Here is a 144,179-nt window from a genome sequence, read left to right on the forward strand (position 1 = left end):
GATAAATATTGAAGAAGGAAATCAAAATGCCTATGCTTTGTAAATAGCATGGAACAGTGCAGGGTAAAATGCTCCTATCTCTGGGAAGTATGAGACAAATTGCAGAGTCATTATCAAGCACAGCCCTAGGGCTCTGGGGGAGAAAATCTGCTGGTTCCTGTCTGAGATTGAAAATTTAACATGGGCAGAACCTGGCCAGAAACAGTCGGAAAAGTTGACATGACCAAATGAGTAACTTGGTTTATCACTTCCTGGAAAGACAGTTCATCTCAGTGTTGATAAAAGAGGTACTCCTTAGTGTCCTGCAACCAATGTTAAACGAACAAATGTGACGCTCACTTTCGGTGCATGTAGCCACCAGCAGAAAAAATCATTACAACTAGGAAACTTGCTCCCATTGAGACTGTTGTCCAGGTACCCAGAGCCGTTTTGACAGGTGGTTTTGTAATGAACAGCCACTTTCTTCCTGAGAAATATCTTCTTCCAAAACGCTATGCAAAGCTAAGGAAACAAAGTAGAGATTCATTTCTCAAATCATCTCTAAGAAGCTGCTTAATTTTATTCACTTCGTTCCAAACTCAAAGCCCTCTATAGTTATTCAGAAGATCTTATGAGAAAAGAGAATTTCAGTCCTCCGTGGGGCCCCCTCCATGGTAAGGGGGATTTTATGGCTGTGGCACTACCTTCCCAGTGAAGCCCATTTGGTTCATATAGCAGGATGGTAGGTGACCCCTTAGAATCACTGTACGCACTCAAACTCATCTTCTAGAACATCACTGCATGCTCAGAAGACATTCCTGAAAAAAAATGTAATGCACACTCACACATCACAGAAAATGTACACTCACACATACTCATAACACACAAATTCAGACACATACAGATATATACCACAAACACAACAGATGCTACACATGAGTATCCACAAACATTAAATGTTAATTTTAAACTATATTGCTGTAAGTTGTCCTGAGTCACTTTTGTTTGTAAATTAAAAGATTAGAACTTGTTCAAGATGTAAAACACATTTCAAAATCTGTATCTAGTTTTGTCTTTAGTTTTCTTTCCAGTTAATATTTTCCATAGTTTTTCAGTTTTGATCCTTCTAACCTAATTGCTCTAAATTTTAAGTATCAGTGGGAAGAAGCAAAAGACTACATCATTAAAAATAACCCAAACATAATTTTCTGAGTGTTTTCTTTCTTGTTAATTTTTGTGGGTACATAGTAGGTGTATATGTTTATGGATTATATTAGATATTTTGATACAGGCATGCAATATGTAATAATCATATCAGGGTAAATGGGATATCCATTACCTCAAGCATTTATCCATTGTATTATAAGCAATACAATAACATCTGTTTTCTTAAGTAACTCTCTTCTCACCACATATACCATATATATTATATATCATGTATATAAAGCAACATCATAAATATTAAACAGTATCATATGTATGTGACTCTAATCATATGTGTATGTAACTGTCAATTACATGTCTATGAAGAATAAAACAATTCTAGTCAACTTTAAATGCTGCCAAGCTAGAAGCCTTTTTGTCTTTATTTTTGGGGTAAAGGAACAGACACACCTGTTCTTCACTTGCACATCAACTTTCAGGTGAGTTTGGCAACATTGGCTCTTATTGCTATGCAAGATATCTTTGGTCTTTCTGAAAAGGCTACCTTATTTGAGAACATGACAAGGCTTACAAAAAAGTACAACACAAACAATTTAAGAGCATCATAGGAATGACATGACATTTGTACACATTGGTGTTTAAATGTGATCTGCATCAGTTTTGAAGGAGTGTTATGTACACGTGGTTTGTTCTTTCCATCAATATTTCTCTCTGGATCCTCCAAAGACTCAGCCGAAGCATGTGCTCTTCTTTTTCTGACAGAATGATGTGAAAATATCTGTGCCTGTAAGGATAATTTCATCTTGTATACTGGTATTTTGCTTCCTTTAACCAAAGCCTTATCAATATATATTTTCTTGTTTCTGTGTCATATCTTCTATTCTTCACCAGACTTTCTGTTATAATATAAGAACAGATTCATGTAATCAGTGATAGATACAAGGATTTGGGCCTTGCCTTTGGATGACTTGTTGGTACCTGTATAGTTGGATGATGTTCGGTGGGGAATTTTTCTCTTTTTATCAGAAAGCTATGCTATGTTGATATTTTACATCCACATACAATGTTGATAGTTAGATGGCACACTGAGACATATAAAAGACCCACTGCAATCATTTGAGATGTATTTGTGAGAAGGTATCAAATATTTTGAAACATCACTATTGTCGTATTTTTTATTCAAGCAAATTTACTTTCCTTTTATCCGTAAAAGATGCAAAACAAAATTCAGTAAGATTATTTTACTGAGCATCAAAAACTCCATTTAGGAGGCAGATGATAAAGGAGTCAAGCAAAGAAAGCTCAGTGGGCCCATTCTCAGAAACAACCTTCCATGATTTGAATTTCATTAGTTGTATCAAGAACAAGGATGGAACGCTTATACTAGATGACTGCAAAATTGTAGGAAAATCCAAATTAACTCAATCAGATCTAAATTTACAATCATTAAAGGTGTTAATGTCCTCAGAAATATTAATTAAATAGGCATTGGTTCCTTCCAATGTTTTTCTCCATTTGTGTGTTGAGTTAAAAATATATATGGAGAAAAAAAGTGTGTGTGTATATATATATATATATATATAGAGAGAGAGAGAGAGAGAGAGAGAGAGAGAGAGAGAGAGATAGATATATAGAGAGAGATATATATATATATAGAGAGAGAGAGCTCGCCTGTTGATTTGACTCTTTAGGATCCATGAAAGGAGGAAAGGGTTACGTGAGTTCTAAAAACAAACTGTACTACTGCTCTCTAGTTTTGATTATATATGTAGCTGTATGATATGGTTTGGATCTGTGTCCCTGCCCAAGTCTCTTGTCGAATTGTAATCCCCAGTGTTGGAGGTGGAGCCAGGTAAGAGGTGATTGGACCAGTGTGTAGCACCTCCCTGCCCCTCTCTTGTTCCTGCTCTGGCCCTGTGATGTATGTGCTTTCCCTTGACTTTGCCACAATGACTAAGTTTCCTGAGGCCACTCCAGAAATCAGGCAGATGCCAGCACCTTGCTTGCCTGTACAGTCTCTGGAACTGTGAGCCAATCAAACCTCTTTTCTTTATAAATTATCCAGTCTCAGATATTTCTGTATAGCAATGCAAGAACAACCTAATGCAATATATATAATATGTACATATACAAATGAATGATATGTTGATTTGTGAATTATATGTAATATATTTAAATTCTGCAATAGATTTTTGTTCATTGAACATATAATATCCGTAAGTTAACCACTGTAGCCAACTTCGTAGCCTAGAGAGAGCAAATTATATTTTTTCTGAGGATTATTATGTGCAAAGTATTGCTAATATTGACCATACATGACTTCATTTAGTTCTGAAAAATACTCTGAGTAAAATGTCATTATTCCTATGTTATCTAAAGCTAATGGATTCAGGAGGAGTTAAAACTTCAAAGATAGTAGAGTAAGGAGCTCAGCAAACGTCTCCTCAGTAAAACAATTTTATGGTAAGAGTTAATCATAAAAATTGTTAAAATTGTCCTAAGGGTATATGGTAAAGAGAAACATGCTTTCAAGGAAGTCCACTAAATCTCAGAACAGTGAGTCTGTGCCATGTGAGTCATGATGTGCTCCCCACCACCTTAACTGTGGTACTGTACTCTGGACAGCAGTGGCCAAAAAGAAAGCTCTTTCTTCCTGCATCTGCCTTCTGGGGATACAGAACCAGACCTCACCATTGTTGGGGGAGCAGGATCTCGGTGTTTTTCACCTCACTTCAATCCCATGTTGCAGAGTCTGTATTATCTAGGTGAGAAAGAGAGGACCAATCTCCCTTCACCTGTTAACCGCCTCACTCCAACAGGGTGGAAGCTTAACTCTAGGACCTGCAGGCCAAGAATACTGGGGCCCCAGTCATCCTTATTTTATCTCACTCCTAGGGCAAATATTCCATTTCATGAGGGGCAAGCCAAGAAGACCATAAGCTACCATCATCTGGGAAAAGCAGTTCCCCACCCCCAGCTCTAGTACAGTGACGAGAGGTTCTGTCAAAAGTGAAAGGCAGGCCATAAGCAAGAGCTATGCAAGCCTGAGGGGACTGACTTTATTTAGAATCATTCGTGGAGAACTTCATGACAAAGAACTTTGTCAGAAACAATGGAGGTCTTAGTAGAGCACAATTTATAAAAACGTGGTAACTTCATAATAAACTAGAAGTGTAGAGCAGCTAGAACTTTACAACACAGATCCCAGAAAAAAGACATCCAAGATCTTGGGATCACTGTCAATTACTGAGCTTGGGAAGAGGATGCACCTGCACTAGACTGCGCTCAGAAGTATTCAGAACAGGGTGTGGGGAAGTCTTGAAAGCATTCCTTAAGCTACACATAGACTCATCACAGTTCCTGGATAAATATGAGGCAAAATATGTAAACCCTTTTAACTACAATAGCAGCCTCAAAGCTATAGATATATCTAATGATAAAGGTTAAAAAAAAAAACTAATTGGTAAAGAATATTTAAGCATGACATTGGACCAGTATTGGCTTAATCTTCTCAGGATAAGCCTAAGTAGCTAGGATGAAGGATGGTAACAAGGGAGTAAAACAGTCTCTGCAAGGACATGACAGGTTGCAGACTGTGGGGAAAACAGACTTCCCAGAATTAATTAAGCCAAGTTACTAAGCCAATAAACAAAAATAGAGCAAGCAACAAGAACAACTATTAGGGGTGGAGTGGGGTTGCTGTCCAAAATTACTGCTGTATGTTACTTAAAATGTCAAGTTTTCAAGAAAAAAGTGAGACATGCAAAAAAAACAGGAAAAAGTGGCCTATATTCAGGAAATAGGCAATAAAAACAGCCTTTGAAGGGACCCGTACTGTCAATGTAGCAAAGACTTCAAAATAGCTATTATGAATATGTGTAAAAAATAAAACCACATTTAAAGAAGGAAAGAACATAACTATGGTTACAATGCTACCAAAATAGAAAATATTATTAAAGAGAAAGCATCATTCTTTTAAAAATAACCAAATACAAATTCTGGCATGAAAAGTATAATTGAAATTTAAAATTCACTTGTAGTATTCAACATTAAATTTGTGCTGGCAGAGGATGAACCAGTCAACTTGAAGACTAATAATATTTAAGCATTGTGAAGTACAGAGAGAAAACAGACAAAATGAATGGAGCCTCAGAGAAATGTGGGATACCATTAAGTATACCAATATATGCCTAATGGGAATGCCAGAATGAGAAAAGGAAAAGGGACAGAAAAAAATATTTGAAGAATGAGTGGCTGAAAACTTCCCTGATTTGATGAGGAAACATTAATCTGCACATCCAAGAAACTCCACAAATTCCAAGTAGTATAAACACAAAGTACTACATTGAAACACATTATAGTCAATGTTGAAAAGATAAAGAGAAAATCTTAAACTCATCACACAAGGTATACCTAATAAGCTTAACAGCTGACTTCTCATCAGAGAGAATGGGCGCCAGAAGGGTAGTGGGATGGCCCTATTGTGGGACTAGATGGAAAGTAGTGGTATTCAAAGTGCTAGAAGTAAAAAGCAAAAACAAAATCTCCCAACCAAAAGTCTTATTTTGGCAAAGCAACCTTTCAAGAAAGACAAAAAAGTCTTCCCAAATAAATAGAATGTGTTGCTATCAGATCTGCCTTTCAAGGAATATGTAAGGAACTACGTCAATCTAAAAGGAGGGACACCAGAAAATAATTCTAATCTATACAAAAAAAAAAAAAAAAAGCCTGCCAGCAAAGGTAACTATAAATGATGGTTTAATTGTGTATTTCTTCTGTCTTCATTTAACTTATTTAAGAAGTAATTGCATAAAATAATTTATATATGTTGTCTATGTACTGATTACACGTCAGTATATGTGTATCACTATACTAGGAGTTTCTTAACTTAAAGAAATGTAATATATTTGACAATGACCAAAATAAGTTGGAGAAACGCTTCATTGGAATAAGAAAATTACACAAGAAGATAAATCTATGAATAAATGAACAGAACTGGAAAAGTTAAATAAGGTTTATAGAACAAATTCTGTGAATATATACTCCTCTCTTTTTTCCCCTCAGCTCCTTTAAAATGCATATAATAACTATAACTATAGTAATAACTATAAAAATGTATTGTTGGATTTGTAACATGTATAGATAAAATGGCACAGTAATAGCACAAAAATAGGGGAGAATACAGCCATCCCTGGAATTAATTTAGTATATATATGAAGTAGATTTTGTTAAAAGATGTATATGGTAAACCCAGAACAACCACTAGTAAAATAACCTCAAATTATTTTTAAACATTTTTAAAATTAAAATGTTATACTACAAATTGTCAACTTATAAAAAAAGACAATTAGGAATGAACAGGGATTTTTTAAAAAAACGAGACATGTGGAAAACAAAAAGCAAAATGACAGATATAAATGTAACCATACCAATATAACAGTAAAACACAATAAAGAACAGATTATCATTTTATATTAAAAGCAACACTTTTAATTATCACCAATCAGAATGCTGCCTATAGGAGCCATATTTTATACTCAAAGATACAAATGGCTGAAAGCAGAAAGATGAAACAAGTTATGCCATGCAAACAGCATTCATGAAAGAGCTACAGTTGCTATACCAATATCGGACAAAGCAAAAAATGTTACTAGAGATCAAAAGGGGGGCATTTTACAATAAGTCACTCCATCAGGAAGATGAAACAGTTATAAACATAATTGCTAGAATTAAAGGAATAAATAGATAATTCAACAGTAATAGTTGGAAACGTCAATAACTCAAGCACTAGAAACAAAATAAAAAATGATAAATTGAAATATATAAACCTATATATAGTCTGCAATATATTTACTTATTCATATTTGTATAATGTCTTTTTGTATATTTATAAAATTATATGTATTAAATGTCCTCTGAAACATAAAGTGAAACAGGGAAGTGAAGTGAAGACAACTGGCAGAATGGGAGAAAATGTTTATAAATGATATATCTGAGACATAAAGGATTTTATATGAGGAATATATAATGAACTATTATAATTCAATAAGAGGAAAAGTAATCCAGTTACAATAGACAAATCATGTGAATAGACATTTATCCAGAAATGATATACGAATAGTTGATAAGCACATGGAAAAATGCTAAAATCAGTCATTAGAAAAATGTAAATCAAAACCAATAACAGATTATGAGAGACCACACCCATTAACACAACTACAATTAAATCAGACAGTAACAAGTATTGTCAAGGGTGTGGAGAAATTGGAGCCCCTCATTCACTGCTGGTGGAAATGTAAAATTCTGAAACTTTGGAAAACAGTTTGGCAGTCCCTCAAATGTGAAACTAGGAATTTCACTCTTAGGTATATACACGAAAGAACTACAAACATATTCCACACAAAAAATGTCACACAAATGTGCATAGCAGCGTTACCGATAATAGCCAAAAAGTGGAGACAGGTTAAATATCCATTAACTGATGGATGGATAAACAACATGAGGTCTATCCATACAACAGAATATCATTCAGCAACAAAAGTAAGTACTAGCACATGCTACCACATGGATTAACCCTGAAAAAGATGCTAAGTGAAAGAAGTCAGTCTCAAAATATCACATATTATTTGATTCCATTTATATGAAATGTCCAGAACAGACAAATCTGTAGATCTACAGATCTGGAAATTGAGTTAATGATTGTCTCTTGGCTTGGGGTGGAGGGAATGGAATGGGCCTGATTTTTTGGAGGGGGAGACATAAATGTTTTAAAATAAGATAGTGGTGGTGATTATATAACCTTGAAAATATTCTTAAAAAGCATCAAATTGTACATTTTGAATGAGTGAATTGTATAGTAATTATAAGCCAAAAGGGCTATTTGGTGGGGAGTGGGGAAACATGGAACCAACAGGCTTTTAGGTGGTAACACACCCTTAGTCATGTTCCCAGAAAGTCGCAAAACGAATTTAAGTCTGATTGTCCAAGTGCAAACTCTATTCTTCCACTTCAAGTCTCTCAGGCTGCTTTCTAATTCCAAAATAAAAATGTCTGTAAACCAACATTTTGCAAGGAGAGATTCAAAGAAACTGATGTTGCTTCCCTTACACATTAGAGGACTTTTCATTCAAAGCACAGATGCCCTTTAGTGAAGTCTCACACTATTATTTATTGAACAATAGGAAATCATGACACAGTGACAACAGAAGTCATGTGGGTAGTTTTCAAGGTAGCTGAAGCTGGTGTCAGCTCTGAAATACACTGGGATGCGAGCAAATTCTTGAAGATTTCCAGTGTCCCTCCAATAAAGGGTTTGTTCCCATGGCCTCTCTTTTTGGCAAACCCCTATCCCAGATCAATCCTCAAAATATTGTTTGCTCTCCCCAGTCCAAGGCATAGCCACAGCCCATGGCAGCCCCTCTCAATAAGTTGGCGTTAAGGATAACTTTAAGATGCACCAGTGTGGCTGGGTGCCATGGCTCTTGGGAGGCCGAGGCAGGCAGATCACCTGAGTTCAGGAGTTCAAGACCAGCCTGGCCAACATGGCAAAACCCTGTCTCTACTAAAAATACAAAAATTAGCCCAGCGTGGTGGCATGCATCTGTAATCCCAGCTACTTGGGAGGCTAAGACAGGAGAATTGCTTGAACCCGGGAGGCGGAGGTTGCGGTGAGCTGAGATCATGCCATTGCACTCCAGCCTGGGTGACAGAGTGAGACTGTGTCAAAAAAAAAAAAAAAAAAAAAAAAAACCACACACACACAAAACAGAAATGCACCAATGCAAAGTGGCAGGTCCTCTATCACCAAACAACCAAACATTATGATATTACAAGGGTAAAATCCTAACACAAAAGGACTGCAACTGTATTCATAATGACTCAGCCAGAGAGAGGAGGTGATAAGTGCAGATTTCCTTTATAGGACCTTTACTTGCAACCCAGAACACAGCCTTTGCAGAAGACCAGCAGGCTGTTGCACTGTTTAATTCAATTCTCACTTTTTCTCCTGCCTGGAGTCGTGTGTATATGTAGGGGGTGGTGATGGTGGAATTCTGGCTTTATGGAATGGTCTTAAAATAATGTGCCATAAAAATTTCACCTTTCTTGAAATAGAAATATGAGCAACAAATAAACAGGGTAGCAGAACAGAGAAGGCTTAAACATCCATGTGGGTCCATATCCTTGTTTACACCACACACTGGTATTCTCTAAGACTCCTAACCTTTCTACTGAAATATCTGCATTTTCCAGAATGTTCTATGAGATGTGAGTACAAATAGTTATGCTCTTAGGCTGCATCCTCCTTCTCACTTTGCTTTGTGCAAAATTGAAAATTTCTGTACTAGAGAAATGAATGACATGTCCTTTTAGAAGTCCTTCGTGGAAGAGGTCAACACTTCAAATACGTGGAAGGAAGTCATGTTAATATCTTCAGGATGCTAAATCACAAGGTGACTATGTAGACCTCTGCATGGCAGTGTTTCCTAAGCACGGGCGCCCTGACCTGACATGATTACCTGGACAGAATGCATGCATTACGTTGTGTTGTTTCCTCAATCTGTGTTTTCTTCAAGCATTATACTTTCAGAACTACAACAACAACTTGGATAAACATCTGTGTTTTAATTAGACAGAATAAAAAGAATATTTTAATTAATGTCATGTATAATTTTGTATCATACTTATGTACAATTTTATGTCTAACCATATATATAGTTAGCTGTATATGTCTAATGTATTCAAGAAGTAAAATTTCCAACCAGCCTCCTAATTATATGGGCATCAATTATCCTGACAATCATAAGAAAGCTACCTGAACCCTTCCTTTGAGATTTCTAGATCTCTCTGGCATACTGGGCTGAAATCCTAACATTTTCTTGTTTTTGCACAGTGCTTAAGGCCAGTTTCTTTGGTCTATTAACTCACTTGTAGAAAGGAAGAGTAAATTGTCCTTGACTGCACAAACAGCCTTGACTTTTTTTTTTTTTTCCATGAATACAAATGGAAGATTTTTAAAGCTTGGCAGTGTGCAAAGACATGACTCCTAAGACAAATTAAAGATCAGGAAAACTTTTTTTTATTTTTTAATTTAAAACTTGATTTTTGGGGGAGTTAGCCTAGGTGGTAATTATGATTCTGACACTGTTTGGCAATCTTAGACAACCACATAATCTCCCTAGACACATATTTTTCACTAATTAAAAAAAGTGTGAATTTAATGTAGGAAGGATACACCAGATGACCTCAAATACTTACCCAGTTTAAAAAATTGATGGTTTCATAATTTAATATGCATAGAACTAGTACTCTCCTCCTCTTCCTGGACTTCTAACAGACGCTCCTACCATATGCTCCTCCTGTGCGCTGTGCAGTGATCCATTGTAGCAATTATGTGATTGTATTGGAATTTTGTTTTCCGTATTTGTCATTCTAGGAGCTTATTAACTTAAGGCCAAAGTCTGAGTTTGCTGTTTCTTTTTTCAACTTCACATTCTAAGTTTCAAACATGTAGCTTAGCACAAAGTGATTCTAAATATGAAGTTGTGTTAAATGAACTGAAGGAATTAATAAATTAACTGATAGTATTAAGCAATAAAAATTGAATTACTTGTACTTTGCATTTTCGAAAAGAAAAAAAAAAAAACTTGTGTCAAGTGTGGCTTTACCAACAAGGCAGCCACCTGGGGGATATATTCCAAGTGGACTGGTCAGTGTTTCCCATTTTAGTATGCAATCTCTGTAGCTCTGGAATTCCCCAACATATTAATGTAGGTGTTACTTAAAAGCTTTTGGTCCTCAAGTGTTCATTGTAAAAATGCAAATATCTCGGTAGAACAGAAAAGAAGGCATTTTTAGATAGTATTAAAAGTAGAGCTAAAAGACCAGCAAGGAGAGAAAGAATTGTGTTCTGGATAAGACAAGACAAAGAATAAGACCATTTTCTTTTATTTCTCATTTGTTGGTCTGACTACTCTGTGCCAGACACATATTACATCCTGGCCAACATGAGTCCTAAGGGTCTGATGGGGAGTAGAGATGATTAAGCAAGAAATTCTACCACGGAATGATCAGTGCTGGGCTAGGGAAACATAGGGGCTACCATAAAGGGATCAGAGAAAGCTTCCAGTGCGGAGGAGGCTCAGCTAAAAATGTAAGATTCATGTTGTAAAGTTTAGAATGTTGTGGGGAGAAAGGGGGTGGGGGAGAGATGATTCTGGAGACTGAAGCAGGGGCTGGCACATACAGGTCTTGTAAACCATGTAAAATACGTAAACCATATTAAATAATTCTGTCTCAGGGTCAAAGAGTATTTCCCTATAGAGTTTTAGACAGAGGAGTGACAGATCTGGTATAGATTTTTCAAAATTCTCTCTAGATTTCCTCTAAGAACATTATTTCTTGGAGAGAGGTATATTGGAAGCCAAGAGCTCAAATTAAGAGGCTTTTCCAGATCAAGTAAGAGACAAGAGTGGCCTAGACTAAGTCAAGGACCAGTTTGATAGAGAAAAGAAAATGCATTTAGCAGGTAGAAGGAGCAGGTCTCAATAATTCATGTGATCTGGAGGTAAAGAAGAAAGAGGAATTGAGAATTAATTATGGGCTTGGGACACTCCATAGGTTTTTAACGATACCATTGGTTCAAGTGAGAAACATGAAAGCAAATTCATGTTTCTGAGAAGTCCTGGTAAAGTGCATTTGAAACATGTTTCGTTGAAATGAAAAAGCTAGTTGTATATTGGCACTGTGGGCAGGAAAGACAGGTTTAAGTGATGTTAGGATAGTGGGAAATGGAAGTGATGATATTCCTGGAGAAACATGGGCAGTTTGTTTGTTAGACATTTTTACTTAACTATAGTGTTTATCAGCAAATCCCTGTGATTGTGATTCTGATGAGACTCCAGTTAAAAATCACTAGCTGGGGACCAGTCAAGGAGAGGGACTTGGAGAGAGCACTGAGGGATGCTGGCCTTTAAAAAATGTGCAGAGGAAAGGGGTCCTATCTTGGAAACTAGAAAGAGCAAGTGGAAGGTTAGGAGATGCATGAGCTGGAGGTGTGGTAAAGTCAGTGGGGCCCAGCCAGGTCCTTTATGGCAAAGACTGAGAAGGTGTCATGGATTGAAGAAACAGAAGGTGGCACAGAGCCATGAATTCTAAATCATCGCAGCCTTTTCTTCCCCGCTGGCACAGCCTGACTCCCACTTTAGAGCTGCAAGGCAATGCATAGGCTTTTTATGCATGACATAATACAGGGGTTGCCAGATTTTCTCTGTAAAGAGCCAGGTAGTAAATATTTTGGGTTCTCTGTTGCCACAGTTCAACTCTGGCATTGTGGCACAAATGTAGCCATGGGCACTATGCGAATGAATAGATGTAACTATGTTCCAATAAAACCTTCTTTACAAAAGAAAGGTTGAGTGCAGGATCTGGCCCAGAGGCAATATTTTGTAGACCCCTGACATAATATTTTCTCGAAAACCACAAATCAAAAATAAGAACTCTTATATACCTTTCACCCAGCTCCCGTTTATATTAACATTTTACGTAACTGTAAGCACAATGATCAAAACCAAGAAATTAATGCCCATATAACAGTATTAACTAAATTATATACTTTAATTTTCCAATACTATTAAAGAATATATACCTTCTCTACATTCCAAGTTTTTCCACTAATGTGCTGCTTTGTGTTAGGATCCAATCCACAATTGCATTTTCAATTTAGTTGTTATATCCTCCAATCTGTGACAGTTTTTCAGTTTTTCCTTATTTTTGACCCTGATATATTTGAGAAGTACTAGTCAGTTATTTTGTATCATGTCTCTTAATTGGGTTTATATGTTGATTTTACATTATTAACTTGAAGTTACACATTTTGGGCAGGAATACAATAGAAGTGTGTATCATATTGGGGGGAACATGATGTGAATATATCTTCCTCCTAGAGATGCTAACCTTGATTACTTGGTTCAGGTGAGTTTCCCCAAAGTAAATTTACTAATTTTTCTTTTGCAATTAATATCTCAAGGAGGGAGATACTTTCAGATTATACTTCTCAAATTTTTACCCACTAATCTGAGCATCTGTTGGCCAATCTTGCCTGCGACAAAAAGATTGTTGCTTATAATTATTAGGTGTTCGCAACTTGTCTCCAAACTTAAATAATCATAGGGAAAATTAAGGTTCCCATGTCCATACAACTTTGTTGCGAGAATACTAACAAAAAAATATAGTTGTTTCCCATGGAGATAAATTTTAATGCCCAGGGAGGCAGGCAGGCAGAAGCTGCCACAGCGGATATTTGCAGTTGTTTGAAAATGCTAGAAACGCTTTGCTTAGAGCAAGGGTGGCAGATGCTGAGATAATGCAGGTGCAAATGCTTTCTCTAAGGTATCCTGGGAGGTGGTGAAAGCTGCTACAGTCTAGTGTAGCACAGGGCTGGCTTTGGCAAAGGTCATTTAAACCTAAATTTAAAAAATTTCAAGGGAGGATGTGCCTTTCTTCTTCACTCATTGTTAACTTGTCTATGTGATACCAGGAATCTGTAGCCATCCTACAACATATGAGGGGAGGTTGTTCTGAAAAACAGACGACAGAGTAAAGAAACAGAAGGCTTTGAAGTCTATGGAGATGTCAATAACAGGATGCATTACCAAGACATGAAGCCAACTACCCCCTCTGAACAACTGTTACATCAGAAAATAACCTTTGTGTATCATTGGGCAATATAATCAGAATATTGTCTTATCTGCAGGCCAGATCATTTTGGCAAAAGACATCTATGATAACCTTAATGAAGTTTTGGAGAAGCTGAACAGGCTAGGTGTGCCACTTGTCAATATTTGGTCCAGGCCATTTAGAAATAATCTGATGAAATGTGTCATATGTGCTTTTAACTTCTACAAGCTGGAGAAATTGAAAATAAAGGCTATCATGAGGTTTTTGAGTACAAATACATATACGATCAACATAGGTGAATCCTAGCGAGTAAAACAATTTCTCTTAATTTTATAAAATATTTATAAATATGTATAAAATGTGTACTTAAACTCTACTTACTTTTAAAGGTTACAACTTTTCTATGTCCTTAGTGGCTCAACATGAGGCTATATAAAATAGAAGTGGAGAGGCTACAGGCCAAAACTATTTCTACCTTGTTAAAGCACAAGTGAAATTCCATCCATTTATGCTGAACATCAGTATGTCCCAATTTTTTACTTTAATCATATTATAATTTCTATGCTGCCGCAGCTACACACTTGCTCTATAGGGCACAGAGTAGAAGGGAAAGCTAGACCAAGCCTATCGGTGTAAATTAGCAAGAAAGGTTTCCTGGTTTCAGGGAAATCAGAAAGGTATCCTATTTATTCCACAATTCTCATTTCTTTTTTCTAGACCTTGAACTTTTTTCATATATATGCATATATTATAACTTGGGAAGATGAGATAGTTTTAGGTATTTTATGAGGAAAACTTTGTAAGCTTTAAAGTGCAAGTTTTTATTTAAGACATTATTTTCGTTTTTTGATGAAGGAAGCAATTCAAAACACAGGAGAGTGGAGGAAAATAAGAACGTCACTGAGAATCTGATGAATACCAGAAAAGAGAACAAATCTCATTTCAGTCATCTATTCCCTACAAGTGCACACAGTGAAGTGTCTGATTGTTCTGGAGACAAAAATTGTCAGATGATACAGGTTCAAGAAAATAAAGTATGCATAAATAAAGTTTGGTCCTATAAATAATAGTCATGGAATCATTAAAACTAGTTAAATTTGAAGTAACCTAGCATGACATAGAAAAATGTTCTTTCATAAAAGATTTTTGGTAGAACTTGTATGTACAAGATGGAGACAATTGAAGTTGGAGTACAACCATCTTGCAGTTTTCCAGGATACTTTCCAGTTCATCCTCTAATGGTCATTTAGACTAAACTAAGAAAAAGAAATGAAGAGTGAAAAGAAAAGCAGCTGCCTCTAAGCCTGGTTTCTACAGAGTCTAATGAAATGGCAATGACTCACGATTATGCCAGATATGGCAGCTATTTGATGTAAGTGTTATTTTAACATCTACATCAATGGTGTTATTAATAATCTTAAAATTGAAATATCAAATGAGGATGGATCACACTCAGTTTGAGCTTAAAAGGCAGCTTCTAAAAGAGTTTGAAATTAGAAAAAATGAGTGGTTAGACGTCACATAGCATTTTAAAATTACAAACAATTTTCAAGCATTTCCCTCATCAAGGACACATTATTCAAAGAAGGCAATGAAGCCAAAGGATGCAGGTCTCCATGTGGTCAAGGGTGGGACACAAATGCTATATTCAGACCCTGAGTACTGGCCACTTTCTTGTGCAAAATCCTCATTCCCCTGGTAAGGCCATTGCAATATTTAACGTTACCTAAAATTGACTTTTTCCTCTCCTGCAATTTCCCAGAGACAAAAACATGGTTGAAATTATCTTAAACCTTAGAAACAGACTAAGTAATTGATTGATTGTTTTTTTTCTTTCTGAACCATGCTTTCTAGTGTGATTTCTAATTACGTGTGTGGGAGGTTGTAGAGTTTGAAGAATCCAGTGAAAAGTGGGATTCTCAGTAATTTAAGTGTAACAAACCTTATTATCCCCTTCTACAGATTCACAGAGCAGGGAGTTGCTTTTGGAAAACAAGTGTTGTACCCATGTCTTGGTTTGGTTTCTTTGCTTAATTATTTACCTGTTTCTATTATTGTGTGTGCTGAACCTGTGATAACTTAAAATAAGGATTCTGATTACGTTGTTACAGCTGGAGGTTTTTAAGAGAAAACCTTCCTAGACAATAAAACATAAGAATAATACAGTATGGCCAGGAAGAGATAGTGCGTTGAAATTTTCAACTAATCTTATTGTGCTGGGGTTTTCAAAAAATTTATATTTACCTCAGACACCTCACATGAGTGGGGTTTTCATGAGGTAATTTGTGCTCATTTTTGGTAGGAATGAGACGAATAAGATGTATATTTATCCTATTGAAGGTAGTATAATACTAAACACACAAGCATTTTAAATTGCTTGGTGAACTTTATAATGCAGAAGGATTAGGATGTTGAAGAAATCATGCTATCACTTAATGATTGATATTTTCAATGAACAAAATAACTACAAAATATGAAAGAAATGGATTTTCTGTCTCATAATCTAATAATCTAGAAATTTTATTATAGCACCCTACATTATACTTCTCAGAAGTATTCTATCCCACTAAAGGATGCATGTGTCAGGAAACCAAAGGTTTCTTATTGACACATACAACTCTTTTAACATGGAATTCAAAGATAATTTTCCTCTGTAGTTAGACTCTGTTGAGTATTTTAAAATTCATGGGAATAATCAACACCCAAAAGAATCACATCTTTGGCAATGAAAAATGCATTGAGAGATTTTTTTAGAGCCTTTGCAAACTACTACTTGAGCTTATTATTTATGAACTCTTTGCTCTTTAAAATTGAGAACAAAGCAATTAACTGCAATTTCACACCTTCAGAAGACTAAGAACACAGTCTGCCATCTATTGTAAATTCCAAAGTGTGTTCTTTCACTTAAGATTTATAGTTCCATTTTGTGGAAATGTTCCTCTTATTCCAAAGACTGTTTAAAATGAATCTTGTATTTTGTTCACTGAAAATGGGCAGTGCTGATTTTGTTCTTTAAAAAAAAAAATGAACTTAATAGATCCCATTGTAAAAATAATTGCAGGGCCAACATTTGAGAACACGATCCACACAGGCAGACTGTGTCAAGTGGGATAAGATGCTCCTTGGTTTGTCATTGAATCTGTTGCTCAGAATTTGAGAAACATGAATCTGGATAACAACTGGCATCCCAGTTAGTAAGCATGACCACTTAATACGTACTCAGTGCTTCATGGATGCCCCTCAATCCTCAAAGGGACCATACTACACTCATGCTGCGCACTAACCTAATGTGCTCTCAGATCAGCTGAGACCACAGAGGGTAACTTTTAGCCTCAAGTCACACAGGTGGGAAGGCACCAATTTGAACCTAGGTAGCCTGACCAAAATTTGAGCACTTTCCTCTATGCTACATTCTACCCAAAATGAGTAGCTCTCAATGACTGTGAAAGGCTAAACAAGATCAATGACATTTTATTGATATACTGCAACTCAACACCTCTTCCACCATTCTTGATGTCAAGAACAGAAATAACTCACTTAATTTTCACACTTAGAGAGGCTTAAAGAAGCAATTAGAATTTAACTTCTTTACCCTTGTTCTTAGGATCTCAATGTTGTCATCTTTCTTCATCCTACTGCGAGGACTTGACCCTTTGGCCTCCTCTTAAGCTGTTATAGTGTCCTACCTCCTTTAACCACCTGATTAACTAGATTTTTCAAAGAGCAGTTCTGTTCATTACCACTCTACTGCTCAAAAACACTTTCAATGGCAGCTCAGGACTATAGGATGAAACCCATACAACCCTGACTTCTTGTGTCTGTCACCCAGCTGTGTTTTCAACACTTCCCTTCCTTTTCCCATGAAGAGGTAACTTCTAATTCAACCACTTTCATATAATTCTCTTCCCGTCAACCTCAATCTCAGGACTATTCCACACATACTAAGATCTCTACATGTTTAGTGGCCTGTGGCAGGCACTTTAATATATACGAATATAAACTCTGCATAGATCCTGCCCTCAAGTAGCAGATGTTAAGTAGTCAAGTAAGCCATGCATATGCCTACACAAAATAACCCAAAAGAATAACTAGAGCTTTAAACATTTTATCTAATTTTGATAGTGTATGTTTAGCTCAGTTATTTTGACAATAATAACTGAAACAGACTAATATACTTGGTATGAAAATGGTGGTGAGTGAGATTAAATTTATGATATTGACCTCAAGAGGATAGAAATGCACAGCCCCTTTTCTATTCTGCTTTCATTTCTGAATTTATCTTGTCATATTTTTCACTTTTTCCCCTAATACACTTACTTACTTTTCCACTACTGGTGACCCAGTTTTTTCAGTGTATAAGAATGTGTTCTCACTCTCTGCCTATGCAAACTATATTTCAATATTATACTAATCTATCAAAGCTTAGCATGTAGCCTAACCACTAAAAAAAAATAATTTCCATTTGTGAGTTCCAGTAACTCTCAGTGTCCTCCCTCAGTCTGTATTTCTGTCAGATCAGGGCTCTACAAACGTGTTGCTCAAAAAAACCAGATTTCCCCCTCAAAAATCTCTTGCATACTATCACTGGTCTCACTGTATTTTTCTTTTTAAAAATAACGTACTTTTCCTTCCTGGGTTTTTTTTTTTTTTTTTTTTTGTCTTTTTCCAATGATCTTTCCAATGCCAGCTGCTTCAAATGTTTATTAAGCCTCAGTTGCCTCACTTCTAAGTCAGCAATAATGTTACCTAAAATCCAAGGTTATCGGGGGCACCCAATGGAACACTTGGCTGGGCGCCGTTACCCACACCTGTAATCCCAACACTTTGGAAGGTCAAAGAAGGAGAATCACTCGAGCCCAGGAGTTCAGTACCACCCTGGGCAACATAGTGGGACCACATCTTTACAATTTTTTTTTTAATTAGCTGGGGATGATGGCACATTCCTGTGGTCCCGGCTACTCAGAAGGCTGAAAATGGGAGGATTACTTGAGCCCAAGAGGTAGAGGCAACAGCGAGCCACTGCACTGCAGCCTGGGTGCCAGAACAAGACCCTGTCTCAAGAAAACTTTAGTACTTGACAATAGCAACTGAAAAAGTGGTGAGGAAGAAAAAAAGAGAAGCAAGATCCTAGACAGAGAAGGCGAAAGCAAATATATTCCTGCCCTCAAGAATATTGTTGTATCATAGATCAGGGAACTATATAGACTTATCCAGCTCCAGTTGTTTATGACAGAGTCTTAGATACTGTAATGTAATCACAGGAGTGGCATCCCATCAGGTTTGCCATGTTCTATTGGTTTGAAGCATCTTACAGGCCCTGTCTGCTCTCAAGGAGAAGAGAATGATGTAAAGGCCTAAACATTCAGGAGTGGAAATCATTGGGGATCACTGTAGGGTCTGCCACACTAATTTATGTGGAAAACTTACAAACACATTTATATCAATTATCTCAAATATTAAAATTAAAGGTTTGATCAAGACATGCAGAATAATGTCCAAAGTCTCCATTTCACTGTGATTACGTACACATAATATTTAAAGTTTGAAATCCAAAAAACTCATGACAAGGAACTTTTAAAGACAATGGAAGGCAAAGAGAAATGATTAGTAAGAAAAACCAAACATTGAGTTCTGTGATTATGTTTACATGTTTACCTAGGAATTTTGCATTTAAAAGTCAACGTATTCATGAGTCAGTTTTTCCTAGTTTTCTTCTGAAGAATAAAATAAAAATTATATGTGGTAAGCAAAAATAGCATAATAGCCTTGTACATAAAATAGAGCCAGCTGCTGAAAACCTACATCTTATCCCACAGTCAACATCTGTATTTGAAGGTCAGGGACTCACATCAGAATTAAGTTATGCATAAGATCTTTATTAACTTGTAAAAAAATATGTGAATATAATCTGGGATCTCCAGAGAGAGGAACTATATTTTAAGCTAAAAGAAAAGAGCTCCTGGTAAACAGCTTAAAAAGTTAGTTTACACTTTATTTATTAAACATTTTAAGCCTTTATTGAGAATCTTTTCTAGGTATGGAAATATTTTCTAATATATAGAAAATTATTATTCTAGATGTTAGGGATTGCACTAGCTATCTACTGATACTTATTTAAAAATTACCCCAAATTAGCAACTTAAAACATTAAATATAAATTAACACAGTTTATAAAAATCAAGAATCCAATAACACTTTAGCTGTTTACTTGGGTTGTTCTAGTTCTGGCTTTCCCATGAGGTTGCCATCAAGATGGTGGCCAGAACTGTGATCATCTGAAGGCTTGACTGGGGAGGGGGGATCTGCTACCAAAGTCACTTATATGGCTTGGCTGGAGTCATCAGTTCCTCACTATGTAAACCCCACTATAGGGCTACCCATGTCATGGTAGCTGACTCTCCCCTGAGCAAGTGATGCAAGAGAAAACAAGCAAACAACCAAGATAGAAGGTGCAATGTTTTATAACTTAATTTCAGAAGTGACATACCATCCTTCCTTCTGTATTATATTGGTCCCAAAGACCAACCTTGGTACGATGTGGTTATGGACTACACAAGGGAGTGAATCACTGGGAGACTGGCTCCTCCAGTAAAATACACATTAATGGGCCTTGCCGGAATAAATGTTTTTATCATGTTAGGTGGATTTTATTTCTGATAACAGTTAATAGTCCTTTTCAAGATTTGGAGAGTACAGATAGTATCTTTTTAAATACATGTTCTACATAGTGAGTGTTCTAGCAATTATTAAAAAATAGTGAACCAAGCTGGGTGTGGTGGCTTATGCCTGTAATCCCAGCACTTTGGGAAGTCGAGGTGGGTGGATCATGAGGTCAGGAGATTGAGACCATCCTGGCTAACATGGTGAAACCCTGTCTCTACTAAAAAAGAAAAATACAAAAGAATTATCCAGGCGTGGTGGCAGGCATCTGTAATCTCAGCTACTCTGGAGGCTGAGGCAGGAGATTGGCGTGAACCCGGGAGGCAGAGCTTGTAGTGAGCCAAGATCGCACCACTGCACTCCAGCCTGGGTGACAGAGCGAGACTCTGTCTCAAAAATAATAGTAATAATAATAATAATAAATAGTGAACTATTGTGTGAAGAACTATTGTGTGAAGATACATTAGAACACTCCTGGAAGAACTCAAAAACAAAGAGCCTGAGGGATAGGAAGACATGAAGGAAAGCTGGTTAAAAAATAAATAAAACACTTTGAAAGGAGGGCAAACAACTAGAAACATGCTTTTGATGAAAACTCTTATTTATCCATAATATTGACCCATCCTGCATGCTTCACCTCAATACTCTAGTAAAGTGAATGCTTTACATAATTTGAGACACTTCATGGTACAGCTCTTCATATCAACATTCTTGACACATATGTGTTGCACTATATTCATTTCATAATGTTTTGTTTCCACTTATTTCATCATCTTTTCAAAGTATAGAGCTCCAAACTAGAAACCCATTCTGTCTGTTACATTATCAATTCCTGAATCCTATTTTATCATTGAGCATGTAATATTACATTATATCATGATACATTAATAAGTCCAGGATTTATTTTCTAATCCATTGATGTTCAACATAATCTTTTTAAAAATTAAACATGAATCGAGATCTAAACCTGCTTCTACCCCTTCATCTTAGTCTATATCATTTCAAAGTCATCACCACATTCTTCAGCATGTCAGTCCTGTCACAATACTCATTCTTTTCCTTGGTCTGAAATTATATTTTTGCAGGATAAAAGGAGATATCTATATGTTTGTATTACATACGTTCATATTTTATTTAATTTGTGTTGAATAATGGAATACTAATTAGTCATGAAGAAATAGAATTTCCATACCCATTTATGTTTTGTATAAATTTCAAAAACCTTGCTATAAATTACAAGGCTCTACGTAATCCAAATGACACATTCTCCGACTTCAGTTCTCTCTCAGCACATTGGCCCTTTTCCATTTCTTAATTAGGCTAAACTTTGGTTATCTCCAGATTTACGCTCATGGTACTTCCTTGCCCTAGAATGATATTGCCCAATTTTCACATGGTGGTTTAGTCATCTGAGTCCTAGTTTAAATACCAGCCCCCTTGAGGGAATTTCCAGGACCACACTTTCTGAATAGGAGCCCAGTTAAATTATTTTTTATCAAAACACTTGTTAAAGGGCCCTGTGCCATGGTTCACGACTATAATCACAGCACTTTGGGAGGCTGAGTCAGGAGAATTTCTTGAGGACAAAAGTTTGACCCTAGCCCCTGGGCAAGATAGCTAGACCTCATCTCTGCAGAAAAACCAAAAAATAGCTAGGCCTGGTGGTGCATGCCTGTGGTCCCAGCTACATGGGAGGCTGAGGTGGGAGAATCGCTTGAGCTTGGGAGCTCAAGGCTGCAGTGAGCTGTGATTGCAATACTGCACTGCAGCCTGAGAGCAAGACCCTGTCAAAAAAAAAAAAAAACCTCATCAAATATAAATTTGTATTTATTTACTTGTTTATTAACTGACTCCTAAATTTAACGTTGAGCTCAGGGCAGTGGTTATATGTACTGTATTCACTTATTTGTAACCACATATGGTGCCTAGAACATGAAAGGCATTCAGAAACATTTTTGAATAAATGAATGTATAAACATCTCATAAATCAAAACCATTTTTTTTAACTAAAATCCTTTATAAAATTTCACCCTCCATTCTTTTCCTGAGCAAACATTTAAACTCAGTTTTATGGGATTTTTGTGTCATCCTAAACCCAAATGATCAGCCTGTACAAAGCACATTTTGGGGAATGAAGTCAAAGCCATTCCCAGGATGGGACTCATCGTATTTGCTTTCAGTGGACATGCACATGAAAAGCATGTCATCATGTCATCATCAGGTCTCATATGGCAAATAGCCGCCACATGAAATAAGGCAATTTCCTGAAACTGAAATGCAAAAGAGCACTAAGAAAATGTCTCTTAAAGAAATCAGAGTGAAACTGCCAGGTAAACGTCTATTTCCATAGACAACTACATGATGGAGATATTTCTTGTTTTTATTAAACCGTATAGGAAAGGCTGTAAAGAATTGCAAGTAGGCTAAAAAGTTGCATAGCTACACAGGAAAAGTGATTGGACTGAAAAAGTGGCCTTGTTTTTCTCTCCTCTCATTTTCGCTGTTTACCTTTCTCCACTTTTCTTTAGTATGCACTGAGCACAGAATCTTTTCTTACTATTGTCTTCAGTGGATTATGTTTGTGATGATTACTTGCCTGCACAAACACAGCCATTCTTGTGCATTTATAGGAAAAAAACTAGTGAACAATGATTATTCCTTTTTCTTTCTCCCAGGACATAGGAAACTCCTAGGAGAAACTGAGTGAATATTGTCAAATACCTTAACAAGTAAGTGTAACAAATTCTGATTATGTAGTCAAAATGCTATATTTGAAGCTATTTTATATAATCTTCTAAATATAGGAAAGAAATTCAGGTATTCTGGCATCAATATTCTTTAAAAACATATTCTGGAAAAATAAGTTGATTTGATTCTAGGTCTGACAAACTTTGTTTCAGCCTAAGAATTCTTTTGGTTCAGAGAAAAACAGGAATCAGACTAGTTATAACAAGTGATTACACTTAATATGTTTCATAGGTTTAGAGATTGAGTATCTACTATTTAAAGCTCATGGATAAGAATGAGAAAAAATGATAGCATGTAAATACCTAGAAAAACGTTTCATTTTAATCTTATACAAATATGTAATGCTGGGAATAAAGCTGGACATAAACACAGTTGTAAAAAGGACAATGTATCTAAGAGAATTGCAGTAATTCAAACATTTATTTTGAATCTTTACAACATTGGTTTGTATTTATGCCATACTTGTGTTTAAAAGTAACACTGACATATTCCTTTATATTATTGATAGACACATTTCTTTATTCCTGTGATGATACAGGGAACTAAATAAAAAATCTGGTTTGCTCAAATAGAGCATATTACCAGATCAACTCTGCAATTCTCATGTTACAAATGTATGCATTTGCATTCAGTATTTACATAAGCAGGCCCAGATAGACATACCTATCATACTGATGGTCCCAGATTTTCTTTAATTCTGGCATATGGAATAAGATGAGTAAATACAGTTTCAGACAGTCCTACAAGTCACAGTCTGAATGTGATTTATGGGATGTGAATTGCTCCCCTGGAGTGAGTAATGTGAAGAGCCAGAGGAATCTAAATTCTGCTCCAGGGGTTTGACTGAAATGCTGGCTCACAGATTCATCTTTTGCTGTTGACCTGATTGATTCCCATGTGTGATGTTTACCCAAGTGGTCTTCAGGGGAGTTTAGGGATTTTCTATTGATGTTTCAAACTTACATTTTCCTAGACAAGAAAAACAAAAATCTCAGCTCTTTCCATGCTGTTGATTATAAATATAAATCCTAATTGTGGTGACTTGGTCTTCTCCAAAGAAAGTACCTTGGTTCTCATTGTAGCATTACACTGTGGGAAAAACACCAGGTCTGAAGTCAGTAGACTAGAATTCCTATTTTAGCCCCTAACCAGGGTTTCTGGCCAAGGACAAGTCACCTCACTAATCTAGGTTTCAGTTTTCTTTATATCTAAACTGGTATAGCTATAATATGCCTAAATAATATTTTAAAAAGTATAATATCACTTGAATAGTTCAAGATAACTTAGAGATATACATTACTTATCCGAAGCAACCCCTAAAATAACAAGGCAAATAATAATTAATAAACCAACAATGTTCCCACCTATGAGTGAGAACATGCGGTGTTTGGTTTTCTGTTCTTGTGATAGTTTGCTAAGAATGATGGTTTCCAGCTGCATCCACGTCCCTACAAAGGACACAAACTCATCCTTTTTTATGGCTGCATAGTATTCCATGGTGTATATGTGCCACATTTTCTTAATCCAGTCTGTCACTGATGGACATTTGGGTTGATTCCAAGTCTTTGCTATTGTGAATAGTGTCACAATTAACATACGTGTGCATATGTCTTTATAGCAGCATGATTTATAATCCTTTGGGTATATCCCCAGTAATGAGATGGCTGGGTCATATGGTACATCTAGTTCTAGATCCTTGAGGAATCGCCATACTGTTTTCCATAATGGTTGAACTAGTTTACAGTCCCACCAACAGTGTAAAAGTGTTCCTCTTTCTCCACATCCTCTCCAGCACCTGTTGTTTCCTGACTTTTTAATGATCGCCATTCTAACTGGTGTGAGATGGTATCTCATTGTGGTTTTGATTTGCATTTCTCTGATGGCCAGTGATGATGAGCATTTCTTCATGTGTCTGTTGGCTGTATGAATGTCTTCTTTTGAGAAATGTCTGTTCATATCCTTTGCCCACTTTTTGATGGGGTTGTTTGTTTTTTTCTTGTAAATTGGTTTGAGTTCTTTGTAGGTTCTGGATATTAGCCCTTTGTCAGATGAGTAGATTGCAAAAATTTTCTCCCATTCTGTAGGTTGCCTGTTCACTCTGATGATAGTTTCTTTATAGGTGGGAACTGAACAATGAGATCACTTGGACTCGGGAAGGGGGACATCACACACCGGGGCCTATCATGGGGAGGGGGGAGGGACTGCACTGGGAGTTATACCTGATGTAAATGACGAGTTGTTGGGTGCTGACGAGTTGATGGGTGCAGCACAGCAACATGGCACAAGTATAGATATGTAACAAACCTGCACGTTATGCACATGTACCCTAGAACTTAAAGTATAATAATAATAAAAAAAATAAATAAATAAAAATAGGAAGTGTAATATAGGGAAAAGAATAACCAGAAATATATTTTACATTTACAACACACTAGACATCTTCCTTAAAAAAAAAAAAAAAAACAAAAAAAACAAAAAAAACAAAAAAACAACAATGGACATAACATGAAAGGAAGAAATACACAATCAACCCAAAAGAAGTCACAAAAAGAATAAAAAATAAGCAATTACCAGGTAAGACTTATATAAAACAAAAGCAAGATGGTGGATTTAAACCCAACCACAATAATCACATTAAATGTTAACAGTTAAACCATTGAAGACAGATTTTCAGATGGGACAAAAATCAACAATACTCCACTTTAGGATGCCTGCAAGAAACCCACATTAAATATAAATAAATAAAAGTATAAAAAAATCAGAAAAAGTAGATTTTACAGAAAGTATATACCTAGAGACAGAGGGTCATATAATGATAAAGCAGTCATACTAAAAAATTCACCAAAAGCACATAATTCTAAACCTTAATTCGACTATACTAGCAGAGCTTTATCATACAAGGGGATAAAACTAATAGAACTACAAGGGAAATAGACAAACCCACATATTCTAGTCAAATATTTAAATACTCCTCTTTCAAAAATTGATAGAAAAAGTACATAAAAACTCAAGAAGGACATAAAAGACTTGAACATTATTAACCTACTTGACCTAATTGACATTTATAGAACATTACACCAAATATAGCATGCTACACATTATTCTAAAATGCACATATAGAATGTGCCAGGAAATCCACAAAAATCTCCTAAAACTAAGTTTAGCAAAGTTGATCTAAAAAATCAATATACAAAAATTACATTTCTACTTACTAGGCACTAACAATTGATATTAAAAATATTGGGCCAGGTGCAGTGGCTCACACCTGTAATCCCAGCACTTTGGGAGGCTAAGGCAGGCAGATCATGAGGTCAGGAGATCGAGACCATCCTGGCTAACACGATGAAACCCCAACTCTACTAAAAATACAAAAAATTAGCCGGGTGTCGTGGCGGGCACCTGTAGTTCCAGCTACTCAGGAGTCTGAGGCAGGAGAATGGCATGAATCCAGGGGGCTGAGCTTGCAGTGAGCCCAGATTGTGCCACTGCACTCCAGCCTGGATGACAGAGGAAGACTGTCTCATAAATAAACAAAATACTTTAATAAGATCAAAACATGTAGTACTTAGGAATAAAATAGATACAGATGTCATTAGTTTTTAGGAAAATACAAAGTAAAGTCACTAGATACTACAATACACCTATTAGAATGTCTAGATTTTAAAAGACTGTTTATGTTAAGCACTGGTGAGGATATGGAGCAACTGGAACTCTCATATTCTGATGGTAGTAATGTAAAATGGTGCAGCCACTTTGGAAAACAGGCGCTGTCTTAAAAAGGTAAATATGCACCTACCAATAACCTAGGCATTCCAATTTTATGTATTTACACCCCAAAAATAAAAGTATATGTCCGTGCACATACTTGTACATAAATGTTCAAAGTAGTTGTAACTGGTAACAACCCAAATGTCTATCAACTGGTCAGTGCATAAACAAAATTTGGTATGTTCATACAGTGGCACGCTACTCAGCCATAAAAGGAGTGAACTGATGCATGCAACCATATGAAAGAATCTCAAAATAATTGTGTTGAGCAAAACAAGATGGAAACCTTCCCCCCAAGAAAAGAGTACATACTCTATAATTTCATTTATGAAAAGTTCTAGAAAATGCAAATTATAATTATGGAAATTAGATCAAGATTTACCCAAGGATGGAGGTATGAGGAGTTAAGGTGGGAAGTTTTAATAGGAAGGAATTAAACGGAGAATAAAAACACGAATGGAAAGATGGGTGTGTTCATTATTTTGATTGTGGTGATAGTCCCATGGGTATAAATATAATTGAAAGTTATCAGATTGTATACTTTATGTGCATTTTGTGTATCTCAATTTTACCTCATTTAAAGTTGTTTTGAAAACCGTAGGAAATGCAATTATAACCAGGCTTAAAGGATGTGTATAGCCCTATATGTATATATTAGGGAAAATTTAAGCGTGTTTCCCCCAAATGTTTAATAAACTACATTTCTGAAATGTGATTAAAAACAGGTTCTATCCATGGGCACTTCACAACTCTCCTCTGTTTTAAATGGAGCGGATAGTTTTTTGTCTGCCAAGCACAAAGTCAGAGTCCTTAATGGGAATAACAGAAGGCTGGCCTAACCAGTAGCTCATCTGATTTTTAAGTACTTTCTATAATCAATAAGATAAGGAATTAGGACTTCAGGCACTTGTCACAGAGTTCGATTCTTAACTGACTGTTGCCAATGCCATGGAGAAAATAAAGCTAAGATAATGATATTGGAGAGAATTTTTTTTCAATTACATCTCATTGAGTCATTTGCTCAGATTCTAGGAACCCAATTATTTGGTCCATCTGACTTTCATATGTATTCCTAATGCTTTTATTATAAATAATCTGTCTTTAACAAGCATCAGAAGTAAACTCTCAGGAACATCTAGTGATATATGTATGTGTCTATATATTATATACATGCAAATACATACGTGTGCAGCTTCTGAGTCTTGTACCATTTACAATACAGTGCTCCTAAGATCTAGATCAAAGAGATTCTCTTTTCGTTTCACCAGTTTTTAAAATTCATAATATTTGGTTGGTTTTACATATGGACAGTGTCGTACTGAGATAGGAGGGGGAGTTTGACTCCAGAGGCAGACTGGACTCTTGAGGTGCTGTTCAGACAGTTTTGTGCAGCTTCTCATGCTAGTTGACTTGGATTTCACATGACCAAAACAGATATCCCATGTAAGATGACAAAAAAAAATCTACAGGAAAAAGTTTCATGATTACATGTTAAAAATATTGAATTAAATTTTTAACTAGTTTCTTTAGAGTAGCACTTCTTGGAAACATCACGCAGCAGCTAACTCAAGAGTGGTAGACTCTTGAGTTAAGAGTCTGAAGCTTAACTCTTCTGAAGCTTATTTAAGCTCCAAACGCTTTTACATAAAGGTACCTATTACCCGTACACTACAAGACTTCTGTAGTGTACGATTTGGGAATGTTTTATGGCTTATTAGCGATAATCCTGGGAGGTTGTTATAATTAATTAATTAGATCATTTGAAACACTTAATTTATTTCACTAGAAAATTAAAACCCCAGGGGATTATAACTGACAAAAAACAAATAATTCTTGCAAATTAAACATGTCCTCTAAAAAAGAAAATGAACAAATACCAATTTTAAAAACTCTATACAAAGCAAAGGATGACTCTCGGTATGTAAAACTAAAAGAGAACAAGATAATATGAGAGAAACAATAAGAGAAACAGAAAGTCATTTCAAATGGTTCCTATTTCCACTAACAGGATTTCTAGAAAGATAAACTGAAGACAATGAGGACGTAAAGGTAATAAAAATTAACATGGAAAAATTTATGAGGCTGCAAAGAGACATCAATATTCAGATCAAAAGGGCCTACTAAGTATGAAAAAAAAATCCCTGCATTGACACAATCTTGTCATAGTTCAGAGCAAAAGAGAAGGTGCTAAAAAAGTTGTTAAAGGAAAATGAAGACACCTACAAGGAAATGAGAATCAGTTGCATCAGACTCACCATTATCAGCGCTGGCTATTAAAAGACAACAGAATTAATTCTTTAATGTTCTCAAGCAAAATTGTTTTCATCATGGAATGCCATACCCAGCTGACAAAGTGTGATAGACAAAGATTTTGTCAGACACTCAAGGACTCAGAAAATTGACTTCTTTCTACCCACCCAAGACACACACACACACACAAGATAAGATTATCGTAAGAAAAAGGAAAGCTAGTCTAGGGGGTTGCTAAACGGAGATTCCAAGAAGACATCCACCTAAATATAAACAAACAGGGAAGCAGAGGACAGTAAAAAGAGTGAGTTTGAGAACAATGGAATGTACTGTTTTCAATAGACGACAGGGGTGAAAAATGGAGGGATCAGAGTGCTTTTGCAAATAAGGTATGTATTTGCTTTTCTTAAGAAACAAAAGGTCAATTAGAATTTCTGGAAAAAAAAAAAAAAGATAAGTAATGATGCAGGGCAGGCAAGCCTCAGAATTGGAGCTTAGCTCAGAGGATTCTTGGCTTCACCCAGGAAAGAATTCAAAGGCAAGTTGCTGGTGTTAGACAGCAACTTTTATTGAAGCGATGGTGTACAGCAGCAGCAGGGATATCACTCCTTGCGAAGCAGAGCTACTGCATAGGCAGTGTGCCCAGGGTGGCAGCTCAGAGGCAGTTCTTCAGTTATATTTATACTCACTTTTAATTATATGCAAATTAAGAGATGATTATCCAGAAGATTCTAGGAAAAGGGCGGTAACTTCCAGGTCATTGAGTCATTGCCATAGAAAGGGGCAGAGGTAACTTTGGGTGTTGCCATGACAATGGTAAACTGGCATGGCACACTGGTGGGTATGTCTCATGGCAAGGTGCTTCAACCCCCTATCTTCTGTTTTAGCTAGTCCTCAATGTGGTCCAGTGTCTGAGCCCCACCTCCAGAGTTAAGCCTGCGTCTGGAGTCAAACTCCACCTCCTAACTCAATACAACATTGTCCATATAAAACCAACAAAATATATTATGAATTTTAAAAACTGATGAGAATTGCTTTGATCTAGATCTTAGGAACACTCTGTTGTAAATGGTGCAAGAGTCAGAAATTGGATTCTTTGAGATGAAAAATAAATACAAACATTTTAGCTTGTCTTAAACAATATTTGCATAGTACTACTATGTAAATAATGTTTGTTGATTTATAATGTCTAGAATCTGCTAATAGTAAGCATGGAAGGCAAATATGGTTAGAGAATAAGATATGTATATTGTCAATTTTGAAATATTATCAACCACAAAAGTAGACTTTGCCTAATAGAAGATGCAAAAGTAGGAGAGAAGATGTAAAGGGTAGGAGTGCTGATTGTTAATCTTACCTAGTTGACTGCCCCAAGTATACTAGAAAGCATATTATTTAGAATGGCTGCAATAACTAGAAACAGAATGATAAAGATTATATTGGCTGGGGACCTAGAAGAAGGGGGGAGTTCTTCTTATAAGTCCTCTGAATTTTTTTGCTTTGTTAATGTATTCATTTGTGAGGGCTGCCACAATAAATGATGACAACCTGTATGACTTCAACAGAAATTCATTTTTTCACAGTTCTGGAGGCTGGACTATAAAATCCTGGTTGATTAGCAGGTTGGTTCCTTTTAAAGCTTCTGACAGAATCTGTCCCACGCTTCTCCTCTAACTTCTAGTGGTTACCAGCAAGCCTTGGTGTTCCTTGGCTTGTAGCTGCATCACTCCAATCTTTGCCTGTCTTCACATCGCATTCTGTGTGTGAGTGTCTGTGTGTGTGTCCTCATATTTCCCTCTTCATATGAAGACATCAGTCATGTCGAATCCAGGACCCAACCTGAGTATGACTTTATCTTAACTAATTATATCCGCAAAGACTCTGTTTTCAAACAGTGTCACATTCCCCCAAAAATGCATGTAGGTAGACATGCATTTTTGGGGGGAATGCTATTCAACCCATGGCAGTCATCATATATGCAAGTATTAGTTAGATAAAGAGATTCATACTTTGAGAATGTCTTGATATATTGTACAAGCATATTTGTTTGTTGGAACCCATTCTCCTATTTATCCTAAACAAATTCCAAATACGAGGCTTGGCTGCAGAAGGTTGATTAAGGAAGCAGCCATATGAACATGCTTTTGCCCTTTCTGTTAAAACTCTTGTACAAAACATTGTCTATGGTGTAGTTTGATCACCCTTATGTAAGGATTTTTGTAATTCATTAATTTAGCACCAGAAAAAGTTTCTTTATAAAATGGAATGCTTCCTTTTATTGACTAAGAAATATTCATTTTATTTCCCGTTCTGTCTTCACTGACAGAAAATTTTTCTATTACACATAGAAGCAAATTACAGAGAAAATAATTGCCTGTTCATTGGAGAAGAGTCTCCCTCCTTCCAGCAATTTTTTGGATAATTTACCTTGTCTATTAATTAACTAATTGACATTTAGTCTAACAAATTCAGTCTGTTATAGAAACAGGAAGCTGAGCAATAGACAAATACAGTAGCTGAAAGGTATCCATAGCAGTGAGAATAAAGACGAGTGTTACTTTACGAAGCAGAATTGGTGGGACTTTATACATGGAGTGAAGGAGAAAGAGGGGAATGCTACTCAGAGGTTCAAGGCTGCACATGTTTGAGAGAGTGGCAGCTCATGCTGACCAAGAAAAAGAAATAGGAACATATTTGGAAAACAAGAAAATGAACCCAGACTTTCCTCTGGACTCCTGGTTTTCTGACCATTGAGTGGAGGGCCAGTGAAGTGCCCACACCGCATAAGCAACATTCATTCATAGGTTAATTGACTTACTCTGTGAATTCATTCAACAAATATTTACGTTCATCACTTCACTTTTGTTGATACAGAGGAAAATAAAGACAAGTCCCTTTTCTCCTGTAACTTACATTCTAATGGAAGAAAAACATAACACATGGTCGGCTAAACATGTCACGCAGTGTGAGGTAGTAAGATGAACATAGAGAAGAACTAAAGCAGGGTGGAGAATAAAGAAACGTAGGGATGCTGGTTTAGCTTCTGTCACCAATGAAGGACTTTTTGAGGGATTAGAGCTGAGCAGATGCATAGGTGAAGTAAAAATCTGTGGGCATCTAGAGGGAAGAGCATGTGCAAATGCCCTAATGCAGGTGCATTGTCCGCCTGGGAGTTAATAGGAGCTAGGCAGATAGAGGGACAGAGATTAAAAAGGAGTCTGGGATATAGGAAGGGGCCAGCTGTTGTAGGGGCTTGGAGGCCATGGTAAAGGCTTTAGATTTCACTCTTAGTATTTCTTTTTCTTTTTCTTTCGTTTTTTGTTTTTGTTTTTGTTTTTGTTTTGAGACGGGGTCTCATTCTGTCACGTAGGCTGGGGAGTAGTGGCGCAACCTCGGCTCACTGCAACCTCTGCCTCCCGGGCTCAAGCAATTCTGCCTTAGCCTCCCAAGCTCAGCTAATTTTTTGTATTTTTAATAGAGACAGGGTTTCGTCATGTTGGCCAGGCTAGTCTCAAACTCCTGACCTCACGTGATCCACCTACCTAGGCCTCCCAAACTGCTGGGATTGCAGGTGTAAACTACCATGCCCGGCCTCTTAGTGTTTTCTAATTGACCTTGTGTCCCTTTACAAAAATGGTAATATTTTGCTGATGATAGTTTTCTCCAGATTCTGGGCCTTGACATCTATCTGTTCCTCAGGAATGTTTTAGACTACATATTCCTAAGGACTTTGTTTTGCTTGTTACCTGCAATCCCACCCCTACCACCAACCCCAATTAAGTAAGCTATATGTGTACGCATATTTTCATGTGTCCAAAATTACTCTTGACAACAGCAAAGTTTAGACCAAAAGTGCAGGTATTTATGATGAGCTCCTTTAAGATGCATGTTAGATGGAAAGAATCTTCCCAGAAATTTAATTCTGAAATCTCAAAACATAGCTGTAACTAAGAAAAATATTTAGGGCAAATGTTTGTTAAGCTAATTTATCATAAATCCTTATGGGGCCTCTTATTGGCTAAAATATTTTTAACAAGTTAATTATCTCTCTGTATCTCACTTTGACCATGTGTCCAACCAGGGGTGCAACAAATGCATGTCCTAGAGATAAAAAAGAGGCACAGATTCTGACATGACATGCAGAATAACATCTAACAGATAAACATTAACAATTATTGTTGTTAGGCATGTACTTAAAACCTGTATATTAATAATACATTTATATTCTTAAATTTTTAAATGACAGTCTTAAACTTTAGAATCTTAAGTTTTTGCTCTAATTTACATTGCTTAAATGGAATAATTTGTTACGTCTCACTTTGATTAAAGCCATTAATAACGTGTTAATATCATGTTTAAAGTTCACAACGTTGCATGTACTCTGACTTGAGTGTATTTATAGTAATAATGCTTTCACGTAAGTGTTCTCAGCACGTCTCTGCATCTGCAATGCTATTTCACAAATTAGATCAACAATAGTTTAATAACATTATCTAATAACCAATGTAAACCAATTGGAAATATTTTCAGTTGACCCACCGTATCTTATAAAACTCATTGTAAATTTTGTTGAGCTGTTAAACACCTTCATATACTTAAATAAGTTACAGATAATGGGATTTGGAAATTGGGACAATTTTTAAAAATATCTGTAAGCTTTCTCCCCCCTAAAGGCTTGTTATATACATGAATTTCTGTCACAGGCGTTTGTTGTACAGATTATTTCATCACCCAGATACAAAGCATAGTACTCAACAGGTATTTTCTCTGATGCTTACCCTCCTTTCACCTTTCACCCTATCGTAGGCCCTGGTGTATATTATTCCCCTCTATGTGTCCATGTGTTTTCAGCATTTAACACCCATTTATAAGTGACGACATGTGGTATTTGGTTTTCTGTTCCTGCATTAGTTTGCTAAGGATAATGTTCTCCAGTTCCATCCACGCTGCTGCAAAGCACATTATCACATTCTTTTTATGGCTGCATAGTATTCCATGATGTAAATGCACCACATTTTTAAAAAATCTAGTGTACCGCTGATGGGCATTTAGGTTGATTCCATATCTTTGCTATTGTGAATAGTGCTGCAATGAATATACACATGCATGTATCTTTATGGTAGAATGATTTATATTCCTTTGGGTATATACCTGATAATGAATTTGTTGGGTTGAATAATAATTCTGTTTTTAGTTCTTCATGGAATCACCACACTGCTTTCACAATGGCCAAACTAATTTGCCCTCCCACCAGCAGTGTATAAGCATTCCCCTTTCTCTGCAACCTCACCATCATCTATTATGTTTTTTTTTAATACCACCCATTCTGACAGGTGTATATGGTATCTCACTGAGGTTTTGATTTGCGTTTCTCTAATTATCAGTAATATAGAACATTTTTTCATATGCTTGTTGGACGCATGTATGTCTTTTGAAAAGTGCCTGTTTGTCTGTTGCCCACTTTTTTATGGGGTCGTTTGTTTTTTGCTTGTAAATTTGTTAAAGTTCCTTATAGATTTCTGGATATTAGACCTTTGTCAGATGCATAGTTTGAAAATATTTTCTCCTATTCTATAGGTTGTTTGTTCTGTTGGTAGTTTCTTTTGCTGTATAGAAGCTTTTAAGTTTAATTCGATTCCATTTGCCCATTCTTGCTTTTGTTGAAGTTGCTTTTGGCACCTTCATCATGAAATCTTTGCTGGTTCCTGTGTCCAGAATGATATTTCCTATGTTATCATCTAGGATTTGTAGTTTTAGTTTTCACAGTTAAGTTGTTAATTCATCTTGAGTTGATTTTGTATATGGTGTAAGGAAAAGGATCTTATCTTCTGAATATGGGTAGCCAGTTATCCCAGGACCATTTGTTGAATAGGGAATCATTTCCCCATCGCTTGTTTTTGTCAGCTTTGTTGAAGATCAGATGGTCACAGTTGCATGGCTTTGTTTTGAGGCTCTCTATTCTGTTCCATTGGTCTATGTTTCTGTTTTTGTCCCAGTAGCATATAGTTTTGGTTACTGTAGCCCTGTTGTATAGTAGTTTAGAGTTGGGTAACATGATGCCTCCAGCTTTTTTCTTTTTGCTTAGGATTGCTTTGGCTTTGGGGGCTGTGTTCTGGTTCCATATGAATTTTAAAATAGTTTTTTCTGGTTCTGTGAAGAATGTTATTGGTAGTTTGATAGGAATAGCATTGAATCTGTAAATTGCTTAGGGCAGTATGGCCATTTTAATGATATTATTTCCATGAATGTGGAATGTTTTTCCATTTGTGTCATCTTTTTTCTTTGAGCAGTGTTTCATAATTCTCATTGTAGAGATCCTTCACCCTTGGGTTATCTGTATTCCTAGGTATTTTATTTTTATGGCAATTGTGAATGAGATTGTGTTCCTGATTTGGCTCTCAGCTTGGCTGTTGTTGGTGTATAGGAATGCTAGTGATTTTTGTACATCAATTTTGCATTCTGAAACTTTGCTGAAGTTGTTTATTAGCATAAGGAGCTTTTGGGCCAGGACTGTGGGGTTTTCTAGATACAGAATCATATCATCTGCAAATAGGGAGAGTTTGGCTTTCTCTCTTCCTATTTGGAGGCCTTTTCTTTCTTTCTCTTGACTGATTGCTTTGACCCTGACTTCCAATATGATACTGAATAGGAGTGGTGATAGAGGGCACCCTTGTCTTGTACCAGTTTTGAAGGAGAATGATTCCAGTTTTTGCCCATTCAGTATGATGTTGGCTGTGGGTTTGTAATAGATGGCTCTTATTTTGAAGCATGTTCCCTCAAATGCCTAGTTTATTGAGGGTTTTTAATATGACGGGCTTTTAAATTTTATCAAAGGCCTTACTGTGCCTATCGAGATAATCACATGATTTTTCTGAGGAATTGGGACTATTTTTTTTTTTTTACATTTTTAATACAGTATTAGTCAATTACACGTTCTTCATTTGTTTGGAAAAGTAAAGAAACTTAATATTAGAGGAAATAATTTTGCAACTGTGTTGGGAAGAGATTCTAATCACTCAAATTAGGGAGATTCAAACTTGAGTGTGCATACAGAAGAGCTTGTAAAACCAGTTTGTGGGGCCCTGCTCCCAGGGCTTTTGGTTCTGTGGGTAGGACTGGGAACTGGGAATGTGCTTTTTTCACAAGTTCCTTGGTAATTCCGATGCTATTACCTGGAGTCTGCCCTTGGAGAACTAGAGCAGTATATCCTGTTTATACAACTATCGTGCATATATTTTAAAGTTATCTTAATTTGTGCATCTGCTCACCTAAGATGATTATATGTGACATTTCTATTTCTCACTTAATTTAATAACTAACTTTTGAGAACTGTGGGCAAGAAGGATACTATGTTAAGTATTACAAGAAGCAATAGTTGTGCACAGTGAGATACTTTCCAACATTTTTCCAAAGCACTGGGGATACACCAAGCACCAAAGTCCATATGAAAGCATTCATCTATCCACAGTCAAATAAAATTCTGTGGGATAAGGCCAAACCACACTCTCACGAAGTCAATTTGGCTTAGGATGTGTCTGCATGCACACATGTACATAATCCATTGAGTTAATTGATCTGAAGGGAACAATCTGGACCATTTGGAAATTCCCTGCTTCTTGATGAAGTGGTAAGAACCACAGTTATTCAACTATAAAAGTGAATTTTTGAAAGGTCATAATGAGCTTTATTCACCCTTAGACCCAGGGCACCTAATGGGCTTGCTCTGAAGAGTGCCTTTGAGGGAATTTATTTGACTTGGGCAATTTTTCCCTCAAAGTAGATGCAAATTGACGTATCTTAAAAGAAATAGCTCATAGACCAAGCAGCACAAGCTAGCTTATGGAAACTCAGATGGCAGAGCCAGGAGGATGGATCATTATTGCTCTACTCCTCAGTAAAAAAAAAAAAAAAATACCACCAGTATGCTTCCTTCAACACACCTAGATGTCCTTGCTGACCCCATTCTCTCTTCATGTAACTGGGCAATGATTAATTATTGCCATAGCTGATTAGGCTTCATGATGTATGCTTCTCATTGCCGCCACCTCTGTAAATGACCTTGTTTCAACCAGCACATCGGTCTCAGCCCAAGACCGGGTAGCTTCTCACACTACAAAATGCAACATGAAAATTGGTTCTCTGTCTTGCAATCAGAGTAGCCTCCCACCACAAACACACACACACACATATACACGGTCAATGTGAAGGGAAGGGTGAAAAATAGAGACAAAAGACGAAAGGAGAATTTTATAAATGTCTTTGATTTGACCAGTACTAATATATTGCTTCCAAACTATGTGCTTATGCCTCTATTTCTGCTCAAATCAGAGGTTTGGACTTTTGCTGTGTGGTTTTTTTTTTTTTTTTTTTTTTGGATCAGGAAATATTCACCATTCAGGGTGATACACAAAGCCCATAAAACACTGCCTATCTCATGAATACTTTGTAAGTGTGTGGCAGATAAATGCGTGGTGTGGTATGGAATATTGGAGTGGGTGGTTGACCAAGACTGTGAAAGTGAAATAGAAGTAAAGAACGTGAGGCAGAAACCAGAGTGAGGGCCCTTGAGGGACTAGCATGAGAGAGGGTAGAATGGAGCTGGAGACCCAGGGAGAGTGGAAAGGCATACAGATGGGCAGAAGCAGTAACTGGGGGGTCAAGGAGAATGTCAGTTATGGGAACAAGATTTGCCTGAAGTGCAGATCACAGCTCACTGGAGTGTGACAGTGGGTCACAGAGTGATGGCTCAAGTTAGAGAAGAAATAGCCAGAGTCTGTGTGGCCAAAGTCCCACTGGTCTTCAGATGAAAAGTAAACAAAGGCAGCTCAAAACACATAGTAGCAAGCAGGGCAAAAGGCTAAGTAGAATCAGCTCTCCTCATGAATTTTAAGGGTTTGGGGAGCAAGGAGAATTTCATGAAGCTCACTAGATAATATTCAGCCCAGGTTATTAGAGAAAGCTGAGGATGCCTTGAAAAAATCAAATCATAAATACAGTGGTTGGAAAAAGATAGTAGAGGTAGCCAATTAATAGAGGATTCAAAGCCAGATTACCTTGCAACATATATAGGGAGAGGTTTTTTTTTAATATTAATAATGAAATATCTTGTATATGTATTTGTTGAGGAATGCTTCTAAACCTGCATTTCCTACTCAGTAAAGCACTGAAACGCAATTTCTTCCTATATTTACTTCTTTCTAGGTAACCAAAGACCCTACGTTGTCTTAGTGGCATAAACAGCAGTCATTTGTTAATTTCCATGTGACTAGGAGTCAGCTGGCAGTTCTGCTGATCTGAGCCAGGCTTGCCTGATGAGTTTGCTCATGTGTCTGGTGTCTGTTAGCTGCATTGTGGGCCGGAAGCTAGCGGATCTAGGATGGCCTTGGCTGGGATGAAGGAACCCTCCACATTTCTTTGACACCTCTCTATCATGGAGTATTCTCATGGTGAATCCAGATAAACATAGAAGAGCACAGAAATGCGCTAACATTTTTGATACTGCTGCTTGCTTTCAAACTGCTGGTGATCTATTGGCTAAAGCAAGTTACGTAAGTCCAGAATAAGCGTGGGACAGAATTAGGGAAAGGTTTGGTGAGGGGAATTATGACCATTAGAGGCCACTCAGGCATTCAGTCTACACTACCTGACTTTTCTTTAATTGTAGAAAATGAAACAGTTCTGAAAGGCTTAAAATTCACTATATTTAACTATCTGGGAAAAAATACCCTGCTGTATTTCTTTTCTGCCTTTTTTTCTATAATTATATGCATTTCCCATTTTCAGTTATCCCACTGCACTCATTTTCACAACTTTGCACTGTTCTTAAATGCCATGATTTTTTTCAAGCATGCATAACATTCTGACTTGCAGTTACGGTGTGCTAATTTAAACATTTTCAAATTACGGAAACTTTATTATATACAAGATTGCTTCCTTAGGTGAGTTGATTTAATTGGAAATTAGTGGGTCAATCATTCTTAAGTTCCTCTGGGCCTATTAGAAAATACTTTCCAAAATATTTGTTCTACTTTCCATTATCAATTACAAATGCACCATGCTCTCTCCAACCAGGTGTATTACCTACCTTTATAAAATATTGGCAATAAGAATAATAACCGCAGTTACCTCAGAGGGCCATAGTTGGTACTCACTGAATGAATCCATAGGAAGTCACAGAATGGTGTTAGGTATTAGCTAAGCTCTAAATAAATGTTAGTAAAATTATGAATAGTATGCTAATTTGAATGTATTTGATTTTTCATGATTAAGTTTAAATATTATTCCATCTTCTTCTGTGAATCATCTTTTTATTCTCTCTTCTCTCCTTTTGACTCCTAGCTTGTTATTTTCCATCATCTGAGTTTTATTTCTTTTGCTTCCCCTACCGGCTTCTATTTCCACATTCTGTTTTACATAAAAAATACTGAATTTAAAGTTTTTATAAATTCTTTACAGGACCGTATTATATGAAGCAAATTAAATTCCCGGTTTCCATGTCCTCCAGCTTCTATAATAATACATAAACAGAACAAACGGGATCTGGAGACAAAGACGAGCCTGGAAATACCTTCAACACTGTTAAATATGTCCATTTCCTTATGCTTTTTCTCAATAACTGAAATGTCTCCATTTCCCTCCATTTCCCATAATGGAGTTTGCCCAGACCAATCGGATGATGATATCACTAGGACAACACCATCAGCTGTTTTGACTCTGGCTATGCTAGTTCTGTAGGGGAGTTGGGTAGTTTCTCTGGAAGTGATAAGAAGCTGGAATTGTTTGCTTCATGAAGAGTAGCACACTGTAACACTAGAGTTACTCTGTGCGTGGAAGATAAATGTCTTCTCCCCTCACTTTGTTTTATTGGCAACAATTAAGCTGATTTAAAAATAAATCCATGCTGCCTCTGTGTGGACTCCACGCTCAAACATTCGTAATTGCTTCCCGAGTGTAATGGCCTAGATGTTAATTTTAGATAGTTGAAATGGCAAGTCATATATTTTTAAATCATTGAGTCATTTTTAATTAATGTCTATTTGTTTTAATTTTGAAGCTCTGCTGAATTAATCAATAATGGATGTTGAAAGCACAGGCCATAGTGATAGTTATGTGACTTCTTTTTCCTTTGCAATTTCACAGATAGAAGATTTATTCTTACTGTAGATCTCAGCAGCCTCAGTGTGTGATTTTATTTCGCCTGATTAAGTGAGGAAACTTTCAGCTTTTCACTTAAAGGATGCACATTAGGACTTTTCTTTGGCATACTCGAACTGCCTGCATCACTACTCTTGGCTTTTGAAGCCATTACTAAGTAAAATAAGAGTGACTTGAACAGAAGCACTGTGATACCAGGACAGTCAACCTGGTAACCAGAGGACTGCTAAGTTACCAACTGGTGGGTGGTATGGATATGCCAGGCAAAGGAATGATTTACGTCTCAGGTGGACGGTGCAGAACAGCATGAGATTTCATCACACTACTCAGCATGGCGCACCCTGTAAAAATGAATTGTGTATTTCTGGAATTTTCCATTAAATATGTTCAGACTGCAGTTGAGTGTGGGTAACAGAAACTGTGGAAAGTGAAGCTGTGGAAAAGGGAGGACTCCTGTATTTTTAAGGAGTTGGCAGAGTGAAGATTTAAACAGCTCCATCAGATGAAAACTATGATTTAAGAAACTCAAAGGGAAATGTATTTTTTAAATATTTGAGGGTCCTTGGGTCCATGTATAACCCTGCAAGAAGGAAATATGCTAAGTAAAAGAAGTGAAGATCCTTTGAGATTTTTTAAAAACCTTATTACCTACCCACCACAAAATTAGAAAGCAAAATTGAAAGTTGAAATTTTGAAACTGATTCCAAGTGTTGTTCTGAATGCAGTGAGGGAAGGAAATGGGGGAGAGAAAGATTTGGTTTCTGCTATAGCCGAACAGTGCTTTGGCCACCCTTGCTGTGGCACTCATCTAGCAGACAACTGCACCACTCCTGCGTCACAGCTATACCTACAACTCACTTTGATAACCTTGCACGCACCTCACTACCACCACTGCAGAGAAAGTTCTAAAACTGTGGCACCAACAATACTTTCATGGCCAGGTGGCAGATTCCCCAGAGATAAAGAACACAGACCTGTATACCATGGGGGCTCACTTTACAGCATGTTAATAGCAAAGCAATCTTATTCTGCAAATACTACATATGTGGATTTTATCAGTTTCTCTCCCGGAAAGATCGTGCAAATACCACACTGTCCCATGAGAAAACAGATACCTGATGATTTGAAAAGATGTTTTAACTTTTAAATGCAGTGGCATTCATCTAAGGGATTCCATGATTCCCAGGACCACCACTTGAATTGTCAACAACACCTGTCTTCCTCCCCTTCTGCCCAGAGAGGCAGATTCTTAATGATGTTGAGAGGGTGTGTCCTCTGCTTGGCTCAGGAAAGATGCTAAAACAAGAAGGGTTAAGTAGGAAAATAATTTTTTTTTTTTTTTTTTTTTTTAAGGCAGAGTTTCGCTCTTGTTGCCCAGGCTGGTGTTCTATGGCGTGATCTCAGCTCACTGCAAGCTCCGCCTGACCTGAAGCCTCTCGCTCCCCGAAGGAACTCTCTACCATAAAACATGGTGAACCATTGTCAGAGGTTGCCATTCTGAAACAAGAACAGTGTAAATCCTCAAAACGGAGCTTTGACTAATGCGGTGAGCACTTCACATAAAGATGGTGCAAAAAATGGTGGATACGAGAAATAGGAAAAATATCGCACAGCCAGGTCTCACTGAAAGACTGGGGGAATAGACATGCGTTGACAAAAAGTATAAGCAAAGCAAAGGCCTGCTGTGACTCTAAAACAATTGTCAGAATGACCCTTGTGCCAAGAAAAACATACTCCTGTGTTATTATATGACAATTGAAAAGAAAAACTAAAAATGGTCAACATGTAGTGGAGACAGGACATAGAGAACTGAACATTAATCAGGAAAAATACTACTATATCAATGATTTCTTTATCTTTTTTAGCAACGCAAAACTGTCAAATAAAATTCTCAATAGTAGTCCATTGAAATGGGGGAGAATATCCTGGCAGATTGTGTTGAGTAGTGGTGGGTAGAAGAAAGAGTGGAAGATGTGAATTCCTGCATACTGGACCTCCCACTTATCCTTCTAAGGTTGCCCCCCAGCCCCAAACAATTCATTTTAAAACAATATTCTATGATAAGAAAAATATATGGAATAATCAGCAGTGAGTATTTCATCACAAACAGCCCTCAGAAAAAAACCAAGGTAGGAAGCATATCTTGAAGGTTCCTCCATAATATATCTGTATACTCTTCTTTATTTTTCTCCCATGATTCATACCTATGAGGATGCTTACAGGCTTCCCAAGTTCACCAATATGCTGCGTATACACCTGCTCACTCCAAAAGCCAGATGTCATGAAGCTGATCTTTACTAATACCTTTCCTTTCAATTGATGCTTACTTGGTAGCTGCTTGTGGCAAGGTAATACACTCAACATGGAAGGAAAATATAAGTACCAGACACTACCTAACTAACTCTGAGACCTGTGGCCAACCCTACTACTTTTCACTGCCCTCTGTCATCTCTACAGGAGGAAGGATACTCTTTACTAATAATCATAACACCTATTTAGTGAGAATCTACTGTGAACTCTCATACACTGTTGGTGACTATGTAAATTGTTTCAATCACTTTGGGAAACTGTTAGAAAGTATCTACTAAAGTTGAGTATATCTACAGTCTCTGACCAAGAAATTTCAATCTTAGGGGTAGTGTGTGTATACATAGTGTGTGTGTACATAATGTGTGTGAATCTTAAGAAGAAATCATAATAACAAATACGTAAGTAAACCAAAAGCTGTCGAATGAGTAAATAACTTATCACATACTCATTCAATGGAATTGTATCCAGTAGTGAGCATAAACAAACTGCAACTTCTTGCTTGCTATAACAAGGATGAGTCACAAAAACATGTTGAATGAATAAAACCAGATACTCCTCTCCCCAAAATAAGGCAAACTTGATATAAGGCATTAGAAGTCAATGTACTGGTGGCCGGGCACAGTGGCTTATGCCTGTAATCCCAGCACTTTGGGAGGCTGAGGCGGGCAGATCACTTGAGGTCAGGAGTTCAAGACCAGCCCAACTGAAATGGTTAAACCCCAACTCTACTTAAAAAAAAAAACAAAACCTGGCATGGTGGTGTGCACCTATTGTCCCAGCTGCTGGGGAGGCTGAAGCATGAGAATCGCTTGAACCCAGGAGGCGGAGGCTGTAGTGAGCCAAAATCACACTGCTGCGCTCCAGCCTGGGTAACAGAGTGAGACTCCATCTCAAAAAAACAAAAAACAAACAATAACAAAAAGAAGTCATCATCAATATGCTGGTTACCCAGTCTCTATATTGGATGGTGTCCTGGCAATGGCTGTTTGGTCAGTCTAGATTTGTTTGTCAAAATTTGCTAAGTTATATACTTATGATTTTTGTACTTTTCTGTATGTATGTTATACGTTGATAAAATAAGAAAATCAATTTAATTTATCGCATTAACAGAATAATGAAGAAATTAATAAAAGCGTCACCATTGATGCAGAAAAATCAATTTAGAAAATTCAGCCTTTGTTAATGAAAACTTTCTTAGCAAACTTGGAATAAAAGGGAACTTCATTAATCTGATAGAGAATATCTGTAAAAATCTTTCAGCAAACCTTGCATTTCGTTGTGAAATATTGAAAGCTTTCCCTTGAGATTAGGAATAACACAAGGAAGCCTGCCATCACCAATTTTCTCTGACATTTTACTGAAAGTCCTAAGCAGCACAGTAAGGCAAGCTTAGGAAATGAAGAAATAAAACTGCCATTATTAATAGATGACTTGATAGTGAGCACAGAGTGTCCAAAATAATTCAGATGTAAGCTATTTTAATTGTCAGTTTAGCAAATTCAGTTTGTTATGTACACACAATGAAAACAAAAACTAAACTAAAATGTAGAAATTTATAAAATCAAAATACATAGGAGCAGGCATCGGTCTATTGTAAAGCCATGTAAGACCTCTACATAGAACATTACAAACCACTCTTTTATAAAATGATAGTCTTTGAGTAAAGTGGTTCTTAAATATCAGGACCTTCTAAGTAGCAAACTTTGAAGTCTTTATTTTAATGATGCTAATCAATGCTAACACACTTTTTCCTAATTTCATTCTGAGGCACAAATGACTCACTGCTCTATAGTTCCACTTTAGGGTTAATAAAATATGATCTCATTTTTTTCCTTTTGAGTCACTGAAATGGCTTTTTAGCTTCTTACAAAACATCAAACTTTCCATTTTAGAAAGAAAAAAGATAATGCTGTAATTGGGAACATTCAAAACAATGGTTCTCAAGTCCTAATATAAATGTAAGAATTGCAAAAGGTATTGTGCTTGAGAATCATCATTGGAGCATTTGAAGGGACTGGGACTCTTCTGGCCAGCCATCTGGCTGGTTAGCAATACCCAGTCTTCATTTAGAGTCATCCTGGATCACTGATGTGCTTTTGATTGAAACATAACATCTTTTAATCATGCATTTATTCAACACATATTTGATGTGTGCTTGATCTGTGACAGGTACTGTGTTAGGAACTAAAGATACAATTACGAATTAGATCAGTGCTAGAATGCCTTCTCTCTGTCCCTCTCTTTAGCCTATTCTATTTCCACATATATTTTATTTCTCACATATATCCTATTTTATTTCTCACATACATTTCAATTTCCGTAAAGATATCCTGTTGTCACATAGCAGTGTTGTTTAGCCACTGTCATCCCTCCTGTGTCTCCACGTTTTGTTTCCAGATCAAATAAGGTGTTGAGATTTTCTTTCCATTAAAGATCTGAGGAAATAAAGATAAGAGATTTATTCCAAAATGTTAAAATTATGATAGAGCAAGTGCTGTTACATTTTAAGGGGTCATTTGGTGGCTAAATACGTACGACAATAACATGTGTGATGACTGGTTTCAACAGATCACACATGTATACAAATAGAAGTTTCCTAAGATACACTTTTTCTTTTACTGAGTGTTACTTAGCACAGGGTAATTTTATTTGACTTGCAATTTCTATTGTAAAACAACAAATGTGAAGGCTCCAGAAAGCAATGAACTGAGGTTGTGTTGTGTACTAAGTTTCAGGTTGGAATATTTAACAATTTTTAGACGTATGTCTTATCACACCTATATACATAAGATGATGTATTTATGCATGGTTCAAAATACATATCAGCTTCCCTTAAATTCTCTTTTGATATTACTATACAAACTTTACAAAGTTTAAAAAAAGTAGTTACCATCCTTAGAAATAATAAAGAAGTAGTTACCGTTCTTAGAAATAATTTTTCCTCAGTTTTCTTTGCTTTATATGACACGAAACTTTTCCCCAGCTTTTGTTGTTGTTTGTATGTTTGATTCTATGTAGACTAAGTTCTGCTTATGGCCATTCTAATATCTTGCTGGTGTTTTGTAGGGTTGCTATGACTACAGAACTTGTGGGATGTTTTGGGATTTGAACAATGAGAACACATGGACACAGAGAGGGGAACATCACACACCAGAGCCTGTTGGGGGTAGGGGGCAAGGGGAAGGAGACCATTAGGACAAAGACCTAAGGCATGTGGGGCTTAAAACCTAGATGCCGGGTTGATAGGTGCAGCAAACCATCATGGAACATGTATACCTGTGTAACAAACCTACACATTCTGCACATGTATCCCAGAACTCAAAACAAAACTTAGGGGTTGTTTTCTTCAAAATACCTGTCTGTTTTTGCTGCTTTTTCTTTACTTTTAGTACATACTAAAATTTTCTGTTGATCCTAAACTAAATATACATAATTTGATTTAATTCATCATTTCTGGCATTTGGAATGTAATAAACTCTGGATAAAATTGTGTCATAATATTAAGAGTTAGAATTGTCGAATTCAAAAATCTAGAATGTCATAAGTTTTAGGACCTCTGAGGAAAATAGATGACAATATTTCACTGTCCCTAAATAAGCTTTTGAATATTAACTTCAAATCACCAAGAATTTTAAAGAGTGGAGAAACTTGTTGATATTTATTTCTTTACATTATTCCTAATTATTTTCTCATCTGTGCAAATGGTCTGCAACCACGCTGAAAACAACCCTACATATTTAAAGACACGGTTACGTTTTAAAAAGAAATCTAGTGCTCTAAAATTACAGACCAATTTGAAAATAGAATAAAGCCAGTGAGAGGAGATATAACAAAATCCAGCACTAGGCATACAGTTATTTGCACAGCTGGTGTCTAAGTGTCCCCAAAGGAAAAATCCGTGACACCGACCGTATGCTAAGGAGCCAGACCCCATCAGGGAAGTCAGGGGAGTGGTTCTGAACATGCACCGTTGAACTGAGATCTCACAGGTGAGGAACAGGTGAAAAAAGAAGGGAAAAGATGTTCCCGGCAGAAGGAATGGTTTGTGTAAAGCTTTTTGGCAGAGATGTACTAAGTGAAGGATAACTGACAAAATTTCAGACTTTTTGAAGCAGAGAGAACAGAGGATGTGAAAAAGTGAGGATGCAAGTATATGTAGGGTCCAAAGTCTGATTTTCCTGTGGGCTCTGGCAAGGAAGGTCGTATTTCTTCTGGGACCAGTGGCCACATAGAAGGGCTCCAATCATGTAGTTGTTGTGATCATTGATTGCAAAAAAAAATGAAAAAAATCCTGGGTCAAAAAAAAAAATAAACGAGTAAAAAAGAAACAATTGGAGAAACTTAAATAGTTAATAAATATTTGGTTTTACAGTGGTTCCCCCTCATTCCATTTTCCATGGTTTTAGTTATTCACAGTCAATAGCATCTGAAAATAAGTGAGTACACTAAAATAAGATGTTTTGAGAGAGGGAGACCACATTCACATAATTTTTATTACAATATATTGTTATAGTTGTTCTAATGTTATTCTCTTACCGTGCCTAATTTTTATATATATATATATATATATACACACACACACACACACACACACACACACACACATGTGTATATATATGTGTGTATAAATACGTGTGTGTATATATATGTTTGTATATATGTGTGTGTATATATATACATGTGTGTATATATATAGAGAGAGCGCATTTGGTACTATCTGCAGTTTCAGACGTCTATTAAATGTAACATATCACCCATGGATAAGGGGGGACTGCTATATTAAGGAATTTGTTTTCATATTTAAGTTGTGACAATAAAATTGCAGATATGTTTTCTAGAAGATTCTTAAGAATATAGAGATATTTAGAGATGAAATAATATTAACAGTGGAATGTTTTAAAAATAATAGAGCAGGCAGTGTGGGGGTACAAATAAATCAAGACTGGCCATGAATTAATAATTGTTGAAGCTGTACTAGAATGCTGATGGAGATGAAGATAAATTGAAAAGATGAAGGGCTTTTCAGGAGATAAGAGTGGCAGACATTGGTGAAGGCAGGGGTGGGTATGAAAGTTACCAGGAGATGGAAGCATTAAGGTTGACTCCTGTTTCCAGGCTGCATACCTGAGTGAACAGGGATGTCATTCACTGAGAGAAGAAACACATGCAAGGACAAGGTTTTATGGTAGAGATTAGGAAACAGGATGGGGCCCAAGAGCATGGTCTTCATTCTAGACATGTTGAAATTGGAATGTCTTTGAGATGTCAAAGAAGATGCTGAGTAAATTGCTGAATATATGTATCTGGGGCTCACAGAAAAGGTCTGGACAGGATGAAAGATGGTACTAAAGCCACAATGATGGAGTGGATCTAGGGAGAAATTCAAAGAAGCTTATGTCAGTCAAATTATCCATGGCTCTATTGGCTGAACACAGCAAAAATGACTGAATATACAAAGAACAGGAAGACACTATTTAGTCAAATAATTCTGGTCCTTTCTAAAAAAAATCCACTTCCCAGAGTTACTGAGAACAGACTACGATTAACTCATTTGCGTTTTCTACATTTTCTTTCTCTGATGATATCAATGATGTAAGAAAACGAGCAGAGACGAATAGAAAACAGCTACTGAATAATTAAAATTTTACATAAATATGCAAAATAGTGAAGTATGTCCAAAAGTTTTTGAGATTGGCTTATGTAAAACAGAAGAAAATAAGTAAAATTAACAATAATAGCAAAATTAAGCTCATTATTTTAATAGTATTCTATGTTTGTCAAAGAACTTTTATAATTAGAATTTGATTCAAGGCTAATGACCACATTTTTGATAGATAATTCAATACTATTTATATTTCACAGAGACAGAAATCCAGATATAGAGATTTGCAAGATTGGCTCTTTAACGTCATATTCCCAGTTAGGTAATGAGCCAGAATTAGAACTAAGAACCTTGTTGTGTCTTGTTTGAGTCTTTTCCCATGATAATTATTTCATATAATTCATCCCTAGTGGGTTCAATAATGTCTTTCCCAAACTCATGTCTACTTAGAACCTCAAAATGATTTGGAAATAGGATATTTGCAGACTTCATTAGTTAAGGATTGTATTAAAATCAACTTGGATCAGGATAGGCTCTAAATCCAACGAGGATTCTTATAAGAGGCAGAAAAGGACACACAGAAGCTCAAAGAAGGCGATGGGAAGATAGAGGCAGAGATTGAAGTGACGTGTCTATAAACAAAGGAACACTAAGGATGACCTACAACCACCAGAAGCTAGGAAGCCCCGAAAGCAACAGCCACTCTTATACCTTGATTTCAGATATCAAGTCTCCAGAACTGTGAAAAAACACATTTTTGTTGTTTTAAGCCACGCAGTTTGTAGTTCTTTGTTACAAAAGCCCTAAGAAATGAATGCACCATAACTTATATAAGGGAATTTTTATTTACTAATAAAAATTTCTTCATGAAGCCAAATATTTTACTCTAGTGTCTCTTTAAATATGTAACATAGATTTTTCTGTGGGGAATCTGAAAGTCGGGGGAATTCAGAATCATGGATAGCGGTTAGATTAAATCATTAGTTTGCATTTTCAGTTGCAAGTGGTATGAATGTTATGCTTGCTTTTATTTGACATATAGGGATTCTTTCTAAATTTATCTCTAGACTTCAATTTGCTTTCTTATATTCTTATCCAAATATCCTTCCTTTGTCAAAATTACTGGATTATAAAATCACTGAGTACAAGGATCATGTTTGTAAACATTTAGGTAATTACCTGTTAAATTGAACAATTGAGATACTATTCACTGACTTTGCACCAAAACAAACCTCTGAAGTGATTTGTATTGTTCCACTGATCCCTAATTTTTGAGCCTTATATAACAAAATCTGGAAGAAAAACTTTTCTATAGCTAGGAAAAAAGTACCTTATTTAAAATTTTCTTTCTTTCTTTTCCTTCTTTCTGGATGGAGTCTCAAACTGTCACCCAGACTGGAGTTCAGTGGCGTGATCTCTGCTCACTGCAACCTCTGCCTCCCGGATTGAAGCAATTCTTCTGCCTCAGCCTCCCGAGTAGCTGAGATTACAGGCGCCCACCACCATGCCTGGCTAATTGTTGTTGGGTTTTTTTTTGTTGTTGTTGTTGTTTTTTTTTTTTGTATTTTTAGTAGAGATGGAGTTTCACCATGTGGTCTCGATCTCCCGACCTTGTGATCCACCTGCCTCAGCCTCCCAAAGTGCTGGGATTATAAGCATGAGCCAGTGCGCCTGGTCAAATTTTTAAATATCACAAATCCAGTGCAACTTGCTGTCAACCTACATTACTCCATGGCTTAAATGTTTTATTTTTCAGATTGAGTTTGCCTTTTTGCTTGTCAATCATGTAGCTACTATACCATGTAAGATGGAATTTGTCATTAGTAACTTTCTAATCTTTTTATCTAGCTTCACTAAACTCACCCATCCCTTCCTTTTTATTTAAAATAATATCAAGATTTACTTGTTCCTGAAAACCATTTTTAGCAAAAATCGAGGATGTGTCTCTCCAGAGACATAATAATTAGATTATGGTGTGACTTCACTATTTCAAATCCGTTCATTTGTATAGCACTTAAATGCCATCGCCTTCCTTCTTGACCACTTCATTGTGCTTGTGGTGGAGAGACTGAAGGAACACACAAATGGACAATGGCCAGATGATATATAAAATTAGAACTTTGAGCAACCTGCAGCATCTACAGTCTGCGCAACTCCCAACTCTGAGCCATAATCTGCAGCAACTACCAACCCACTTTAGGCAATAACAAGTTCAGGGAGCCAAACAACAACCCCCTTAATGCTTGCCCCCAAAAAGCCAGGACTTGATTAATAACTGACAGATTCTGTAATTTTTGACCAGCTTCCAACTTAATGCCAATGGGAGAAAACCTTACCCAGTGCAATGAGAGAAAGCACCCTTACCAATCACACAGGATGCCCCACTGTGGTTAGCCCACTTATAGCTTACCCATGCCAACAGCCTCCAATCAGGATGTAGCCAACGCCTTCTCTTTATTCCATTACAAAAATTTCCCTCTCCTCTGCCTGCTTTTGAATCTCTGCCAGTTGCAAATGATGGTGGCTGACTCCCTTAGAGCACACTCGAACTATCCTTTGCTTGTTTTCATTTGGGTAGTCTTCACTGGTAATAAGAACCAATGATTTCTAGTTGACTGAAGCTCATAAAGGAGATTTCAGTATGACTGCCAAAAGCAGAAACGTAGATTCTGCTATTGCTGTTTTCCATGGCTGATTCTTCTCCGTAACTTAGATTTTATGATATTTCATCCCGTTTTTCAACATATGTTCTCTGTACTCATAATCCAACTTTGTAAATATGTGTTCAGTGGCAACTGGATTCCTCTAATCTCCTATTCTGCTGGCTTCTACAGTCATGTATCATATAATAACATATCAGTCAACAATGGACTGCATATATGATGGGGATCTCATAAGCTTATGACACTGTATTTTGATGTACCCTCAAATACCCTTGTATTACAGTACACCATGCCTTACAATTGCCTACAGTAGTCAGTACAGCCACATGCTCTGCAGGTTTGTAGTGTAGGAGTAGAGGGCTGTACCATATACTCTAGGTTTGTAGTAGGCTATCCTCTACATTTGCGTAAGTACACTCTGTGATGTTCACACAATGACAACATTACTTAATGACACATTTCTCAGGACATACCCCTATTTCTAAGTGACACATGACTGTATTTTTATTTCTATTCTTCCATGTGAATTCCAACTCATAAATACCAATATGCTATGAACTGAAATGTAATCACATAGAGATTCTTATTTTCACTTTGTGCCACATTCACAAGGAAAACTTAGAAATTGTTTCCCAATAATTCTCTGTTGTCTCTGCCCAGATGATTTAAAATACGCAGAATAAGGCTTAAAGTTTCTTAATTTAAAAAAAAATGAGTGTTAATTTTTTGAGGGGAGATGCAATCTCAGGGAAAAAGACTGGGAGGAAAAATAAGAGCAGCAAGGAGTAGTAGGAAGCAAAGACAAAGTGGTGCATAACTGAGAAGCAACTGGTCAGTAGCCACACGGCATCTCTGTGCTGTCTGTACAGCAACTCCCTACCTCAGTTCAACGTGTCAGAGCACAGAGAGAGCAATGTATTCTCCAGCTGTCTCTCATCTCCTGTCTTTCATTGGTCAAATTTGCCCCACTAGGAGTGAGTGAGTCCCTCCCCGTTTCCACCATGGGTCACTGGAGCCTTTCAGGGTACCCACTGGTGAAGCCATAGGGCACTCCTGTAGTATGGCACTTCATGCTGACCAGAAATGGTGGGAAGAGTCACAGTCTCAGTGAGTCTATCAGGTGAAAACTTCCTGTTGGAGCTTCTGTGTCTCCCATCCAGTGATTAAAAAAAAAAGAGTGCTTTCCAGAAGCCAGCCCTCTGCGGGGAGGACAAAGTAGCTGGTGTTGCTATTAGACAGTGTGTCTGTGGCCATAGTCTGGAGGTTGCTGTAAAAGCTGAGACTTTCCATGAATAAGAAGTCAGTAGCCCAAGACAGAGTGAGGCCAGGAGAAATGTGACCTATGCAAGTTTAACATGGGAAAATAGAGATAAATGAAAGTCAACAAAATAAAGCATCTTGAAAAAATTAAATTCCTGCAGAAGTAGAAATAGAAAGCTGTATATTCCAGAATTTATGTTATTGGAATAAATAGCCACCTGCCCTCCCAACAGAGTAAATAAATAAAATCATAATATTTAATAACGTTAACCCCTAAACCATTTGTCTTCAGCTGGTGTGAATAGAGAGAAACAGTGAAAATTAGATTAATCTACCCCCTGAGATTGAAGATTTTAGTTAGGCTGACCAGACTAACACAAAATACAGAGAAAACATAAAACATATTTTTATGTCTGAAAGTAGTTATTTTGAGGGAAAAGATCAATATTGTGTTTGATGTATAAATATATTCCATTCCTACACACAACAAGGAAAAAGCATTAATTCAAGGAAAATCCATACTAAATGAGATGCCACAATGTTTTTAGCTGTTACCACTTCACTGGGAAAAGAAATGCTAGGTTGAATAAGAAATACTAATTGCATGAGAAAATACTGATAACATTATTTTAATTAGCATGTATTTGTGTTATAAGAACCTAGAAAATTTTGATTCAGAAATGATTATAAGACATTTCTGTGTGTCAATCTTTGGGTTATGAATGAGTCGGGTCCTTAGGGCACACATGGTCTTGTAAGATGGTAACGATCAAAAGTGATCCTGAAGCATGCTAATATGAGGAAAAGCTAATGCTTATGGAATAGGCAAACATTTGGATATTAGATTAATTTTCTGTCTGTGTTTCTATAATCCCCATGGCATGTAGCACAGCAATGAGTTCATTGCTTGTGTTCAATAAAGTTTCAAATATGAAAGGATACTCCTGCAACCTGTCGTCTTCCCTGACCAGATAGGACCTCTTTTTCTCTTGCCCCTTGGGGGTTGCCTTCCCCAAATGACATCATTCATTGTAAATGATATACATTCACAATACAAAATGTTTTACATTTATATGTAAACAAAGGACCTGGAATTAAGAATTGTGGCTTACAATGCTAAGTAAGAGCCTGGCGCGGTGGCTCACACCTGTAATCCCAGCACTTTGGGAGGCCAGGGCAGGCGGATTACCTGAGGTCAGGAGTTCAAGACCAGCCTGGCCAAGACGGTAAAACCCTGTCTCTACTAAAAATACAAAAATCGGCCGGGCGTGGTGGCGGGTGCCTGTGATCCCAGCTACTGGGGAGGCTGAGGCAGAGAATTGCTTGAACCCAGGAGGCAGTGGTTGCAGTAAACCGAGATTACGCCACTGCACTCCAGCCTGGGCGACAGAGCTAGACTCCGTCACAACAACAACAACAACAACAACAACAAAATCAAGCTTATAATGCTAAGTAAGAGACTTTCAACCATGTGATGCTGGGAAAGGAATTTTACTGCTGTAGTCATCAGTTTCCTCACTGAAACAAAGGAATTCTTGTATCTGCTGTATTAATACTAATATCTACTGTATTGCTATAGGACCAATTGCTGCAACAGAAACCCAAAATAAGAGTAGCAGAATAAGGCAAAAATTTATTTCCTCTATTCCTGAAACAGGAGCATAAGAAACCCATGTCTGATATGGAAGCTCTAGTGTTAGGAACTCATTGTTCTGCCAGTGACATAGCCTTGTCTGTCTGGGGTAGGTGACCCATTGTCACATCTGCTGGATCCACATTCCAGCTGACAGAAAGGAAAAAAGTGGAGTGAATCTTGTACTTCTATCTTTTATGGGCATGCCTAGCATTGTGTTAAAGCTGGCTTATACCAGCTCGAGGACCAGTTGTTCAATTTGCAGGAATTGTGTGGGCTATAAACACAGCCTTTATTAAAAATTAAATTTACAATTATTAAAAATGAGGGCAACAGGTACTCAAAACTCAACCCTTCCTAATTATACATCTTATTGCTATCTTTGTACGGTTATTATTTACTTCTATCATGAGTGTACAGAAACACCATATAATGGCTACTACTGTGCATCTCTTTGTGTCAGTGAAGAAATTTCGTGTTGGTAGCTTCAGATCAGTAAATGGTAGAAATCAGCAAACACTGTGATGTATTGTTCTGTTAATTTTTCAACCCGGAGCTGGCAAACCAGATATAACTCGTTTTGGTTTAATACTTGAACAAATAATTATTTTATTTTATTTTTACATTTTAAAGCATTGCTACAAGGTGGAGTAGAGAGAGAAGAAAGGGAGGGAAAGCGAAAGGGAGAAGGAGAGAAGAAAGGAAGTCCGGCTGGCCACCATAAGTGGCTGCAATGCCTAAAATATTTACTACCAGGCTCTTTATAAGAACTGTTTTCTAACTCTTATGGAGAAAATATGAGCGGTGCAAATTAAACTGAAAAGCTTGCTGGCTGGCCAGTCCCACCCTCAGCTTCTAGAAGCTGCCTCATTCTTTGTCCTGTTCCCCCTCTAGCTTCAAACCAGCAAGGGCAAATCTCCTTTGTGTTGAATCCCTCCCTTGCTTTGACTCTCACCAGGAAAAGCCCAATGTCTTTCAAGGTTTCACAGGAGTAGGTCAGGCACATGGAGGACAATCTTTCTTAAAGTCAACTGTACCAAATGACATAACCTAATCATGAAGTGATATCCCATCATATCTATAGATCCCCCTCGGAACTGAGAGGACAGATTATGACAGAGCTTGAATCACTGTGGGTCGTCTTAGAATTCTTCCTGCTACAATGGGAATCTCAGTCTCTGCTACATCTTCCTCTTTTACAGTATCATTTTGAGAATTTAATGAGATCATGGGTAAATAAAGGCAATTCATTGCAAGAGATGCTATACAGTCCAAAGTCTTACTGTGATTGAATTCTATTTCTCAAATTCATATACCTGAATTTTTGATAACAGAGTTCTTTTCCAATTCCTTTTTTGGAATCTGGGATGAAGGTACATTTTCAACCCTGTTTTGATTTTTTAACTTCTTCCAAGTCACCCTGAAGAGATTATTGAGTTCATCCTTAGGATGGGGTCTGAGAGCATGAGTAATACAAGAATTACTTCACGGTCTCTGTAGCAAGCTCACTGTTTACTGAATGATTATTTTTTTGGTATCCTGAATGCAAGACTTTCCTTCCTTCCTTCCCTTTCATCTCTCATTCCCTTCACTTTCCCTTCTTCCTTCTGCCCCTCTGCCTCTTCCTCCTCTTCTTCCTTTCTCTCTCTCCTCTTTGAGTTGCACGAATACACTTAGAAAAGTGCACAAAAACCAAAACCATGTGGAGTTCAGCAATGGAAAATTAGCATGTACCTTTAAGCAGTTCTGAGGCACTGTGTCTTTGGCCAGAAGCCAAAAGATGATAATTACAGTTTTTAAAAGTCATCTCTGTAATGTACATCTGTTGCCCATGGTGTCCATTCATAAGCTATTCATAAATTTTGTAAGGAGGAAATGAGGAGGCAAATATAACAAATTCTTGCTCCTCACTGAGCCAAGCCTTTCAATGAGATGCTTTCATGTGCCCATGCACACTAGAATCTCTGATGGTTCTTTCAATGAAAAGAGTTACAACAGTAGATTTCGGTTCCTTTTTAAATGAAAGCAGTATTTCAAGTATTGATGGTTAACAAGAACTTACTTCAGGTGCGGAAATAAAGCAAAATACCCAACAAGCTGTATTTCTCACAAGGTCTGCAGAAACACTTGGAACCCATGTGCATATAGATAATATAGAAAGAAAACCTAGCATTTGCCATTTAATATGCCCAGGATGTCACCTCCGCCCTATCTTCTTAACAAGAATAATGCCCCTGGCTCTTAAGATAAAAAATACACTGGGGGAAGAAATCTCAACAATATATAAAAACATAGAATCTTGTACCCATGAAAGGTATACATTCTTACTTCTCTACTTCAAGAGCCCTCATAGGATGTCACAGTGGCAAAAGACCACAGGTACTCCCAGAATTCCCTACTGCCTGAAATATAGTCAATATTTGACTGCCTGTTCACTGCAAACAATAGAGAAAAGTTTTATAGGGTAATTAAAGCCTCCAGGACAACAGAAAAGATTGAAATGATATAAACAAAAAAAGCACAAAGGATCATTGTGTTTGGGAATTATAAACCTCCACACTTGCTACCAGTAGGCAGGCACCAACCTCTAAAACTCCTTTTCCTGATAGCAGTTGGACTGGGTGAGGAAATGGGGTCATGTATTTGACCCGTTGTTGAATATGCAGGAAATGAGAAAAAATAGGAAGGAAGAGGGAGAAGAGGGCAAGAGGGAGAGAGGAAGGAAGGAAAAATGTCAGGTGATAGACAATAATAATATCAAGTCAACATAAACTATAACCTATCTCTGCTGAGATGTTTACTATCCCCATTGTATTAGATAGCCTTTTGTTTTGCTTTGTTTTTCTGAGACAAGTGCCGGAATGCAGAGGTGTGATCTTGGCTCAGTGCAATGTCTGCCTTCCAAACTCAAGCAATCCTCCTACCCAGGCGGACACCACCACACCCAGCTAATTTTTGTATTTTTTTTTTTAATAGAGACGGGGATTTGCCATGTTGCACAGCTTCTGAGCTCAAGTGATCCACCCACCTTTGTCTCCCAAAGTGTTGGGATTACAGGTGGGAGTCACAGGACCCGGCCTAGATAGGCTTTTGACTAAGAAATTATATTGTCTCTCATGTTAGTTACTGGTGGTTGTGATTATTAGTTATGTTTTAGCAAGTCCACGAGAAAAATAGAAACCTATGATCTGATGAGGAGAAAACTGGTAAATACTAACATGAGGCATAATCTCTCAGAAGCCTGGCCACCAGATAAGCCAGGCACCATATAGGAACAGTGCTTCTGGCCTGGAGGACAGATTTACTTGCAGCATTTCCTCTGAGCCTGTAAAGCTGAGTGAATACCATTTACCAGCAGACCTTGTCACATCGGGAAGAAAAGCACTTGAACCTGGAACTCTTGAAAATTGTTCTGCGCTGTGCAGGTCACCATGAGAAGCAAGAGTTTCCCTTAACTTCTAGAGACTATAATTTATAAATACATTTACTGATACCGGGAAAACTAAAAGGTTTAGTTATTTCCGTGAAGATTAGCTTGGATGCTCAGAAAATGGTGCTCATAGAGCTGATAGCCTTGGTTCAATTTCCACAGAATCCACGGAACATCACACAAAATATCCTACCACCTTAAGCCCCGCAACTAGTAAACCACTCATTCTCTGTGTAATGGATGTTGTTTTGACAGCTGTGTTTATTTGACTCCATAATTTGGCTCTCCCTAGTGTCACCCAAGTGTACATTTCTCAGATTTCCTTGCCTCCAAGGTTGTGGATTCAATTTGTTTTCGCCAATGAGATTCAGTCCCAAGAGTTTTTGAAAATGCGGATGACAGGTGCCATATAATTCTTCCTTTGGCTCTGATGAGTAAAGGCTAACTGTGGCAGATAAGTGGTTTTGCCCTCTACAGGTGGTTATCCTGATTCACGTCAGTGACCATCAGCAGGGACTTCCTGTGGTTTCCCTATCTGGGCAGCACCAAAACCTTCCTGACTCTCTGGACCAGAACCGTAGCGACAAGCCTGAAAACAAGCTTCAGTCTCTGATGGCTTTCACAGTCGTTCCAACAATTTTTAACATAAAATTCCCTATGTAATTACCTTTCAGTTGAAAATATCTAAAGTGGCATTGCTGAGTGATAAACTCCTAATATCTAATATCTTAGACAAGGAGCAAAGAAACATCCATATTTTGACTCCCAAACTACGTAGTCAGTGGGAAAAGAGCAACTGTCCCAACAAACCAGGTTATCTGGATCAGGAATAAATAGCCCGTTTTACCAATTTTGATACAATTTTTAAGGGAAAACAGTTATAGAAACCTACGTTATTCAGGATTTGAATTTTCATACTATATTATAGCATGTTGACTATTGAATTAGTATACCTCTACAAAACGTTAACAACACGTAAAATTCAATTATTTCCCAGGAAAAAAAAATAGTGTTAATTGTACCTATGTAGTAAATTTCTTGAAATTCTGCATGTGATTATCAAGCCTTGGGTGATCAGGAAAGAGACAGTTTTGGCTTATAAATTTATAACATAAACACTATAAGAAAGTACTATTAATCACCTTATGTGGACTATAAAATAATGATATTACCAAATTTTGTCTCATTTAACAATACAGTTTAGTCCACAGGAAATTCAAACTGGAAATAAGTGCACAAGTCCTGTTTTCTGGTGCAGCAACCATGGGGGGACAGAGATAAGAGAAACAGGCACTGATTCTGATGACAGGAAGAGGAAGACGTAAAACGGCTGCTGCTGAGTCATATGTCAGGGCTGCTATGAATCACCTTCAGTTTGTTGACAGTATGCTTTGAATTTGGTTCAATTATCTAGCATGTTCTCCACCTCAACCAAATAATCTAACCCAATTGGTTACCAGATGCAAGGAAACCAAAATGCGAGAGGAATCACCACCATAGTCTCAGTCCCCTAAATTAGGATATGTGGATCCTGGGAGACCACCACATGGAGACAAAGGGTGGGAAATTGAGGGGTTGGTGACACTAGTTTGCATTTTTAAAACACTGAAAACAATGACAGAGACTCACACCATACTTACTGAATCATAATCTGTCTTTTAACAAGATCCCAGGTGATTCATCAGCAAATTAAATTTTTAGAAGCATAGATCCATGATTCATTGGCAATTACCAATTGCACTCTCAGAAGAACAAGGTAAAGAAAATAATGCTCTTGGCTTAATAGAGAAATGCATTTCTAGTCACAGGAAAGAATATTCTGAAAAATAAATACAAATATACGCCAAGAATATAGGAAGCCAACCAATTTTTTTTTTTAAAAGATCAACCCTGGACTGAGGATCCTGCTTTATGGAAAAGTCAAGTCAAGATGATCAGTCCCACATCTTATAGTTAAATAGCCTTGAAATGTGTCCTGTGAGGGAAGAATAGCATTATAATGCTATGAGCCAATTCCGATATAGTTTAATTAAGTAATATGCAAGGTCATGGAGCGTGACTGGCAGAGTGATTTAGAAGAGAATTAACTACGTCTTTTACTGGGGCCATGCCTGGTTGTCATCTAACACTGCAGCATATAAACTCTAAGAAATGTTCTGGCATTGCAGATTTATCCCTATAGCCAGAGGAGCTGAATTCTCTTTCCAAAGCCACAGAAACCCATCCCCTCTTTCTATTTTTAATCCTTTGCTGATTCTAGGGGCTTTCTACCAAGTAATTTGTTGCCAAACAGTTGCTCTCCTTGCAGCTGCCAAACAGACCAGCATTTGCAGCCTCGGGTTGTGTCGAGTGTTGGCTCTCTCCCCAATGTCATTTCCTACAAGGCTTTTCTTTCAACTGATGCATTAGGGTCTTTGAATGACAACATGAAATTAAATAGAAAATGACATTCATGAGAAAAGATGTTCCTTTCCAATAACTGAGACTCTCTACCCATCTGTCATTGCTTCCTTCTCTGTCTGTCTCATAGTTTTCCGCAAATCCCAAGCAGCTTGATACAAATATGATCATTAGAGGATTTTTATACATTAATGCAAATTATAAACTAGCAACAATTAGGGCATTCTGCCCAGACTAGTTGATGCCCTTCTATAGGAGAGTGTATGTCAAGAGAGTATAACACCAAGCCATTTTCCTTTTAATCAGTTCATCACTAAAATTGCCATACAATATTTCCAATAAATTATCGCAAATGCATGACTCTGTAATGAATTTGGTGACTTTTTTTAATTATAAAATTAATTTGAAATTTGAATACTAATACAAAACATCACACCTAAAAGGAGAGAAAGATGGAAGAATGAATACATGATAGATAGATAGATACATAGATAGATAGACAGACAGATAGGTACACAAATGCAACAAATGCTAAATTCCTAAGAAAAGGCCAAGAAATATGTGTTAATTCATTCTTGCATTGCTATAAAGAAATACCTGAGACTGAGTAATTTATATAAAGAGAAGGTTGGGCACCGTGCCTCACGCCTGTAATCCCAGCACTTTGGGAGGCCGAGGCATGTGGATCACGAGGTCAGGAGATCACGACCAGCCTGGCCATCATGGTGAAACCCCATCTCTACAAAAAATACAAAAATTAGCTGGGTGTGGTGGTGCTGCCTGTAATCTCAGTTACTTGGGAGGCTGAGGCAGGAGAATCACTTGAGTCCTGGAGTCGGAGGTTACAGTGAGCTGAGATTGTGCCATTGCACTCCAGCCTGGGCGACAGAACGAGACTTTGTCTCAAAAAAAAAAAAAAAAGAAAAAGAGGTTTAATTGGCTCATGGTTCTGCAGGTCTGCAGGCCGTACAGGAAGCATGATGCTGGTATCTGTTCCACTTCTGGGGAGGCCTCTGGAAACTGACAATTATGGTGGAAGGCAAAAGGGGAGGAGACATGTGACATGACCACAGCAGGGACAGGAGAGAGAGAGAGAGAGAGAGAGAGAGACACGGCAGGGGCATGGGTGCCATACACGTTTAAATGACTAGATCTCACAAGAACTCATTCACTATCACAAGGACAGTACCAAGAGGGATGGTGCTAAACCATCCATGAGAAATCAGCCTCCATGTCCCAGTCACCTCCAACCAGGCTTCACCTCCAACACTGAAGATTACAATTCAATGTGATATTTGGAGGGGACACAGATCCAAACCATATCAAAATGTTAATGATGCAAGTTATAATACAAGATGCATAAAAGTGAGAAATTTTATTTTCAAGGAACTTAAAAGTGTTTCAAGAATGAATATTTGAGCCCCTAAAAAACGTTTATATACAATTGAAAGATGTGATAGGAACTGAGAGATAAAGATTAGCATAGGTATGAACTGATAAGACATAGTTAAAAATTAAAGAAGAATATTTACTTTGAAGAGAGGAAGAGGCAGCTAAATACTAAAGCAAGACACACAAGAAATCAATGTGGTGAAGCAGAAAATAAACACCAGTATTTTTAACCATTCATTAATTCAGTCAACAAACAATCATTAATCCTTTTCTCCTGGAAGAAAGACCATGACAGATCTAGGTCACTCTGTTCCTATTCTTTAAGTTCTTGTGTTATTGCTGCTGGGGAAAAGAAATGCATATGCACGGATGAATGATAGGAACCTGCAATTCTACTGGCTACCCTTTCGGGCTATTTTAAGTAGGAAGCCATAGAGAAAATGCTGGCCATTGTTTTAAAGTTTGATTCAACAAAGACTTTAAAAGTGATTCATTTTGTCACTGGGTTTTTCCTTTTACCAAATTATCATAGGCTACATTACTATATAGCCAAAATTGACATGAAATTTCTGGTTTCCACAGAAGCCATGATTAACATATATAAATGTTTTATAAATAAAATCTATACGTTATACTTATTTTCATTAATTTAAATGGACAAAGGCAAACACTATTTATAAAAGAGGATAGCAAAATAGGCCAAAAAAAAGATCATGGTAGGCTGAATAATTCCTCCTGCCTCCCCAAAGAAAACTAGATCCTAATTCCCATTACCTGTGCGTATGTAACCTTACCTAGTAAAGAGACTTTGTAGGTTTGGCTAAGTTAAGGGTCTTAAGGTGGTAGGGAGATTATCCTGAATAATCTGATTGGGTCCAATAATCACAAAGAAGCTTAAGAGATAGAAGAAGGAGAGTCAGAATCAGAGAAGGTGATATGATGACAGAAGCAGATATAAGAAAGAAAGAATGAAAGAAAGAAAGAGACGAAGAAAGGAAGGAAGAGAGGAAGAAAGAAAGAGAGGAGCAGAGATAAAGAATGAAAGGAAGAAAGAGGAATAAAGAAAGGAAGAAAGAGAGGAAGAGAAGGAGCAGAGATAAGAAAGAAAGAATGAAAGGAAGAAAGAAAGAAAGGAAGACAGGAAGATGCTCTGCTGCTGGCTTTGAACACAAGGGAAGCAGCCAGGAGTCAATGAATGCAGACAGCCCCTAGAAGATAGAAAAGGCTCCCCTGGAGCCTCCAGAAAGAATGCAGTCCTGCTGGTACCTTAATTTTTAGGACTTCTGACCTACAGAACTATCAGATAATAAATGTCTGCTCTTCTAAGACACTAAATTTTGGTGATTTGTTAGAACAGCAATAGGAAACAATAAGAGTATGTAAAGAGGCATTTGACATCATTCACTGTCATCAAAATAAAAAATCACAAGGAGAAAAGAGTGTATTCACACCAGACTCACTAAAGGTGGTGAAAGCACTACAAATGGCAAATAGAAAAGATGGAGGGAGGCTATGGAACAAGAACACTCTTCAGTTGCTGATGGGAGTTTAAATTGGTGCAATCACTGAGCTAAATGGTTACTTTCATGATTGCCATTTACCTTCTCATTTACTCTGGGCATGGTCATGTGACTTGGCCAATGGGACATCAGCACATTTAAGGTAAACAGAAGCTCAATAAATACTGGGGTATTGGGGCCCTGTTGGAATGAGGCTGTTACCATGTGAGGAAGACCAGTTTCATCCCTGGGGTTAGAATGGAGAGACAATGTCCAGCTCAACTATTCTAGTGAAGCCCCTCCCTAGGCAATCTTACAGACGTATGTGCAAAACCAGCAGAAGGACACATACACACAGCCTGCTCAAATAATTGTGAGAAATAACACATTGTTGTTGTTTTTAAGCCACTGAACTCAGAAGACTGGTTTGTACTTTAGAATCATGTAAAGCTAAGGCAGGGAAAGCACTAGTAACACCATTGGAAGATACACCAAGTCAAGATGCAGACAGCTGGGGATCCCTTATGAAATATCTGTGTTGGTTCACCATAAAACGAGGGCCACTAGGGAACAATGCTCATGTTATCCCCACTACCGAGCTTCCAAATATTTTTAAGTAACTTTCTCGTAAGTACGAGTAGACAGGCAATACCAACGGACATTCAGATAAAGTTTCTATCATAACAGACAAAACCAAAACAAGAAAAAGATTGGTGCTTGGAGAAGAAAAGTAGAAAACAATGTCATTGATGTCCTCAAAGCTATTGGAGGAGATATTGATGAAACAAGAACAGGAGAATATATTTTAAAAATACATAAATCACAAAATAGCTCTTGGAAATTATAATACGATAATAGAAATAACACAGAAAGAAGTTTGAAAGATAAACCAAAGGAACTTTCCATTAAGATAGTAAAATAGCAATAACAATACCAAAGAAATAAAAAATAGCAAAGACAAGAAAAGAAAATTTAAAAATCTATCTAGGAGATCCAAATTCAAGTAATATTTCCACAAATAAAAAATGGAAAAATTAAATGGAAGAAATTTTCAAAAAATCATCCAACAAATTTCTGCAAAACTGACATGAATTTCCAAATTGAGAAGGCTCATCAAAATCCAGCACAAGGCATAGACCACATCAGGCCTGCAATCAAACAAGAATATTTCCAAATGTCCAGAGGGACATGACTTCAGTCTTTGAAAAGACTGAAAATCAACATGGCACTGGGCTTCTCAAAAGAAACACGAAAAAGAAAAGATACTGGAAAAATTACTTGAGAGTTCTAAGGGAAGATTATTTCCAATATGGAATTACAAAGTGAATGTGATCATGTTTTTAATATACACACATGAAAGTTCTGGGTTTAGCTTTTGCTGAACTAACACTTGAGCAGTGTGTCAGACACAACTACCTGCTCTGTGTTACCGGTGAACAAGCCAAGTAAAAGCTGCACCCTGTCCAAGAAAAAAATGAAAATGAAAAATGTTCTAGTCTGTGTACTAACTTCCCAATTAACATACTTAATTTTATTTGTAACTCATGCTTTATTAACAATAATAATAAAGGTTTGCACTGAAAAGAGCAAAGATCTACAACAGAATTTTCTATGTTCTAAAATAAATTATTCAAAAGAACTATTCAGTTGAATTCCTACCAGTCAGAAGAAATGTTCAAATGAGTATCTTTCATGAGAAATGCCATTAGTCTATTGAACAGTATATAGTAATCTACATACACCAACTCTTAAAGCTCAATACATTTTTCCTACGTAAGAAATTACAAAAGAAGATGTATATCATACAATGTGGTATTATAATTGTTCATTCATCAAATTAAGCAGATTAAATATACATTTTAACATTTCAGTTTTACAGTGGAAGGCATGTTAGATGCAATAGTTTGGATATATTTAAATACATTACTACATTGAAACATTCTGGAAGAAATACCCTTACTTTACTATTTTTTTTTTAACTCAGAACTGACAATGCAGTTTGTTGTGAGTTGAAAATTCTCAATAAATATAGACTGAATACCAGAATAAAATTTTAAAAATACTTTTCAATATAGTGCATTTGGATAAGTGTGATGATAGATACTGGGCTAAAAAGTTGAACTGGATGAATTTATTTAACTTTCTATTTGGTATACTTAGATGTACAAATATTTCCACTCTGGAATTCTATTACAGTCAAGTTGCCTTACCACAGGAATATCTGCATGATGCTTGTAATCCATAAGGTCCTGCAAAATTTGGAGAAAGTCCTGTGAAACAAACAAAATTGACGAATCTAGCAAAATTTGCCAAGTCTACCACGAACTAAATGCGAACACCTATGGTAGCGAACTCTCTCCGTCTTTCTCTCCCATCTCAGCACCTAGGAATGTTGTCTCAAAAAAAAAAAAAAAAAAAAAAAAAAAAAAAAAAAAAAAAAAAAAAGGGAGTGAAGTCACCACTATAGTCTTTTGTAATCTGATATCAAAATTTTATGTTCTCATTCACTTCGTGCCAGCTTTAAATGTAACTGCTAGCAAGGGAACATTATACGTCTGTTTGCATGAAGAATTGACCATGTCTCCTTTGTAATGGATTCCAACGCTTTCTCACCTAAGAGTTATTTCTTTATTATTAATTCTGAGTCTCTGGTTGTCAATCATGCCATGGGAATGGGAAATAATAAGGAAGTATGTCCTCTTGCCCTGAATATCTTCTTATATGAGGCAGGCTGTGTTCTTTCAGCCACTCTTTTTTACCCCCATCATTCCACTGTGGAGAACATTGCATTAAAATAGAAAATATGTGCTGCTTATATTATACCTCATCTCATTTCCAGAAACAGACACCCCTACTAGCTCCCAAAAGTTTTTGAGACAGCTCAGGAAATATGAATAGAAGTGGAGAAAAAGAGATGCAGTGATTCAGAACCTGCATTTTACAGGTGCTAAGCTAGACACTTTGTAATGTGTTTGCTTTTGTTCGTATTCTCTAATATTAAGAGGATTATGATTTTATTATTTCATAGATGACTCAGCTGTGACTCAGAATTTAAATAATTTCCCCAGTTCACATCGCAATTGACAAAGTCAGGATTCACAAAGCAGACCACCGGTCCCAGGAATTAACTCTTTCTGCTCTGCCACACTGTCTCGATAAGTCCCATTTCTCCATTGTCTGCGCTTGTTCGTGGCTCACCAGCTAATTGGTTAAGACCCAAAGTTTATTTCACAGAGTTTCACCATTTAGAATTACTGTTACTGGCAACGAACTGAAATCCATTTGACGTAGCATACTTTGAAAAATGATCTCCAAGCTTCATGTTTCAGAACTTGGCCCAATAGCAAATTATATATATATATATCCACCTTAGAAAAATCAAAAGACTGCTAATTTGCAGATTTCAATTCCGCATAGACCTTTTAGAAAAATAACATAATTACAAAGTCAACTCAACAGCATTTAATTCATTTTATAAATACAGTACTCTCAGAAACATGTAAAATAATTATTCTCCATCCCTATTTATATTCCCCTGCTCTCAAGAGACAATAAATAAACACGGTGTTCTGATTAAATTTCATGTTTTCTCTCCTTCCTTTCTGCTCTGTACCATGCCTTGCAAGGCCGACATCTCCAGTCTATAACTGCCAGGCTTTCATATTCTTCGACTACCAAGTAGATTTAGCAGGAACGTGAACTGTGGGAGAATAAAAAGTCAAGGGATCATCTCCATTCCTGTTCCTTCTCTGCCAGATTATAACTTTGGCAGTGACTGCATTCCTTTGTCTACAGCCCCTGACTTGGTGTGGCGGCTCCCTCTCTGCTCCAGCTTCCTTCTCACTCCAGTAACAGCTTTCCCTCCACAGATCTTCAGGCCTGACAGAGGTAGCAGCTTTCTGCAGTTACTAGTCCCTTTGGTGATTCAACAGCACATCATTAAGCTCTCTTCAATAGACTCAGATTGTGATAACTGTATCCTGCAGAAAGCCCTGATTGTTTGAGCAATGCGTACCAGAGGTAGTCCCAAAGCACACCTTCCAAGTAAGATAACAGGATAGAGATGTCATATATTTCATCAACACAGAGAATTCCTCCTTGAAGGGGAAAATAGACCTTGGAAATCTGTGGCCTGCAGGGCCATCACTGTTACTCAGTCCAAGATTGTTGGTAGTGTGAGGTGAAGGTCAGGTGGAGGGTAAGATTGGTACTCAGTTACCAAAGCAACAGTGGTATTCACCAAGATAATGAGGTGGGGAAACTATCCCTGACTGCCCTGGGAAATGTGCACATGGAGGAAGATGCATGCAAAGCATTGACTCATTAATTCATAGTGTTCAGAATTGCAATCTTGTCAGTCTTACAGTCTGATGTTCAGCCATGTCTGTCCTCTAGAGTCAAATGTGCAACTTGCACGTCTCCTATGCTAAGGTAAACCTTAGTTAAAAGAAGTAGAATTCTGATACTTGTGATATGGAATTAGGTAAAGCATACTTGAGTTTGAGTGCTCAGAAAGTTCAAATCCCTCTTTCACCATCAAAAGCAAATGAAGGAATAGAATATTAAATTTGAGCTATATTTATCTGCATGTGCTTTCTTGGGATCTGGTACTTAATAAGTTGACTCAAGCACTTGGAAAAGCTGTTAACAGCCACCATGATTGATATTCTTTCATCAATGGACATCCACAATAAAAAAAAAGGTTAAAATATGAAATTTCCAAGGTAAATTGTGAATGAATGAAGCCAACAGCTTGGGGAATAGACCTAATATATGCAAACTGCTCAGCCACCCCTAACTGTACCCTGGAAGGGACAAGACATGACTTTGAAAAGGCGTATGAATATTTCATTATGAGGTTAACACCACTATCTTCAAGTTTTTCTGAGGCTGCCCTCGATAATCAGAGGAACAGATGGCCTACTTCTTTGGCCATAAGGTATGCTCTTTCTGTAGCTACCCTGGTGCTTGCTCAATTGTCCCATACATGAAATGGTCTTGGTAGCAAGAATAAGCCTTTGAATGAGCCCAGTAGCATGAATTTCTCCTCTCCACACCCGATCTGTCTGCTGCTAAAGCTAAATGTCAATCTCCCAACAGGAGAAGTCAACACTAAAGCCTGATATGGCATCACTCCCCAGATGCGGCAGCCAGTTACTGTATTAGTCCATTTTCATACTGCTATGGAGAAATACCTGAGACGAGGCAATTTATAAATAAAGAGGTTTAATGGACTCAGTTTCACGTGGCTGGGGAGGCCTCAAAATCATGGCAGAAGGTGAAGGAGTTGCAAAGGCATGTCTTACATGGCAGCAGGCAAGAGAGAGCATGTGCAGGAGAACTGCCCTTTATAAAACCATCAGCTCTTGTGAGATTTACTCAGTATCGTGAGAACAGCCTGGGAAAAACCCACCCCCATGATTTAATTGCCTCCAACCAGTTCTCTCCTATGACACTTGAAGATTATGGGAGCTGCAATTCAAGATGAGATTTGGGTGGGGACACAGACAAACCATACAAGTTTGAGGCAGGTTGATCTCATGGGGGCTAACTCCCTCATGAAAACATATAACTTCTAGAAAAAAAAAAAAAACAGATATTGAGCCTGGATATGGATTTTTCTTCCCTATTCACAAAGATTCTGCTAAAACCATAACATGTCTTCTTTATCATCATGGTATACCGAGCAATATTGCCTCTGCCCAAGGGACTTATTTTATGGTGAAAGTAGTACAGCAACAGGTTCACCCCATATGCTGATAAGGCACAAAGTAAGACATGTGTATTTAATAGAATGATGTAATCGCTACTGAAGACTCACCCACAATGCAATTAAAGGGCAATAACCTGCAAGAATGGCAGGTTTTCCCACAGGATGCAAAGAGGTGTTAAACCCGTAGCTCTTATATGGTATCCTTGGTCAGGAAACTAACAGTTAAAATGGATAGGAAAATTTCACTCTTATACCAGGTAACCTTCTGATGCAATTTCTATTTCTTGCTCCCAAAAATGTAAGCTTTGAGTATCTGGAGAGGGCAGGTTATATATCTGTTGACATATGACTGAATTCACATCCCTTGAAATAATACAGTAGTTTGTGAGGATTTTGTGTTTCCCCCACATTGGGAATGTAAGTGTTTTGTTTTGTTTTGTTTTAAGCTAAGTACAACAAGCAAAAGGCAATAATAGATTTAGAATGGAGATATGGGGGAACTGAACTGGAAATTCTGTTTGCCTTCCCAGATGCCATCTATACTGAGTGTGCCTGGGGGGAAGAGAGAATAGGCACTGGGCTCCTTTTCCCTTTGGCTTCAGTTTGGTTCTGACAATCCGAAGGTGAGAAGAGGGAGTGGTTGGGATATTTATTCTCCTAGCTTCCTGGCCACTAGGCTGTAATTTGGCTGTGACTGCCCACCTTCAGCCATAGCTCCTGTTAAATAACACTCTTGCCATTGCTGAAGCTTGTACAGCATTCCAGACTAGCTCCTTCTTGCCCTCAGGCCTTGGAATGGTAAAAAGCTCTCCACTGTGACCAGACTCTCAGAGATCCACCATTTTTAGCTTATCTGTACACCTGGTCTCTTCATTAAACTCTCTTCAATTCACTCAGAATGTACCATCTATTTCCTACCAGGAGGCTGACTGATACAGTTGTTGAGTCTGTGAATAGCAAGTCAGCTGTAAACAATGTGATCCAACACTTTGGGTAACATACTCTCAGTAAGCTGTTACTACAAAATATTTCCCTTATGAGCTAAAAAATGTTTATATCTTTGTACAAGGAAAGGCTTTATTTCTCCTAATTAAAGAGGCTAATGTTTGATACTGTGAATTTTATAATTCTATGTTTATAATTATTTGACCAGTAAAAATGTTGGCTAATCATCTCCGTGGTGGTTTGTACTAACGATACAGGAGTGAAGAAGATCCCTACCCCTATAGAGTTTCCATTTTGGCAGGAAAATTTCAAAAAATGAACAAAGATATACAGAGGATTTCTGGTGCTAGCAAAGGAATGAGTTGGGAGATGCCAGGAAGAGTAACAGGAAGAGGCTACTCTAGCTCTGTGGGACAGGAGAGGTGTGGGAGCAGATTGGGTAGCCTCCCTCATATTCCCTTGTCGGCTTTATTTCAGGTGTGTATGTCCCCACGCAATCCATGAAAATGGCTCATCCCAGTCCCAGAAGGAAAATGTTGATGGCTTTAAGCCAGTCATGGTTATGCCATCCCCTTTATATTGAATCAGCCAGGCCTAGGCATGAAACACAACCCTATCCAATGAGAGAGGTACAGGGAAACCTGCAGGGCACCTTTGCAGAAGTGTTTTTTCTTCCCAATAAAAAAAAGATACACAGAGGTAAACACCCCTTCTTCTCAGTGTGATTGTCAGCATAAACACTGGAGATGCTTGAAATTGCAGCAAACAACTTCCAGTTAATCATAAAGTGGAAACACTGTCCTTAGCCACAGGCTAAGGACAGCAGAGCAGAAAGATGAACAGGGCCAGGTCCTGGATTGCACTACTGGGCTGATAAACCTGGGACTTCCTTGTCCTTTAATTAAGCCACCCTTAGTTAGCTTAGAAGCATTTGAGATAGGCAAGACCTCAACAGAGCTGTCACATTTAAGTTGAGACCTGAAAGATGAGAATCCAGCAGTTGAAGAAGGAATGGACAGCATTCCAGAGGGTGGAAAAGACAGGGATAAAGAGCTGATAGCTGGAAAGGACAGTGTCAAAAGATGCTAAACAGTACCAACTTAAACATATGCATGAATTGCGTCTATCAGAGGTAGCCCTAGCTTTTACTTATCTTCATATTTTATTTTCTAAGATCCCTTCTCTAATGTTTATGTTATCATGTACTTTTCGAAGCTATCTTAGATAATATTTGGAACTGAGTACAAAATAGCATGGAAAGAATACCCCAAATTCCATGACTGTCCCAAGTTCAAATAGCATGTCCTATTATTTCCACTATATTTTACAGAACTGGAATCCCAAAGTTTGTTAAGAAAACATAATCACAAAAATTATTATTCATTTTAGACACCAAACCCAATATCTGAGATCAATCTGACCCACTGAGTCATAGTCTGATAAATATAAGCCATATTTGGCTGGGCTCAGTGGCTCACGCCTGTATTCCCAACACTCTGGGGGATTGAGGCAGGCAGATCACTTGAGGTCAGGAGTTCAAGACCAGCCTGCCCAACATGGCGAAACCCCGTCTCTACTATCAACACAAAGATTAGCCAGGTGTGGTGGCACACACCTGTAATCGCAGCTACTCAGGAGGCTGAGGCGGGAGAATTGCTTAAACTGGGAGGCAGAGGTTTCAGTGAGCCAAGATCACACCACTGCCCTCCAGCCTGAGCAACAGAGGGAGACTGTGTCTCTACAAATAAAAAAATAATTTTTTAATTTAAAAAATTATACAATAGCATATTCAAGATGGTCAAAACTGGAAGCATAGCTGAAATCTGATTTTATTTATCTTTTATAATTGTCTAGATGATCATAAAATATGGCATATATATTACATATGTTGTGTATATATTGTATATAGATATATGCCATATTTTACAATAATTTAGGCAATTGTAAAAGGTAAATGAAATCAGACATCTCAGCTATGCTTCCAGTTTTGACCATCTTGCCTATACTATTATATAATTTTCCCTATTTTCATAGTGCCCATGGGGTTAGCTGAATGTGTGAAGATAGCCTTCCAGGTAGTCAGTAAACGCACTTGCATAATCCTTTATGAATTGCCAACATAATCTAATAACTACTAAGCTTCAAAACTGTTGACTTGTTTGTGGTTTGTAACATTAAAGGATGCAGGGTCTTTAATAGTAAAACAAGCAGAAAATTTTCAAACTCTAACCTTTCAAGTTTTAAACAGTTTCCTGATTTTGTCCAAGACCACCATATTCAAAAACACTAGAAAAAAAAACTACCATTTGCAATAACAAATTCCAATAGAATGGATTTTGAAGAAAGATCTGTGATCTTGAGACTATGACATGTATTCTGTGGGTTTTTTTGTTTTTTGGTTTTTGGTTGTTTTTTTGTTTGTTTGTTTGTTTGTTTGCGGGGGGTGGGTGTTTTTTTTCTTGCTTTTCCTTCCTCTACTTTTCCCTCTATTTTGTACTTTGGTAATTCCAGGATAGGTACTTTGCTATTAGTCTACAGTGACTCAGGCCTTCTCAAGTTTATTATAAATCCAATACAATTCTACAGTTGCACTGTGGGTGTCTTATTTATGCATTTCAGCTAAAGAATTTTACAAACTATTTCCCCCTCGCCCGTACTTGCAGTAAAAACTTGATAAGGCGCTGTTTAAATCAGGTTTGATAGAAAAAGAGCTATAAACACATTAGAACAGTTTTAAACAAACTATTTGAAAATGTACAAAAGCCATATAAGTGCTAAGTTATAGCACTGCATACCATATTCTGCAGCTAAGAGCCTATGAGTCTCTCCTTTAAAAATCCTATTTTCTGTGCTTTATAGCACTTGTATAAAAATCCCATCTGAACCAAGATTAAGGATATAAGGCCTCAGTGAGAGAACAAGATATTGTGGTTTGTTTAAAGCTTTCAAAAATGTTTAAAACTGTTCAGTTAATATAGACCAATAATCTACAGATCATATTCACTTTGGTTTGTCTTTTTATTGTAGGAAATATTAAAAATGTATATTTTGGTGATGTAAATGGACAAGACTGTAAATAATAAAATGTATCTTTTTAATTTTCTTACTCATGAAGAAATGGTAAAAGGAAAAATGTGGGCTATCACCCATGTTTGAGAGATTACACTGAAGAGTCCCTCATTCCCTGTGGTTCCATGTGAATAGTCACTTTAGACATCATAGGGTTCCAGTGTTCTGTGTCCTGTAGGAATTGGTGACCGTTGATTTTTTTAAAAGTTATTTTGTGATAGGAAGATCTAACATGAGATCAAACCTCTGAACAAAATTTTAAGTGTATAATACATTATTGTTGACTATAGATACAGTGTTGTACAAAGGAGTTTTAGAGCTTACCTATTGTATTTAACTGAAACTTTATGGTGTTGATTAGTAACTCTCCATGTACACCTTCCCCAGTCCTGGAAAACCACCATGCCACTTTCTGATTCTATGAATTTGACTATTTTGGATACTTCATATAAGTGGAATCATGCAGTATTTGTCTTTCTTTGACTTGCTTCACATAGCATAATGTCCCCAAGTTTCATCCACATTGTTACATAGTGTAGAATTTCCTTCTTTTTTTATTAAGGCTGAACAGTATTTCATTGCACATTTATACCATATTTTCTTTGTCAGTGGACATTTAGACTGTTTCAACATTTTGGCCATTATCCTTAGAAGTGCTCTTAACACAGGAGTGCTAATATCTCTTCTAGGTTCTGATTTCAATTATTTTGTTTAAATACCCAGAAGTGAGATTACTGGGACACATGACAGTTCTATTTTTAATTTTTTATAAACCTCCATACTGTTTTCCATAGAAGCAACACCATTTTGCATGTTTAACCAATAGCAAAGAGTTTCAATTTCTCTACATCCTCAGCAATACTTCTCGTGTGTGTCTGTCTGTCTGTCTGAATAGCCATCCTGACGGGTGTAAGGTGACATCTCACTGTGGTTTTGATTTGCATTTCCCTGATGGTTTAATATACCTGTTGGCTATTTGTATGCTTTCTTTGAAGAAATGTCTATTCAAGTCCTTAGCCCATTTTTAAAAAATCAGCTGATTAGGTCTTTTGATATTGAGTTGTAGGAGTTGCTTACATATTGTAGAGATTAACCCCTTATTAGATATATGGCTTGCAAATATTTTCTTCCATTCTGTATGTTGCCTTTTTTACTCTGTTAATTGTTTCCTTTACTGTGCAAAACTTTTCAGTTTGACGTATTCCACATGTTTGTTTCATGTTGCCTGTGCTTTAATAATGGTATTTCTTTTCTCTCACTAATTTGGATCAATTACTTTTACTATCATAATTATGATGTGTTAAAGTTGTATATACTGTTTCAATCTTAAAAACTGTGAAGGAACAGGAAGAAAGTTACCATGATCCATTCCCAGAAGGAAAGAAGCAAGATTCAGGTCTCCTGATGACTCAAGAATCTTCTAGAATGTCTCTTATGGCCAGAGGAGGTCAATTAATGAACCCACATCAGGCACAGTGCAGGCAACGTGGGACCCACTGTGACCACCTAAGGGCAGCACCAGATGGTATTACACCCAGGAATAAAGGTTCCAGGCCTTCAGGAAAGCCCAGGTGATCCTGGAGCCCATCAGATACACATAGGAAAGGCTTACAATATATTCTTATATCTGGCCAGGGATCCACTTTCTACACTGAGCTTGGCCTTAGGTCAGTGGCTATGAACTTTCCCTCCAAGGTGAGTAAGATGCTGTTTGCTGCTGCCAAACCAAATGTCCATGCTTTTGACATAGAACATGAGTCTTGGCCAACAACTGGACTTTGCCTGACCTTGCTCACCTCCACCTGTACATGATTTTAATTTTTTTTTCCATAAATGACCACTATCTCTGCAAAAGATTGGAAGAAGATTCTGCTGATGATGTGTGGGCAGTCCAGTTTCCTTTCCTGAGAATTGTCAACCTTGAAGAGACAGGTTCTCACAAAATTGCCTAGGGACCAAGTTCTCTTGCCGAAAGTCTGGACGCTGCCTGAAAACAGCTTGTGTAACCAGAATAGCAGATACAGTGGGCACAGAATGGACAAGGGAAGCAGGACCAGTCATCCTGAGTCAGCTGGCTCTTCTGTAAGCAGGCACTGTATGAGGCACAGAGAGACTATGAGAGCAAGGCAGTCTCTGTTCCTGCCCTCAAAGACAGTAAACAAAAACAGAAATGTCAATATTGTATAATAAAGTCTGCATTAGGGTATAATGAGAGTTTGAAAGAGAATCAAAACAAGGACACATGACATAATCTCAAGGAGTTGGGAAGGTAAAAGGGAATGAAATGTTTGCAGGGGGAGTCAGGAAAGTCATTCTGACGGAGGAGATACTTAGGAAAAGATTGGAAGAATCCCCATGCACATTAGAGCTTTCTAACCAAAAATAATTAGAAATAAGCTTTCACTTCCAGCCTAACCCCATTATAGATCATTTCCCTGGTTGCTATGAAAAGTCAGCTGTAATTAATTAGTGCCCTGAATTGTTCTCAACTTGTTTTCTGGGTAAAAAATGTTGTCTCCATAATTAATTGATATCTCTGTGAGGGCGGTCACCATCCTGGTCATCTTTTGCACTCCCCGGCGTTTAGCAATGCTAAAAATAGAGAATTTAATTAATAAGCTCTCATTACATCAATGATTAAATCACATTTTAAAGAAGTAATGTTTGCTAATATTTTGTAAATGTCAAGTACTCTGTCTTCCTAAGACAAGAGAATCTCTCGAAATGGGCGTAACTTGCATGCTGCTTTTTTAGGCCCATTTATCATTTTTATGGTTTCTTTAAAAGTGTTTGAATAATGGATATAATCTTAGAGATGGAACTCTAGATCATCACCCAATTTTACCAGAAACATTCTTTTGCCTAGTGGAGAGTTTTAGACAAGTAGATTTCCTGGAGGGCTGTTGTTAAACAGTCATTGTATCAATGAGAATTATTATGATTCATATTAAAATGGTAAAGCACACAGCCTGGGCTAACACGTATCCAACAGTGATGTCTTATGGGCTTCTTGTCCAAGCCACCACTGAGCACAACCCTCTTTGAACTCCCTTTTGTTTCCAAACTAGCAAATATTTTTCAACAGTAGATGTTAGTCAATAGCATAGACTAATGTGAGCCTATGCTAAAAACAGCCGAATCAATATAAACAAAATTTATTTAGTAGCAGAAAATTGCTTCTGCGCAATTATCTTGTACTCTGTTTTAACATTAAGGGAAAGTTTTACAATTATAAACACCTGTTGACAGATTTCTAACTCTGTCAGTGATAATAGATGCTGCTAAATCACTGTTCTGTTCTTAAGTTTGTTTTTCTTAAATGAAGTGATTATGACTGCTTAAAAACATGGCCCTAAAATAAAATGCAGACCCATATGAGAAAGCATATTCTCTGAAAATAGTATAAATTAAAATAAAAATAATTATTTGATAAGCACAATTGTTTGATTTGTTGTTCCTTCCTAGACATTTAATTTAGTGACTTGATGTCGCAAGAGGTAAAACTTTCACACATTTTAATATGAGTAAAAATATTTCCTTTTCAGCTTTACAAAATGCCTGAAATCTCTTCTATTTGAATATTTATAATGTGTATATTTATCATATAGCAAGTATATTTATAATATATATTTATCATAACTCCTGTTGTGGTTTGGATCTGTGTCCCCACCCAAATCTCATTATTCAATTGTAATCCCCGATGTTGGAGCTGGGCCTGGTGGAATGTGATTGGATCATGGGGGTGGTTTCTCGTGAATTGTTTAGCACCATCTGCCTAGTGCTGTTCTTCTGATAGAGGTCTCATGAGATCTGGTTGTTTGAAAGTGCGTAGCACCTCCCAGCCATTTGAAGTGCTAGCTACCCTTTGCCTTCCACCCTGATTAGGAGCTTCCGGAGGCCTCCACGGAAGCAGAAGCTGTTATGCTTCCTGTATAGCCTGTGGAACTGTGAGCCAATTAAACCTCTATTTTTGTTTGTAAATTACTCACTCTTAGGTATTTCTTTACAGCAGTGCAAGAATGGACTAATACAACCCCATATCATGTTATATGGCTCACTGGGAAATGACTGAAATGTGGGCTCTTTATCCCCTTTATCTCATAACTGTGAACTTAGAAATCTATGGGTAAGTTATTTAACTTATCTCTGTCTTAGTACCTTATCTGTAACATCAGAACACCACCAGTTAGGCCAGCTGGACTGGGACTATACTCCACATTTCCCCCTAAGCCAGCTTTTTCTTATTAAGCTTTGCCAAAAGCGGATGCTAGGGAGAGACTGGAAGTCTGGAGGAGAAAGAAGGGACCCCCTTCTTTCTTATTGCTTCCTGTTATTTCCCCTGGCAAGCCTGTCTCCTTCCTATTCATGTGAATATCACCCTAGCCTTGCTGCTTCACCCTGGCAGAGGCAGTTCATTCCTACATCAGCAGCTAAATCCAGTCTGGAGTTTTTCCAGTGTTTGCAGGATCAGCTTTATCTTAGCCCTCTCCATCAGAGACAGTAGCATGAAAAAGTAATACCTGGCCTCCAACCTCAGGAGTCCTGTGGAATTCCTGTTATGCTACCAGAGACATGAGCATCAGCTGAGCAGTAACTCTTCCTGGGAGGCCTGAGTGTCAGCCCCACGAGTTTGTCCTTCATGCCTCCAATTTTAATAATTTGAAACTCAGTCCAAATGGTGATAACTGCTTTCTGAAACTGCTGTGATAGCTCAGTTTTCTCTGGTGGCTTTTTTTAGTTACTTAGCAAACAATTTGTTACAGTGAGTTAAAAAATCTCTCTAGATCAAGATTTCTGGTGTTACTTCTGTTTCCTAATTGGACTCTGACTGACATAACACTAATACCTACATCACATCGCTGTTAAAAAGATCACCTTCGTTCCTTTACTATTCAGCATCTGAATTCTACGATGGGGCGGGCATCTTCCTTGTGCCAGGGTACTGTCCTGGGCAGCAGACACAGAATAATGATTAAGACATGGAAGATTATGATTAATCAAATTTAACAGTACTGGATACCATCTAGAGCTCAGAAATTTAGAGAACCTTCTGGTTTTAACTATGCCTGGGACACTTACAATCAAGTATACTGAAAATAAAGCATATTATACATGGTACAATGGCCAAGAAATTTAAGGGTCTAGCCTTGGAGACTTTGAAGGCAAGAGAGATAAGTGAAGAAAGGTTCTAACAAGTATCTGCCACCCTAAAACACTGCTATGAATTCGCCTTCCTTTCTAGGGCAGTGAAATTCTTGCCTTTATTTGCAAAGGCTGTTTCTGGCCTTTAGTTTAGCTCATTGAAGTGACACAAAAGAGGAGATGAATTGGAAGGAGTTCCAAGAAGTTAAAAAAGAAAAAGAAAAAAGACTCAGAGCAATGGAAGGGCAGAGTAATGAGGCAAGATTGCAACAACTCAATGTATTTTTATCTATTATTCAACTAAGTGCAATTGTGACATCTAAAAATAAGTGATGCAGAAAAAGAAAAAATAATTACAGAGAAGATAATATATAATAATTACTGAAAAGATTATGCTTTAAATAATGAGGTAGGAGTAAAGTAGGAATAACTTGAGCTGATTATAGAGACTCAATTTCTCACATTGAGGTGAGAAGAGTGTTATTTCAAATTAACAGTCCTTGAAAAAAAGAACAGACAAAACATGTAATTATTATCTGCCAACAATGTGGAGTAAAGTGACACAGAGGTGTTTGTCTGTTTTTAATTTATAAAGTTCTACATGTTTCACAAGTTATCCAACCTGTGCATATCTGTTTAAAGTATTGAGAAAATTCCTAGTCTTAGAAATGTCTATGTTCTTTTTCTAATAGACACTGGTAAGTGACACACAAACACACAAAAAAATTGCTAAACCTTAAACTTAGGGGTATCTATGGATACCACTTTTGCTATTTAACTATCATAAAACAAAATCAAAGGAATGAAAACATATTGTAAGTATGAAATGTAATCTCTGGTTTAAAATGTAAACTTTGCAGTATGATGAATGTTAACATGACATGAATATGATCACAATCAAGTAACAAAAGCCAATATATTTTGTAGTCATCTGTTACTTTGTAATTTTTCATTAAAAAATTATCAATATTACAAGTGATTAGAAAAAGTATTTTATTCTGATATTTTCACTCTCAGCAATAAATGTACTCCAAAATATGTTCCCATAGACCTATTTATTGAACTCTTTTTTTTTTTTTTTTTTTTTTTTTTTTTTTTTTTTTGAGATGGAGTCTTGCTCTGTCACCCAGGCTGGAGTGCAGTGATGTGATTTCGGCTCACTGCAACCTCCACCTCCCAGGTTCATGCCATTCTCCTGCCTCAGCCTCCCGAGTAGCTGGGACTACAGGCGCCCGCCACCACGCCGGCTAATATTTTGTGTTTTTAGTAGAGACCGGGTTTCACCGTGTTAGTCAGGATGGTCTCGATTTCCTGACCTCATGATCCACCCGCCTCAGCCTCCCAAAGTGCTGGGATTACAGGCATGAGCCACTGCGCCCGGCCTCTTCTTTTGTTTTTTAAGGGTCTATAAGTTAATCATCCTTGTTGGTCTTCACTATCGACATTGATTGTCTTTACGTATGAAATAACCTTTTAGAAATATGTCTTCAGGGCTCCCTGTCTTGTTCAGCATACAAGGCCCTCTTTGTTACCAAGAGAAAGGAGTTCACTTCTGGATTGAGTTAAATATCAGGTCATTGTATTTGATTGACAACACAATTTCTCAGAGGTTTTGAAGCATGTTTGCTTTTTTTCTCTGTCTTGTACCTCAGTCAGATTTTGTCCATTCTTTGAAAGGTCCTGGATCGGAGGTTGTATATCTTCCTTGATAACTAGAAGCTGAAAAAGAAACTTTCAGAAACACAGTAAAATATAATTATGATGTCACATTTTGATGTTTAAGTTTTATGCTTATATTTTTAAATAAAACCTCCATATAAAGTAATTTAGAAAACATTTTTAAACACAGAATTACCATGTAGAACAAAAACAAACCTGACTCTGGAGTTATATCAGAATGACTCATCTAAACATTTATCAGAGATTTGGGGGATAATTAGGCAAGAACATTTTTGTTTGGTTAGAAACCTTTTGGGGTGATGGTTAGTTCTCTGGTCCAGCTTTAGCTGAGCTAGAACCATAAAGTCTTTAATTTCATGAAGTATGGGAGCCTATTTTCTTGCCTGTCTAATTTTTTAATTTTTTGGAGAGACATGGTCTCACCATGTTGCCAGGCTGGTCTCAAACTCCTGGCCTCAAGTAATTTTCCCGCCTCAACCTCCTAGAAATGGTGGAATTACAGGCATGAGCCACATTGCCCAGCTAAAGCCTCTAAGTGTGGTGAGTTGCTGTTTGGCCTGAGAGTAATTTGGATGCTGTGGTTGAGTCGACTGCTTGTTGACTGAGCTGATGTCACTTTTGATCTTCATTGTTCTGTAATTCCTTATGAAACTCTTCTGAAGCCTAGTACAGCACTGAGAACCATCCACGGGTCATATCAGCATGAACTATAGAAGTATAAGAGAACTGAAGCTAACTGTTCCACCTTATGAGAGAAAAATTCCTCTTGGACCTTATGAGAGGAAAATGATGCCTGGAGCTCTTACATTAATTAATAAAGCTCTACAGCACATTGTAACTATGAATAATAGCAATAGCATGTATTGAATATTTGATACACATCAGTCACTAAGTTAAGGGCTGCCCATACAAGATATAATCTTCACCTTAGCCATGTGAAATAGGTATCATTATCTTCATTTTACAGAAAAGGGTGCTGAAGTAAAGATGAATGGTGTAATTTATTGTAGGTCTCCTATCTAGAATGTGGAAAGATTAGAACTCAGATGGCTGGGTCTCAGAGATTATGCTCTTCAGCACTGCCATATACTAATTCATAGCTGGTTAAACAAATAAGAGCTGGAGCAAAGTGTCAGGGACTCGGGAATGAATAAATCTCTGTCTTTATACCCCTGAACGTCACAATTTAGCACAGGGGTTGGCAAACTTTGTCTCTCAAGGCCCAGGTAGTAAATATTATAGGCTTTGTGAGCCAATACAATCTCTGTGGCAACTACTCAACGTTGCCATTTTAACATGAAACCAACCAGAGACAGTATGTGAATAAATGAATATGGCTGTGCTCCAATAAAACTTTATTTACAAAAACAGGCTAGCGGCCAATGTAGTTTGCAATATGTCATCAAACAGAATAATTACATAAATATATAACTGAGACATAAGTCCCAAGGGTGACATTTATAAATGGCAGAATCATAGAGGAGTGGTGGATCCTGCCTGACATACTTAGACACAGGAAGTAACAGTTAAGCAAATACATTGATGAATTAGTAGTAATATTAGAAGTAACATTAGAAGTAACATGTAGGCAAGAAGGGACATTTGCAGTAGAGGTGACAGCATAAGTAAAACCTTAGAGGCATGGCATTCAGGAAACAGGTAATTTAGCAAGATAAAGTACAGGTATGTGCTGAGGAATAGTGGGAGAAAAAAGACAGATATATTAATAGATGGGGAAACGGGGACAGTGTATGATAGCCCTAGAGCAGTGCTAAGAAACTTTATTTTAGATAGTACAAAAGGGGGAGGGCATTACAAACTCTTCAAGAAAGAAAGCATTATTAGACTTATGTATTTAAAAAATTAATAGTGCATTCAGCATTTTCTTCAAAGGGAAAAATGTGATAAAACTTACTTTGAAAGTGCCTTCTTTGTATTGGACACATCCAAGTTTTAAAATACAGTTTAACTTTAAGAAATATACAGCAGGAAGACATAAAGATGAAAAGGACAATGTCAGCTTTCGTAACTTGTGATACTATTATAACTTCTTTTGTAATGCCCTAAAGCTATACTTTTAGTTTAATGAATATTCACTTTTGGAGTCATACATAGTTTTTATGTTATTCGTGAATGAGAAATTTGTGTAATAATTTTTCCTCTCTTCTAGTACAAATAAAAACATTTAATAAAAATTTTATCAATACAAGAAGCTTTAAAAGTATATTTTATACCCCAATATTGTTTTTTTGGGAGGAATGTGTAGAACATCATGTTTATGTTTTGTTCTGGGTCCAAATGCAGTTGGAAATAAGACTCTAGTAGATGAGGGATGTGGACAGAAGAGCAATGTCCTTCAAGTCAGGGCAGGTGACACCTCTTCAGACACTACCACCGATGAGCTGCTTCACTTTGAATTTACTAATCTTCAGACCAGAAGTAGATTACATGCTGTAACGATACATGCGAGTATTTAAAAAAAAAAAAAAAAAAAAAAAAAAAGCTTTGAGTACATAACAACTGGCAGACCCAATTGTACTTTTATAGCTTCAACTTTTTGATTTTTCCAATGACACACCATATATGAACATGAAAACTTGGGGATTAAAATAGGAGTCTTCTGCAAATTGGTGCTCTACTCTAATAACTGTAAAAGATTAATGTCTCCTGAAACTTGTGAAATGGTCAATAGAATCTAGAACAGAGTCATCTTGGAATCCCTTTGATTCTTAATATAGAACAATATGCTAATATTTTCAAAAGAAATAACATAAAGTCACAGTGGAAGATTAAAAAAAAAAAAAACTGGCCAGGCGCGGTGGCTCAAGCCTGTAATCCCAGCACTTTGGGAGGCCGAGACGGGCGGATCACGAGGTCAGGAGATCGAGACCATCCTGGCGAACACGGTGAAACCCCGTCTCTACTAAAAAATACAAAAAACTAGCCGGGCGAGATGGCGGGCGCCTGTAGTCCCAGCTACTCAGGAGGCTGAGGCGGGAGAATGGCGGGAACCCGGGAGGCGGAGCTTGCAGTGAGCTGAGATCCGGCCACTGCACTCCAGCCTGGGCGACAGAGTGAGACTCCGTCTCAAAAAAAAAACAACTTGTGGTTAAAATAGTGCTTCCTTCATATCAAAAGCCATGGTTTAGGTTTCCTTCAACTTAAATCCAGCAACTCTTTCGGGTATCTAGGTCTTGGCATTGACAGAGACAGCACTGCTTAGAAGTTAACAATATAATATTAATTAGATACAATCATTTTCATAATAGGATTCCCCACCTGAACCATAAACAGGTTATTAATCGTTCCAGAATGATCCCTCATGTCTTCAAGGACAGGTATGGTGATTGGAGAAAAAAAAAATTTTTAGTCTATTAAAATGGTTAATTGATTTGCTTAATGTTGAATCAACCTTGCATTCCAGAGGTAGAACTTACTTTTCATTATGCATTATCCCTTTGATATATTCCTGGATTCAAATTGCTAATATTTCATCAGGGATTTTTATACCTATGTTTAGAAAAGATAGTAGTCTATAACTTTTTTGCAGTGTCTTTGATACCGGGGTATTTCTGGCATCATGAATCAAGTTGGGGAACTTTCCCTCCTTTTATTGCTGAGAGAGAATTTGTATGATTGATATTATTTCTAACTTAAATGTTTGATAGAATGTAACCAGTGAGACTACATGGGTTCACAGTGTGCATCTGCCTGTCCATGTGTGTGTTTGAAGGTTCTTTGGTAATAAATTCAACTTATTGTGTGTGGGGCGGGGGGGGGGCATTGTTCAGAGTTTCTATTTCATTTTGTATCAGTTGGATAAGTAAGTTCTGGCTTTTATGAATGTGTCCATAGGTTTTCAGATTTATTGGTATTAAAATGTATTCTCATTATATGTAGCAATATCTCTTCTTGTGTCCTTTAGTTTGTGTCTTGCGTGCAAACCATAAAACATTAAGGCCAAAGATATCCATCGAATGTAAAGAGTTAACTTATGATATATGCATTAGAGTGACAATAGCTATGGAACATTTTGGAGGCAATTGGGAAAATAGTCCCTCCACATTGTCTGTAGTATTTTATTATCTCATGGACAATGATTAGCAAAGCCTCCTTTATGAGTTAGAATATTTTCCCTTAACCACAATCTGCCCTTCACATAAAATATAAAGATGCTCTAACAACAGAGTTTCATTTATCCCCTGTCATTTGTGTTATTATTGTATTATTTATGTAGATTACTTCAGCAACATTATCATCTTCTTAATAAGGTGTCATTACTTCGTTTAAACATTTAGATTCCTTTTGAAAAATTAAGAGAATAAAAAACTTTATATTTGATCATATTTATAATTTCCAGTGTTTTTCATTCCTTCCTACAACTATTAGCTTCTATCTACTGTAACCTTCCTTCACCCAGAAGAGCATTAGTGTTTCTTGTAGAGCTGATCTAACTGCAGAAAATTCCCTCAGTTTTTATTTATATAAAAATGTCTTTATTTTATCTTGATTTTTGAAGTTCTTTGGTATGTATAGAACTTAGATTGACTGTTATTTTCTTTCTGCATTTTTAAAATGTCACATTGCATTCCAGCTTTTTTTTTAAGAGAAATCAGTTATCATTTGTATTTTCATTCCCTTCATGTAATGTGTCATTTTACTTTCACTGCTTTTAACATTTCCTCTTCATCTTTGGTTTATAACAGTTTGAATATAATGTGCTTAGCTGTGCTTTTCTTTACATTCATCCTCCTTGGTGTTTGCTGAGCATAATGGATTTATAATTTTGTGTTTTTCACCAAATTTTGTAAATTTACAGTCATTACTTTCTCAAATAATTTTTGTGCCATTTTTTTCCTCCCTCTCTGGGACTCAAATGACACAAATGTTTCGTTGCTTCATGTGCTCCTGGGTCAATGAGGGACTGTTCGTTTCTTTAATCTTACTTTTCTCTTCTCTTCAGAGTAGACAATTTCTATGTTCGCGCTCCAAATTCACTGCCCTACTCTTCTGCTTTTTCTCAGTTTGCTAAGTCCACCAATTACAACTTCGATCTCACTATATTTTACTTTTCAGTTCTAGAATTGCTATTTGATTATATTTACAGTTTGTAATTGTCGGCTTACATTCTTTTAATCCTTCACGAATGGCCATAATTTCCTTTAGGTCCTTGAAAATATAATACATGTCTTAAAGTTCTTGTTTGCTAATTAAAATGTTGAAGTCATCTTTGGATAAGTCTTTATGTACAATTTTTCCCTTAGGTCAGGGTCATGTTTTCCTGTTTTTTCATAGATCATAGATCTTGTTTTTATTATAGCTACACTATTATGAATGATACGTTACAAAGACTCTGAAATTTATCTTCCCTTGATGTGTTAATTTTTAGTAAATGTTTAAGTTGACTGCCCTAAAATTTTTAACTCTGTCTCCCTGAGATGAATAGCAGCTAAAAAAATCTGTTTGTTGAGCAGTTGCTTTTTAGTGGCCACTTTGACATCTTTCCTGTACATGCAAAGTCCAAGTCAGCCAAAGATTTAGGGATCTATGCACAGATTTGAGGGGGCTTCTCTTTCTGTGTTTTCTTTTCAATAGGTTTCCTGCCTTACAGTCTAGCCATTCAGGAAGCCCTGAATCCATTTCCCTGACTTTATAAGCCAGTAAGTCTGCGTTTTTCTGCCTGAAGCCTGGGTCCGATGTAAAACACAATAGGTACAGCACATTTTATACAGGGCGTTTCTCTTTTTTCAAAAAATATTTACGGTTTCCGATGCATTGGACCATTTTCTAGCGCATTCAAATATTACTTTCTTATATTGGTTCAGAGTTATAATTGCTGTCTGCTGGAGGGTTAGTCTAATAAAAGCACTTTGCCATTAATAAAAGTCATTCCTATACTTTTTATTCCCTACTCTCATGTGAAGAAGTTGAAAGACATAGATCCCATTTTTATGGCTATTAACATAATGTCTTGAACATAGTAGGGTTCAGAGGATATCTGTTGAATAAATGGAGGTCGTCACGCACAATCTTTGTTTTCTTTCAATTTTCCGATTAAAAATATGAGACAATTTCTACCTTAAATTCTGTTATACTCCCTACCCTCTACTCTATTTCATTTCACTTGTCTGCATTATTTTAACAACCTCCCTGTTGTTTCTCTAAACCGTCAGGTCTCCAATGTGTCTTTCACGATAACTAATTTACCTCTGCACATACCACAAAGATGATGATTTCCAACTTCACTCTAAATAATAATAAAATTATTTGGTAACTATCACTACCAGAATAAGAAACCTAAATGTTAAAGTTAGCAAGTCGACTGGGCATGGTAGCTCACATCTGTAATCCCAGTACTTTGAGAAGCCGAGGTGGGTGGATCACTTGAGGTCAGGAGTTCAAGACCAGCCTGATCAACATGGTGAAACCCCATCTCTACTAAAAATACAAAATTAGCCGGGTGTGGTGGCAGATGTCTGTAATCCCAGCTACTGGGGAGGCTGAGGCAGGAGAATCACACTTAAACTGGAGAGGTGGAGGTTGCAGTGAGCTGAGATTTTGCCACTGTGCTCTAGCCTAGGCAACAAGAGCGAAACTATAATAAGTTAGCAAGTCATTTATCACCTTGCAAGTTCTGATTCCAAATAAACATTTCATTCTTCCATGTCTCATAGAAACTGAATTCAAGCCACATCATCCTACTTCATTCACTAGGCCCTGCATCCTCCCCTCTCTACATCTTCCCTCATTATTTTCTACTTGCCAAGTGTGCTAACCTTTTCCAGTTAAAAATAACATTTCCCCCGTAAAGCCTTAGAATTACTCACACTAGGGGCCGAATAAGCACTTTGAGCCATGTTTATGCTCCTTTATCATATTCTTCTGTCTTGTATTTCAGAAGGATTATCCTCCCACCTTTATAAACATTTTGTAGAAAGAAAGTATGTTTTATTAATTTGTGTTTCAAGCGTAGAGCCAATTGTGTCGCACTGATAATTCCCTGATGCGACTTCAAAGCGGCACCACTCACATAATTGTACCCCAGGTGGTTCCATCCATAGAGCAAAATGTAAATATTCTTTCCAGGTTGGAGAACTCAGCTGGTTCTTCATGTTGCCTCCTGAGCAACCGCCTACAGAATATGATTAAAACTACTTAAACCATATTTTAATAAAGTTGAAAGAGACGTGATGACCTCCCTCCATGCACTTCATCTATCATACTCTCAAGTCCTACAAAGCTAGTAGATAGTCTATGAATTACCACTGTGCTCTCTACCATCTCGTGGTTTATCAAGTTCACAGATCAAATATGAAAGTTCAGAAAGTTTTGTTTCTGTAATGTTCTATAGTGGTGAGAAAAATGAGTAGGTATTTAAAAAATTCGTTAATGTTTGGGTCTGAGTTTATGTATCATAGCGAGAATTCTATGATGGGTCAAATGACGGATGGTGCAATTGGAATAAACATGGAAAAGTAGTCTAGTTTGAAACTTAGTGACAGCTCTAGTGTTTGAACTGTTGTTCAGCATCAATGATGCATCAATTGATGCATCAGTGTTGCTAAAGGAGAATCTGTTTCCTGTCTGGATTTTGGTCTACCTACACATGCAGCTGAGCATATTTACCCAGCTATTAAACCTAGAGAGAAAAATCACCTAGTATTGGAATGAATTTTTATTTTTTCAGCTGTATTGAGGTACACTTGTCAAAAATTATATAGATTCAAGGTGTACAATGTGCTGTTTTGATATAGGTATATAAAAGTGATTGCCAGCCAGGTGTGCTGGCTCACACCTGTAATCCCAGCACTTGGGAGGCCGAGGCAGGTGGATCACCTGGGGTCAGGAGTTGGAGACCAATCTAGCCAATATGGTGAAAACCCCACCTTTACTAAAAATACAAAAATTAGCTGGGCATGGTGACATGCACCTGTAATCCCAGCTACTCGGGAGACTGAGGCAGGAGAATTGCTTGAATCCAGGAGGCGGAAGTTGCAACGAGACGAGATCACACCACTGCACTCCAGTCTGGGCAACAGAGCAAGACTCCACCTCAAAAAAAAAATTACCACAATTGAGCTAATTAATATATGTGTCACCTCATATGCATCACCTCATCTGTGTGACACACAAAGTATGCATCACACATACCTACATTTTTGTGTGTGACAAGAGTAGTTAATATCTAGCCTCTTAGCAAATTTCAAGAATGTAATACATTAACTGTAGTCACCAGGCTATACCTTAGATCTCCAGAATGTATCCATTTTATAACTGCAAGTTTGTATCCTTTGAACAACGTCTCCTCATTTCCTCCAGCTCTTGATCCTTAGTAACCACCATTCAACTCTGTTTCTATGAGTATGACTTTTTTTAGATTCCACATATAAGTGAGATTTTCTTTGTTTCCAGTTTATTTTGCTTAGCTTAGTGTCCTGAAAGTTTATGCATCTTGTTGCAAATGCCAGGATTTCCTTCTTTTTTAAGGCAAAATAATATTTTATTATATGTATAAACCAAATTTCCCAAATATCACTGAGATCCTGATTTCAATTCCTCTGGATATGTACCCAGAAGTGGGATTGCTGGATCACATGACAGTATACATATTGCACAACCTTCATACTGTTTTCCATAATGGCTGTGTCAGAGGCATGTGAACCACAGCAACTCCATCTTGAATAGGAGCTGGGTAAAATGAGGCTGAGACCTACTGGGCTGCATTCCCAGATGGTTAAGGCATTCTAAGTCACAGAATGAGGCAGGAGGTCAGCTCAAGACACAGGTCATAAAGACCTTGCTGATAAAACAGGTTGAGTAAAGGAGCCGGCCAAAACCCACTAAAACCACGATAACCACGAGATTGACCTCTGGTCATCCTCACTACTACACTCCCACCAGTGGGAGTTTACAAATGCCATGGCAACGTCAGGAAGTTACCCTACATGGTCTAAACAGGCGAAGCATGAATAATCCACCCCTTGCTTACCATATAATCAAGAAATAACCATAAAAGTGGGCAACCAGCAGCCCTCGGGGCTGCTCTATGGAGTAGCCGTTCTTTTATTCTTTTACTTTCCTAATAAACTTGCTTTCACTTTACTGAATTCTTTCTTGCCCTGAATTCTTTCTTGCATGAGATTCAAGAACCCTCATTTGGAGTCTGGATCGGGGCCCCTTTCCTGTAACAGCTGTACCAATTTACAATGGGAGAAATTATAAAAGTGAAAAAGGTAGAAATGTGAAAAAATATGCTTCCTTGGGAAAAAAAAAAGATATCATCACACCCTTCATCCTTCTGTCTGCAGCAATAGAGACTAGAAAAATAAAAAGCATCAAAATACATGTTCCAAGCCTCGTTTGCAGTGAAAATGGCCATGAACTTAGTTGTTTCCCACAGGGTAAAGAATGATGACTTACCTTTCTCATAAGAGGGGGAGCTGCCGTGCCTCTACCCTCCTCTTTCAACTTTGAAGGCAGCTATAGTATTTGCAGTGGCAGCACCTATTTTGCAAACACAAGACATCACCAAACAAATCTTACAAATGTCAGCTTTTACATGATTGAACTGCTGAACAAACTCCAATAGCTGCTTACCTTTGAAACGTTTTCTTTTGTTTTCAAAGTATTATTGTATTTACTTATTAATTTATTTATTTGTTTTACTTTAAATTCCGGGATACATGTGCAGAATGTGCAGGTTTGTTACATAGGTATACATGTGCCATGGTGGTTTGCTGCACCTACCAACCTGTCATCTAGGTTTTAAGCCCCGCATGCATTAGGTATTTATCCTAATGTTCTCCCTCCTCTTGCCCCCTCCATAAGCCCCTGTGTGTGATATTCCCCTCCCTGTGTCCAATTCCCACTTATGAATGAGGGCATGTGGTGATTGGTTTTCTGTTCCTGTGATAGTTTGCTGAGAATGATGGTTTCCAGCTTCATCCATGTCCCTGCAAAGGACATGAACTCATTCTCTTTTATGGCTGCATAGTATTCCATGGTGTATATGTGCCACATTTTCTTTATCTAGTCTGTCATTGATGGACATTTGGGTTAGTCCCAAGTATTTGCTATTGTGAACGGTGCTGCAATAAACATACGTGTGCATGTGTCTTTATAATAGAATGACTTATAATCCTTTGGGTATGTGTCCAGTATAGGGATTGCTGGGTCAAATGGTGTTTCTGGCTCTAGATCCTTGACTATTCGTTGAAACAATTAAATTCAGATTTATTGTCACTTGCAGCAATATGCATTTCTAACCGAAATGTGACCTATTAGAATGTAAGTTGTCTTATGTCCCAAACACTGTCCTTTGCCCTTTTTTTCCTCATTTAACCCTTATGGTAACACATTACACGTCCATTCATTTTTCAGTTTCATATGTTGAGACTTATGACATGTAATGATAGAGTGAATAGTTAAGAACACAGACTTGGGTATCAAACAGACCTAGGCTCCATCCCTGGACCTTGCCACTTCCTATTTAAGTGATATTTAGCGTGCAACCTCTTTAAGCTTTAGCTTCCTAATCTGAAAACAAAGACAAAAGAAGTCACTAACTACAGAGTACTTTTTTAGGATTAAGTGAGTTAATATGTGTAAGTCCTGAAGAAGGGCCTTGCATATAGTAAGTAATGAAGAAATATTAGGCATTGTCATTATTTTTGTTAAGATATGTTACTGCTACCCTACATCACAGAAATGAAAGTGATGAGTTACTAATCACATAATAACATAAAACAATAAATAATTGATACAGAACTTGAATGATTTTTTTATCCCTATGATTGTCTTTTTTCATCTACACTATGGTAAGAATATTTAGATAGCTAAAATTTCTCCAAGAAGTCATAGGAATTCGACACTCTGCTGTGACATTTTATATTTCTAAAACTATGATTTTTGTGAGCTCAGAAAATGGTAGAGTGAGACCTTAACGTGTAAATATGTGCATTTTTTGATGATGATACTTTTATCGAAGTTTTTTTAGATTAGGGCAAGTCTTAAACACTGAAAATTACTCTGCATGTCTCGGTGCATTCATAGTAGACACACGTGCATGTACGTGCAGACATACGCATGAATATCATCAAAACCCAGGCCAACCACTAGGTGGATGGTGATAATTGTTACGATTGTTTGGGTGATGAATACACTATGATAAATGAGAATTCCATTAAGCTGACCTGAGTCTACCCTGAATCAGGCAGCAGGCAGGGTGATAGTGATGATATATCTTACTTTTTCTTGTTTATAAAGGAGAATGGTAGACAAATAACACTGCCTGCAAGTTTGCAATTAAATCTTTGAGGAGCATGTATTACAGTATTTCATTTCAGCCAGCATAGAAATAACAACCAAACTAGAATTAACTAGAATTTCAAATTACATTAGTAGCCCTGTCATTAATACCACAGCCACTGAATCCTAACAAGTGTGTTTAGAGGAAAAAGCTTCCGACACAGTGCTTGTTAAATCAAACGGAGATGGGGAAGGAGCAAAGTTTCTTGGGTAGAATATTCTGGAATTGTTCCAATTAGAATATTTGGGCATCTCTTTCCCCTTATATTGCTAAAAAGATGGTACATAGAGGAATACATGAAATTACAGCAATAAATAGTGATGCATCTCTGACCAATTAAAGTTGCCATCTGGTTAGCTTCTTTAGAGAATTCTCCAAACGAAGTCACCTTACAGTTGATTTATGCCATCATGGGAGCTTTACACCAAATGGAAACCACAAGTTTCTTTTCTTCTGATATAAGAAGTATTTTCAATGTGAAAAACAAACTTCTTAAAAATGGAATTGATATAGCATTTTTTAGTAACTGATTTCCAAAAGATCCTTTATGGCTAGTCCCTAGAGAATAGGCATTGTAATCTATTGAAAAATGATAATCTAGATACAAATCATTATAGACCTAATTTATATGAAGAATAAATATTGTCTGATGGAAGCTTATGAAAAGAGTTGAAAGGAGAAGACTAGCAGCTGACTGTGAATCTAGATGTAGAGTTACTGCTTGGTTTTGGAGCATGTCAAAGCTGGGTTTACAGTCTGACTGCCACTGATCAGCCATATGACCTTGGACAAGTCCCTTGGCTTCCAGAAAGATGATGATAAATGGAAACAACTCATTTACTCCCTGAGATCATGAAAAGGCTGAATGAGATTCTCAGCAAAGTTCCTGGCCATAGAATTGGATCAAAAATGGTAACTCTTAGTATTAGTGCAATCAAATAAAGCCAATGGAAAAGTATGAATTTATTCCTACAAGCCTTCAGTAAATTTAGATTGCCAAAATATGTGATACAGAAAATAAATTACAATTCTTAGTAGTAAAGACTTCGCAGCCTATCTGTGTAAATGGATAACTATAAGCTTATTAGTGTAGGTGAATTGGTATATTCCTCAAGAGTATCTTCCATGACAAAGCATGAAGTGGCTCTCCTTAGTGTTAATTGTTGGTAGTTTTAGTATCTCTCTCTCTCTCTCTGTAAATATAAACAAATATTTTTAAAAACCCACAATTTCACAAGAGAAGCATTTCTCATCTTTTTCCTAGTTTATAATTACTATGTCACAGAATAAAATCTAACTCTGAAGATGGCCTGAAAATCTTTGATCATATTAACTAATGTTTAGTGATTACTGAGAAAATCCATCATTTAATACTCAAAAGCCCTGTGAGTGCTTATTATCAATGAGCTCTTTACAGATAGGAAACCTAGGAAATAGAAGAGTTGAATGACTTTCCAAGGTGTAGGACTATTCAATGGAAAAGCCAAAATTCAAAGCCAGGCAGTTTGGCTCTGTGATGACACCCTCAAAGCAATTTTACTGAAACAAACTACAGTGTTAGACCCTTGAATTATTGTATGAGTCACAGTTCTCCAGAGAAGCAGAATGAAGAGGATATACATATATATACATATATATGTGTGTGTGTGTGTATGTATAGATATGTGTATATATGTATAGATATGTGTATATGTGTATATATATGCATATATATGTGTGTGTGTGTATATATATATATATGAAGAAGATAGAGACAGGGAAGCAGAGGCAGAGAATGAGAGAGAGAGAGAGAGAGGCTAATACATATGGCATGTTGTGTATTGGCAGTAGGATTCCACAAGGACTCCACCTCCTCATGGAGCTCATAGTTCAATGTAGAAAGAAGATGGTTTGTTTTTGGTAGCTACAGACCAGCACACACATTAGGTAGCCAATGCAACACCTTGGGGAATCAACATAAAACTTAGGTAGCCAATGTCCATACCTTGGGGTATCATCATAAAACTTAAAAACCTGATCCATCAATTGAATATTTTGCCCATTCAACTCTAGAACACTGGATACTTGAAACATGACATTATTTTCTCAATGGATAAGAGTGTATCTAATTTTCCATCCAGAAAACCATTTGAGAACATGAAGGCTGCAAAAGTGCAAGACATGTGATAACTTATTGGAAGGACTTCATGCTGTTTATCGTTCCAGTGCTGAATAACCATAAAGCTTTAACCATGAAGAAAAAGCAAAGTTGACTTATGCTGGCAATATTGCCATCTTTTCTTTGATAAATATCTCTCTCAAGAAACCCACATATCCTAAAGCTATCAATTTTGCCTTATAAATGTGACAAAATATCAGTAGAGTTTGATTTTACTTTACCTATTAGATTTGTTTCTCCAGTATATGTAAACATAGTCTTTTATTTATTTTTTTTTGAGACGGAGTCTCGCTCTGTCGCCCAGGCTGGAGTGCAGTGGCCAGATCTCAGCTCACTGCAAGCTCCGCCTCCCGGGTTCACGCCATTCTCCTGCCTCAGCCTCCTGAGTAGCTGGGACCACAGGCGCCCGCCACCTCGCCTGGCTAGTGTTTCGTATTTTTTAGTAGAGACGGGGTTTCACCGTGTTAGCCAGGATGGTCTCGATCTCCTGACCTCGTGATCCGCCCGTCTCGGCCTCCCAAAGTGCTGGGATTACAGGCTTGAGCCACTGCGCCCGGCCAACGTAGTCTTATATATTGATTAATTCTGCCATTGATTTTCATTGTGATTTAAAAATATGGTCTCTAATAAAAAATTCCAAACTGAATAATGAACAAAATTCACCTTTCAATCTCTGTCTTTCATTATAGCATGAACAGTGAATCTGTTCATTTTCCTATAACAGAGGCAAAATCTTGGCAAAAAATCTAAATACGCATGATAATTACATGCTCACTATGAAGCAAATCATCTCATTAAGGCTTTATGTTGCCCAGTTTGTTATTGAACTACATGTTTGCCAGAAAATGCCACGTGACAAGGGGTTCAGTAATACTCAGAAGTTATGTGTCAGCTATCTTCAGTGTTTGCTGGTTGATCAAATGTTTATTTTTAATGTGTATAAGTACATGGCATGCAAGTGCAATTTTGTTACATGTATACATTGTATCTTGGTGAAATCGGGGCTTTTAGGGTATCTATCACCCAAATAATGTACATTGTGCCCATTAAGTAATTACTCATCATTCATCCCTCTCTCAACCCCTTACCCTTCTATCATTCCACATTCTATGTCCATATGTACGCATTATTTAGCTCCAATTTATAAGTGAGAACATGCAATATTTTTTGTGTGGTTTGTTTCACTTAAGATAATGGTCTCAAACTCTACCCATGTTGTTGAAAATGGCATGATTATATTCTTTTTTAACTGAATAGTATTCCATTTTGTACCTATAACACATTTTCTTTGTTTAATCATCTATTGAGGGACACTTAGGTTTTTCCGTATCTTTGATATTGTAAGTAGTGCTGCAATAAACATACAAATACAGATGTTTTTTGATGTAATTTCTTTTTCTTTGGGTGGATATCCAGTAGTGAGATGGCTAGATCAAATGGTAGTTCTACTTTTAGTCCTTTGAGACATCCCCATATTGTTTTCCAAAGAAGTTTTACTAATTTACATTCCTACCAATGGTGTGAAAGAGTTCCCTTATCTCTGTCGCCAACATCTGTTTTTTTTTTTGTTTGTTTTGTTTTTTTTTTTTTTTACTTTTTGATAGTTATTCTGACTGACGTAAGATAATATCACATTGTGGTTTTAATTCGCATTTCTCTGATTAGTAATGTTGAGCATTTCTTCATATGCCTGGTGGCAATTTGTAGGTCTTATTTTGAACAATGTCTACTTAATTCTTTTGCCCACTTTGTAATAAGATGATTGGGGTTTTTTTGTTGTTGAGTTGCTTGAGTTCCTTGTATATGCTGGATATTAGACTCTTGTCAGATGCATATTTTGCAAATGTTTTCTCCCATCCTTCAGGCTGTCTGTTCATTCTGTTGGTTGTTTCTTTTTTTGTGCAGAAGCTTTTTTGTTTAATTAAGAGTCATTTGTCTAATTTTAGTTTGGTTGCCTGTGCTTTTGAGGTATTTGTCATGATCCTTTGCCTAGATCAATATCCAGAAGAGTTCTCGTTAGCTTTTGTTACGGTATTTGTATAGTTTTATATTTACATTTAAGTCTTTAATCCATCTTGACTTGATTTTTGTGTATGGTGACATTTGTTCAGAGTTGGGGCCTAATTTGATAAACATTTATGTCCATAATTTACTGATAAAAGTTTAAAGTTGTCATTTAAGCAGCTAGTTTATTTACAGAGATATCATAAATGAGCTTTTCAGGGTTAAGGTGGTTAAGAATAATATCGTTATTCTTTTTTTTCTCTCTGCAAGTTTTATGGTCTACTGACTAGAGGTTAATTTGTAGTTCATTTGAGGTGTAACTTTTTGAAACAGATTCTTCAAAGTGTGGAGAACTACTTGGAACTCCAGGATTGGTATGAAGATTATTGTAAGCTGAAAATATCTGAGATTCAACAGAGACAGGAGGAAGCCTTCTTGGAAACTTTCTTATCTGACCAAAAACAGAAACTTCTGAGAAGTGTGGATGGCATTTTTAGGGCAGCTTCTACTACCAGTAGAGAAACCAACAGTAAACTAATCATTAAACCCCTTCTCTGAGGGAATTTATGGCCCTGAAGAAGAGTGAAAGACTGTTCATATTTGTATAGACCAGTATCATCAAACTATTTTTACCTCTAATTTGTTCTGCTAAAAATGCATTTGTCTTTTCTAAAGAAACTTGTTTGTAAGCTGTTTCTACCCTCTCCCTTTCCCCTGCTCAGATATATAAGCCTTTACTATTTACCATTTAATGAGCCAGCTACTTCTTTTGTTGGCTCCTGTGTGCAAGTGGATTCACTTTTTTTCCTGTTAATTTGTCTTTTGTCCATTTAATTCTCAGGCCTCAGTTATTAAATTAAGAGGGTACAGAAAAAAAAACAGCATCTTAGGGATTTCTGGAATATGCTGCTCTGGAGAAGGGAAGGGGCTATGAAATTGGAAGGACATCAGAGAGGTACTGTTATGAAAGATCTCATTGCATCTATAAAATTGTTGGGAAGTCTCATTCTCTGAAACAAGCTTGATATGGGCACAGGATTCTTTTCTTGTGGAGGTGCCAGATTTTCACATTTCATTTTTAATTCCATTTTTATATTCCTTAGTAGATTACATTGATCCAAAAGTTTGACACTAAAAATGTTCAAAATTTGAACTACGAAACTCTTTTCCCCTTAGGTATTTATTCTCCAGATGTGTATCCTGCAAAACGAATACCCCTATGTTTAATTTTAAAGTAAAAGTAATTTCATCCTCTTCCCTTCCCCTTCCCACACAGAGATTTTCTCATATTTAAAGTGCAGCTAACAACTTTTTCTCTCTTGGAATTTTCAGTGGCATCTGCATGAAAATTAAGAAATACTTTGGGAAAGTAATTTAATTTTGCAAATGCGAAGCTAATCTCTGCTCATCATAGAGGCAGTAAAACATAAGAGATTTCTATAAGAGAAATTTCAATTTAAAAAAACCTTACAGAAATACATTATAATGAAGTAAACAATCTTGGAAGCAAAACTCAGTGGCAGAGCATCCCAATGACACATTTGTCTGGCCAAAAATTTAAAACCACATAAGCCTGAAATGCCACTGTCCAGTTGACCAGACTGTTTGCAGTGATGTTGCAGCTTCTTAACTTTTTTTTTTTTTTTTTTTTTTTTTTTTTTTGTTTTTGCTTTTAAGACTTCTGGCTCCTGGCAGAAGACACAAAGCTTCCAGTTGAGAAAATCAACTCAAAAAAAGAGAACATTTAGGCTTTGAAGGAATACGTGTGTTGTTTACACACTTTCATCCTTTAGAACATGGCTATATTCCTAGCCTTAAAGAAAAAGCCAAAAGTCAGCACCATCTGCTTTTACAAATAATGGCTAGTGCACCTGTACATTCTTCAATGGGGAAAGGTCCTGCCCTCCCTGAATATGGCAAACAAATTGACTTCAGCATGATGAAATAGCTGAAACAGCTTTTCTGTATCTGGGAATTTTTCTTTGTGAAATTAATTTTGCAAATGCACATTGCCCTGTTCAAATTACAAGTATTTGGAAAGGATTTGTTTTTCTTTTTTCTGTACTACAGCTAAAAATGGAGCAGTGTCTCAATAAGGTTAAGTAAGATTAAGTAGTCAAAAAATAATCATTACTGGAGCTTCACTGTCATGGGTTGATTTTATCTTTAAAAAAAAGCACTTCAAGGATGATTGCTATTACAGTAGCATTTTAACTATTTATTGCCTTCAATAAATAAATGATGCAAGACCCTTTTATAAAGGGTTGCTTTGGATCTTAGAGATGGAAAATGTACTCTTATACCATTAGGACTTAATTTTCATTCACTGATGTCTAAACATAGTACTTTTGTTACTGGTGGAGGATCTTGACTATTAGTTGCCCACGTTTTTGGCGTTTGAAACAAAGAATTGGATAAAACACACAGAGCAATGGAAGAATGAAGCAACGAAAGCAGAAATTTACTGAAACGAAAGTACACTCCACAGACTAGGAACAGGCTTGAGCAAGCGGCACAAGAACCCTGGTTATAGAATTTTCTGGGGTTTAAATACCCTTTAGAGGTGTCCCATTGGTTACCTGGTTTACACTCTAGGTAACTGAAGGAATGACCCGTGACCAGTGTGATTAGTCGCACAAGGTGACCAATCAGAGGCTGAAGTGAAGTTGCAAAGTTATACCCCTATGCAAATACAGACTAGGCCCACAGCCAGTCTGACTGGTTGTCAGAGGGGACTAATCAGAGGTATTTTCCATTTTTCTTCTGCTATGCATAAAGGTGGGTGGGGTTGCAAAGGGAGTAGCCTCTGATCCTTTTGTTACTTGGGCATGGAAAGTTGGACTTCTCCTTTTGATTTAGTTCTAGGAAGTCAGTGTGAATTGGCTTCAGGTTCCCTATCTCCAGACTCTATTCTCCTGCCTCATTAGGAAGAAACGTTTGTCTCATCTTCATAGTGATGGTGATGATTCAGTACCTTAACATTTTTACCCTTCCAGTCACCCTTTTCCTAATCTAAGTTTGAAATGTTGGGATGTTTTTCACCTTTTCTTCTAATCAACATATTTTTAAAAACTAAATGGTCAAGATTTATATCAAAACAATAGAAGAAGTTAAATGAATTTCAAATAGCCATTTGGTTGCTGGGCCATGATTTTTGGACCAGATTTTACTCAGATATTGAACCATATGAGCACAGATTAAACAAACTCACACATACTGTTGGCTTTGGGTCTTCCCTTATTCTTTCACTTTTAACCATGACTGTCACATCCTTCCTCTTCATGATTCTAAAATTCTAACTCTTCAAGGTTCTGCTTAATAGCCTATAATTTTCTCAAAGCCTAGATTATCAAACACAAATGTTAATTACCCATCTCCTTTCCTGAAATCCAAAATTAACTTTTCACAATAATCATACATTTTAGTTATGTGGCTCTATATTATTTTGAAATAGTTTTCAGCATGAATGTTATCAATAAAGCCTAAAACGTTAACTTTTTCTGAAGGTAGGTTAACTCTATTACATCTTTTATAAACTTTCCACTTACATAAGAAAGCAGTGATGACAATGCCATCTTCTCATGCCACCCCCAATCCTTGTTATGTCCACATATTAAGCTTTCTTTCTCTCCCATATTATGCAGTAAGAGATTTCATTTGAAGTGTCATATGCTCCAGAGTAATTCTTTCAGGAAATTTTGAGACATGAAGACAAAAAATAAGTAATAATACGATTTGGTTAACATGATTTTAAAAAGTGAAATTTCATACCTTATCAACCAGAAAATGCATATTTATGGAATACATCTTTTAATAAATATGACCATGTATTAGATTACAACAGAATTCTCAATTTTAAAAAACTGGAATTATAAAGACTGTACTATTAGATCGTACTGCAGTAAAATTTGAAATCCATCATAACATAACTCTAAAATCCAGATGTTCTGAGAAATAAAAGAATACTTTTTATCTGTCAATACATTTGAAATTTAGATAAAATGCATAATAATGTTGATTTTAAAATGAACACTCAAAATTGACCTAAGAAGTAGAAAATTGGACTAGATCACCAAATAATCAAGTAGTAATAAATGTTCTTTCCCAAAACTCACTTTGCTGATGTAGTTCTACATGTAAGTTTTAATAAACTTTCAAAATCCACATAATAACACGAAATACCGCCTGAGAATTTTTTAATGATGGAGACTCCACTACATTCAGCAGTTTGCCAATTTATGTTTGGGCCTAGGGAAAAAGAGATGAAGATAAATTTTGAAGCTCTACTTCCTTAAAGAAAAACAGGCCATTTATTCACTTTTAGAAGTAATGTATACCAATTGAAGTACAGTCACCTGAGAGAGTCAATTAACGTGCAATTTTTTTTTAAAGATAGTGTTCAGTACAATATAATATCATACCATGGAAGCTTGGGTGTCTGTTCCTACTAGAAAACCAAGACATTACAACTTATAGAAGAGTTCATGCTGAACACTACCCACAAAAATAAATAGGAAAATATAATTTTAAAAATCACAGTCGTAAAATTAATTTCAAAATATTGAGAACTAAACTAACATTGTGTAAAATGTTTATGAAGTACATCCTGACACTTTATTAAAGGACATAAAAGACACCTTAATAAATGCAAGAATATTCCATTAGGAATATTCCAGTGGTTTACCAGTGGGGGAAAACACACTATTAAGATAACATGGTGGTTAATATGGAGACTGATTAATTGAAAAACGGATGCAATCCCAAGTGAAATCCTATTGCATTTCTTTAGAACTTGACATAGTGCTGGTATATTTTACAATGAAAAATAATTGTCTCAGTAACAGTCTGAAAGTAGCTTAAGAATAGTGAAATCAAACCAGGGAAACTCACAATGTCACAGTAATTAAAACAGTGTGCATTTGGCACTGAAACAAAAACAGATCAATGGAACTGAGTAAAGAGCTTAGATTATGATAATTAAGTATATTAAAAAATCATGCAGAGAAATACATCATTTTGGGAAAAATTAAATCCCCCTTCACACAATATGTAAGAATATATTTCAGATAGGTTAAACCTATTAGTGTGAAAAGTTAAACTCTGCAAGATTAGAAGAAACTATAGAATAAAAATTAACGACATTGCAGTAAGAACAGATTCCTTAAATCTAAAGAAGCAAAACATGAGTATTAAAGAAAAGACTGTTAGATTTGGCTATGTTAAAATTAGCAGCATGTCATAATGAAGAATGCCACAGACATAAAGTAGCAAGCCTTAAGAAGTTATGCAAGACATATATTTCATAAAGGATTAGACTACCAAAACTGTGCTAAAAATCAACAATAATAAAACACTGAAATATAGAAGGATGGGAGGAGAAAGTTAATTCCCATCTCACAGGAAAAAAAAACTGGCAAAAAAGCATAAAAAGATGATAATCCATCAGTAATAATTAGTGAAATAAAAATTATAAAATACCACTATTCCTATAATATGTTGTTAAATAACAATGAATGTTCCTGAGTCTTTAGGAAATAAAAGTTCCTAACACATTGTTCTCTGCAAGGTAAATTGGTACAGGCACTCTGCAAAGCACTGGGGCAGCATTTGACAAAACTGAAAATACATGTAAGTATCCAATTGTGTGCATTTCATTTTTGTTTCAAATCGCTAGAAGTTGGAATCAAACTAAATGGACAACAAAGTGAAATGGGGAAATGAAATTTGCCAAATTTATGAAGCAAAATGCCATAGAGCAGGAAAAGCAATAAAATAAATGTGTATGCATTAATATAGACATAAAATCTTGAGTAAAACAAGCAAATTTCAGAAGGATACTTAAACTATAATATAATTTATGCACATTTCTAAAGCAACATAATATATACATATTAGAAGGATGTTAAAACCATGAGTTGGAGGCATTAAGGCAGGGAGAAAAAAAGGAGTTGGCAATAAGAATAAAAATGTCACAAAGTGGGTTTTAAAAAAAAGAGTTAGACCAATAATACATTTCATCTAATTGAAGAGCGAAGTGAACTGAATCAATTGTACGTACTGATATCCTGCACAAAGACAAGAAAATCATTTCAGAAACAAACCAAAAGAAATGGTTGAATAGGAAATGTTAAGTGTAGGAGAATGCAGAAAGGAAACCTATTATCTAGAATGGGAGAATGGCATCAAGACATAAAGGCAAGTAGACATGAAGAAACCAAGTCCCTAAATTTGGAAGAAGAAATAAAAATACTAATGTAATCATCTGATCAGTTCTTCTTGCTTGCTGCACAGACAAAACCAATTCGCTGGTACAGCAAAATGGCAGTAGGAAAAAAGTTTAATTGACACAGGGCTAGCCAAGTGGTAGTTCATTACTCAAATCAGTGTCCCCAAAATCTAGGAGGCTAGGGTTTTTATGGATACCTTGGTGGGCAGGGGACTAGGGAATGGGTGATGCTGATTGATTGGGGATGAAATCATACAGTTTTAGAAAATGGTTCTTGTGCACTTAGTCACTGGGTAGGGGCCACAGGACCTGTTGAGTCATGAGTGTTGGGTTTGGATGGAGTCAGTTGGTTACCACAATGCAAAAGTCTGAAAAATATCCCAAAAGATCAACCTTAAAATCTGCAATAGTTTTAAGGGCCAGGTGCGGTGGCTCACACCCGTAATCCCAGCATGTTGGGAGGCCAAGGCGGGGCAGATCATGAGGTCGGGAGATCGAGACCATCCTGGCTAACACGGTGAAACCCCGTCTCTACTAAAAATACAAAAAAATTAGCCAGGTTTGGTGGCGGATGCCTGTAGTCCCAGCTACTTGGGAGGCTGAGGCAGGAGAATGGTGTGAACCCGGGAGGCGGAGCTTGCAGCGAACCGAGATAGCGTCACTGAACTCCAGCCTGGGTGACAGAGCGAAACTCCATCTCAAAAAAAAAAAAAAAAGATCTGCAATAATGATGTCATCTGTAGGAGTAATTGGGGATGTTAAAAGTCTTGTGACCTTTGGATGATGGCCGACTATCCTTTAACTATGCCTACATCTTAGCAGAATTCAAACGCCTCTCATAATCCCAAACTTGTTACCTTTCATTAGTTTTACAAAGGTGGTTTCGGTTCCACCTTTTGGAGGGAACAAGGAGGGTGCAGTTTTGGGAAGGGCTAATAGCATCTTTGCTTTAAGGTTAAATTATAAATAAATTCCCCAGTATGTTAGTTTGACCTACACCTAAGAATGAACAAGGACAGCTTTGAGGTTAGAAGCAAGATGGAGTCAGCTATGTCAGATTTCTCTTACTGTCATAATTTTGAACAGGCATTTTCACTAATACGACTGTATGCAACTGCTGGTTATAGAGAAGACTGGGATGTAATTGAGCTAAATCATTTTCTACTTGAGTTAATTTTCTGTTAGTGCTGTAACAACCAAAAACTTAGTGACTAGAAACACAAAAGTTTCTTTCCTGGAGGAAATAGCTTAAATATTTGTTTTTTAAAAAAACATAATTTTATTATCTTACAGTTATGCAGATGAGAATTTCAAAATGTGTTTCAGTAGGTTAAAATCAAGGCATAGGCAGAGCTGCATTCCTTTCTGGAGGCTGCAAGGAAGAATCCTCCCCATTCCCAAAATCTAGAGACCACATTCTGTGGTTCGTGGTCCTCCCTTTTTCATCTTCAAAGACAGTGGCATTGTATCTTTCTGACCATATACCTCTCTTCTCTTCTGCTTCTTACAATGCTACCATCATCTGATTAGCAACCTTAATTCCATTTGCAACCTAATTCTCCTTTTGCCGTGTAAGGTAACATATTCACAGGTTCTGGGGATTTGCATATGGACATCTTCAGAGAGCCACTATTTTGCTCACCACAGTACTTATGAAGAAAAGTAATAGATTTGATATTAATTTGATAAGAAACCCTGGAAATCATATTATTTAATTACCTGTATGCAATCACCAGAACTAAAACAAAACAAGAAATAATGTTTGAAGTTATATTCTTTTGCAAAGCAGGACTATAAATAGAAAACGGTAGGGCAAGGTATTCTTGCTATTCATTAACACTCCTCTGCTCTGTTTTTCATACTTTAACATCCATATATTATACTACATTTTATTTTAATCCAAATGTCCTTCTTTGATCCCCAAGACCCCTCTCTCCAACCTCATTTTGGCCACTCCTTTCATTGCTACCAAGCATGTCACCCTCCTTTTAGGTCCTCAAACAGACTGGTGTGTCTGCCTCCCATCATTTCCACTTGCTCTCTTCTCTGCTAGGAAAACCTGTTCCCACTGTCTACATTGATAGCTTCTTACCCTTATTTTGGAGTAAATTTACACACTGCCTCCTCTTGGAGGCTTGCCCTGTCTAAACTATCTTCAGTCAGTTGCTCTCATTACTCTCTGTCATATGCCTTATTTGCGTCTGTCTTAATGTTTATTATTATTATATGAATTTCTTTTATTTAAGTTCGTGTTATTTTCTCAGTCTCCATAAGGATTCAAAAATCCTTGACTTTGGGTTCTACATGCCCTGTTCTCTCACTACAAGCACAGGGCCTAGAACAGTGATAAACGCAAAACAAGTTTTCAAGACCTGTTTGAAGAATGAAGAAAACGGATGCTTGAATTATACATGTCGTGGTCACATTGTACTTGAATACCTTCTGAGATGGGGAGCTTACCACCGCAAAGGACTGTTCATTCCTCTTTTTTTTTTTTTTTTTTGATATCTGTGTCTTCAAGAGCAGATAACGGGAAGTGCTAAATACTCATCTTTCCTTTGGCATTATTTTATATCATTTTGCTGCAACTTATAAAAAAATTGATATGGTTGATAATTAGCTGTAGCTTTCATCTTCATGAGTTACAAACCAACGAGGAAACAAAAAGAAAATAATCTTATACGATTTTAGAGAATTATATATCTTTATCCTATCTCCCCCACCCATTCCCACTTTGTCCAGCACATATTGCAAATCTAAGAATCGTCTTGTTTTGCCTTGGGTTCATTAATGCTCATTATTAATATTTTCCCATAGGAATATATTGAAAGCCAAAATTGTCACATTTAAAATTTTCTTCCTATTTGGAATTTGGCTAATAGAACCTGAGTTCTATGAAACACCTATTTTATGATGTAAAAAGAAAAAAAGCAGTTTTATTTTTATAACAAGCAGATTTCTGTAAACTACATTGCTCATTTTAAAATGATTAATGAAATGAAACCATAAATGTCCTACTGTATAGTTGTTGCTTCTGTAGAGGTGGGCAACGTTGTTTAGGTATATTTTTAAAGTAAGGGTTATACTCTACTATTCTATACCCTGTGTCCAAATACAGCAAAGAAATTGAGTCATGTTACAATCAAGAAACTAAAATAAAAGATGCAGTCATAGGTGCTGAGGGTGACTTTGTAGAACTTATTTGTTGAACACAGATAGTGTGAAACCCCAAGTCCAGTAAACCCCTATTGGAAGGCAGGATTGTCCCCAGTGAAGCAAGAGGAGCAAGTGGCTCAGTATTTCACATGGAAGCATCCAAGAGGCTAAATGTGGAGGATAAGGAAGAAGCAATAAATGCAGCAATGCTGATTTAGCCTCCCTATCCATCTTACACAGTCTGAGTTATTTTTTAAGTCATTGTCCACTAGACACCATGGCAATTCTTAACACATAAAACTGGGACACAGAGACCTAGCATCTGAAGGAAAATCACTTCGATCATTGGTTGCGTAGAGCAGCACAGCAGGAAATGAAGCAGAGGCTGAGCTGATGAATTTAACTCCCAGTGCAGTCAATATAGTTAAAGATACTTGACTAGTGGTTTTACTTTTAATGTGTTTTTAATGTACTATTAGATATTTGCAGACATTTTAATGTTGCCTAAAGTTTAGTAAGTTCTTCCTATCTATGCACATAGCTTACTGTCTGTTCCTACCCTACTCTGGAGTGGCATCTTCTCCCCTTTTCCGGAAGATGCATTTTCCTGGCATTTGACAAATTTAGCTTGAGCAGACTGGAGCAATAACTGGAAACAAACCTGATGAACTTCTTTTCATTGTGCTGATGAAATATGATAATGTTACAAGTTAAGAAAGAACTCTACGATAATGGACATGGCCAACTATGATGAGAAAGGATCCAAGATTCTCAAGACTAAAGAAAGAAAAACGAAAAAGAAAAAAATAGGGCTCATACAACCACTGTAACCACCACATTTCTTGAAGGATATTGGTACTAAGTGGCTTACATACATTATTTCCTTATCACTTCAGCTCCAGATGAAGATACTACTAGGAAGAACATTTGGCAAAGCAGCAGCCAAGGCTCAGAGGTTAGCTACTCTGCCCGAGATCACCCTGCTTAACAGAACTGAGATTCTGATCCGGGAGATCTGTCCACGAAACTCACTACTTGAGACACTAAGCTTAAACATTCTATGACCTGCGTCTATAGTTTTCCGTCGTGATACATGCAAGCATGATTCAGTGAATTGAGTAAGAGTTCAACTATGTCACTTTCTGCATGGTCTTTACTGGACCATTTAACAGAAGGACATAATGAGGATTGTTCTCTATTTCCACAAGAAAAGAGGAAATAAGTAAGGTGCATATGGAAAGAAGTTAGGCTAGATACAGTAATATTCATCTGGCAAAAAAGGTTACTAAACTCACTTTTTTTTTTTTTTTTGAGACACAGTCTCACTCTGTCGCCCAGGCTGGAGTGCAGTGGCTTGATCTCAGCTTACTGCAAGCTCCACCTTCTAGGTTCACGCCATTCTCCTGCCTCAGCCTCCCAAGTAGCTGGGACTACAGGTGCCCACCACTATGCCTGGCTAATTTCTTTGTATTTTTTAGTGGAGACGGGGTTTCACCGTGTTAGCCTGGATGGTCTCGATCTCCTGACCTTGTGATCCACCCACCTCGGCCTCCCAAAGTGCTGGGATCACAGGCGTGAGCCACCGCGCCCGGCCTAAACTCAATTTTAGACAATCACCTACTTCTTGGGAAGATCTCACCCTGCGTTGATGTATAGAAGTACTTGTGAAGTGCAATTGTTCTACTTACTGTTTACTTGTCTCCACCCAATAGAATGTAACCACTACAACAGCAAAGCTTTTCATCTGTCCTATTTACTTGCATTTTCCAAATGCCTAGAGGAGTGCCAAATAAGTAGTACGTTAGATACTCAGTAAATATCCCTGGAGTGAAGGAAGTGGGAGAGGAGGAAAGAAAGGGAAGAGAAACAATTTTAGGAATCAGAAACAATTCTGACAAGTCATTTTAATATCATCATGAAGGGAAATGGGTTGGGAATAAGTTTGTACCATTTGCTTAATCTCCCTAACTTCAAGTCTGTGTTAAGTAAATTAATAGATTCTAAGGAAAGCTGAGAAAAAACCCTTTCTATCAGGTTGGATGATCAATTTTAGGATATGAATCAGGTAGGTTCTATCCTCAGGAGAGTATATAATCCAACTTCCTTTCAGGTTCAAGATATTTTATGCATCATCCTTTAAAAAAAAAAGTCTATAGAAATACTAATACCAGTGTCTAAATGCTATTGAAATGCATAAGATAAAACCATGAAAAGCAGGTGTTTTTGCTGAAGAACTCTTGTGCTTTTCCCTTCCTAAACTTGTAAAGAACTTTATAGTACAAATTAACTGGTATTCTCCCAAAAAGAGAAAATATTTTTGAACTATTTTCTTTTGGGATGTTGATGACACATGGGGCTGTTTTGCCAGATTTGTACCTGCTTCTGTGTTTCTCTTTGGTGCGTAAAAAGTCGATTTACCACTCAAGCAAAATCTTTTTAGGGTTTTATCTTTTATATGATCACTAAAACACTGTAATCAGTTCTGCATTTCTAATTACAGTTAAGGATCTTTCATGGATGTCATTCATTGTAAATGTGGACAATATCAAAAGAACCCAATTTTAATAAAAGTCTCTCTCCAAAAAGATATTAGAAGCTTCTTCCTTCTGTTGTGATAAATACTTCCAGGTGGTATTTGATGGACAATAAGAATTCTGTGCAGCTGGCATTCATTGCAGAGTTTGGAATTAGAATTTCAGATCATGCTGGCAAGCCTAAGTAATTCTTTAATTCTTCAAATGAAACGCAATTTGCTCAATCTTACACAGCATTCTGATTTTAATTAAAATATACCATATGATATAGAAATGCTACGTCAACTTGCAAATCCCTACTTGATGGAAGTTGGAAGAGGCATCAAAACCCGCTATTTAATTTTTATATGTGTTAGACTTTGTCAGAAGAATAAAAAACATGACCAGAGGGGCCGTAACAGTTCATACAGAGGTTGTAGGAGCTGAGCATTGCAAAAGGATGTTATAGTGCTACAAAGCAGATGTGAACTGTCTTTATTTTCATAGAAAAGCTTTCAAAGTAAATACAGAGATCTGCTTCATGAGTGACTAGGTTTCCCCCAAGTATTCTTCTAGTCAAATGCTGTAAATGACATTTTCAGGAATAGCCACCTGGGGAGAATAATGTCAAAGTTAAGACCAGATTTGTGCTCATTGTTTTAAACTGATAATTGATGCTTACTTGGAATATATTTTTTTAAAGCTGAGATGATATGAGAAGTGAACCACTAGCCTTTGAAATATTGCCCATTAATCCCAGCACTTCGGGAGGCCGAGACGGGCGGATCACGAGGTCAGGAGATCGAGACCATCCTGGCTAATATGGTGAAACCCCGTCTCTACTAAAAATACAAAAAAAAAAAAAACTAGCCGGGCGAGGTGGTGGGCGCCTGTCGTCCCAGCTACTCGGGAGGCTGAGGCAGGAGAATGGCGTAAACCCGGGAGGCGGAGCTTGCAGTGAGCTGAGATCCGGCCACTGCACTCCAGCCTGGGCGACAAAGCGAGACTCCGTCTAAAAAAAAAAAAAAAAAAAAAAAAAAAAAAAAGAAATATTGCCCATGTATCAGTAAATATTTCATTTAATTGGAGAGAAGCATTATGGATAACAACAGGTACTCTCTCCAGACCCTACTGCCTCTTTGGAGAAGAAAATGGAACTGCAAATTTGTTGTCAGTATCTGGACTCCAGAAATTTCAGAGCTCCTGAAAAGCAAATACGGTGGTGCTTAGTACTGCTAGATAAATCTCAGTATTGAATTTTTAAGTGCTCCAAAAGCAATTTTTATTCAGGCTTAGAATAGAGAATGGCATTGTGGGCTTCTTACTCAGAAAAGGTGCATATTTTGAGCTCTCAGACAAGTATAAGATATTCTTCTCGGTTGAGTCTATAAAAATGTATTAAAGACACTCACATCTCTATTAGGAGCATATTACCAAGTGACAGGAACATCCCCAAACCGGAGTTTTCATAGGCTTTGTACCTCTCTGAATTCATGAATGAATTACATCCTGTATAACCAGCCAGACTGTATAAATCTTTAAGACAACTACCTCTGGAATCAGACCCAGTGCTGTGACAACAAGTTTCTTTTGGTTTTATCATTTAACTGTGAAAAATGTGGGGGCTTTGCTTATAAATTCTACTTCAATAAAGTAATTCTGGGATATATTCTAAATACCCCAGAATCCAAGCCATTTGGATCTTAGAGTAATTGCAATAGATAGTATTATTGTTCCCAGTTAGTTACTCTCCTGCACACCTAATCATTGTCATGTGACGTATAATATCTCTTATTTGGAGTAATATACTTCTTTGTCCCGCAGATGACAGGCTTGGTCATGTGACCCATATTAGCAATGAAACATAGTGGAAGTTGTGTACTCTACATCATAAGATTTATTGTTCCTTGGTCCTTTGCCATTTTTCCTATGCCATGAGTACAACATGTTCCAAATAACAGGTAGCTCCTTTAAACAGAATCCTGGGACAATAGAGCAAAAGCATACCTAAGCTGCAGCCACTGCAGTGAAAATGCAACACGAATGAGAAACATACATTTTTGTTCTAAATTTTAAATATCGTCAGTCCAAAACTTTAGCAAAACCTGGCTAATATACTATTTTCAAAATTTTTATTATCCATTGAAAGTGATCATGTTGCCAATATATTCCCACATTTGCTAAATGAATTCACAGATGTCATATATTGTCAAAACTTGTACAATTTAGAATCTGTAAAATCTGATAGCAAACTCAGAAACATTCAACATATGACCTTAGGTTTTTACATAAAAGATAACATTGTGATGGGGTTTTGGAAGCCAGCATGCTTAATTATTTAGCCACAATGAGGCCCTTGAAATTTTCTGAAGACCCCCTAGACTTTCCTGCTTTGAGAGTGTTTTGACATTCAGAAGGTCCTTATCTCCATACAACTCTTCATTTCCACCTGTCATGGTTCCCATGCCATTGATTTGAGTTCACATGTCACATTCAGCTTCAAATCTCTGATCCTTCCAGTGGAGCTAATTTTACCATCTCTTCTGCTTCTTGCTACTTGCCTTCGTGCTTCAGAGAAGACTAGAATGTAAGCTCCTCAAAGTCAGCAACATCTGCTGTTTTGTTCATTCCTCTTTCCACAATGCCTAGAACAATGCATGACCAAGAGCAGTTTTGCGGTACATGTTATAGATGAATGAAGTGTAGCACTTTTTACAATCCACTTTGCATTTCTATCACCATAAATACTAAGAAAATGTCTACATCTTGGTCAACTTTTTATCCTCACAGAGCCTCACACAGTAATTTGAACATAAGTGTTGATTAACAATTGTCTTACCAGTTAAATTGTTTGATAACCGATTGGCCTATTATATGTGTTAAATATAATTTTAAATATAATTTTAATTATTTATTAAAAGATCACAGACCATTTCCAATATGATCATTTTTGTAAATATACCTAGTGAATCTAAGAAATGAATGCTTCTTTACTCTAAATTTTTCTAGCTCTATGATGATAGTCATCCATAGCACTATAAATTCTAGATGTTTGGCTGCATTTATACTGAATCACAATATTCCCTTGGCTGTTCTTCAGTATCTCTCACTCTTTGTGTTGGACTTGTCTGCCTCGACTTACAAGGAAAAGTTCCATATATTGCACTGGCATAATTGGCTACTATATCTGAGACAGCTAAAATTTCAGCAGATGACAAAAAGAAGACGTATTTGCCTAGTCCTGGTGTCTGGGAGTGATTTTCTCCTATGTCTATGACAGCTGAAGACTCATAGGCCCTAATCCTAGCAAACATTATCACAACCTACACATGAGGCTATGAATGGCCTATGCTTCAGTTTGGCCCCCGTTAATTTACTTCATTTATTTGACAGGTAGTCACTGCACATGCACTATAGAAGTTGGCTGTGACTTCCTACAGGCCACATCCAGAGTGAAGCATCTTTCAGCTTGGCTAGTGTTTCACATTCAAGTACTTGATCAGCTGGCACAGTTTACAATCAGAAAATATTATATGAAAGCCAAAATTCTGGTATCTCTTTAAGAATTAGGTATGACTATACTAAGGCTTCATTTCTGCACGGCAGCATCAACTGCCATGGAGAAATACCTTTTTTCCTTCCAGATGGAGCACATGCTCTCAGTTTGCTGCAATCCTGAAAGCTGACAAGACACGCATATAATCTGCATAACAGTGTAAACATGATTTTGTGATCCCTGACTACTGTGACTCGATACTGTGCAAAGTGCCTTGATCCTTAGTGAGGAGGAGTATTTGTGAGCACGCTTGTCTTTGGCACAATGGTTCTCAAACTGTAGACAGTGAGGTCCCCATGACCCTGCCATGGCATCCCAGGTCAGGACTATTTTGGTAATAAAGATACTAATTGACTTTTATGCAAATTTTGCACCAGTAGTGTAAAAACAGTGACTGGTAAAACTGCCAGAGCTTTAGCACCAATCAAAGCTATGGCATCAAACAATAATAGCAGTTGTATTTTTCAATGCCACACACTCGTCAAATAAAAAACAATCCAGCTCAATAATATCATTGATGAAGCAATAGATTTTATTTAGTAAAGTTGTTTGATTAAATCTTGATTCTTGAATATACACTCTTTAATAATCCTGTGATAAATGGGGTTGCACATAAGGCACTTCTGTAGCTGTCCAGATATGATGTTTGGCTAAAAGAGTAGCTCTTGTGCAGTTGAGTTTTGAATTAAAATAGCTTCATTTTTTATGATGCATCATTTTTCTTGAAAGAACAACTGATAGACAAACTAAATGCCCAAAATTTAGCAGATATTTTCTTGAAAATGAATGAAGTGAGCTGTCACTTTAAGGAAAACGATTGACAATAGTTCTTACCAATGATAAATTTGAGCTCTAACAACAACAACAAAAAAAAAACAATTGAATTTGGAAAATTTTATCTGTCACCATGAACTTGGCAGCTTTCCGAAATTCACAGAGTTTTCTGATAAGAATTCTCATAATATTAACAAACAGATTTTTTGATATTACATGAAATGGGTCAAAATTTGGAAGAGCGAGCCAATATTTCCCAAAAGTCTAATGCCTTGGGTTACAAAATCATGCATGAGTTAAAGGTATATTGCAAGGTAGGACAGCATATTAATGGAACAAGGTACAAAAAGTTGACTGGGTGCAGTGGCTCACAGCGGATTAGGAGGTCAGGAGATTGAGACCATCCTGGCTAACACGGTGAAACCCCATCTCTACTAAAAATACAAAAAAAAAAAAAAAAAAAAAAAGATTAGCTGGATGTGGTGGCGGGTGCCTGTAATCCCAGCTACTCGGAAGGCTAAGGCAGGAGAATAGTGTGAACCTGGGAGGCAAAGCTTGCAATGAGCCGACATCATGCCACTGAACTCCAGCCTGGGCAACAGAGCGAGACTCTGTCTCAAAAAAAAAAAAAAAAAAAAAAAATTTATGTGTTTTCAGATTCCATGTTGCAACCAACCTTTAAGAAACTATTTGTCGAGGTTTGATATACTATTAAAGAAGAATATCCACAAATATCCAACAAGGTTATTAAAATGCTCCTCAGCTTTCAACTACATACCTGTAGAAGGCTGAATTTTCTTCACATACTTTAGCCAAAACATTGCAGAGATGCAAATCAAGCTATTTTTCTGTTAAGCCAATTATTTAAAATATGCAAAATTTTCAAACAATACCATTCTTCTCACTGATTTTTAAAAATTTTGAATAACAATTATTTCTATAAACTATGTAATTTATGTTAAACAATTGGTTCATTCTTATTAAATTGTTAAATATATTTTTTTAAAATCTACCAGTTTAAATTTCTAGTACAATGAACATTGCCATATATAATCCATGGTAGTAGACTCTTTAAGGGTGGTTAATAATTTTTAAGACTATGAAGTAGTCCTGAGACCAAAAGTTTGAGAATTGCTCCTTTAACACAGTATTGATAGTCTCATTTATCTTAATGAAGTATACATTATAGTTGTTCGTTTTATTGTCATTCTGAAAACGAAAGAAGAAAAATTTGTATTTTCTGAATCAGAATCAGTAGCATTCAGAAAGTTTTAATCCTTCAAAGGAACTTATAACCAGGTGGATATCATGAATAACTAATACTATATTGGTAAATATTGAAAAAGACCATTTTTTTAGTAATTGTTATTCATAGATAAGGGAATTACCCCAGTTTTACTCCTTTTATATTTTGTTTGCTATATAGATTCCCTGTGCTGAGGTATAAACTCAGTAGAATGCTCCTTTAACAATTTGAAATTATATATAATGTGTAAATATATACACGTCTGTGTGAATGTGTGTGTATATATCACCTGTGTTATATATATCATCAGCTTCTTTGGAAAACTTATCCCTGGGCTGTAACAATAATTAATTTGCAGTTTTGTGATTCCATTCCAGGCAGCTGAGGTGCACAGTCTGTATTGCTACTATAACAAATTACAAATTTAGTGGCTTAAAGCAACATAAATGTGCAATCATAAAGTTCTGTAGGTTACAAAGCCCATATAGTTTTCCTTGACTAAAATCAACATGTTGACGAGGTTGCAATTCCTTTTCAAAGGCTCTAGGAAAGAATGTTTTCTTGCTTTTTCCAGCTCCTAGAAATCTCCTTCTTCATTTTCAGAAGAAGCAAATGGTGTACTGGTCTCTGTCCCTTTCTTCTGAACTCCCATTCCCTCTGATCATGGCCAGGAAAGGTTTAAAGTTCCCTCCTGATTACATTGGGGAATCTTGGATAATCTCCCCAATCTCGAGATCCTCAATTTATTAACATCTGCTAAATCCCTTTTGCCTTGCAAGGTAACACATTCAGATATTCCAGGGATTAGTATGTGGTCTTTTGTGGGGAGCCATTATTATGCCCATCACACAATCAAATGAAGTGAATGAGCTGCTTCCTCATAGATCCTATCTGTGCATTAACATATTATATCACAGCAGTCTTGTGGAATGGCAAATCGTGGTTTGAAATAAACAATCATTCTCTCTGTTCCACTAAACCTCCTGAGACTTACATAAGAAAAAAAGCACTAACACTCTGAAAACTAGCTGTATGTTAGAGAAAAGCTAGATCATCTGGTTCTTGAAATAACTAGGCACCATATGTACAAAATTATTTCGTGATATCACATTCCCGTTACAACCTCTACTGCTGCATTTCTGGCCCTTTGAAACCACTGAAAGAATTTATCTCCCATTGATACATATTTTTTATTCTGGAGCCTCACTGTTCAAAATTTAAATTATGGAAAAACAAAAAACCCCACATACTTCGAATATATATACCTACCACCCTTACCCACTTCCACACATACACATACAAACATTTGTTTTCAGCCAAGTGGAATCTTACCTGTGTGGTGTTGTTGTTGTTGTTGTTGAGATGGAGTTTCACTGTTGTTGTCCAGGCTGGAGTGCAATGGCACAATCTTGGCTCAGTGCAATCTCCACCTCCCAGGTTCAAGCGATTCTCCTGCCTCAGCCTCCCAAGTAGCTGGGATTACAGGCATGCGCCACAATGTCCAGCTTTACCTGTTTCTTAATATAAAATTTGACTCTATTAAAGTTAATTTTTTCATTGCATCTAAAGTTGCCTTTAACATGTGTTGCGTGTTTCTAACAAAGTTGGTCAGTTATGGAAAATCATATTTCAAGACACTAATGGCAAATCCTACTCTGGACAGAGCTAGGACCTGAGGAAACTGTGCAGGGACCGGCTCATGCATTTTCATCATTTCCTGACCTGGCATCTTACAGCTGTACTCAATTTAGTATAGACCAGTCATATTTGAGCAATAGGTAAATAACAGCTGGTGTGGTGAAGCTGAAAGTCAGGGTAGTTTTGTAAAAGACAAGAAAAGAAGCTTTGGTATCAACTCAAGTGCTGGGCTGACCTCCCACTGCAAACTGCTCTGTCTGTAGCAACACTTGAGTGGCGTATACAGCTCCCTCCCTGTGGTATTTGGCCTCTGCAGTTGACCTCAGGGTCCTGGCTGAGGTCCTGGCCAAAAGATCTGACTGTCAAAACTGTGATTTTCATCATCTAATGAAGAACTACAAATACAAGTTATTTTCACAAAATGTGCTTCTTTCTCTCCTTTCTGCATAGCAAGTCCAAAAGGTTCACTCAGGCTCCCTAAGAAATTCACTGGGGCCTTGTATTGGTCTGTCCTCATGCTGCTAATAAAGACACACCCAAGACTGGGTAATTTATAAAGGAAGGAGGTTTAATTGACTCACAGTTCCACATGGCGGGGGAGGCCTCACAATCATGGCAGAAGGCACATGAAGAACAAAGTCACATCTTACATGGTGGCAAGCAAGAGAGCGTGTGTAGGGGAATTGCCCTTGTATAAAACCATCAGATTTCATGAGACTTATTCACTGTCACAAGAACAGTATGGGAAAAACCCTCCCCCACATAAATCAATTACCTCCCATTGGGTCCCTCCCAAAATGTAGGGATTATGGGAGCTACAATTCAATATAGGATTTGGGTAAGGACACAGTCAAACCATTATCAGGCCTGTATTCCTCTGACTGATAATTTTGCAAATATGAAATGAGGACTTTCAGGAGGGTGAACTTCATGTGACTGGTGACATTCCAGAAGAGGCTGAGTATTGTGTCTGGATGTCATTAGAGAGTTTCTACATAAGGTTAGACTTTTCTATACAATCTCATTTTAATGAAAACTGGTGTCTATTAGCTAGTTCTAACAATAACAGTAATAGTATACAAGTTAGATTTATGAAAGAAGTCTTTTTAAGATAATGCTGCCAAATCAGCTGGACAAAAAGTATGATAGTAATTCAAAATGAACCATAGACCTAAATATAAAAGCAAAATTTATACAATTTAAAGAGGAAATATAAGAGAAGATCTTTGTTATTTTGAAATTATCAAAGATTTCTTGGGACATACAGCCAAAAAAAAAAAAAAGGACAAATTGGATTATATTAACAAAGTTAAAAACCTAAAGGTTTCTTCTTTATAAGACACTTTTCAGAATATAAAAGGACAAGACATAGAAAGGGAGAAAATGTTTGCAATGTATCTATCTGACAGAGCACCTGTGTCCAGATCATACAGATGAGTTTTATAACTGAATAAGACAAAATATAAATTAAAATTGTCACAAAGTTGAATAGGCACTTTACCAGAGGAGATGTAGGGATGGCAAATAAGCACACAAAAAGAAAATCAACTTCACTAGTATCAGGGAAGTTAAAACCATATGAGATACCACTATCTACTTAAAAGAATGGCTGAAGTTTAAAAGTTGTCATGTGTTGGCAAGAATGGTGGGGGAGGGGTGGGAAATGTGGTTAGTAGAACAGTGATTAGTCCCATAAGAAAAGATCAGAAAACATAACACATGAGGATGTAATGCAGAAAATACACACTCAATATAACAACTCAGATGGCCTTTTTTGACGGGATATGGTGGCTCATGCCTGTAATCGTAATCCCAGCACTTTGGGAGGCCCAGGCAGGCAGATCACTCGAGGTCAGGAGTTCGTGACCACCTTGGCCAACATGGTGAAACTCCATCTCTACTAATAATACAAAAATACAAAAATTAGTTGGGCATGGTGTCCTGTGCCTGTAATCTCAGCTACTTGGGATGCTGAGACACAAGAATCGCTTGAACCAGGAAGGTGGAAGTTGCAGTGAGCCAAGATAGCGCCACTGCACTCCAATCTGGGTGACAGAGTGAAACTGTGTCTCAAAAAAAAAAAAAAAAAAAAAAATTGGCCAGGCTTGGTGGCTCAGGCCTATAATCCCAGCACTTTGGGAGGCCGAGGCATGTGGATCATGAGGTCAGGAGATGGAGACCATCTTGGCCAACATGCTGAAACCCCGTCTCTACTAAAATACAAAAAATTAGCTGGGTGTGGTGGCGCATGCCTGTCATCCCAGCTACTCCGGAGGGTGAGGCAGGAGAATTGCTTGAACTCAGGAGGCGGAGGTTGCAGTGAGCTGAGATTGTGCCACGGCACTGCAGCCTGGTGACAAAGACTGTGTCTCAAAAATTAAATAAATAAAAATAAAATTTTGATTGCCTTTCTTAATCCAGAAATAAAAATTGGAGACAGTAAAGCAGCATCCTTACCCTATGTTGGGTCCTGACCACCCCTTTTTTCTGAGAATCCAGTAAAAGCTACACACTCTTTTCACTAAAAAGTACACAAATCCACAAAATGTTCATCTAGCCTCCTTTACTTAGATCAAATTATACCACTTAAATTTGGAATTTTCACAAAATGTAGTCTGCATTTAAAAAAAATGTTTTTAAAATAAAGCTGCCTTTAAAAAAAAAATGCGTTTTATGACACTGTGAGGAAGCGTACCATGAGTGATGTTCAGAGATTTATTTGAATCTAAGTAGTTAGGGAAGTATATTTAAAATAACATACTGAAAAAATTCCACTCATAGGTCTTTATCCAAAAAAACCAAAAACATAAAATGCATATACAACAATGTTTATATCATCTTTATACATGCAAGCCAAAAAACTAGAACAAATGTCTGTCAACATGTGAAATGATAAACAAATGTTGCATGCCCATAGAATAGAATACCGATCAGCAATAAAAAAGGAACTAAGGGGAACTACTCACATACGCAATGGATGCATCTCAAACCGTATGCTGCCTACAAGAAGCTGGACACCAAATAGCACATACTGTATGGTTCCACTTATATGAAATTCTAAAACAAGCAAAATGAACTATAGTAACAGAAAATAGATCAATGATTGCCTGGGGCTGGAGGTTGTCATTGTATAAAAGGGAATTTTTTGGGTGATGGAAATATTCTGTATCTTGATTATGGTGCTGGCTATACAGGTGTATCATTTTAGAAACTCATTGGATTGTATACTTTTTAGCTATCTTTTTTTTTTAATTTGGTTTTAATGGATTTGATTTAAAAGCTAAAATAAAATCTTGTAAGTAAATACGTCTCTTGTGATGGTTAATTTTAAGTGTCAACTTGACTGGGGTGAGGGATGCCCAGACACCTGGTAAAACATTATTTATGGGTGTATCTATGAGGGTGCTTCTGGGACAGATGAGCATTTGAATCAGTAAAGTGAAGATCACCCTCACCAATGTCAGTAGGTGTCATCCCAATGCATTCTGCAGAAGTGCAGAATGGGTGAATTTGCTCTCTGCTTGAGCTGGAAGATTCATTTTCTCCTGCCCTTGGAATCAGTGCTGCTGTTTCTCAGGCCCTCACACTTGGACTGGAACTATACCATCAGCTTTCAAGGACCTGCTGCTTGCAGATGGCAGATCATGGAACTTCTCAGCCTCCACAATCACCTGAGCCAGTCACTCATAATGAATCTTTCTGCATATCTTTATACTTCCACCTGGTTCTGTTTCTCTGGAGAACTCTGACAAATATATCTTTACATTGATGATTTCAAGGATGACAACTCTAACTTGTTTGAAACATGTCATTATCACACATATCTTCTTAAACATACAGCACATTCACTGAGGCTTTTTTTAAAAAAATATAACAAAATCCAGTGCATAATTATGTTCACTTCCCTAAGTATAAACAATCATAATATTTATCACATAATTAAACGGGTAAGATTTACTCCTTTGGGCATCTACCAGAACATAATTAAATATTGTCTTTGAATTGTGCTATATACACAATTATACTTCGTATTTAAGAAAAAAATGACTTATCCCTAATCTTTTCAATAGAATCAAGAGAATAAAATAACAGGTAATTTTTCATCTTTAGCTTGCATGTGGAGAAACTGAATATAACTATTAATTTAGTGGGTGCCCGTAGGTCATTGATGAGTCAGAAATAAAATAAAAAACTTATTTCTGTTCTGCTGATTTTTGATGCCATTATGTCTAACTCCCAAAGACTTAATAATAAAACATCAACAAAATCACTTGCAGGTAATAACATTTCTTCAGTGCTTCCGTGTGTCTTCCTCTAGGGATAAACAGGCATGTCTACATGTATTTAGTAATAATTCTAAATTGCACAAAAGAAATAGCCTTGATATCACTATTTTCAAGCTCAAAAAATATGCTGACATTAATTTCACATTTAACGTTTGTGGGCAAGTCGATCCTATCAATACAAGTGCTAGTCTCAAACCAGAATTTAAATTAATAACCCGTCTCATATTCTTATTAATAGCTAAACAACCATGAGGCTTCAGTGACCTCATTAGAGGCATATAGCTACATTTTTATTATACATTTAAGCAGTTTGACAAGAACTAACCCAACAAAACACATAAACTGTAAATTATTTGAATTTCTGTTCTGTATTGGTGTGCAAAGGCTGCTGTAACAAAGTACCACAAACTGAGTGGCTTAAATAGCAGAAATTGTTTTTCACAGTTCTGGAGGCCAAAAGTCCAAGATTAAGGAACTGGCAAGATCACCTCCTTCTGGGGTCTGTGAGGAAGAATCTGTTCCATGCCTCTTCCCTGGTCTTCTGATGTTTTACTGGCAATCTTTGGCATTCCTTGGCTTTGTAGCAGTATTACCCCATCCCTACCTTAACCCTACCTTAAACTTCTTATGGCGTTCTCCCTGTGTGCATGTCTGCCCCCAGATTTCCCCTTTGTAGAACACAAGTCATATTGAATTAGGAGCCACCCTGTTCCCATATCACGCCATATTAAATCATTGCATCTGCAATTATCCTAATTTCTCAATAAGGTCTCATTCTGAGGTATTGGAGGTCAAGACTTCATATAAATTTGTGGGAGGAGACACAATTCAACCCAAAACTTCAAGTCATCTTTCTGGCTTCTCCTTAGTACCTCCTCATATGCAAATCTCAGGCATCTTTCCAGGTGCTCATTTGTAAAATTTAAAAAGGTGAGGTCTCCGAAGGCACCGCTCATTCATTTGTCCTCTTCCTGAGACCCAGATATGGTCCTAACTTTGGGTGGAACTGAGCTAGAAAGCTCCACCCGAGGAGCTGCAAGCCTGAAAGACACAGTTCAAGGACACAGATAACACACCCACTCCTGAATTCTACCCTTTCTACCCCTTCCACCTTCCTGTGTTAACAGCTGCTCATCCTCACCCCAAACCCCTCAAGGGCAGGAGGTATCCCCTTTCCTAATAGGAGGGGACAGGGATGAGGCTAGAGAGGTGTAGAGTGCCTGATGGGCCAAGAGCAAGAGGCAGGCATAGAGCTGAGTTCCCTGCCCCACACACCTGCCCCTGCCTAGCCCCATCCACCTACTGAGAGGCAGACAAACACCCAGGTTTTAGGCCGTCTGCCTAGGATTACTTTCCTGTACCCCTCCTCCAAACTGAGCTGAAGGTCTTTGTGCCCCTAGACCTCATCTTCCTGGGAAGGGAAGACAGTCTTACCTTCATACAACCATTACCTTTGCCTACACCCTAGCCATCATCACCACTGCCACCCCACTGAGCAACACTTCCTCTTTTTTTTTAATTTAACTTTTATTTTAAGTTCAGCAGTACCTGTGCAGGTTTATTATATTGGTAAACTTTTGTCACGGCGGGTCGTTGTATAGATTATCTCGTCACCCAGGTAAGCCCAGTAACCATTGGTTATTTTTCTTGATCCTCTCCCTCCTCCCAACCTCCACCCCCGCAGAGGTCCCAGTGTCTGTTTTTCCCTTTATGTGTCCTTGTGGTCTCATCATTTAGTTCCAACTTATAAGTGAGGTATTTGGTTTTCTATTCCTGCATTAGTGTGCTAAAGATAATGGCCTCCAGCTCCATCCATGTTCCTGCAACGAACACAATCTCGTTCTTATAACACCTTCTTTTACTCTCAGTTTAGATGCTCCTGCCTAACATTGACAGTACCTTTAGCTTTTTCACCACAAGCCTGTACCATAATAACTGTTCACCTATGCATAAGCTCTATAAGGGCAGACAGATGCCCCCTTCACTCCACTAGCCCCAGCACCCAACATAGGCATGGACCATGCTCATCGCCCAATAAATATTTGTTAGTGAATAATGAATGCACAGTGTTTGCAGATTACCTTGAGGACATGATTTAACAGCATTTAATGATTTTTGTTTTTTACTTCATGTCCTGTCTTCTCATGATTTTTTTTAAAACACTTTGTTTGACAAATCCTTTCCTCACAGCAAAATGTCAGCCTACATCTAGTCTCAGGGTGTTAGAATTGGAAGTTCCTTGGAGAACATGTGGACAATGACCCCCGACGGAAATAAAGTCCAGAGAGGTGAAGTGATGGGCCCAAGTCCAGCCAGCTCTTTGACAAGACTGAAGCTAGAATCTCAGTCTCTTGAGTCAGGCCTGTGCTCTTCCTAATTAATAATGTCTAACTCTGTTTCAGGAAAACCCAGGAATGCATGCATGCTTCTTGAGTCCACATTGTGGTCTAAGTCCTAGGTCATCCTACTGGCTTCTGCTGATTTTATCTTGCATTCCACAAGCTACCTTGCCTTAAACTGCTAAAACTGCATCCCAGACACATACACTTCTAATAACATTCAAATAATGCAATTCAAGCTGTTGTCCCAACCCTCAATTCTCTTGCTTCCACTGCCTTAGGCTCCCTTTAAATGCATCTATTTTTCTGTGATTCCATCATGAATGTTTCCATCTCTGGACTGCAGAACTAGCCCCATGTGCATCTTTATATCAATGTACAATCAATCATATTTTGTTCTTTTTAAAATCGTTTTCTTTTTAAAGACCCAAAGCCATTTTGCACATTTTCTTCCAAGATCCAAGTTTTGAATGGCTGGTTCAAATCAATTGGTCACTTAGGAAGGAAATTAACAATCTTTCTGATTGCAAATCAAGATTTTTTTCTCCTCTTAATTCCCCTTATTTTGTCCTGAACACAAAAGTATTCTAGGACTAGAGAATTATGCAACAACAGTTTGGTAATGATTTTTATATGAATTGCTGACATGTAGCATAAAGAAGGAACATCTGAGAAAATGGCTCTTCTAAAGCAAAAGTTGAATAGGACTCTACAATAAAATACGGTTGTGACTAGAAATACATTACGCTTCTGCAATATTGTGATCAAAATATGCTACATCTTCATGCAAGATAAATAAGGTTTAAAATTTAACAGCAATATAAATCAATAAAAATAGTATCCCTTAAATACACTGACTTGATAATCATATGTTCTATACATGTAATGAAATATCTGTAGCCCATAAATATGTACAATTATGCATCAATAAAGTAAAAGGCAGATCTAAGCATAATTCGTGTGTGTGTGTGTGTGTAGCCAATGTTTCTTGGCAGAGAAACCTGTGAAATTGTACTTTTTAAACCCTTTAAATTTTTGAAAGTTTTGGTATTTACATTTGTACTTCTATGGCTTATCCTCTTCATTTCAACTTTTTAAAAGGTGTATCAATATTTATCTAAACCATTAGAGTAGCAAAATGACTTGTTACCTAATAAACCAGAGCAGAGAATCAGCCAGAATAAAGGATTCATAAGTACAAGCAAGATTAGCAGAAAAAACAAAAACAAAACAAAACAAAAAAACCAAGGCCCACTAGCATTGCTTCCCACCTAAACTATTAACAGAAACTCAATTCGTGGTGAATGTGTTGGAAACACTGAGTTACTGTTAAATACAAATGCTTGGGCTTGCATTGAGAAACTCCACTTACATTGGCTTCTTCTCTGAGTTTACAAATTCTAATTTTAATTTTTACCTTTACTACTAATAAATTTAAAATATCCTTAAAATGTACTCAACTCCCTAAGGCATCATATAATACCTCCTTTCCTGTACAATGAAAAGAACACATGTGTAATCTATCTTTTCAATTCTCCCATAATCTTGATCATTAGAAGATAATAATTTTTAACTAAAAAAGTATACATTAGAAAGTCCAGTTGTCTCATTCTGTCTAATGAATCTATCAATACAGCAAATTATTGGCTCCTTTTAAGATATTTCTAAGACAAATCACCTACCCTGAAAGTAAATGAAAATCCAAAGTTCTTTATTGAAAGTTTATGAAGCTTGGGGGCCAAGTTAGGACACTGGATCTGCTAACTTGTGGTTCACTCACTGCCACAGAAAATATTTTTAAAAATAAAATGTGTAGATGTAACAATAATGTGTTTTGTCATACTAGCAGTATTAAGATTTACCAATTTACTGACTACTCCATATTTTGTAGCACAAACTCAAATCACTCTCTAGAGATTTCAAACCAAATTGTCTCTAGGCACCCAGGATGCAGACTCGGTACAACAGCATGCTCACGTAGCCTGCAAGTCCCGCTCTTCCTGTTTTCTGCCTTGGTGTATGATGCCTCCATCCACTTGACTGGCCAACCCAGAAATTTGGGAGTCATATTGGTCTCTTGCCTTTGCCCTGTCATAGATGATCAATCATGATGCCCTCAAAATTTGGCCTAGTAACAGGTCTTGAGAACTGTTCAGTGATATGCCAGAAAAACCTTGCTCTGTAAATAACTGTTTCTCACATCACATGGAAAATGACCTGAAGCATTAGAAGAAATTTTGATGAGTCTAAATTTTGGGGAGTAGCAAATCTAGTGAGCTCAGGAACAGGACCAAGAAATCTCTTCCACATAGAATCTAAGAGACTCCGAGCCTCATGCTATAAGTCTAGATGTTGATCTTTGCTTGCCATTCAATGATTTCCAGGGAAACATTAGACAATTTTATTATAAAATGCTTCTTTTCTGCCCAACTGTGCCTTCTGTTCTCATAGAAAATAAAGATATTGACTTAATTAGCTTTTTTTAAAACTGTAAATATTAGTTGGCATTTCCTTCCTTAGTTATCTATGCAGGATTCAAAAAATGTCATGACTTTTTATCTTGGAGTTTGTTTTTTCTCTTCCTCTAATTCCATAAGATTCATCAACTGAAAGGTTACTGTAACTTCAAACCCCCGTGGTACCCTTATAGTTGCTACTCCGCAAAGTGTACCCACTATCTTGATTTCTAATGTTAAGAATTACATATGCAGCCAGGCACAGTGGCTCACACCTATAATCCCAGCACTTTGGGAAGCCAAGGTGGGTGGATCACAAGGTCAGGAGTTCAAGACCAGCCTGGCCAAGATGGTGAAGCCCTGTCTCTACTAAAAATACAAAAATTAGCCAAGCATGATGGTGGGCACCTCTAATGCCAGCTACTCAGAAAGCTGAGGCAGGAAATTGCTTGCACGCAGGAGGCAGAGGTTGCAGTGAGCAGAGATCAGGCCACTACATTCCAGCCTGGGTAATAGAGTGAGACTCAAAAAAAAAAAAAAAAAATAGAGTTAGGTTTGCCTGTTTTGGGACTTGACATAAAGGAGAACATACAATTATGTACTCTTTTTTGTCTGACTTCTCTCACTCATCATAATGTATGTGAAGCTGATCAGCATTGTGTTGTAGACATGCTTTGTTCTTTTTCATTATTGTACAATGTTCCATTGAATAAATTTATCACAATTTATCCCTTGTAGTGTTGATACACATTTGAGTTGTTTTCAGTTTGGGGCTATCAGAAATAATGCTTCTAAGAACATTTGTATCCATGTCTTTTGGTGAAGATATATATACATGCCTGAAGAAAAAGGGCTGGACTGTAGGATATGCAATTATTTAACTGTAAGGGCTATTGGCAGTTTTCAAAAGAGGTTGTACTGATTGACAGTCCTTTCAGCAGTGTATGAGAATTCCAGTTGCTCCATTTCCTTACCAACATTTTAATATTTTTAGTATGATTTTTATTAGTGTGAGTTTTATTTTAGCCATTCTGGTAGGCATATAGATTATATAATGTTATGGTTTTCTTATTTTTATCTGTATTTATTGTTTCATCAATGAATAAAAGATTTTGAACATATTTTCACATTTATTGATCATTTGAGTATCTTTTTTGTAAAGTACCTGTTCAAGTTTCCTGTACACTTTTAAAGATTCTTCTGTTTTTTTTGCTGTTTTGTAAGAATTCTTTATACAATTTGGGTATAGGTCCTTTGGCAGATAAATGCATTGCAGATGCCTTCTTCCATGCTGTAGCTTGTCTTTTCATTTTCTCGATGATGTTTACTGATAGCCAGAAGTTCTTAATATAGTTCAATTTATCAACCTTTTCATTTAAAACTAGTGCTTTTTGTGTCCAATTATAGAAAATTTTTGCCTACCCCAAGGTCATGAAAATATTTTCCTATCCTTTCTTCTGTAAGCTTTATTGTGATAGTTTTCAAAAAGGCCACTTGTTAGCTGTAGGTTTAGTTGTGAGGAAGACATTTTAATAGTAACAAGCACATGCTAGAACAATCATTATATGAAAAGTCATGAAGCAGAGACAAAGGCAAATATTCTTTCTCTTGCTTTACTTCCTTGCAAAAAATAAGAAGAAAAGCAGCCCAGGAAAAAGAAAAATTTTTTAAAAGCTTCACCTTGAAGGTATTCAAATAGTGTGTTTCTGAAGTCCTTGTTAATGTTTCTTCCCCATGGAAACCCTCTGGAGATCTCCATGTACTGATTCTCCGGGGTCTCAGACATCTTCCTTCCGGGGGTGCTGATACATGTTTCTGGGAAGCTTCTGATCAATTAAGTGCCAAAGGTGAAGAAAAGATAAGGCCGAGAATGATTATGATACCAAGGTCTATGCTGGGAAAAAAAAACCCTAAGTGAGCTATAAGATTTTCTAGAAATTGCTGAGACATTCAGACTTCTTTAAAGAAAGAGTACAAAGACTTTTAAAGGTGAAACAGTTACAACATAATCAGAGCATCCTGGTGCCCCTGCTTTTTTGTTTTTGTTTTTTGCAACATTGATATTTTAAACAACGAAAAATACAGGACCCTGTGAGTTACTTGGGTTACTGAAAAGCAGACACTAAAATAAACTATGGAGAATATTTTTTTTTTTTTTTTGAGACCGAATTTCACTCTTGTTGACCAGGCTGGAGTGCAATGGCGCAATCTTGGCTCACCGCAACCTCCGCTTCTCAGATTCAAGCGATTCTCCTGCCTCAGCCTACCTAGTAGCTGGAATTACAGGTATGCACCACCATGCCCAGTTAATTTTGCATTTTTAGTAGAGATGGGGTTTGTCAACTTTGGAGAATTTTACAACTGAGAGCAGGAAAAACTGTAGGAAGAGTCCTTGGCAAGTCAGAATTCCTGTAGAACTTCATTCAGCAATATGCTGAAGGTTTTTTTTTTTTTCTTACAAATATGGTTTGCCACGATTTTGCAGTTGGTTCCTTTCAGATAAGAATGCTCCTTAGAATTCTCTTTCCTGCAATCACATTTCAAAAAATGTTTATTTCCATGCTCTGAAAATTGGTAATGTGGCTAAATTCCTCATCTATCTGTGTTTGTAAGAAATGGAATGAGAGTATTATAAAGTGTGGAAGGGGAATTATTTGCCAGCAATAACATAAGTAAATTTAGTTAACTTTTGATTGATGACAGTATCTTGCCTGGTGAAGAGGGAAACAGAGAAATTCACATAGCTGGACCCTGACATGCACTGCAGGTGCCCAACTGCACAATGCCAGCTAATGATAGGTGGTGAGGGAAAATAACTGTTGTCAGACAGTCCTAATAAAGACACTAAATCAAACATATTTTAGTATCAAGGTGATGATGATGAAAGGGAAAGAGTCTCCCAGATACGTGGAAAATGATTAGTTATACAATGAAGGTGAAACTATGCCTGATAAACCATCAGACATAAGATCTCTAAAACCTGCAGCTAGTGGGGAGGGGAAAAATAGGCTAAGTAAATCATCAAAACATAAACAGACCTTCATTTTATGGCTTTTTAGTCTGCAGGCTTTCAATTTCTCTGTTAAACATTTTACTCAGCTGGAAAAAACTCAGTAGCAAGACCAGTCATGGTCCTGATTCCTACCCGTGACGTTTTCTCAAGAATGCTCTACACCAAGCGCCTTGGAGCCCGGCCAGCTCTGTACCATGCCTGATAGCAGCCAACAAAGGGGCAGTCCTCAGGTGCCACCATCACGGGACAATCCCCACCCGTTTGCTTTATCCTGTTTGCTTTGCCTCTTTACTTTAAAATTCACGCAATAGGAAATAGTGGGACATGCTCCAAGGATTGTTACCTGAGGGAAGGCAGGCTGCCTGAATTTGAAACTCTGAATGTTTTGAATAAAAGTTTCCACCCATCTACTAGCTTATAGTACTAACTTGAAGCAGACAGAAGAACCCAGAGGCCAAGGCAAGACTGTCTATATGGTTTTGAGCTTTATATCAATGTTAAACATATTCTGTAGAGGCCCCCTTTGATAAGGTATGACTCTAAAGAAATAATTCTGACTTCCAAAGACAAGGTTAAAGTGGCCTTTAGTTTTTCTGATTTTCAGAATTCCGAAGACAAATTATGATGATAAACTGTTAGAATAATACATTTAAAAACAGTTACAAGAATTTCATGTTGTTAGTATATGTATTCCCACGTTTGGGACACTGTCTCTTCTTCTCACCATCAATTGAGCTGCTTCACAATGGCAAGTTCTCTATAAATTTGTCTTGCTTCCCTAATGAACCTAGTTAATTACCATCGTTCAGAACAAATCTCTATTCTTCTTTCTCCATGATCCAGAAGCAATCTTCAAGTGTCCCTCTCCTCCCTTGACTACTACCCTTAGGAAACTCTCCCCCACCTCCACTTCTGGTTTAGGAGGTGCCTTCTCTCAGCTCACATGACCCCCAAGGGCTCTAGCCCCAAACCTCCTCCACTATCATGTGAGGTTTGTCTCCCCCACTGAATTTCACAAATCCTGGAAGGGTGCCCCCTGGATTTTGTTTTAATCTTCAGTACCTACTATCACATGCCTTATTTACCAATAGCCGGGTATGGTGGCAGGTGCCTGTAATCCAGCTACTTGAGAGTCTGAGGCAGGAAAATGGAGCGAATCTTGGAGGTGGAGCTTGCAGGTAGCCATGATCACACCACTGCACTCCAGTCTGGGTGACAGAGAAAGACTCCGTCTCCAAAAAAAAAAAAAAGGCATATCACCACCCAAATTTTGCTCTAATTGGTGAAAGGGTTAATGTTATGCGTCAACCTGGCTAGGCTATGGTGCACAGTTGTTTGGTCAATCACTAGTGTAGATATGATGCTGAATGTATTTTACTCTCCATAATGTGGATGGGCTTTGTCCAATCAGGTGAAGGTCTGAATGCAAATATTGAGGTTTCCTGAAGAAGGAATCTTCCTTAGGGCTGCAACATAGAAACCCTACCTGAGTTTCCAGCCTGCAGGGTTACAGATTTCAAACTTACCAGCTCCTATAATCACATGGCCCAATTCCTTAAAATCTCTGTCTCGCAATATATATGCAATATACAATAAAATATATAATGCTTTATATATTATACAATATAATAGTATGTATCCTATAGGAAATATAATTTAATATACTATATATTTTACTATATATCAGATAGGTATACCAATATACCTATAAGTTCTATTAATCTGGAGAACCCTGACTAATACACACAGCTAGTAATTCACCATTTCAAATTCAGGCTTGACCCCTTTTCCAATAACCAGACATATGTATCCCACTGCATACCTCTGATGCCTCATAACACCTCGAACTGAAAACATCCCAAACGAAACTCCTGTCCTCCCTCCTCCAAGACTTCCCATGTCAGGAACAACATTGCTACATCTCCAGTCATGCCAACCTGAAATGGGGGAAGCTCTTTTTGATACATCCGCCCATCTATCCCCATGTGTCTGACCCACTCTGAGTCTGCCATTTTGACTCCTAAATACTTCTTGAATCCATTTGGATTTTTCTTCACGGTCATCAAAATTTTCCTGATCCAAACTATTGTCAACTATTGTGATCTTCTGGAGTGGCCTACCTCATCTACGCTTTCTTCCTCCAATCAGTTCTCCATGTCCAGCTAGAGTGAGCTTTTCCTGAATGGTAGCCTGAGCAAGCCAAGCTCCTACTTGTCTTAGAACAAAGATAAAATGGGCTGGGCATGGTGGCTCATGCCTGTAATCCCAGCACTTTGGGAGGCAAAGAGGGTGGATCACTTGAGGTCAGAAATTTGAGACCAGCCTGGCCAACATGGTGGAATCCCATCTCTACTAAGACCACAAAAATTAGCCAGGCATGGTGGCTCACACCTGTAATCCCAGCACTTTGGGAGACTGAGGCAGGCAGATCACTTGAAGTCAGGAGGTCAAGAATAGCCTGTCCAACATGGTGAAACCCCATGTTTCTAAAACTACGAAAAATACAAAACTAGCCAGGCATGGTACAGGCACTTGTAATCCCAGCTGCTCGGGAGGCTGAGGCATGAGAATCGCTTGAACCTGGAAAACAGAGGCTGCAGTGAGCCAAGATCATGCCATGGCACTCCAGCCTGGGAGAAACAGAAAGACTCTGCCCAAAAAATAAATAACAAAATGATCATCATGGCCTCTATGGACAGACAGATTGGCATGGTCTGTCTCCTATCCAACTTCTCAAACCTTGACTTGACCTATGTTATGCTCCCTCCCTCTCACATTCTGTTACTCCTTGGACACACTGTGTACCCTTGGCCACCCAACAAATGTCAGTTTTTTGGTTATAAAACCTAACAACTCCCTTTCCTCACCCTCCACCTTGTTAACAGATTCTGTCTTCAATAGCACATCTTCAGATCCTTCTGCTATGTTCCCCATGTACCTTTTCATAGCACTCACCAGATCTGTAATTTTACAGTCATTCATTAAATTATTTAATCATTATATTTCTCCTTCTTCCCATTGCATTGTAAACTCTACAATGGCAAGGGTAGGATATGCTTTTCCTTAGCATTGCATCCTTAGGATACAATGACAGTAAGACTGGGGTTATCACTCCTCTTTGATAGATTTTTTTAGAAAAGCTCAGAACAGCTAAATTTAGCAGCCACGGCAGAACTTGGATATGAATACCAGCCTTTTGTTTCCAAATGATAGTGGTGCAGCCTTTTCATCCCTGTTGTTTGGTGAGTGGGAGTGTTATAGCTGTTTCACTCCCACCACCAGCCAGCAAGCTCCAGGTCCTTGTTCCATGACCAAGAAGAATAAGGCATGCAGACACTGGAGAGTGAGTACAGCAGAGTTGGATTTATTAAATGACAGAAAATCTCTAAGCATGGAGAGGGGACCCAAAAGAGGGTTGCCAGCTCTAGGGCAAAGTTTTGGGTTTTTATGGACTGGGAAGGGGGAGGAGTGTGTTGACTGGTCTGCAGGTGGTCTTGGAGAAAGCACCACTTAGATATTATAGTGAAAAGAACCAATTGGGGGCTGAAATGAAGGTTTGGCCCAGAACCAATCAGGGGCTGGAGTGATGATTCACCCTATGTAATGAAGATTCAGCTCAAAGCTAATCATAGCAAGGTAGGCATATGTAAAATAGGTGAAAAGTAAGAGATAAAGACATGTACCAAGGAGAGAGAAATGTATCCAAAAAAGGAGTGGCATTTGTTCATCTGGGTTCACAGAGTAGGCATTTCCATTCAAAGACATGGGCTTGCTCTTATCTGGGTTACCAAAGACCCACCCTAACTGCCTGCCTGACTGGTTTCTTCCTTCCTCCTCTTTCAAAAGGGTGCTCACTCTCTTGTGCTTTCCTGCTTCACCATTTTTATATGTGATATAGCAGTTATCACTTTAAAAAACACCACACTTACTCTTACGTCAGATGCAACAATTGTTCATCCTGCCTATGGATAATCTTTAATCAATCGAAGGAACATGTTAAATACAACCGTTCATATACATACCCAACTCAACTTTTTCCTAGTACCCAAAACAACGTTTCTCCATAAGTACTTCATAATGCATGTAAAGCTCTTTTCCTCTGATACCGTTCTATGAGAAGACACTGCAGAGTGCAGTCTCTGATATGTAGGTATTTTTCTTAGTCTAGTTGGTTTTCCTATTCTTTAGCTTCAATTCCAAATATGTTAAAGATTTAAAACTCTAAAAAAACACTCAGATTCACTTTTGTGTTCTCAAACTGTTGGATCATGAGGGAACAGGACACTGCCTTTGGAAAAAAAGTGAATAACCTCATAAAATGCAGCAACTCAGAAGGCAGCCTGGACTGGTGAGCTCAGCTTCTGCTTACTCTGGGATAGGTTTTACGGCGCCAGATGGAGCCGGCCTGTTTGTTCATCGCCACAGGCCCACACGTGGAGTTACTAGAGAAGAATTAATTACTATATTTGTGTGCTTGTTGCCCATTTAGGACAACTGTTTCTGTGGGTTTCGTAAAACCAGGACAACATGACATCCTCTTTGGTTGAGATAAGGGCCATTTATCAATTTTGGGAATGTGCTTTATAACTCCAGCTCTTATCCCTGAATGGCCCTTGTGTCAATTCATGATTTGGGCCATCTGTCTTCCTGACCACATAAGAGTGGAACCCCCCAAGGTCTATTTCCATACATCCCTAAAGCTCCATTTCAGTACAGTCTTCTTCATTCATGTTGTTGCTCACTACCTTCAAAATAGTCTCCAATTTTTCAGTTTTGTGCCTTTTCCTAGCACAAATAAGCTCTGTAGCCACTTTTCTATTCCCTGGAAGGTTCCTTGCTCTTCTCCCAAGAAGATGCAAAATAATATTCTACATATATTTGAGTTACTCAGCCAGAAGAGTATCTAATACCCATCCAAAATAATTTCTTGTATAAGCACAATATTTTAAAGCCCCAAATATTAAAATAGGTTTGCTAAAAATTTTATGAACCTAAAAACATCCTTGTTCCCACCAATCAGATGAGTCGTTTGTTCTCAGTCAAGCCATGATTCACATAACTGAAAGGAAATCAGGGGCATGGGATGTTCAAGCCTCAAACCTTCAGGCTCTATTCTACTTCTTATACTTTCAATGACCCATCAAGCAAATTAACACAGCCATATTTTTAAAGCATGCTCCAACAATAATTACTTTAAAACATGAGAGGTGTCTTATATAGGTACTATGAGGGAGACCAGGTCATGTGTGGACTGTCTCCTTGGCCATGGACAAGGTAAGGGTGAGACTCACAGATCAAAAACCGCAAGTTTCACAAAAAAACATCAGAGTGAATACATCTAGGGTATGGCAGTACAGGATGGGTGGGTCCCAGAGCAGCATGCATGGACCAGTCACTGAACTCAAGTCTGTTTCTGTTTTGTTTTTTTGTTTGTTTTTAAGAACTGTGCTGAGTCATTGGTATGATCTGAACATTTGTGTCCCCCCAAAATTTATATGTTGAAACTGAATTCCCCATGCAATACTATTAAGGGTGGAGTCTTTAGGAGGCAATTAGGATGTGAGGGCTCTGCTCTCATGAATGAGATTAATGCCTTTATAAAGAGGCCCTCGCAACCCCTTCTACCATGTAAAGACAAAGTAAGAATGTGTGATCTAGGAAGCAGAGAGCAAGCTCCTAAAAGACGTGGAATCTGCTGGCACCTTGATTTTTTAAATCCCCAGTGTTCAGAACTGTGAGCAATAAAATTCTGTTGCTTATACATTACTCAGCTTAAAGTATTTTGTTATAGCAGCCTGAACAAACTAAGATACCCATTGAGTCTATTAGATTGCCTCAAAGTATTATAACTGAGTTCATACATTTTATCATCTCCCTCTTTTTCTGTTGATTCTGATCAGTTTTACAAGAGAGAGTGGCTCTGTTTTCTCCTCCTGGTACCTGACTACTTGGTTCTATTTCTCGCCATTTATGTAACTTCAGGAAAATTAATGAATTGCACTAAGCTTCTTTCTGAGAAGTGGAGATTACAACTTGCTCATGAGATGGTTCCTAGACTTAAATGACTTTATACGTGAAAAACACTCAGCACAAGTAGTGAAGTGAGCACCAACAAATAATTCCTATTATTCTGATATTATAATTATTACCATCTATTATTATCCAAATGTACAAATATGTTAGTGTGGGAGGGAAGAGGAGAAGAAAATGAGGAAAAGGAAAAATGGAGGAATCTAAGCGCAAAAGGACAAAGACCAAGGAAGAAACACTAACCAGGGAAGGAAGCAGAGGGAGATTTAAAAAGAGATAGAGAAAGAAAGGAACACTTTAGAGTGGTGTTCTCACTGATACCTCATTCTTATCAGGGTTCCTCCAGTTCTCATTGTTCTCATTGATACTTCGTTCTTATCAAAATTTCTCCAATTCTCATTGTTCTCATTGATACCTCATTCTTATCAGAATTCCTCCAGTTCTCCTCATTGTTCTCACTGATACCTCATTCTTATCAAAATTCCTCCAGTTCTCCTCATTGTCCTCACTGATGCCTCATTCTTACCAAAATTCCTCCAGTTCTCCTCATTGTTCTCATTGATACCTCATTCTTATCACAATTCCTCCAATTCTCCTCATTGTTCTCATTGATACCTCATTATCAGATTTCCTCCTGTTCTCCTCATTGTTCTCCTCATTGTTCTCACTGATACCTCATTCTTATCAGAATTCCTCCAGTTCTCCTCATTGTTCTCATTGATACCTCATTCTTATCAGAATTCCTCCAGTTCTCCTCATTGTTCTCACTGATACCTCATTCTTGTCAGAATTCCTCCAGTTCTCCTCATTGTTCTCATTGATACCTCATTCTTATCAAAATTCCTCCAGTTCTCCTCATTGTTCTCATTGATGCCTCATTCTTACGAAAATTCCTCCAGTTCTCCTCATTGTCCTCATTGATGCCTCATTCTTATCAAAATTCCTCCAGTTCTCCTCATTGTTCTCACTGATACCTCATTCTTATCAGAGTTCCTCCAGTTCTCCTCATTGTTCTCACTGATATCTCATTCTTATCACAATTCATCCAATCCCATTCTTATCAAAATTTCTCCAATTCTCATTGTTCTCATTTGATACTTCATTCTTATCAAAATTTCTCCAATTTCGGCCCAGGCCACCAACCAGCACCAGAATTTTCTGGACAAAACAGTCCACTCATTTTAAGGATGCAGATTCGTGAGTGCACTCCAGTTTTGGCCAAAAATCACTGGGTGTTGAAAGCAGGGGACCTATGTGTTTACCACACCCACTAGTCAAAACGTATGTCCAGGCAAGTTTGAAATATGCTGCAAAACTCTGTTCCATGATTCTTTTCAGAAGGTGCAGAGAGTAGCTGGAAGTGGAAATACCCCTGCAAGTTTCCACACTCCTGCTTCTAAAGGCAAATAACTACATTTCCTAGACCAATGGGTAACCCACAATTTTTTTCTGATATCTGATTGAAATCCAAAATCTTGGACTCTTGACTTTGATAAAGATGACCCTCAGGGGGAGAAATAGAGAAGCCATTAACTGGAGGACATTAAGGCCATAGTAACATCTCGGCTTCATAAATGCAGCAGCAGTGCCCTTGTGAAGGAGCTGGGTCAAGAAGAAAAAATTAAAAGGATTAGGTTGAAAAGGAAGACAAAGAGGCTAAGACATTTTTGAGAGGAACTGTGAATTTCTTTGCATGGAAAGGCATACTTATAGCCAAAATGAAATACACTGTTAATTGAGTTAAAAGAAATAATCAAACCTTGCAGTTTAGTTTTAAAGGAAAAAGGCTCTATAAATTTGGTGGAATTGATTTATACCAAATCAGTTTAAATAACTTTTAAATGTAATATTTTTGCTCCCATAAGAATATTCACTTATTAGCTTAATGTAAATTCTATGCAATCTGGTTTTATACACACACCTCCGCCCACACACGCAGTACAGTTTTTTGTTTTTTGTTTTTTTAATACAGTGGTGAGTTTAAAATAGTCATGGTTTTAAAAGTAAGATAAAATATGCAATCACAAAAAATGGGTTATTTTTACCAAATCAGATGGAAACATCATGTCTTATTAAACCAAAAATGAGCATCTTTCACACTATAGCAGTGTCAACAGTCCTCTGTCAGGAAAATTTCCAAGCTCAATTTGTCACTTTATCACTCAGAACTGGTCAGACTTCAGTTCTCCTAGCTGCTTTTCTTTCCCGGGCTTGCCCTTTACTTTACTTTTAACTTGGTAATTATCATCTTTGACACAATGAAGTCTAAAAAGACAACCAAATGTACTGAGATGTTCCTTTATGGTTTTCACCTTTAGCAACATTCTTAGGAAGGTCTTTCCCACCCCTCAAATGCAGAGCCAACTCTCTTCAATTTTGGAATGTCTTCTAGTTCTGCTTTCTTTCCTTTATTTCATGCTGCATTCCAAAAAATCTCCCTTTGAGACAGTTTTTCAATTCAATATGAATCTAGAAACACGGCTGCGTTGGAGAATATTGCTAACTCCACGTCTGCCTCTGCTTTTAGCAGGTCTCGGAAGGGTCATCATGTTATAGCAAATAGTCACCCTGTCAATCAGCAGGTGCTTATGGAGCAGCTACTCTCTAAGAAAACACTGAGGCAGGAGAAAGAGGGCAGGGAAGGAATAACTGACTCAGTCTCTATACTTTGGACGCAAAAGTTATAAATAGAGAAGTAAAACAAATAAGCATGAAATATTTTAATACATCTTTTGTGGAATGAATTGTTTCCTCCCAAAAGATATGTTTAAATCATAACCCCTGGTACCTGTGAGTGTAATCTTATTTGAAAATAGGGTCTTAGCAGATGTAATCGGGTTGAAATGAGGTCACACTGGATAAGTTGTTGGGGAGGGGGGGGCGGTCCAAAATCCAATGACCAGTGGCTTTATAAGAGAAAGAAGAGAAAGATTTGGACACAGGGTTACAGAGGAGACACACAGAGAGAAAGACGACCATGGAAAGATAGAGGCAGAGTTGGAGAGATACTGCCACAAGCCAGGGAATGCCAGCAGCCAAGAAGCCATAAATGGCAAGGGGGATTCTCCCCTAGAGCCTTCAGAGGGAGCACGGCCCTGCAGATACCTTGATTTCAAACTTCTGGCCTTCAGAACCATGAGAGAACAGATTTCTGTTGTTTTGAGCCACCTAGTTTGTGTTACTTGGCTATGGCCGCCCCAGGAAACCCATATAGCCTTCCTTGATCTTCTTTAACAATTTGCCAGGTATTTTAAATTTTTCTAAGGATGCATTTGAATGCTCCAGGCTGAGCCGCTCAGAATCGAGGACTTTCATATCAAGATGGCAAGGCATATTTATAATGCATAACCCTCACTGATCTAGACTCTGAAAGAATGAACATAAAAATAGAAAGTCACAAAAAGACATAGGTAATCTAAAACACGAAATAGCTGGCTGTCGGAATTACAAATGGAACAAAACTCCAAAATGACGAAGGGTATTAAGACCCCAGCTTGCTGGTCTCCAGTGGTGGCTTCTGACCTCCAGAACAATAAGATAATAAATTTGTGTGGTGTGCACGACAATGTTTGTGGTATTTGTTACAAAAGCATTAGAATAGGAATATATCCAGCACTTAAGCAAAGGAGGCATAACACAACTGCCCTTGAACTCCATGTGGGCCTGGGGTTTATAGTGCCAAGGAGGCAGAGACACAGGACATAGGTACCATCTGAGCACAGCTGCTTCCAAGCTCTGAGGATGAATTTGCCATGACCCCCACAGCTTCTGAAGCAGTAACTCCCCATGGCTACTAGCATACCCGGACTTAGAAAGGCAGCCTGGAAAGGCCCAGACAGGTCAACTGCAAAATCCATAGACACAGAGTGAGAGGCACAGAAGACAGAAAGACAAAACTGCCAAAACATAAGAAAAGAAATTCCTACACAAAATATACGTCCAAACCCAAATTCTAAAACCACATGAAGAAATTTAATGCTAAGAAGAAAGCCAACATATCGAGTACTCTAAATAGGAATTCCCTCCTGGTGACATTCATATTTTTAGAACTGTCGGGCAAAAACTTTAAAATGAGCATATTGAAATAGCTCAAAGTGCTGACAGCTTTTTTAAAAGGCTACTAAGGCACAACCAATCAAGAATAAGATAACATAGTTATTATGAAATATGTCATATATAAGATTAAACTCAAGTAGGGTCAGAGTTCAAAAGTAACTCTCAAAAAGGAACCTCCTGTGAAACAGCAGTGTGGCACAGAAAGATAAAAATCATTAGCATAAATCAGCCTCTACGATGAATATGCACCTATGTTTGCATGTGTGTATTCTCTAGTTTTAATTCTGCAGGAGCAAATAGGGTCTGAGATTGGTTTTCCTGATAACAAACATCTTCCTTACATCAGAATATATTGTTTACTCCAGAGAAGACTTTGGATGCGGAAAGTCACGACAGATTCTAAATTTGAAGTTCCAATCCTAACATACGACAAAGGAAAGCCTCGAATTTTGAAAGTTAGAAGACAAGGCTCCTGTTTTCCTGCCTTCTGTAGTTCATCCCTCCCCGTAAGCCAGTGAGCCTGCAGTATCCTAACCGATGACCAAAAGGGAAATATAAGAGGATCACAAGTGAAGAAACAAAAGAAAAAAATTGATAGAGAGCCGAAAGGTTAAAAAAAAAAATAGCATGCTGAAAATAGTATCCAGCCACACTAGCAAAATGAGTAGGGAGAATCATTCATTTAAAAAATTTATTTATTTTTTCTACACAGCCAATTATGTCATGGCTTCTCTTGAGAACCCAATAAACAAATTATCTTGAAGAGAATTTCACCTTTTGCGTTCTGCAGCTTAATAAGGCTGCAGTGCCATCAGCACGGACTCCTAACACGCCTCACAGGAGAATGTCTTGGACACACTCCGATAAATTAATTTTCTAATTCTGGTTCTGCCACCAGCTAATTTGGTTTCTCTGGATTAATGATGCCACACCTAAAAATGCTGGGATTAGACTAGATGTTCCCTGGCATCTCTTACATCTCTTACCTTTTTTAGTTCTCTAATTTTTATTGTGTTTTACAATGAAATTAAAATATTCTACATCTCCACAAAGTCATCTTATGTATGATTTATAACAGTGTGCATTGGGAAAAAAAAGGCTATAGCAGAATTCTCAAAATAAATTGCAATTAAAATAAGGCATTATTAATGTCCTCACTACACCATACAATATATCCTCAGACAAGATAAGAAAAGTATAAGTTTTCAATTGTTATTAATTACTGCATACTACACACCTGTAAGACATGTTCAAAAACTGCAGAAATTGATACTATCTATTGTGAGCTACATCAAAGAATAGGAAATCAAGTTTTAGTTTGGGTAAGTTTTAAATACTGTTCCATCGTTTCTCCTTAATCAATATAAATTGAAAACAGATTCATCTAATCCACTTCAAGAACTTAGTAATGGATTTGGAAGGCCAATTGCAGGTCTCCAGGCATCGAGCAAAAAATAAAGCATAAATGCTGTTCTGTCAATGAAGCTGAGGTGTATAATAAAACTGTGACTTACTCTAAAAACTGAAAGCATCCCCAGCTCTAAGGGTATGTGGATTCCAGAGACCACCTGTCCCTGGGCACAAGGAGTACAGGAGAAAAATCAGAAAAGTTCATCGTTTCAAGAAAGTGAAAAGGAAAAAATAAGGGATAACTAAGAGCAAAATTGGTCAGTGTTGGTAAGCAAAATGTTGTCTTAAAGTTAAACACAATGTAATTACTGACTGAATAATGGGCATATGGATTTTCTTACATCTAGTATTAAAATCACACAGCTTTGCATAAAATTCATTAAAATTACATTCATAGCCCAAAATATATTTCTAGTTATTTATTCTTCCATAAAAAATTACTCCCCACAAAGTGGCTTAAAACAATAATAATAATTTATGTTATTCAGGAATCTGGAATTGACTAGATTTATCTAGAAACTTCTTGCTCAGTTTCTCTGCCTGGCCATAGGCAGATGGTGGTTGGGGCTGGGTTCTCGTGAAGGCTTCTTCACTCACACATCTGGTACCTGGGCTGGGAAGACTGCGACAGTTGGGGACTAGAATGACTGGGCCACTATGGGCATCCCTCTCTACCTTCGAGAGGTCACTCTGAGTCATCAATCCATATAGCAGCCTCAGAGCAACCTGATTTTAGATGGCGGCTAAAGGCTCCCAGAGTGAGTGTCACAAGATAAACCCTTACAGGCAGCATGTCCTTTCCTAACTCAGTCTTAAAAGTCATGCAGTATCACTTCTGTCAAATTTCTTCTGTGGTGGTCATCACCAAAGGCCATCCAAGTTCAACAGAACAGGGATTCCCCTTCTCATAAAGACACGGCAAAGCTCTCAAGAGCGAATGGGACAATAATAATAATAATAATAATAATAATAATAATAATAATGCTGCAGCTGATTTAAAAGCTGGTTGGGATGAGACCCCCAAAGATTTTAAGAAATCATTTCCAGTTTATTGGGAGAAAACAAAGACTTTGGCATTTTATTAATTTTCTTTTGCTGCCATGAGGAATTACCTCAAAAATGTATTCTTTTGCAGTTCTACAGTTCACAAGTCCAATATGGTCTCGTCAGGCTAAAATCGAGGCATCATCAGGACTGTGCTCTTTTCTGAAAACTCTAGAGGAGACTCAGGGATTCTGTTCATTCAGATTTTTGTCAGAACTCAGTTCTTTGCGACTGTAGGACCCCACTTCATTGCTCATCGCTAGCTGAGGTCCATTCTTAGATTCTAGAGGTCCCCTGAATTCCTTGGCTCATGGCTTCTTCCTCCATCTTCAAAACCATCAGTAGTGAGTGACACTTACTCTCACACCTCATCTCTCCCGTGCTTTTTCCATCGCATTTCCCCAATGCATCCTTGATGGAGAAAATTCTCTGCTTTTCATGGCTCATGTGATTAGATTGAGCCCATCTTGAAAATCCTGAGTAATCTACCTCTCTCGAGCTTTTAACCTGAATCACATATGTAGAGTTCTTTTTCCCTTGTCAGATAACATATGCTGCAGACTAGGACTTGAGCATGTCAGGGAGCCATAATTCTGCCTACCAAAGACATAATTTGATTAAAGAGAGCCCATGACAATAGACTTAAAGAAATTGATAGTAAAACTAGATGGTTGTGGGGACTCCATGAAGTGACTCCACATTCATTAAGCACATCTATTTAAACAAGTGATTTCGCTTCCCACTCATGGTCAGAAACATAAGATTACAAAGTGCATTGCCCTGAGGTTCATGAGTGTTTTCTCAGTGGAAAGACCTTCTCACTAAAATTGAATTGACTTTATTGTGTATGCAACTGCAATAAAGGTTACTTGGTTTCTAAGACCAAATTAACACAGCAGTTACAAATGAGAAGTGGCAAATACCAATCAACAATGACAAGTGACATCTGGCAACAAAGGAGAAATTTCAAGAAATATATTACACAAAATGCAATATCTACCACACATACAATCACAATTAGTAGTCAAAAGTCATATGTGGGTAGGCACTGTTATACCAGTGATTATCACTATATGTCATTGAGAAATGACTAAGTTATATTCAAAATATTCTTTTTATGAGTTTATAACATATTACAGAAAAACTTTACATCATTGAGAAAAGGCTGACTTAGGGCTGGACATGGCAGCTCACTCCTGTAATCCCAGCACTTTGGGAGGCCAAGGCAGGTGGATCACGTAAGGTCAGAAGTTCAAGACCAGCCTGGCCAACATGGCAAAACCCCATCTCTACTAACAATACAAAAATTAGCCAAGCGTGGTGGCAGACGCCTGTAATCTCAGCTACTTGGGAAGCTAAAGCAGTAGAGTCACATGAACCCAGGAGGCGGAGGTTGCAGTGAGCGGAGATCACACCATCGCACTCTAGTCTGGGTGACAAAGCGAAACCCTGTCTCAAAAAAAAAGAAAAAAGAAGGAAAGAAAGAAAAAAGCCTAACTTGAAGAAAAATAAAACTGGATATATATGCAGTGTAGTGGACATGTTGGCAAATTAGGCTACTCCCTCCATTCCTGCTGGGAAGGAAATGGACCATGAGCCCACCCTATCTGGGCATTTGTGTTTGCACCATGGGATGTGTGAGTAGACTAACCACGTCATCATCGCTTCTCTTGGAGCAGGCCTGTAGGCACTGAGAGAAGATGAAGCAATTCTTCAAGAGAAGCCAGGATTTCAGACTGAGGCCTGAGTCCTAAATGGCTTTGAAGGTCCAACCCCACTCCCTCCAGAGAACCCCCAGGGAATTTCAGTCTTGGAGTCCCCTAGTGTCTTTCCAGTCACTTTCCTTTATTTATTTATTTTGGCCCAACTCAGTTGCAGTGAATTTCTCTTCCTTGTGACCAAACAATTCATCACAAAGACAAATGGGCAGAATCTCAGTCATTTGAAAAACAATCGAGCTATCAAAAAGGATCAATTCTCTAATGGTTCTAGATGGCTATCAAGTTTTGCAGTTTGTGTGGTTTACCGAAGTGCTTTTAGTTCAATATGTGTATTTCAAGAAACACTCCAAGTTTTGATTGAGAATATGGTTTCCCACCTCAATAACTAACTTTTCATAAAACAGATGTCTGTAATTTTATTTCAAATATGACCCAATAGTGGAATTTGATCAGAAGGAGTTGAAATAGAGTGTTTTTAAAATAACCTGTTTAGAATTGGTTTTAATATATCTCAATACACACCTTTTTGAAGTTGAGAAATTAAATCATCATAGGAACTACAGATTTCAAAGAAAACCCCTATCTCTTATTTTTAAGCCCCAAAAATCTATATTTTTAGAAAAAAATAAATCATATTAGCATTGTAGATAATAGGATTTATTCCTGGAAAATGTTATTAGTAAGGTTAGAATTTCAGGATTTTGAAGTGTGGTGATTTTTATCAGTTAGTGTCAAGCTAGGAATATGGAGGTCACCTCAGGTAATTCAATAGAGGGAAATTAACATGGAGCATGAGTAACGACCGTATTGGAAGATGTGAACAGGCAAACGAGGAACAGAGGCAAGTCAGAGATTCACATCAGCAGTTGGGACTGCACTGCCTACAGCACACAGACCTAGAGAGACCAAGAAAGAGGTCAGCACTGCCAGGTGGGAACTTGAATCATAAAGGAGATTTAACTACAGCTAAAGGTGCTGTGTGAAGTGAAGAGAAACGGGGATGGATGTGATTTGGCCGTGTCCCCACCCAAATCTCATCTTGCATTGTAGTTCTCATAATCCCCACGTGTCATGGGAGGGACCTGGTGGGAGGTAATTGAATCATGGGGGTGGGTTTTTCCCATGCTGTTCTCGTGATAGTGAATAAGTCTCACAAGAGCTGATGGTTTTCTAAAGGGCCATTCCCCTGCACACACTTTCTTGCCTGCCTCCATGTAAGACGTGCCTTTGCTCCTCCTTTGCCTTCCACCATGATTGTGAGGCCTCCCCAGCCATGTGGAACTGTGAGTTCGTTAAACCTCTTTTTCTTTATAAATTACCAGTCTCAGTTATTTCTTCATAGCAGTATGAAAATGGACTAATACAGGGACATAACTTTTTTTTTTCCATTGACTGCCCTTAGTTGACAGCTGGTTGGCAAGGGAGCCTAGGCAAGGTAATTTGCAGGAGTCAAATCCCTGTAAACTGAGCGGATCACAGAAGAGTGGAAAAGGTTCTATGGACAAACAGGCCACAATGATTGTTTAGATTTTTACACCTTAAAAAATCCATTACAATATGTAGCATGACAGAGGTAACTGCTTCCAGCGCAGAATAGTATTCCAGCTAAAAATCACATTACTATCCCCTATTAAAAGAAAAACTTCAGCCAAATTAAAGTTAAGGGAGTTTAAGTGAAGAATGAATGATTTGCAAGTCAGATAGCCCCAGAATGGTAACAGATTCAGAGACTCCTGGGATGCCTTGTGGTCAGAACAAATTTATAGACAAAAAAGGTAAGTGACATATAGAAATCAGAAGTGAGGTGCAGAAACAGCTGGATTGATTACAGGTTGGCATTTGCCTTATTTAACACAGTTTGAACACTCAGCAGCATGTAAGTGGTTGAAGTATGACTGCGGGATTGGCCAAGGCTCAGCTATTGTTATAGGCACATACTCCGAAATTAGGTTTTCAGTCTTATCTGCCTATTAAGTTATAGTTTGTCCACAAAGATTCAAATATAGAAGTACAGAGTCCTTCTCAGACCATATTAAATTCACTTTAACACCACAAAAGATCACACTATGACATATGAATGCCTACACCACAATACACAAGATGATCTAGAAGTCAAAGAAATCGCAAAAGATTGTAACTTTTTGCCCTCCGGCATACAGACACAAAGCCAAGAATATTAACCTGCCCTGTGAGCAAATATTACTGTCATTATTATATTATTGTCTATAATCAGTATATATATTAAGAATTATAACTGATATTAATGAAGTATGGTATAAGATATTGTGGCTACCTTCCAAAAACCTCTCCACCCTCTTTCACTGCTTTACAGCCTTACGATTTTAGTGGGAATGACCCCAGCCCTATCTGGAAGGTTGAGTAATGATATGTCAACATTCAGGGAAATTCTGTCAATCTTGCAAGAGTATTTCAGACATAGTCAGCAACCCAGGCATAAGCTAATCAGTATATGACATTTCCTTGGTGCTAGAACTTGTGCAGGAATGGTCCACTCAAATTTTATTCAATAATTGTGAAAATAAAACTCTATTTCTCTAAAAGATAAATGAATGAGTAATCATGATGCTTAAACTCCTTCTTGTAGCTATCCTGTAATCATGACAGAACTCAGCATGGCAACAGTCTGACATCCTTTTGGTACCCAGGGGTCAAAAAGAACCAGATCACAGAAAAATGAATATAGAGCCTTGATCAAATCATGCCTGAATTCCATTACTTCCAAATATTTCAGCTATGTAAGTCAATAAATCTCCTAGATCATTTAAGCCAATTAGAGTATTTTTTTGTTCTGGTTTTGGTGGGTTTTATTTATTTTTATATTAGTAACTACACACAAAATACTAGGGACAATGCTACTTACTATACATGGGCTGTCTAATTTCTGCCGAGAGTCCATCAGGGAAGTAGATTTTACCACTGCCTCCACTTTTACATTCAAGGAAAGTGAGGAATGCAACTTTCCCAAATTCCTACAGTTTGGAGAGAGTTTGAATTCAGGACATCAGACTTCCGAGCTTATACTTTTAACTGCAGCATCACAGATTTCCCGTACCTACTTTGCTGCACCAAAACATTTCTGTAATTGGTCGCTCTACTCTGAGAGAAATTTTTTAAAACAAATTATTGTATAAAGCCCCAGACAACGGAGGAGCAGGCTAGAGAATGATCAAATGTACACAATCAAACCAAGTTCAACTAAAGATATAATCAAATGTAGCAGCCTTTACCAAAACAACTCATTCAGGGACATTAGGTATACAGGAAATATTTTGATCACACAGGTTAAAATGTCAGCTCTTAAGCAATACCCTTTTTTCTGGAAACAGTCTCACTCTGTCACCCAGGCTGGAGTGCAGTGGAGAAATCACTGCTCACTGCAACCTCTGCCTCCTGGGCTTCTAGTAATCCTCCTACCTCAGGCTCCCAAGTAACTGGGACTGCAGGCAAGTGCCACTACCCCCAGCTACATTTTTGTATTTTTAGGAGAGACCTGGGCGCAGCAATCCGCCAACCTCAATCTCTCAAAGTGATGTGATTACAGGCATGACCCACTGCACCCAGACAGCAGTATTCTTTTTAAAAGGTAAATAAAAGTGGTATTCACCAGGGATGCCCATTTTGTTTTTACGACTGGGGGAAGGTGTTGATTTTAACTAAGAATAATGTGATTATAAAATTTAGAGTTCTCTAAGAGTATGATCCCCTTAGCTTATAATGATGGCTTTGTAAACAGCTTTTAGGATGTATACTTAAAAGTTATGCCTACGTAAAAGTTTTTGAGCAAAAAATACCATACATATTACTTATATGTATATATACACAGAGGAATATACACACACTCACATAATTCTGTATATGCATACATAAGTATATATTACATAAAACTCGTGTATTCTATAGAAAATAATTGTGATTATATACGATATGTTATATATATGAATTATATTTATAACAAGGCTTGATATATACATATATATAAAACTGATCTTGTTCTGATCTGTTCTGATCTGCTAGATATATGACTTTCAGTTTTAAAACTTTTAAGTTCAGGGGTACAAGTGCATGTTTGTTACCTACGGCACATGGGT

The 144,179-nt window shown here is 37.3% G+C and overlaps 1 long non-coding RNA gene across 4 annotated transcripts; it reads right to left on the reverse strand.

The window, feature by feature from the left end:
* Window positions 1-1,550: 1,550 nt before the first annotated feature.
* LOC105491250 (uncharacterized) lies at window positions 1,551-45,765 on the reverse strand. 4 transcript variants are annotated; one of them, XR_011616190.1, is made up of 4 exons: window positions 45,629-45,765; window positions 45,016-45,143; window positions 24,190-24,315; window positions 1,551-2,039 (listed from the first exon to the last, which is right to left on the reverse strand). It is a non-coding gene; the product is annotated as an uncharacterized lncRNA (long non-coding RNA). The 4 variants fall into 4 exon arrangements; XR_003020295.2 differs by lacking the exon at window positions 24,190-24,315; XR_011616189.1 differs by lacking the exon at window positions 1,551-2,039 and having other exon boundaries at window positions 23,672-24,315.
* Window positions 45,766-144,179: the final 98,414 nt, after the last annotated feature.

The sequence above is a fragment of the Macaca nemestrina genome, chromosome 18, assembly GCF_043159975.1.
Source record: "Macaca nemestrina isolate mMacNem1 chromosome 18, mMacNem.hap1, whole genome shotgun sequence".
Lineage (NCBI taxonomy): Eukaryota > Metazoa > Chordata > Mammalia > Primates > Cercopithecidae > Macaca > Macaca nemestrina.